Below are 144179 nucleotides of genomic sequence, written 5' to 3' on the forward strand. Positions count from 1 at the left end.
CTGATACATTGGCACAACTATTGAATCCCCAAGGCAAGTAATTTGAATAAAGTCTGCTTGTTATCTTAAAAATAGCAAGCTCTGGAAGGGTTTCTACAACACATTAGCAATTTCTGGCACAAGAAACAAAAAGTAAGCGGGAAGGAAAAGCAGTAAAACGAGCAGCTGCATAAAGCAGCGATATTCACTCACAGAGAGAGTACGCAATATTTTTCATTTCTGAAAACATTTCCTGCTGCTCCCCTGCTCCTGGACTGTGTTGTAGCTCAGTGTCAAGCTGCAACAGCTGCTAACAAACCTGGAAAAGCACAACTTTTGTGAACACAAAAATCACTTCCACACAGCACTACGTTTTCTTATCAGAGTTTATTGTTGCACTTCAGATACCATGCCACTATCAGAATAATATCTATTTTTTATTTTAAAAAACTTTGAGAAAAATGTTTCCAGCAATTTTCATTCAATGTGAATGACAAGAGTATTACATCTATAAACACTGAAATATCTATTTAATTTCTTCCTGAGGAAGTTTCACATTTTTAAGCAATGAAAAAGGATATTCTGTACAAGATAGTCTGCAAATCATTGAAACTTAATTCTTTCTGCACAAGTAGAACTGGGAAAATATCACAGTATTTTCAGAATGTTTGCTCAAATAACTAATTGATTTCATATCAGGCTCCGTCTTTACACTCCCCCTAACGGTCACTTTACGCTCATAATCACACATTGATTTTTAATGGCATGGATGTCAGCAGAAAGCAAATTTCAGAATCGTATTTATGAAAATAAAGGTAAAGCTCACATAAACAAGCATTTGTTAAAGAAATTGCTTGTGCAGTTATCTACTAGGGGAACAGAAACCGTGGCTGTGTCACCAACCACTACAAAATATCTGACTTTGACTAGCAAATATAAATTCGTTGTAATGAATCAGTATATTTTAGAGTGTTAATACTGACAGCCTATTTCTGGAAATTAACACTGTAGGTAAGCTGTGCATAGAAGAGGTCAAACTTTGTCAGGTAATTCCTGTTGCACGACTTGCTTACTCAGCTGTACTCATGTGCATCCTATGATTTGGGGAATAACACATCTACCTGCTGTCTGCACGCTTTGCTCAGGCTCCTCATTCTTCACCAAGCTGACTGCACATTAAAAGTCATTCTGTTTTATAAAGTCTCCCGTTAAACGTAAGAACGTGTTTAAATAGAATAGTTCTGCAGAAAAAAAAAAATTAAAAATGGCTTCAATACCATCTTTGTGTAAACAAGTAATAAGCAAACATGAGAAATCCCGAACTGCAGGAAGCACCAGCAGTTCGCCGTTAACTTCTCCACTGCTTTGGTGCCTGGCGAACAAGCAGCTAAGCCCGCAGCACCTTTTCTAAAGACGCTAGTGCTTAACAGCTGCATCTCAACAGCCGCTCGGACTTAGGCAGATTCTAGATGACGCCCTTTCAGGTGCACAGTTCCAGGAGACGCTACCTTGTTCACAGCATCGACTCAGGCAGTTTCCCCAGGAATCCAGATTTCCCTAGGAACTCATTCGTTTTGTTCCCAGTTCACGCCCTTAGGAAGGGCACTGGGACCACACGAGTTCCTCATCAGGACCCGAGAGTCACTATGCCCTTCCTGAAGGCTGGGCTTAGAGTTTAGCTGCCAAATCAAGCCTAGTCCACCCAAGGCCAAGGCCGTGCATGTGGGGGGGCTTATCCTCCCAGTGCCACATGGCGACTGCAGTTGGGCTGTTTTACCAGACCACCAGTTGTAGGGGGCTCCTTACCGTGCCTCAGAGAGGACTTCACAGTAGTCCACAGATCTGAGACATGTCACCTTGGCTGCTGTAAAATTTCTGGAGGGACAACGCGACTGATGTGCATGTCCCCGTCGCCACTCTCTCCTTTGCCCACTCACTGTCGTTCTGTGGGGCCTTGATTTCCCAGAGAAAGAAGGCAGAAAGGGAGCTCTTGAAAAGAATGAACTATGGATCTGGCTGAAGGCCATTCCTCCTCCATGTAGGAGGCACTCAATTTGTGCGCAGAGGGTCCTCTCACCATGAAAGCTTCAGGCACTCGATAGCGCACAAGGTTTTTCCTGTTTTCTTCTATTTTATAATTGCTGCACTGAAGAACATGGAGTAACTGAGGCAGCAGTGCACAAAACAGGAGCTTCGTGCGATCCCTGGGGATTTTTTGAAAAATGTTTGAGTGATATTACATCAGGTTATATCAAGGGTAAAACCAGTCACGCCAGGATGAAAACCCCGGGTATTTTCTCCAGTTATTCAATTCAGTTGCAACAAATTCATATAGATGCTTGCAGGATGCATGAGCTGTCCATAGCATGCAGAGTATTTGCTTTTACGGATGTTCAGAATCCAGAGTGTTTCTTTTATCAAATAAGAAGTATTTTAAGACAAGTCAGCTTTTGGGACAAATCTGTATGACAGTGAATATTTAAAGTGAAATGAAAATTCTCATTCTGTCTAATAAATAATAAAGATGTTCATCTTAAAAAATGTCTACTCTAGTAGGTCCTCATCATTAATCATGCATACTCCCTTAGCAAAAATGTGCTGCGTAAAGAATATTTTTATATACAGCAAATTTGTCTAGATTTTTTCTTTACAGGCCTATCAAAACCACGTATTACATAGACAAAATCAATAAATAATAAAGAATACCAGTTAGAGGTACAGTAAGGATCTCAACATCTGTTTTTTCTACTTAGGGAATAACAGAACTGGTTTCCATTCCATTACCTTGGAATTTAAATTATATGATTACATAAATGTCGTAAAACAGCACTGAGACATATAAAGTTTTTCCACCATTTGATGCATATTTGTAACTATTCATCCTAAAACAAATTATGATAACATTATAAAGCTACTGTAAAAAGCATTGCATTTAGTCCTGTAGTTGTCTCTTGTTTTCACTGCCTCTTCATGCCTTTAGAAACACTCAGAGCCAAAGTTCAGTAGAGAAGCATTAAAGTCATACCCAGCTGAAGCCTTCGTTGATCTTTCTTGACTTTTAAGTACTATTAATTAAACTTTATCTCACATCTAAACTGATGCATTGTGAGATGTATCACTGAAATGTATCACATAAGCGTAAGGCTGGGTATTTGCGATTTCCATGATTAGAGAGTAATTTTCTACCACGTTTACACATTGTGTTTATTTTTTTCCCAATATTTAATACCAACAATGTTTTAAAAGTCTGGAACTAAAACCAGTATTTTAACCTGGAAATCTGCTAGATTTTTGCAGTTGATGTAAACTGAAGGTTACTGAAAGTTGCTACAATTTTGATCAGGTTGAGGGATCTCGGAATACACAAAGCATAGACCGAAGGCAAATAAATTAAGGAAAAAATTGTGGTGCAAATTAAGGCAATCCGTTTCTGCTTTTTATGAGTTTTTAATTAATTTCAGTGGAATCACTCCCGATTCACAGCAACGTAAGCCCAGAGTGCAGTATCCAGATCTGGCTGCCCATAGAAGCCAGGGGTGAAAGCCTGCTCATCGCACTGCTTCAGTTTGGTTCACAACTGCTGAAGTGTAACACTGCTCAGCAGAATTATACTGCAACTTTTGTGCTTTACATGTCCAATTAAATTTCTGTTCACACAACGGCTATTTTGCCATTTCAGTCAGTACAAAATCAGACATAGTAATTATGGGCAAAGGCCCTTCTTACGGGCTATAATAATATGTAATGGGGTGTGTGTGTGTGTGTGTCTGTGTGTGTGTGTCTGTGCGTTTGCCTGTGGCTTCCAGATTTTGCTCCACCTGTTTTCTTGCTGTGCACAGCTAAATCATGTATGATAACCGTACTTCTCACCTTTGTTAGTATATATTTTGGGTATTAGCAAGCTGATTCCAAAGGCAGAAGTACACTTGGAATTTTGTGCTACATTAAGTTTTCTGATTTTATGCAAGACAATAATCAAATAGTAAGAAAAACTGTCACTGGTCTAACAATGGGCTACAAAACCTATATGAGACACAAACTGATATATAAAAATGTGAATATTTACTGTGAAATTGGACAGGTCATGTATCTCTGAAGCTTACACCAGTTGCAAATAATTTCCACATATGTGCACAGTAGCCCACAAGTCCACAGGCCCAGAAACGTTTATGAGAAAGATTTGGCCCACCGGAGCTCTAAGAAACTCATGTATTTTCACAATCCACATGCCAGCATATGGAAATAATCTCTATCTTTTTTTGAAGAGGTATATCTTACAAGACCTTCTGGTAGATACCGGAGACTTTAGGTATGACGACCGAAGTGTGGAAGAGAGATTTCAAAAAGCCTTTTTCCAGTGCTATCTTACTTTCTGTAGCTCCTGTCTCAGCCACGATGGCAGGGGTTGTCCCAGTTTGTGTAGCAGTTTTGACAGTTCCACGTTGTGATCTCTGTAGTAGCTTGACAGAAAAGCCCTGCACTGATGGATACAAAAGGAGATATTTTTATTTAATAAAATGCTGTACTGCAGTTGCTGTGAATTCTAGGTTGCAAAGTTTGTTTTACCCGTGTCAAAACTTTACTTTCTCTTACGTAATTTATATAGTTTTATGCTATCTACTGCATGCAAGGTTAGGAGCATCCTTCAGTTAGGAGCTGAACTGTAAAAGGCAATTTCAAGAGAAACAAAGGTTGTCTAAAATGAACACTAAAGTCAAACCAAAGGATCTGATTCTACTCTCAGGTAGTCACGTAAACTAAGAATCGCGCTGAAATGTATGCGGTTACTTTAAATTTACTGCAGTGACATTGAAACCAAAGCTTCTAAAATATCTTTGCATGTAGGCATGTATCCATTAGTAACCCCATTTTCAGAAGTATTTAGAGTTGAAAAATACAACAATAAACAAACACAGTTCTGTCTTATCTCTAGCCAAAAGCCTTCTCACCCAATGATTTTATATCAGGATGATTCTATTGATATAAAGTTATTTATAATTTAAGTACTCTGAGAAAATAAATCCTGGCTTACTTGCCACATTAGTACTGACTGCTGTTCAAACTGTAATTTTGATTTGCATCTTAGTCAGGCTAAACGAAATGGGAATACGGGACAGAATAAACACAAGTTAGGGCTAGAATGGGAGACTAAACTGCCCTTGCGTACAGGCTGCAGCATTTGATCTGAAGGAAATTTCTTCATTTGAGCATTTGTCTGGGGAAAGTATTTATAACGTTCATAGAAACAGAACCTCTCTTAAAACTGGATTATATGAGAGTTTGCATTACTTGTCATAACCTAAGTACTCTCAAAGACAAGGGACCAGACACAAACACACATATTTGATCATGACTGAGAAAAAAACCATGCGCTGTGGGCCCTCTGCTGCTTACGTCACTTAGGCAAAGGGGAGAGGTTTCCAAGTGAATTTTACCAGGGAATTTCAGGGGTGCCAAGTTTATTTTTCTAAGAGGTGCCGAGTTTTAAAAGTTGTTTTTTCAAATGACTTAAACTCTTCACATTTGAAATAAAGAATTGAAAAAGTCCGTGCATCCCACAGCTATCTTAAATGTTTAATTTGTAGGGAAAGGTAGTAAAATAATTACCGTCTACTTCATTTTGTATTCTCTCCCTTCTCATGATTTTGCCTGTGTGGTGTCCCATCTGTGGCAACTGAATCCCTGTATAGTGCCAATGAGGATAATGGCTTACCTCAGAATCCATAGGAGGGTATTTTCTACCTTTGCTCTTGCCAAGACACTTTGTTTTTCCTTCTTCCAGGAGCTGACACCAGAAACCTTTATGTGAATCGAACCTGAAACAAATATTTTGCAGAGTAAAGGCTGTGAGATTACTGCAAGGAGGATCCATCTCCCAAGTTAGACTCAAAAGAGTAAACCTAAGGTTATCAGTCATATTTTAACTTCATTTGTTCACAACTTTAACTTGTTAATATTTTAACAAACATATTTTAACCAAATCTAACTGTCAGAATCCACAGGATTTGTATTTATGATGTACAGAGCGGATGTCACATTCCTGGCTGATACCAGTGAATCTGTCTTGCAGCTAATGTCAAAAATAAAGAGAAACTAATTCTTTTTCCTTTCTGTTTATGCAGGCCAGCATTCCATGTTCCGCTTACGGAAATAAAACTCCTTTCAATTAATCCAAAATTCATATGCAGTTCTCATAAAGCAATGCTTACTTTGCCTGTTTGTCAGACGTCTGCTTCTGTAACAGCCAAGCTCCACATTGAGTGGCTCGGGGGATGATTCACAGAAAATCTAACCCTGAAATGTGTTCTTTGCAGACATTGAAGAATACATCCCACTGCCAGCTCAAAGGAGAAGTTCGAGAGGCTTTATCTTGCAGTAAGCTTACTTGCAGACTAACTGGTATTTTAGGCATGCAGGAACATGTGAAAATGATGATTAAATTAACTCACGTCAGGGCTTCAGAGTAATTATAATGAGGAGAGACTCCCAGAAATTTCTGTACTTCATCCATTACGGTAGATGGATCTGTTCTTAGCTGCTGTCCATCAATAATTAGCAACTACAACAAATAAAATAAATGGAAGTTTAATTTAAAAGCCATTATTTCGAGCTTCAAACTGAAAATTCCACCTCTGTCAAACTCATGCATTACATGGAGTGTACTGCCCCAGAGAATGATAACTGATTCAGTTTTAATTGTCATCATCATTAATGACCTGGGAGCAGGGTAAATGGCATGTTAGTTAAATCTGAAAAAATATTAAATTGGAAGCTGCTCTGACAACAGAGAAATAGCAGCGAAGGATCTAGAAAGATAAGAAATGTCATCAGGAAACCAAGTGAGGTTTGTCTAGCCAAGAAAAACAGGTATTAATGTCTAGAGAAATAACCTATAATTCCCATAGACCCAAACAAGTGCACGCGTATGTTACAGCAATGTTTAAAAGCTTGTCACTGGAAATGACCAGAAAGACAGACACCAGAAGGTAGGTGTTAGGTGAAATGCCTTACTTCTAAACCCATACAACAATACATCACCGTGTGGAAAAAAAAACTTCTCTGAGAATTTGAATAAAGGCAGATGTTACGAGGACCTTAAGGCAGGGATGCAGATAGACACAGAATGTGCAACACGTCTCTAAGCAAGCCAGGAGCTGGTAGGTAATCTCTTTTTCTTCTTTTCAACTGCTTGACCATATACACACTCACAGTAGGCTACTGAGCCAGGGCCACTCTTTTACCTGGAGGTGAATCTTCGTGGAAACAGACCTGAGAATTTTATTAGATGTGGTATCGTGCCCAAATGACCCACCGATGGTGCGGCAAGTTTGGGTCTTTGTGACTGTTGGAAGAGAAGCAAGGTCCCAAATTGCTTCCAGGACTGGATGAAACTTAAGGTTTGTGAGACTATGAGGTTTCAGAGCATAATCAAAAGTGAGAAAGTGTCTTTTCTTTTGAAAGATCGGTCTTTGGAATTACCCATATATAGCATGTAGATTTAGAGATGGGGATTAGTGGAAGTATCAGGCTGTTCAGAAAGTATCTAGCTCATTTAGAAGTCTTTGCAATCAGATGCATGATGACTGCTTGAGTCCAAAAATGAACCCTCTGCTTTCCCAAGACATTAGCTTTGAAAATAGGCCTTACGTGCTCCATAGCACCAAGGTCAAAAAACATCCCAAATGGGGGATATTTCCATCTGAATGAAAAGGATTGAGGGCTTTTTCCTTCACTATTAAAAACACATGTAGAGAGAAGTATCTGTGCCATTCCCACTTTTGCCACCGCAAAAGAGACATGTAAGAAGAAGTTTTACCAGTGGAAATTCATTCCAATTCCTTAAATTCCCAGGGAGCAGGTAACAAAAAACGCTCCCTCTTTAGGGAGGTTGTAAGGAAATGAGGCAAAATTTTTCCTTACTTGTACTGATTGATTCATATCCTGATCTCAGGAAGATGTAATTTCACAAAATTCCTCAAAATCTAAGGCATTTCATTTGTTGGTCAGGTGGAAAAAATAAATAGTGTCATTTTTACAAAGTAGATAGCTTCATATATAATGAAAATACTACCAATGAAGTATTTCGAGTCACTCTACAGCGTACTGATCACTTTACTGTCATATTGGTGACAGATGAAGAGATTGTTTAAATCCCTGCTCTCCCACTATACATGAGTTACTTGGTGTCCAAAAGTCACCATGGTGGGAGAGGAGCAAGAGAGACAGTTTGGAGAAGAGAACAGCTTAGAAACAGCCTGAGTCCTTCAGCTTCAGACTGGACATTTAACGATGGCTGCTGCAAAATCAGCTTGATGTCCTATGGGGCTGGTGCACGAGCATACCTTTCGGGCTCATGAGGGAGTTCGTCATGCTAGGTCCTCTTTTCTTCTGTATGACTGCATCGAAGCAATGAGTTATAGGTGGGAAATTAACTTAAGAGATCTGTCTTGGTTGCCAGACAAAAGAGGACTTTTTGTATGACTTACGAGATAATAAGTCAATCAAAATTCTAAACATCTGAACCCCAAATTTGCAAAGTACTTTGAGAGTTGCAAATTCTTACCACGTAAGACAAATGTGCTGTTACCACTTTTCTAATGAAAAGGGAAACCTTAACTATTCCTACTTCTACCACTTACTGTATGCCCACTGACTTCATAACGGACATGAAAACTTCAATTCAGTCACGCGTGTAGAGAACCCCAAATTTATATAGCATGAAAAATTACAGATAGCCTTAGCTAGTCTGGGTGAGAGCTCTTTTTGTATTGTGTATCTCATGAAGTCTGCAAGGCTGGCCCAAAAGACACTATGTGGAGAATAACACCAACTAGATGCATCAGAGCTTCCTTGGCACACTCTGGGAAAACAGAAGGTGCAGACTCCAGCCAACTTGTCTCAGCTAAGCGAGTCCTGGATAAACAGAAGGTTCAGATTGCAGCCAACCTCCCTCAACTAAAGTAATTTTTAAATGTTGGGTGGGGAGCATTGCCAGGCATACTGCTAATGTCAAAAAAAATCCATTCCTGAAATAAATCTACCAAGGAGATACTCATCGTGTGGTATTGTCTGCCCGGTCTTGCTCAGGACATGCGTCTTTTGAGGCTTGATCTTACACAGGGCCACAAGGTGGCTAATGATTTCTATGTTATATGCCAACAGAAGCTTGCGGGGAGATCCAGTTTTCAGGTTGCTTATGTGCCACCTGTACTGAAACCTACATGGTCACATCCATTTCCACGTGGTAATCCCCATTTCAGATGGAAAAGATAATTTTTACACCTCGAAGTGTTCAGACACCAAAACTCTTCTAAACCCATGCAGGGAGGGCAATATCCCAGCTGACATCCCTTGATGCTTGTTGATACTTGCTACCACTCAGAGTAGACAGAAGTATTATTGAGCAGCTTCCCTTTATTTTCCTTCTGGTTTTCCTTTGGGAACCCTGATGGACCATCTAATATTAAAGAGACCACAAAGCACTCCCTGCCTGGTTCTCTCTTCCTCAACATTACTGACAAAGAGTGATGAAAGCATGAGCAAATGAAAACCAGCTGGAAGTTAAAGGCAGTTCAGGGTACAAGAGAGTTCAACGAGCAGCAGTGACGTTTCTTCGGGCTTCCAGACTATTGTTATGATTTGTTTTGCAGAAGAAGCTCCCAGCTGTAAGGTGCTAAGACATGACAATGCAACGTCAACCAACTGATTCTTCAGATGGCTATGAAGAATCACAATCAATGTCTCAAAATGCGCTCTAGTATATCTAGGATATCCCTGAGGATCAGCATTCAGTAGACAAGACTTCTAGAAAGGTAATCTTTTAGGATATTATATATATAAAGATGAGGGTGTCAAGTCACAGTTTTATTCACCTGATAAGGTGGGAAGTAAGTTAGCCATCTTTCAATATGGGTAGCATACCATCCAGGTGCTAGGCATCTCTTTTGGAGAGCTCTAAGCTCAGATGGGGCTCGAGGTCCAGCTGTGATCACCTGATAGAAGCTGAATTTTAGAGCTGCAGGATCTTCATGTGATCGCTGATGCTGTAAAAGAAGTTACATTGCTGGAACTTTGCACACCACAAAAGTTGGGAAAATAAAGACAGAACTGGTTGTTCTTACTGACCTGGCCTTACTGACCTGAGCAAGAGTGATTATTTACATTAAAAGTGACTTAAAGTTAAGAAGTCCTCATCTGTATTAATTCATTGAAAATGCCGGGATAAACTTTGTTTGTATCAATAAATATCGTTTGTTTCAAAAGAAATCAGAAGCTAGACAAAGCAGAATACATAAATGTTTACTTTCAATAAACTGAGTGGCAGGTTTTGTATAAATGAATCGGGCATAATAAACACAAAGACGAAGAAGCTCTGCTTCTAGTATTTTCATATTTTCTTTTTCTAGCTTACACAAGGTAAATACTCAGAAAAGCAAATCTGAACAGGGGTCTTTGTGAGGATCATTAGATAACGCAGGTCAGAAAGGATCTCAGCCAGTTTCTGGTCAAGCCTCCTGTCCAAAGCAGGGTAACCTGTGCGATCAGACTCAGGGCTATGATTACTTCTCACCAAAAAATAATGTAAAATATGTCACAGAAGTTCTAAGAACTTTTTTCTCTTTGGTCTTAGGAATTTTATACATTACAAAATATATCTATTTTTCCAATATCTTTATTTTTTTATAATACCTTTATTTTGCCAAAGTCCTGCTCACGTCTGCAGACCAGAAGAACAAAAATTTCCTAATCTATTTTGTATTTTGCAATGACTTTTTAAGAGGTGGTTTGTGGTATTTAAACCCTTGAAAGATTTTCAGGTTTACGCTGACAGATACCTCAGCCCACATATGGTGCACTGACTGACAAATGAAAGCCTGTATTATCCAACCCCTTTATATACATAGATACTGAAAGGACATACACAGAGGATTCAAGGTGGAAACCTTGATTTGCGCCTGCCCGTGTTCTTCAAAGTGCATACCTGATACCAGGAGTACGCCCGATCGGATGGGTCAATAAGGATGGTGATGATCTTGGCCTTGGGGATGAGGGAAGCAGCTCGCTTGGGAGCTTCCTCAGAATGGAAATAGTTGGCGCTTTTCTCAAAGAGGAAGTCAGTTGTGACATTAGAAGGAGTGGGGAAGAAATCCATGTACCTAGGAAAGCAACATCATTCTCCGAATTACTTAAAAGTCACACAAAGGTTGACAAATCTGTTAAGTATATTTTATTCTAGAATAATCAATTAAAATAATAGCCTAATTGCCAAATAAAAACAAACAGACGTTTACATTATAGTTTTGATCGTATTTTACTTGGTTCTAGCTTTCTTCTTCTCCTCACTACATATAATTAGACATTGCAGCTATTTTTTGGTAACTGGATGAAAACGTTATGACATTCATGTAACTTCTTAAAATTAGCGAATTCTCACTTTTCAGTCAGAAAAAAAACCCCTATCAATGTCAAAAGCAGAAAATGAGTTTTCCAAATTTGGCCTTTTGCTGACATCAATTACAGTGCAATACCGTAAGAAAAAGACACTCAATATCAGAATCGCTTTTACTCGAAAGAGAAAAGAGCTTGTTTATGCGGGGAAGATGCACTGAAAAAATCCCCCACAGCTTCATCAGGTGAAAGGCTTCTAAGCAGCAACAGCATCTTTCACTTATTGTTCTTTGAGTCACATTTTTGTGGCAACATGGGTTGTATTACTTCTAGTTTTGTGAACTTTCCTCATCCCTTATGAAGTTGCAGTTAATTTCCAGCAGAATTCTGTGTCACATACAGCCTTCTTTATCCATGGCCCTCAGACCACTTTTCGTTATTGTTGGGGAAAAGAATAAATGGGAAATGTTGGTCTTGATTTTTCAGTTAAACTCTACATTGATAAAATTAATGTCATTTAAACCAAACTCTTCTGAAGATCATGCTCAGGGACTGACATTTCTTCCAGTGCTTAGACTTTGTTCTATTCATAGAAGTGAGCTACCTCTAATGCAAATGAGGTGCTCTTGTTGGCTTTGAAATTGTGACCATTGCAGTCAAGGCCAGAAGACTCGGTGGGATGGAACTGTCTGGTGCACGTGCAGTTTCCTTCAGGACACGGATCTCACAAGATAATGATGAGCACGGAGGCACCGATTACAAGGTACTTAGACAAAAGGAAGGAATCTACAGTGGTTTAAAGAAACTGAACTCTGTGACACCCGATTCTGAGAAGTTAATTCTTGTGAGCGACTTTTATGTATACATAAGCCGACATCGTCAAGTTGCTGTTTTGTGCCTCTTTGGCACACAAATGGATACCTGTCATCAGAATTGTGCAATAGAAGCGGGCTGGCCTTCAGACGACAATTTTCTATGCATGAGATGAGGAGTAATAGTTGTGGATTCATTCAAGGTCTTAAGAGCAGCAGCTGGTAGATTGCCTTGTATCAGAAAGACCTAAATGACGTCATGTGAAGGGCTGACGGATGGGCAGGTCCCTGTGTAACATGCTCAAAGCTGCATTCAAAAATTCTGCTACAAATTTGCATAGCTATTGCTTGTCTCACACGCAGACTGCACGTAAAAAAGCTGAAATAAGAGGACAACCGAACAGAACGAAAGGCTGCACTGCCCTATTAAGGGCTGAAAGAACCCTTTCCTGCTTCTGTAGTTAGCCCTGGTCTAAATGTAAGCCTGGACAAAGACTAAGTCAGAGTCAGCTCTGGGAAAAAGCTGTATCCACAACCATAAAAGAAATTGACACGATTGTTACTTGTGAATACTCTTGTCTTGAAAGAATCCCAGCCAATTAATGGACTAATGAGGGGAGACCTTGTATCTAATTACCATTTGGTAAGCTCATTACAGGCCAGCATTAAAATACACTATCAGACTGAAGGTCTGAGAGATTTGTCTGGCAGACAGAATGCAAATCTAAGAGTCAAGCAACTACACCAACGGGTAGTTCTGAGTATCCAAGACTTAACTGTGAAAACCTGGCAGGGGTGAGCGGGGCCTGTAGCGCAGGGGTACAAACCAGCACCAAATGGGTGCCGTAGAGGCAGAACCTCAAAAGGATGGACCTGTATATACAGGCTGACCACTGGGAGGTTTACGCACCAGTGCTGTGTTTAGATGAAGGTAATCTGGCACAGCTCTAGCAGACAAGTTGCATCTGCACGTCAGGGAAGAGGATATGGCAGGAGGAATGAGAGAAGCAGCAAAGCAGTCTTCTAACAACATGAAAACATTGATTTTGTGGAAGAACTGGCTCACTGTACTTAGGCTGTCTCCATCAGCGTGGACCCGCTATACCTCGTTTGCGCATCATCTTCTCTGACTTCAAAAGTTTCCACAGCAAGGAGTCAGCTTTCTAATTCCCAGTCATTCAGCTGACATCCCTCTGTTTGTAATAACTGTCGGACTCACCACACTTTGTAATAAGAATCTGCTGCAACAATTATAACTCCGTAAAAACTAAGTGACTTAAAAAGAAATTAGGTCCAGCGTATCTGCACTAAGACCGTATAACACTGTTCACCCTGTTAATTTTACAGATGAATACAAAGTCAAAGGCAAGAAAACTATTTTCCCTTAAACTGGGGGGCAAAAAAGAAACAAGAAAAAATATCAATAATCTTTTACTGGTGCTCCCCATCCACTGCAGCATGTTACCACTTTTCATCTTGTACTGCTTTATACTGCAGCACTTCTGAAAGTCAGAGAAATGAAGAACGACCTTCTGGGTGCAGCCACGTCCAGTGATCCCCCAGTCGCAGTAGCGCACATAGCAGCAGTGACACGTACTCTTTTTTAGCACCACTTACTAACCCTACAGAGACACTACGGTTATCCTAATTACCTGATCTTTGAAAAACATTTTGAGGGGCTTTCCCTGTCCCTCTTTTACCTGATTGCTATTTCTAAATCCCATTTAAAGGAAAACACGCCCCTCCCTGATATTACCTTTTTTCTCTTAAGAAATAAGATTTCCAACAAGAATGTAATTTTTGCTTCCATATATTAAACTAGCAACCATTATTGTCCCAATTTCAAAGGCATGTGTAATCAGAAATACATATTTTGTTACTATTTTGCATATATTAATATACAGATATTTATGAGAAATCCTCACAAAAGTTAGTGCATTTATGATATTCTGCAGGAAGATTTTTATTCACTTGCATTTATTTATCATTTTAGAAAGACAGTGAAGGTTATTTTTTTATCCCTCTCTCTATATAAGCAGTTACCATTACCAACAGTAATGTCATTTTTGTATTGTTCACAATATATAGACTTTTATATTTATACTAATAACCCATCTTACCAATCAATCCCCCTGTGGTAGTTATTTCTATTAAAGAACTGTACCTCCTCAAACGTTTTTGGGCTGGGGGAGTTACTAATGATGGAAGGATGCATGATCAGGAACAAATACAAGGCTGTGGTACCTGCAAATAGGATAAAAGTCCAAGATTAAAAAAAGATACACACACGTACACATTTTTTGAGGGGGTCATACCCACAGGTGGACTAAACCAGCTTTATTTCATTTAATTTCAGTGAGGGGATGCTAATTTATGTCACTTACAAATCTGTGCTTTCTGTGATTTTAAATTGAAGACATTTAAAGAACTGAAAACAGTTAACATAGAAATTGGAGTGCCAATGCTGAAATCTGTTTTACACGCTTTTAATAACTGTGGTTTTAAAAGTAATTATTATTTTTTTTATGAGACTGACACAAAAATGATTTAAAAATCTTGCACTCGGTAGTTACTGGGGATTGGTGAAGATGAAAGGAAGCACATACGCAATTTTCTGATTATAGAAAAAAAAAATCAACCATTAGGTTAATTTATATACTACTGCAACCTTGGAATTCGAACTGTCCATTAGGAACTCCTTGACTTGAAATAAACGCCGTGAAGTTACAAGCTTCTATAAATCAGGCGCTTGCAGGACACACAAGAACCTGCAGTTAAGAATCTACACCATTTGAAAAATGGCTGTCCTTTCCTCCTCCCGCTTTGACAAGACCTTGTCTATCTTGTTGATCTCTTTATCAAAGTGTTACTCATTTTGACACAGAGCCAAAAACATCCGACACGCACCTGAACCCTGCATTTTCATTGCGTACCGTCTGTTGCTGTAACTTACATTACTGAGCTATAGTTGGATAACTGAAAATAAAAAAATGCTATTAGATGATCAAGATCTCTACAGAGCAATCTGAGTAGAAAGTGATTAATCGGTATAATTATTTGAACGTACACATAGCCTATCTTGTTAAAATAAAGTAAAATCTCACCAGTTTTTTGGGGTCCTACAACCAAGAACTTTGGTAATCGATCACAGGTTTTTTCTTTAGACCAGATATCTCTGTGCCGTTTGTCATCACAGGGATTCTAAAACGGAGAGGAACAACTAAGAACTGCATCGGTAATCACACCTGATAAGCTTCTCAAATTATCTTTATATAAATTACCAATTTTTCACCAAATATGCTTACGAGAAAATATTATTTTTCCTTATGGCAGAAAACCACGTTATGTATTAAGGAACTACTTCAGTGATTCAGAAAGGTATTCACAATGTAACCAGGCCGGACACCGTATCTCAAGTGTTGGGTTGTTTTTTTTTTCAAATGAGACAAGTATGTTGAAGAAATGTGGTTTTCATTCTCCATGTAAATAGTTGCCCCAGCTGTCCAACAGACCTTAGGACAAGGTCATTTCTCCTACGAAATGTCAGTATATTCAGCGAACTTAGGCCAAAGGCACATCTGATCCCACATACTTGAGATGTGGGAATAATTCAAAACCAATTATCAATTACATAGAAGTTAGGAAGACTAATGAGTTATCCAATTACTTTTTTTTTTTTTTACATTATTGTAACAGCTACCACCCTATACATGCTGTCGTTTTTAAACCAAAAGAGTAAATTAGTTCTAATTTAAGGATTTCCATTCACAAGTACATAATCCAATCCTCCAGTTCAAATCAGTACATAATACTGAATCCTGCTTTTTCGTGTGCCTCTTTACAACTGCAGAAGTTTAAATTTGTTTTAGAAACACTACTTGCAGACAGTTTTTGACACTTGTTTGGCAGTACTGCACTGAGATGAAGGTAATTATCAATCTTCTAGGCTTAAAAAATGTAACTGTATTCAGATTCACGTGCATTACAGACAAGAGACACGACATTCAGTATATGTTAGTCACTGTTACTTACAAATCTCTTTTCTAAGTTAATTCTAATTTTTCAAGTCATTTGGCTACAGGGTATTTTCCATTTTTTAAATTCATCCTCTCTTAACATTACGCAAAGTTCTTGACATTTTTCCCCTGTCTCCCAATGTTTTATTCAATAACAGCATGAATTTCAGTATGTATCTTTTAGCCCAAATTTGCAACCTCATACTCAGATTCTAAGTTGGCAATTCAGTATCTAATGCTAGAGAACATTTGAGTAAGCAAGCTTAAAGACGCTGTTAATGTTAGGTTTAGCAAAATTTGCTCCTTAGAATATTTCTACCAAGTCACCTCAAAAGGATGGTATTTGGGATATATAGTATCACTATAGGGACATATGTACCTACAGTGCTCAGACTTCCCACTGAATTGGCTGAACTGCCGCCAGCGTGTGCCCAAAGAACACGAGGGCGGCCAGCGCTTGGTGCAGCAGTTTCTCTTTAGGGACTGTGCTCTTAGCGCTGCTGGGTGAGGGGCTGAAGACGTGTCAACCGCAAGGTCACTGCAGGCTTAAGCCTTAGCAGGTCTTCACGTTCCTGATATTTTCAATTTTCTCACTTACGAGAGTGGGGTAATCAAGCAACAGCGTTGATAACATCAGTGTACTAAGCGCTGGTAAACTTATTGCTTGGGCAGCTCTCAGCCGTTTGGGAATAACTTTCTAATCTAGCTGATCTACCTCTACTTGGCTCGCCAGTTTTAGCATTAAGGTAGCCATGGTCTTAATGCTCTTTTCTCTTTTTGGATGCCTTCACACACTTGGAAAAAAGTTTATTTCTTAAATGGCCAATCGCTAAAATACGCGTATGCGTCTCTCTGTCAAACGCTTCATTCCTGTTCGTTCCAAAAGGGGAAGAGAAATAACACATGCCCTTCCTGCACTTTCCACTTTTCTAAAAGCAAGTAAAGTCACAGATAAAATGAATTAAAGATAATTTTAACTACACATCTTAATTTCACAACATTTCTATGGAGATTCAAGTGACAGGGGAAAAAAAAAATCACGTACACTGAAGCCTCAGTAAGCTGTTTTATGGAACCAACTAGTAAATCCAAAAATATTACTACTTCTCTCTACAGGAAATCGAAACAAAAAACTTCACAAAACCCACCATCGAGACGATTTTTTTCTGAGCTGTACATTGGCAAGCCTGCCTACCTGCCAGAGAGGGTCCTTTTGCTCAGGGAACAGGTCAAAATACTTGTGAGCCAGCTGAACCGGAGGAAGAGTCTGCAGTTTCAGGTTTGTCCAGGTACGAACAAAGTTGGCCAGATTCACAAAGGTGTACAGCCCCAGGCGGTCGTTTCCATAATTAGACAAATGTGTCATGAAGATGCTAATCTTTAGGAAACAAAATAAAGAGACATCGACTCTTTGTATCAGTAGATGGCAGCATAACCACAGAAAATGAAAATTTAATTTGCATTTTGCTCCTATTTAGAGCTGCAAGACTTTGATCACATTCACGTTGATCTCACTGTTCTTGCTCTTCATTGAATTACATCCTTCTTCTTGAGTCATCTCAGCGCAATCAACAAAGAAAATTGTGGAAGAGGTACTATGAGCTCTGTGAACTAGGATATGCAATCCTACTCTGGGGTTGTACAATATTTATGTAATCTTTACATAAATTTACTGAATGAAGAATACAGCAAAAATAACGCCCACAGGTTTACTTCAAGCGGAATACAAATGCAATATTAAAAATGTGAATTTTGCTTTTGTGGAAGAGCGAAGAAGTCAGAGACCAAGAGGAGAGCTGACCTCTATTGCTGTTATTTAAATCTTGTTGCTCCTTTTATAGGTTAAGTAGCTCATCTCTTCTACAAAGCTATTCTGCAAGCACCGGGCAGAGAGTCGAATCATACACAGAAACAAACAAGAAATCTGAAACCTGATTGAGTACTTTCACATAATTGTGCACAGAATACTCCCAAACAGAAATAAAAAAAAGGTTAATAATATCCCATCAGTTGTAAGGCTGCTTGCATTGTGCTCTTCTAACGCCTTGCTCAGATAAATCCTCCCCGCTACATCCCTGGGTCCAACTGCACTCTCACACCCCCACTGGAAGCAACGTCTGCCGCGGCGGTTTCTCACAGGAAGGGCGTCTTGGGACGCACGTATGGCAAAGATGGTCTCCCAGGGACTGATGATGGGCTGAGGACCCAAACCTCCCTTTTGCAAAATGATCCATTTTCAAAGTAATTTTTCACTGATGAAACAGTCTGCTCTTACGCTAAAACCTGCAAACCCTCGCCACTCTAGCACTGGAGGTTTTTTGAAGTGTTTTTTAAAATAGAAGAGCGCTCTTAATATAAACTCTCCAGACTAATTTCCACTTAGAAAATTAGAAATATGACGTTTTATAAATAAATCTGCTAACGCCATGAATGGGCAATTTCTATTTAAAGTAGAACTTGATGTAAGCCACTTCAAAAAGAAAAAGGCTTATCACGGCCCTCATTCTGAAATTAGTTCAGGAACTGAAGTTAATATTTTGTAAAAGAATACCAGCCTTCCATTTAAAAAAGGAAAACGAAAAGAATGAAAAAATTTGCATCTACGGCTTTATTCTTTTGTTTCAGAGTATTTAAAACACCGTCTTCCTTTGATAGAAAACGTTCAAAGCTATTGAACTGCTATTTTTGAACACCTAACTGTTATACTACTGAGTACTTGCAGTACACAGGGAATGTTTTTCATCAATAGTGACATTTGGTGACACCTCTTGGCTTATGAAGTAAGCCGAGGGCTTCAGGTTGTCTGAGTCAAGAAAAATCAGAAGATACACACTGCTAAATTGTAAGGATACAATCTTTCTTTTCAGATAGGACTGAGACTGAAAAAAACCAACACAACTTCCCCTTTTAGACAACCAATAATAAGAATTTTGCCAAACGTATAACCTTTTCAAGTTTCCTCTTTTATTTCAGCTCGCGAAGTGGGAACAGACCAGCCGCAGGACTACGTTGTTCTCAACTAAGATACAATCAGAGGGTTTCCATAAAAAAGGTTAACTTGTTTTCTTGACAGGCTCTTTCTTTCCTACACGTGGGTTGACCTCTGACATTTATAATGCCAGTCCACCTCCTGGCAACTCCTCACCTGCCAACAACTGCAATAAAAAGCAAGAGAACTTGAAAAGATTGCTGGTTTGGGGAAAATACGTATTATTCTTTCCCTGAAGGGAATATCACTGTAATTTTAAGAATGTCAGAGTGGAGGCTGAAAAATTGATCAGACATATAATCATAAATAATTTCCAAAATATGAAATTGTCAATGAAGGGGAAAAATATATCAGAGACCTTAGTTCCTATTTTACAGTTTGTTTGTTTTTTTTTTTTTAAATGGCAAATACTTTATGGTTAATTATTTACCACAAAAAGAAAGATGATCAAATACTGGCTGAAAACATGAATGGCTAAATCTTGTAAAGAAGTTCATACTTAGCGTAACCAAATACATGATCTAGTATACAACGTGACGTTGTAGAAAAGGTCTCCTTTACTTCTAAATGGCATCAAAAATATTACAGATCGGTTGAAACTGTCTTCCAGGAAAATCTGAACAAAAGTATTTCCCCTCCTGTTGATACTGTACAAACAAATTCCCAGTAAAATCACTACCGCTACCGTGTAAAATCAGCAAACTACAATCCTGTGCTTCATAGAATAACGAAACGTTGCTGATCCAGGGCCTAATCCACCTGATCTGACCTGAGACCTACGTAGTGTTCCTTTCAGCTGCAAATGTCTTTACAGGCTAAGCTAGCAGCTGGTGTAACGAACAGGAGCGTGAGGCTGCAATGGCTGCACTCCCACTGCTCCGAGAAGGATCTTGGACCGCTTTGCACCCCAGGGATCCCTAGGAGAGGTGCCTGCAGAACGTGATGCCAACGTGCCAGCTGCGCTCTCCTCCTCTTGGGGCGTTCCCACGAGTTTGCCGACAAATGCTACGCAGCCACGGCACTGGGAGAGATGCATAAGCTGATCCTCCTGTTTCCCTGGCTACAAGGAGAAAATGATACCCAAGTGCCATTTTGAGGGATTTCACCTTGGCGCTGGCCCAGTTGCAGGGGACGGTGTGTTGCTGCCCTGCTTTCCCACCAAGCTGTGTGGAAGGACGGACACTGGTATCATTCCCCTTCCATTTGCAGGTGTGCAGTCTCACACCAAGACAAAACGCAGTTACCTTCCACACTGAGTTATTCTGGAATTTTGCCTTCCATGTTGAGTTATGATGCTTTGTTTTGTTGTATCATACCACATTCTGTTTCCCGCAAACAAGTTCTAACTAATACGAACGATTACTCTTTCTGTGCCAGCTAATAGCTAGCATGCCATGTTATTAAAGATTTATTCTCTTAAAACCACTGATCAGGAGACATAAAAGGAATCCTTTGTGGGCTTCTCAGAAGACTAGATCTAGTAAATAACACTATTTATTCAATAATCTTGCACCTCTGGGAAATGCTATAAAATATTAAGTAGAGATTCCTATATTCCTTTACTCCTTCTTCCAAAGGGGAGCAGCTGTGAATGGATTTATATTTACTCTAACAAGCATTTTAGCCTCCCTTTTAGTTAAAAAGAGCTTATTTGATTTTATTATTCCCAGCCCTCTTCTAAAGTAATTTCTTTCAGGGCATCTACGCATTTTCTTCATCTCAGTGCAAGAAGGATCACCCTTTTTAGCTGTTCCTCATAAACAAACTATCATCTTGGTCGCACTTCAATGCATACTCTCCACAGGATTTAATATCTTTCACGAGGGGACTGAAATGGAATGCAGACAATTTTTAAAACGATGGCTTAGGACTAAATCTGGCCTCTGGGCAGCAGCTCCTTTCTTGCTCCCACACATCTTTGACCGGAGCAGCAAAGGTGCTTTACTCGGCCTTCTCACAGAGCCTTACAGGCAGCTCTATGACCCGCTCCTTTCACCTTCTCCTCACCATTTCTGCACTCCTCCTTCCCCACAATGAAAAGCCAGAGGGCTGTTTCTGTTTTGCTCTCCTTCCCAATTCCTGGTTTTATTTGGGATTCTGACTAGTACTGCAGAGATGGAGGGAAATGAGGACAAGCACTCTGGAGAAACAGCTTTTATCTTTTTGAATGCTCATTCTGGGCTGCATATTTCCTTACTACAACATTTCCCAATTAGAGGCAATAGCTTCTAGGTCAACAAATTAGAGTTGAGACTGAGATTGCTATTAAATTACATGTATCAGGAAAAGATGAACCAGCATGATCTAATTTATGCATCAAGAACAGAGAAAACAATAGATGCTTGACAAACAATTTACACAAAATGAAAAAAAAAACCAAGCAACAAGTTACCCAGGTTCTAGCAATGGATGTTATTTTGTCAGGGTGGATATTTAAAAAAAATATTCATTACTACAAAATCAACAGCATTAGGATGCTGCACCTATTAAAATTATACAATAAGGATACCACTAACTAAGCTTCTACAGTCCTGATAGCAGTTATTGTTTTCCTGACAAAACCAGCGGTGCCCGTCTCCCAAAGGAACGGCATTACCCTTTCATTCCCAAGCGCGGGAAGCCCCTCTTACGGCTGCTGGCTTGTGCCATGTTTGCGTTCCTGGCTTCTTCCCCCTGGAGTCAAGGGGTCTCTTATTTTTGGAAAGACAGGGATGAGAAGAACCATTTAAGGATAGTGGGAAAGACCTTTTTGTTTGTTTGTTTTTACCTTACCAAGCTTCCTGGTATTCTCTACATTGGAAGAGAAATGATTTACGTTGAGCAAGACTAGCTGCTCTGATAGAAAACAACAGAGGGGATCTATCTGTGTCTGGCACTCTGCAGACGTTCCCACTCCTTTCCATATATCCTGATAAGCAAAATGTACCTTGCTTCATATTCAAACCCTATTTTACACAATCATTTTGCAGATGAATAGGGTGCACTTACAACTCACTATTATTCTTTTTCATACTCCTTTCCTGTTTATACCTCCCTTAATGGTGTATCGCATCAGGAGGACTTTGATTTGGTTTTGGTTGCAGTAATAATGCAGGAAAGAAAGAAGTGGCAATGTCTACCACAGAGTGAAACAAATTAAGCACAAAAGTCTCTAAAACAGTAAAAAGCCTGTAGAATAATAGCCCACTAAGCCAGTGGTCTCCACACTTTTTTGATCGCGCACACCTCTCAGCAAAAGTTTTTTGAGCATGCACCCCCAATGTATGGATAGTCATTTATAAATTATGTACTTCTAATGCTGAAGTTCCGGTATTTTCTTCCCACACCCAAACGGATCGTCTTGCGCACCCCCTGAGGCGCACACACCCCAGTTTGGAGACCTCTGCACTAAGCTGTCAGGATCAGAGCGTAACCAAGAGCAGAGAGAAGACTCTTTCAGAGGACATCGGGACCCCTTTGGAAAGCATTGGGGAAGTGGAGGGAGGACTCAGACTTGCAGGGACATTGATGTTGTTAAAACAGATTTAGTATTTTGGCATGTCAAATCCGGAACTAGAAGAGTTGGCATAAGAAAATATTGCTAATAACCATTTCTTATGAACTGGGCACGTCTTTCATTTTTTTACCATATATAAATCTATTGCAGGCAATCCAACTTGAATAAATTCGTACTATTGAACCAGCCATCAAGATAGTTTTGTCACGGGCACTGTGTCACCCTCCAGTTTGTGCAAAAACACTAAAAAGCAGCATTGAGGCCTCCCAACTTAATGAAGGTAAGCACAACACTTTAAGATGAAGTTAAATTATGATTGACAATTAATTAGGCAATCGCTGCTAGGCACTAGAAGCAGATGCATTACCAATTTAGTATATTGCTGATATTTTAGCTACTGAACAAATGTTTACAGGCCACAAGAGTACGTCTAACTCTCAGAACGCCTATATTCCAATTAATTTGGCATTGTGCACACTCTGTTTGCAGTTCTGATATTGTCTCCGTGCTACGCAGAAGAGTTTTGTTTCATGTATTCAGAGACTCAGTAACAGCTGGTTTTGCTCCATTAGACTAACAAAGCGATAGAATAATGAATTAGATTGCAGTCTATGTTCAAATATGTATTTTTAATAGTTGAAAGATATTCCTTTTAGACCTGTATGCTACCAGAAAAGCTGTGTTCAATTCCACCGGAGAGAGATTCCAGCTTGCAACTCCCTTTTTTGTTCGGAGGCTGTTTCACAGCTGCCATTGATCCGTCCACTTGCAAAGACGGCAAGCCAACTGCTTGAATTTGATTTACATAGCAGTGTCTCCACTATAAACATAATGGAGCCAGAGAAGATTTATAAGATCAAACAAAATTACGTATTTGGTGCAGTTCTGAGTTATTAATCTGACAGTCGGGAAACCTGAGTTTATTTTCAGCTGTTGCACAAACTTTTTTTGCCTTTCTCTGTAAATTGCTCACCACCCTTGTGACTCAGTTTCCCAACTGGCAATACCGTTCAAAAGACTGGCTTCACTAATAGCGGTAAGCCACTTGTACAGGGCTTTCCAGTTGAGAATTCTGAAGGAGGGAAAAGTTTTCTTATTGCCCACTATTTCAATGCATTTATTGTACACCGTTACAAGGAATCACCTCGAATTAGATAGCTAATCCCATCTTTTCCGTGTTGCCTATTCATTTAGGGTTGTTTCTTATTTTGTCTATTCCATCCACAAAATACCCAGACTCTGGCTTTTCTGGGTGGGTTCTGAAGAACATGTAAGAAGGCAAGGAATACTTGTATTTTGCAGTCAACCAAAACGCTAGGCAAAACTGACTTCCCCCTGCCCCAATTCATGGCAACTCCCCAAAGTATTGTTGGGGTTCCCAAGAGTTTCTAAAACGTGCATGAGAGGACAGGGAAGAGATGAAACTGCTGCCTTTCTCGCTCACGCATAACACGGGCCAAGCCTGCCGAGGTGAATCAGCCCCGTGGAGAGGCCAGGTTGTGCTCCTAACGGTGCTGCTGTGGGATCCTGATAACGAACCACACACATCAGAGCTCAGGGAGGTACCTGCACATCCGCACACTTCTCAACATATTTGTCACCTTTCCTGTCACTCACACTCAGTACAATTAAATGTGAGGTTGTGCAAAGCAGGAAGAGTTGACCCTGAATGCCTTTGGTTTTGTATTTTCCTCTGCATTCCCAAAGCCTGACTATTCATCTTGTTCAGGGTCACATTAAGATACAGTAGGTTCTGCTGATGCTCATATAAATCCTCTCATTTTCAGTCCTAAAGGAGATAATTTCTCCCTTGCTGCAAGTCAATTAGCTTAATAACAGCTCTACTCACTGTAACTTGGGAGAGGTAAAAATTAGAGGAAAATAATATTTAGAACTGAATGCACACAAAGATTACAATTATTTTAAGATCAATCAGACCCAGGGCCTAAACCATTAACAGTCTTCCCTCTTGATCGGTACTGCTGTTACTGTACAGAGAATACACAGCTGGCTACACAGTCGTTTCATTGTTGGGCTGTCAACCATTTGAAGGCTTTCACCAAATTCCTCTCCACAGGGCATTTTCCTTTGCTTTAGATCTGTAGACACATAGTACTTTGTAAGGAAGTGCATGCATGTAAGTGCGTGTAATGCAATTCCTGTATTTTGTTCTATTTGTTTTTCTTGGGGGCAGAAAAGGTAAAGAAGATTTTAATGAACCATTGTTTTCCCTTAAACATTCATCTTGGAGGATAGCAAAGCTCCCAATCTGTATCTTCCACCGTTTAAAGGACATTTTAGGACTGGGTAATGCGTGCCTTATACAAAGCTAAACTGAGACACCTTAACTTTTACTGATGCTCCTGGAAAAGGAGAAGCATGCAATACTGTTTACAAACTCACAGAGAGGAACCTTTCTCTTCTGTTGCTGGGATATAACGTGCTGTTCGCAATAACGCCTTTTTAAATTGGCTTAACTATAAGCAAGTTTTTCATAGAAGAGTGTACTCATTTTCCTATTTTCTGCGTAGCACAGAGTAAGCTAACAGATCATTTGTGTCAACTGAGGTTGCTGGCCATGCAGTCTCAAGGAGAACAAAAGCTGTTCCACATGTTTGCCTCTTACTCGGTAGCCTCCATCAGCCCGCTGGGACAGGTGAATGAATTTCAAGCGTTCATCTGACAACAGCTGCTCTAACAGCTCATCTCTAATAGCCGCTCTCAGGAAAGAACACGCACAACACTAGAGAAGGTGCTGCAATTGCAGTGCTATCCTTAGTAGGATCCTGTTCCAGTCACAAATTTTACTTTTCCTGGAAAGATGAAGGGTGCGCAGCCTTTACATTCGTGCATTATCGTAACATGCGTAACTTATTCACCAAGTCAGTCAGATTTGTTAAGTTCCTCCTAATGACTCAGTTAATCAAGTTTTGGTACTTAAATCCATTGCAACACATGTGCAAGCTAAAAGAAGCTCGTTTGTAACCGAGGTGTCTGGAAGCTTTATTACATGAGTACTTTTTGAACTGTTCTGGTCTCAGTTCTTACTTAGCCTATTTTACCGTACATGTTCCACACCGACTACCTACAGAAAAAATGGCTATGGCACAGACAGGTAACTACTACAGAAATATTTTCATAAAGCAGCAATATGCACGTTCCTAGTTGCAGATGAAGAAAATATATAGCGGCAGACAGAAAGAAATATTCAAATAGTTTTTATAAAGGCATTTTCAGTTCAGCTATGTTTAGTCTGGCTTGGTTCTTAGGTATAATTCTTTTCAGAGTGGTTCAGAAGTACTGGTAAGAGTCTTGTCAGTGTTGATAGATACTTACTAGTAAACTTGACAAGAAATGATACAGCGGACGGCAGTGTCTATACCTAGCTCATCATTAGATATAGCTCAAAGTCTAATTGCTTACTACCTTCGTCACTTACAAGACATATTTAGGAGACTGGTACAATTTCCTTCTAAGAGAAGTTAAACAGAAATTTGTTTTATTAATACTCACTGAATATTGCAGAGAGATGAATCTGCATTAATCAAAGACTCTAACAAGTTTATCAGGAAAAACACTTGCTAAGAGGTTTTAAAGTTAGTACAGTGCTAGCAGAAAAAGTTCACCGTGCGAAGTAATAAAACAGAGCGCTGTCTGATTGGATACTTATCACTAAAGACTTCTACAATCCATGTTTTCCTTGTAGCTTTGCCACAGAATTCCCTGGATAAACTAGTGCAAGTCACACAACCTCCCTCTAAGTCCATTATCCGACCAATAATGTGGGGAAAATAATGCCAGGATACTAATGGTACAGGGCTGATGAAGGCTTTTTTTTCTTTTCCCCCTCTTTTTTTTCTTTTTTTTCTGTAAAACATTTTGTGCAAGATCCTGATACAGTATGATCTTGCCTAAGGGCCGCTGAAGTCATCAAGATCTTTAACAGCAGACAGACATACGAAATAGTACTGAAAAAGTAGATGGTGTGTCGTATTACTACTTTGGCTCTTTTCCAGCTTGGTGGCACTTCAGCGTTCTAGAAGCCTTATGAACACAACAGGCACAGCTGTCAAGATCACTTTACAGCCACCATCAGATCGCAATCAAACCAGCAGCTGGGGGATATAAACGCATACCGCATAAATACAGCGCACCAGCCACAAGATTAGCTACTCCAACAAACCAATTCTTAGTTCCTATATAAAATACAACCAGCAGAGATCACTTGCAGAGCAGGATTTCCTGATGCTTTTCTTACCTGCAGGACTTCTGACTGCACAACACCCTGGGAACAGGGCAATCATGCTGGTTCTCACGTGAAAAGCTCACAGCTGCGCATACGGTCCTGTGTTTTCTTGTGGTTTATTCCGCAGATTGCGGTCAATCTAGCATACTCTAAGGAAGCAGAGCCTCCCTTGTGAATAGCTACCATTACACAGCCAAACCACAAAGAAATTTTGGGCTTTATTCTTAGAGGCATTTATTTCAGCGTAGGGTACTCAGTTTCTACAGCCTGAACCTCATAACTTACACCTCAGAAACTGTAACAAACTATATTCATTTAAGATCAGTCATCCAAATTAAACCAGGAAATGGAATGGAGGACTTTGTTAGGATTTACATTCAATTTACACACACATTTTCCATTTTTTGGAAACTAAGTATTTATTTACTCATTACCGAGAATATTATTTAGCTGACATTGTAGTGACTCCCACGTAATGTTTCTTCTTAGTTTTGCATCAGTGAAAAATAACGTTTAGAAAATGCCTCAAACCAGAATTTTTGCATCCTCTGAAAAACTGGGTCTTTCACATTAGGAAATCCCCGCAATTTTGATGACAACACAGCAAAGCTTATGAAATCCAAAATGCCACTTCATAATTAGACAAATTCCTAAAGCTACTTAGCTTTCATTTTGATGCCTAATCTTTGCCCAACTCTCACTTGCAAATGATGGTATAAATACATGTAATACTTAAAAACCACAAAAGATGCAAACCCTAATCTTTAAATTGATTACATGCCAGGCTAATGCTTAGAACTTTAGAAACTGTTTATAACCAGATATTTAAAACCAGACGCATCATCTTTTCAAAGGCATTCCTTAAAAGGACTGCAACTAATATTCATTTATGGTTGTATTTAGAAAATTGACATTTAACTTCTATTCTTTTAGCCTACATTGTATTGCGGATATCACATTTCTCAGAATCAGGTGATTACACAGTCTGCATTGCAACGCATAAATTGAAGACCTAATTGTAATACAGAAAAAGGCATTACTGTATTCACAATCAAGGATGTTAGGCAGGCATGATCAAACTTCTACGATTATTACCAACAATCATGATCATTTCACTGCTTATTTTGTCTTCCTCTCCCTTCTCTTCAGCCCTTTAACTTGAAAGGCTTATGCCTCAAGCAACCACATTAAATTTTGCTGTTTCACTACTGTTGTAAGACAGCAAAATAGTTTTTGGCTAAGTTGTGGCTGCGTTTCAATACGGAATGCAGTTTGCCCTGACTCAAAATGTTACTATACATTTTCCTCTAAGTCTCATTTGTTAAGCTAGTAACTCTTAGTTAAAATCCATATATTGCTAAAGCATTGCTATGGTACCAATACCCTCCATCCAAGGAATCTTCCAGGTCTCACCTCTGTTAACATGCTGCGCCTGAAATGATATATAATATCAAAGTCAGGACTGGGACTACTGCCATCCTCTAGAAGGGAGACCATATGTGTGCTGAGGAAGTGAAGTTTTTATTTCCTAATTCTGCTACGTGCACACGAAAAAGGAGAACAAAACACAGTAACTGCTCTCAAATAACAAAAACTACAGGGTGAAAGCATCTGAGGCTTGAAAAATAGACCTGCATATAAATTGCTGAAGGAGCTGACAGAAGCTTTTTTCCTTTGGACTTCCAATTAAATTATGGATGATTTAAAAAAGGCACAAAAATATTTAGGCTATTATTCTAAAGGATTTGACCAGAAACACGTTTAATTCCCTTTGGTGTTCTGAAAAAATAAGTTCAGGGATTACATTTGTATAAGACAGGTAAATTTTATTTATGTTTCATTTGGACGTCAGATCAAAAACTCACCTAAAAGCTTGTCTAAAAGGTTGGTTTTGATGTGACCGACCTAATCCCATGTACCCTGTACTTACTGGATTGAGAACCACCGTGAAGAACAACTCTCCTCCTTGAATACTTTTGTCTAGTTCCTTTGGACCTCCAGGATACTCTTTGTAGAAAATTGTGTGGGTGAATAAGCCACAGGTTTGCCTAGGAAGCACCTGAGTTTATTTAAAAAAAAAAAAAATAAAAAAAAATCAATAAAGATTCAAGAGAAGTTCACAAATCAAAAATGTTTATACCTTTAATGAGATAATAAATGCCAGATAGGTAACACCTAACTGATAATGTTCCTTTGTGATAATTGCTGGGTAGATTTGGCATCACAACTTTGCCAGAAGTCAATAATGATCTACTTGAATTAATACACTGGCAGATCAATAAATAGTGCTTACTGAAAGAAACACCATTTTTATTATCAGTGAAATCATAACATCCAAAAATTCATAACATTTTTTTTGAAACTGGAAACTGATTGCAATCAGTAAGTTACAATTCATCAACCTCGTCAAACTAATTTTGCCCATTAGACCTGATCCTAAAACCACGTATTTGAAGTCTGGTCATCAAAGATGATTCTAAAATTTTAAAATAATTTGAAAAATAATCTGAAATATTATCGGTCCGTATTGTATTAATCAGTTCCACTTTTTATTTGAACGATGGCTTTGTTGTAAATTTAAATTGGAATTTAAAAGTCAATTGTCTTTTTTTTGGCTTAGGCATCACCAGCAATAATAATTCTACAATGACATATGATAAATTTTGCTGATAAAGCTCACATTATAAGAAATACTTGTTTATCATCCAACTGTGCTAGCTTTGTAAGACCAGTTACGATAAAAAGTAGCATAAGCAAAAGTATTTTTAAAAACATGTAAGTATCAAGTCTTTTGAACAGGAAGAAGCAATAAATGCAGCCAGGTTTTCCAGTAGAGCTTCAAAATATTTTCTATCAACTTCAGAAAATAGTTCGCCGGAGAGTATTTCAATTATGTCTACTTTTTATGGAAAATCAACAGCTGAGTACTGATGCTCATGCATAATTCTTAAACTGTGATTGTCCTCAAACATTTTAGTCCAAATTAGAACATTTATTATATGGTATCTCAAACTATTAAAGCATACAAATGCCTTACTTGACATAGGCTGTGGTTTTGCAGGTACTCTTTATTTCTTGTAGTTTCATTTCTCAACATCTTTTTTTGTAGTGTAAAGGATACTGTGACCACAGATGATAAATTCTGTGTTGTCAGAGAATGTATGGAATTTGTACGTTTGCTATAAACTTGCATATGCTTTTTAAAAACCTTTGGATTGCACTGATGAAATATGAGAACAATTCTTCACAGAGGCAGGGAATGAAGCTGTGCTGGATGGGAAATGCTCTGGCACATCTTCTATAATGATTTTATTACTGAATGTATTCATCACTATAAGCCTGCAGATGTAAAATATTAATGCATTTTGCCCTGGAGAACTGAAAGCGCGAGACTCCCAAAACAGGTGGTTTTATATGACTGTTCTTGGAAATAGATTTTTGGCCCCAGTGTCCTTGTGTTAAATCTCATTACGTGTCTTCAAATGACATGTTTTTACAAAAATTTATGAAAGAGATTTTTGAAGATTCAGAGAGTCCGTCAGTCTTCCTCAAATGCTTCACGCCCCCTGAGCATACCCACAAACCCATTATTTTACAGGCAGCTATCGCTTTGAGGAGAACAAACTGTAGCTCAAATCTGTCCAGTGTCAATTTTTTTCCTGGATGTCTGGAATTCGTTTTAGTTTGCTTCATCCAAAAATAGATCGAAACTTTTAAAAATTATTATTTTGCTTAGAAAGGCAGTATCCATGGCAACCCGAGGACAATACCAGAATTCTGTTACAAGCTAAGTGGCGGTCTTGAGCTAAGGCACTGGACCCTCCAGAACTGCTTGTTGCAGCCAGAAGCATAACACGGTACACAGAGTAGGATCTTTCCCATTCACCACTCTCCTAGGCGCTCCAAAGGAGAGTTACTCGAGAACATACCATCAAGTATTTTGGAAAGTTGTTTTGAAACGCTTGTCAGATAATAATGACAATACGTGACTCAGAAATAGCCTACGCCCCAGTGACCAGATGGTATTAGTGTAACGCCTCCCATGTCAGTTGCGTATAACCCCCTTTGGCAAATGCTGCTGTCAGCGAACAACGCTGTGAATTGTGTAATACAGAAAAACTGCGTGAGCTGGCTTGTGATTGCCTCACAGAGCAGTTCCACAGCCTGGAGGGGAGCGTGGTGAGTGCGTGCCTGCCTTCCCTCCGGCCTTCTGAAGTGTTTGCCCTGCATCCAGACTGACGGCCTGCGCCCCGAGCCCAGCTGTGGGGCTAAGCCACAGCGCAAAGCACAGTTCACGTTTCTGTATGGCAGAAACAGCCACGCACCATTCAAATGGAAGTAAAAAAAAAAAAAAAAAAATCTATGTACCAAGATGATCCAGATTCTCAGACGGTATTAACTGGCAAAACTCCCTTGCAGTTAATGGTACTATGCAAATTTAAAACCTGTTAGAAATCTAACCCATAATATTCTGTTAAAAAATGCGAAGTTGACTTTTTCGTTGAGATCTCTGAACCCGTATTAACAGTAGGACTAGAACAGTTAACAGCCTGTTAACTGTTAATAGCGGGGTGCCTGGAGGCCACCGTCATCAGCAGTAACATCATCAGCAACAGACTGATTTTAATTAACAAGATACTGTCAAATATATCCTGCTACTTATGCATAGCAATATGCGCTTCTCACAATGCGAACTTTCAGGATACTGTGCTTTTCCACTTAAAAATAAATTTATCATAAAATGGTAGGCTGGTTGCAATATGAACATCATAAATACAACTCACCATGATATTTTTGTGGATGAAGCCTCGTCTATACCTGGCAGGCTTCAGATGTGGGTATTCTTCTGTGCTGGTAACTCTGATATTCCAGACCTTTTTCCAGGCATCGTAAAGTTGAACATGCACTGGATAGACTCCAGAATGGTGTGGAGCCACTGCATAGCCCAAATCAGTTGGAATACCATGTTCCTAAAACATAACAGAGCAATGACTGCTTTCAAAAATTTAAGAAACGCGATGTTTTGGCATTTCTCAAATTCTTTGTTTGTGAGAGATCAAGAACAGGTCTGAAATGCAAATAATGGTGATATCAAAATAAGCCGATATGTAAGGGAGATGGAAGGCAGCATGGTGAAGATGAAACACAGGATTTTAATACAAAAAGCCTTTTTTTAATAAATATTTTTATGAGTATGTAGGGAAGAGTGATATAGACGGATTTTACATTGATTTCTTCAATCTACATTAAACAGAAAGCTGCACTCGTTCAAGTTCTTGCACGGAATTTGCTCACAAACTAAGATTTTGGAGAGAATATTAGTAGCACATATTCAACACAACAGGTAGGTAGCACTTGGCAGTTACAATAACAAACGTGTGATTTCCACTACTTGTCCCTACTTGTATCGTCAGCTGAATTTCACAGAGAGTCACTGCATTTCCCCTTTAGTCGACTCGAAACATAATATCGTATTAAAAAAACAGCTTAAGCATTTCAGCGTCTTTTTAAAAAAGGAGAAAAGATAACCACTTGTAAAATTCTGAGGATAACAGGCAGATGTTGCAGACTAACCTCTTCTGTAATACGTCATCTATTTTTGCAGACTCCTGCCATTTATCTTGTTTACATACTGACCTTGCTGGTATTACCTTCTCTTGACATTTGATATATTTTCTTTCCAGTTTCTGGTTGCCAACATACTCTAATAAATTTTGACACCTTTTCTCCTTACTTTCAAGTTACTTTTCAAAGGAACAGTATATATCAGATACTTCTTTGATAGCCTGATTAGCAGCACACACTGTCCATAAGATGATGTTGTGCTGCAACGATTTAGGAAAACTGCCTTTGCAGAACCTTTGAATTCTGTTCAAGAGTTTTTTATATTGTTTGTATTTGTATGGTCATCTTCGCCATATTTTCTAGTAACACTTTGTGTGCAAAGGTAAGAGTTGTTTGATACTTGGGTCTCTTCCTTTGAATAAACAAGTTACTAAGGAATATGAAAAACTCTGTAAGTCTTATCTCAAAGAAAAAAATGAGTGTGTGACCTTAGTAAAATCATCTTTCTTCATCTTTTCTGGAGGAGGACTGGACTACTGCAGGAAACGTACTGGACTTAAAAAGCTTAAATACTCAGGATTGAATATTAGGCAAATCTGTTATAATTTAAATATGACAACTCTACTAACAGCTCAAAACAAAGCAAACTCACAAAAAGCAGGACTTGCTTCTGCTCCGAAAGAACCTAAGAAATAAGACCTTACAGATGTGAAGCCCGCAAGGGAAGAAAGCTATTTTTTCCTTATTATAGGGCTACTTTGAACGTAGTGTAATGTCATGTGTAACAGATAGGTGTGGTTTAATCACAGTTGAGAACACTAATTTTAGTATACCTAAAACAGGTGGAATTATTACTTCCCTTTAGCATAATGGGGCGTAAGATTGTACCATGCTGATGCAGCTTTTCGAACTCTCATAAGGCTGTCCCGCTCCTGGGTACGATCCAAACCCCCCGTCAGCCACCCCGCTGCACCCAAGGAGCAGGTCAGCTGCTGCTTTACAGCTGGGGGACACTATGTGTAATCTCCCAAAGCAGGAATGAGTAAGATCTGACCTATTGGTTTTACTGCGTGGGGAGATAAAGAATGGATGCGCCATCAGTTACACAGCTTTACACTATTTAATTCTATCGCAGATATTTCAGTTCCTCTTCATTTTATCTTTTCTACTTCCCTTAAGCATGCATAAACATCAGGAAGAAAAATCTTTACAGAACATGTAAGAAATTGCATTCTCTAATGTCCCATTTAATCTCCATTCAGCTATAAACAAATGTCTGATTTTTACGGGTTTTTTTCCTCAACTTTTACAATATGCAGTAATAAATACGTAATTAAAATCTTTCATTCTAATTATGAGCCTATCATCTTCAATGTATCAGCATCTCCATTATTTCTTAGTGACTGTAAATCCCAAGTTGAGCATTTCACACACAAGATACAGATTCAGTTTGATATACATGAGGCATCACCAATTTCAGCCTCTTTCAAAGAAGCAGTACACTTATCTTTGTTATTAATTTAAACGTTTTAAGCAAATGAAACCTAATGAGTAGCTTCATGTCTATACACAGCTTTGGACATAAAAAAAGTAATATAAGGTATCTGTAAGTATTAAGAGCATTGGAAGTAGTGAAGAAAACAGAAACTGACGAAGTACCTAAAACAGGATTGAATATTAATTATTCTAGTAACATACTTTAATGGTTACATACTGTAGACTAATCCCAGAGGATGTCTTAGGTGGCACCAGAACTACAAGAACTAATTTGATTTCCAGTGGAGCTTGCACAGTACACAGAATCATAGAAAAAAGAAAATGGGAATTTTGGACACAGGATTTTTAAATTTTCATGGTTCTAACTTCTACTGAAATGCGTTCTTCGAAGGAAACATGTTTTTACATTGGACCATTTCTTCAGACAAATAATACGTACTACGTATGACAGTTTGGTTTGGTTTTATTGTATGAAGTTAACTGTAGAGAAAAGGTATGTCTGTTCCTCTAGTATCCTCAGACCTAAAGATCTGGTTTTATTTTTTCTTCTGTTCTCACTGAAATATTTTTTTTTTCAGAGCTTTGCTGTGAATAAATAATTAGTAAAGGTAATGCTTTTCAAAACAAGGTTTTATAAAGCTGATCCAAAGGGCATATGTAAGATATTATTAGGTATCACTGCAGAAAAGCACCTCTGAAAATGTGGCACACTCCATTAATCCTCACGTGCAGTGTTTTCATAAAGTCATTTGACGTGTTTTGATGGAGTATTTATTCTTTCAGAAAACTTTTTTTTTCTAATCTAAACAATGGGTTATTTGGACAAAATTTTATTGAGGAAAATACTGAAATAGAAGAATTTTTATCTATATTGACTTTCCAAGATGAGAACATATTAATTCTTTATTCTGAAATAATTTTTCCATTCAAAATTTTTCATCAAGTTATTAAAAAAATAAAAATCAAACTTCAGTCGAGAAGGAAATCCGAACTGTAGAGAAACAGAATTTTCATAGCACAAAACAGAGTCATTGCAAAAAGCACTTTTTCAAAACTTTCTTATTTTTTTTTAATTCACTGAGATTAAAATAAATTCTACAAGGATTGATTTCCCAACAAAATAGGAAAAATGGTTTCTGAATACCTAAATTCAATATAAAATGCAAAAATATAACTCACTAAGGCAAATTTTTTGTTGAGGATCATCTGCTCCACCAGTGACGACTCATTGTGGAAGAGGTGAGGCTGCATGTGACTCCACATATGGGGGAACCACCAAAACTCATCTACAGACCTCAACAACAGGTCATCGCCTTCATCTTCCTCCTCAGTGCCTAGGGAGAAAAAAAAAAAATCTGAAGTAAAGTCTGTATTTTTATTGTATTCTTACAAATGTTTGAAAATATAAGAAAGAAATTAGCATAATAAAACACGACCATTTAAAGTACTGAGGATTTTAAATGTTTCCAAGTACATATTCATTTTCCTGAACTAATGTTTTCCAAGTAAAAGACTGAGGGCCCCATTTTCACAGCATCTTGAATGCACGGTACAACACTGTCCTCGCACGGATGTACTATATCAGTAACACCTGTAGCTAAGGGACAGAATCAGAGGAATTGTATACAAGACAGTTTCATACAGTGTACAAATGAAAACGTTGACAACTCTTTTCTGGTATTCCTTATCCAAAGGAAATTCACTCCCCAGACTTGTTTTCCTTTCATTACTTATGACACGTGGAAGTATTTTTTCTTCAGCAGCCTTTTCAAAATGTTACGCACGACACAATTATTTTTCTCTTCCCTGCTAATTTCTACCTTTCTGATCATGGCCTAACTCAGGAGTTCCCAGAAATCTGCATTTTGAAGAGACTTAAAGGGTGGCCGGAGCTCACAGAGACGTTTCTCAGGCCCTAGGCCTGCCTTTTTCAGACACTCTCCCGCCTGTTCCTAAGGGTGTGGGGAGGGGAACAGGCCCTGCCGCCATTTCTAACTGTGGCGCATACTAAGAGGAATTTCTCCGGCAGCAGCGTTCGTCCCCGCTGCCCTCCCACACCTCCCCTGCTGCAGCTACGCTGTGAAGAAGCCAGTGGCGGGGCCTGTCCTCGGCCCTGAGCCGGCTGCCCGCTTTCAGGCCCGTAAATCCTGCCAGCCTGCGGCAGAAGCAGCCGCACCCCAGCTACACACTGGGCCGGGCCCCTGCTCCCCCGGCGGCCGGCCGGGACCCCCAGCACCTCCAGGGGCCATTTGTGAAAGCCGAGGGTGAGGACAGGCGGCTCTGGGTGCTCGGGCCTGTGCCTCGGCTCTCTACAACCTACTCGAAGAGAGTGGTGGGATGGGAAACGTCAGGGTATGGCGAGCTGGCAGACCAGGACACCCCTTCCCCCCCAAGCCCAGACATTTATCCTAGTCCCGGTGCACGTTTAACGACAAAGTCCTGTCAAAGGCAGCCAAATTTAAATAACCCCTTAATGGGCTGCCGTATAAAGACTGTACGAGCCTAACTTTGACAGCCTGGGAGCGGTTCTGTACTGAGCGTCTGAGCTAGCTCAAACTGAATGAAATTGTAAAGAAACAGTACGAGATGTTTTTATTCCACCCCCAGGACTGATTTTGCCGTTATCCAATGACACGTGTATAGCCCCTACAGACAGCTGTCATCCCAATCCTGAACTGCCTCTTGCAGGGTCTCCTCCTGGCCCTCTGACTGCCATTTCTGCGGGTCCCGGCCCGCAGGAGGAGGAACATTCCTCTTATTCAGGAAATTTAATAGCCTGACGGGACGCTTTTCTGAAGGGCTTAATCTTTTCTCTTAGAGACTACAGCTTGGCTCTCCAATTTCCATGTCATTGCTCTACTTATTAGACTATTATGCAAAGAATGAGCACCACCTCCTTTTGTTTTCCGTTTTTTTAAAAGAGAAATGCTGCTGCAAAGAGGTGTTTACAGACTCTACCTACATGGTTATTTCCAGATAGACTACAGCTCAAATAGAAGATTAATCTGGTATAACAACTTTAGGAGAAAAATTTGATTCGGCAAATCACACAAATGTATGTCCCAAAGCAAGCTGGAAAAAAAACACAATTTGATTTTTTAGTTATCCTATTATGAAGGAAACTCTTCATTCTACTCAGACCCTTAGTCTCTATCATTCCTACTTTCCTCATACTACAAAGAACACCATCAAAATGAAAGTGATATAAGTATTTAATTCTTACCTGTGTGATAAAATTTCCCTGAAAATCCCAGGTTGAAAGTAAAATTTGTAATCTGAGCTCTCAAAAGATTCTGAGTGTCAAGCAGGGCCTGGAAAAAAAAACCAAACACCCCACCATATAAACATATCTGTAGAAAATGAAACCTGGCACAGAAATTTAATATAACAATATAAATATTTTTACAGGCATATATCTTTTCAGGTGATTTTGCTATTTAAAACCAGCTTTTTATATATGACAAAGAAGTAATAGATATTTTCATTACCATCTAAATATTAAAGACAGCATGCAAATACCATCGTTTTCCTCATAAAGATGACCAGCTATTAAATACTGTTTTACTCCCTGGATAATAAGATAGGAAAACAAAGGCGCGTGCCACAGAAAAGACCTTCCACTTATTACTCAGCAAACCTGGGACAGAGCCAGGAATGAAATCCAAATCTCTCGGGCCCTGACCACTGCTCCATTCACTGGGGTGAACAGCATCTATCACAAGTACGTTTCTCTAGATGAGGTCAAGTACATACACAGCAGTTGAGTCGTGTTTCAAAATTACCGGCAATGAAAAAAGCCATCCAGAAAAACAGAAAGAAGTGGAATAAATGAAGCCTATTCCACATCAAAGAACTTAATCCTAAATTCCCCCAAATTCTGACTCATTTCTCAGACAGTTAGCATACTGTCTGTCAGCACACATGTACTTGCACTAAATTAGTACAAACAAAAAAACAGCATGCAGGAAGAAAGGGGAAAGCTATTATTCATCAGATACAGCTTCACCCTTTGATTTCAATATGCTCTTCTTGACTTGACCCTTCCAAGATTTACATATTACTTTCAGGATTTATCTCCCAAACTCTTAGCGCTCCGCTGTTGTTTGCTCTTTCAGTTTTCCAGGTTTAACAAAGACACCTAGCTTTCCCATGGAAAAAAAAACTTCACAAAGCAAGAACAAAACAGAAGAGCAAAAAGCCTCCTCTAAAATGAGACTTGGAGCGCACACTCCTCCCAACAGCCTGCCTTTAACTCAGCACTCGGTAGTTGGTAACTTAGGAACACGTTGGACTCTTCGGAGATTTGTGACCCTGTACACTGCACATTAGAAGTGTAGAGCCAGATACAGCGCGCACACACACACTTGGAGAAAGGCACTCATGCACCACCTCTGAAAGAAAGGAAAATACTTAAACGTCAAAGGTCATCAAAGAGTTTTCCAAGTAAATTTACGTTATAGTACAACGATTTTAATAAAGTAACTCTAAGCACGTTATGAAAGGGGAACGTATTTAGAAGCACGGAAATATTAAGAGCACTGGAGACTTTCAAAATTTTAAAGGTCTAGGAAGCTCCCCACTCTTGAAATTCAATGACAATAAGATGCCCTGAAAACTATGAGCCAGTAATTTTAATTACAGTTTCTTTGGACATTTTCATTATTGGAGTAATTTGCCAACAATTATTTTTTTAAGCAGAACGCCAATGACAACAAAACGTTAGCACGGAAGTCAAGTCCAGCCTTAGATATAGGCATAGCAGAGTCAAGTTACAGTGCCTTAAAATATGATCCATTTTACAGATGGGTCACTTTACAGATATCCATCTTATCAGAGAAACTTTTGGGCATCCGAGCTCTTCTTCAGGTGTTTTCCAGGCCTCATCTATATTGGCCCTATATAAGTATGACCTCCATCGAGCCTGTTTCCCTACATCCCCCTACAACATTACAGTGACAAAGAGTGACAACAGCACGGGCTCCCCTGCGCACCAACCTCACGAGAGGCCCAAGGCAGCAGGCCCAGCGGGGCTTCCATTCCCAGTAAGAGGTGGCCACACCCCCCAGCTGGTCCATCTGTCCCTGCTCACCTTTCCCAACACTCCCTTTTCCAGAGCTGAGCATATTCACCTGGCCCCACTGAGAGACAGCAGCGCTACCTGAAGCAGGAACACAGCCTGTCCTGGTTTGAGGTAAAACAGAACCAATGTTCTTTTCAGTAATTTTACTCGCCCAAGGTGGGGCTGGACCTGGATTTAGTGGCCAGCATAGCCCAAACCACAACACAGCCACCCTCCGTCCCTCTGCTATCCTGCATCCGAGGCCTCGGCGAGCTCACTAAGCTTGTAGCTCTGGCTGGCTCAGGGAAGCTGGTGCTCGAGGGAGCTGGTCTGCAGCAATAGGAGGAGAGACAGTCATTTGTCCCTGTCCTGGGGGTTGCAAATTTGAGTTTTGCTGACAAAACATGAGCAGTTTCAATTCTGAGTCATCCGTAGTACTTGCCTTGTTCACCATGTCAGCGGACCAGAACAGTATGCCTAAGCATACTCATTAAATATATACTAATCACAAAACTAGATCTGTGAAAGGACCATCACTTCTCTGCCTCCTATTTCTTAAGGTCCTCTCAGATTGGGAATTAACTTGCCTCTCCCACCGTCTTCCTCAGCAGTGTAGCTCCAGCGACAACAGTACAGGCAGTTTCAAAGAACAGAACTAGTAAGGTAAAGATCATCTTCTTTCACTGGGAAGCCTGAAAAATGTTCTGCGAACAAGGGACTTTCTAAAAGAATGAGTAAAATGAAGCACAGAATAAAGATAATTGAAAACAAGCTCGAGACTTCTGAAGTGGAATATTAGGAGAAAAAAATCTTGCAACACTGTAACGAGGGCTTTTGCACAGGCTGAAAGTGCAAAGATCACCAAGGAGACTTCTTATTCTAATGAAAGGTAGCAGATCTGCAGAGGATTTATTATGAAAACCATCCTTGAGCTCCTGGGAACCTATTCAATGAAATAATTTTGTCTTTGCACGGTTAAAAATGTAGGAGGCAGATGATATGGCTATGCACTTCTTATGTTAAGAGTACATATTGTCAAATGAAAGAGATCCTGAGTACAGCTTGACAGCAAGGTGGCATGAATGGGCTGCACAGTTCTTTCCCTCCAAATTAAGTTAAGAACTGTGAGCATTTTTTGAGCTGAAGGTCTTATTCCCCTACCTTTCCAACACCTTCTCAGCTCCAGACTAGTCTCAGCGTGATGGAAAAACAGAATGGGAAAAACAAAGCGCAGTTGCAAATGCCAGAGAAAGATGCCCTGGGAGATCTTTGCTGCACCTCCCCGGCACGCTGCAGCTACAGGGCTGGCAGGGGAGTCGCAAACCCGGGCTTTCAAATCAGAGAGGGGGGAAAGGCAGTAAAAAGCCCATGACACTTCTACGATGAAGCAACACCGAGTTTACTTCTTCGCTGGGAATTAATTTTGCTTGTGTAGGGACTACCTTCTCGCCTCAGTGACTGCCTGGTGGCTGCATTTTATTTAGGCCAGCAGTCACAGTAAGACACCCCAAATAACACGAAACTCTAAAGGAAATCTGAAGTTCACCTTCTACAGGACAAACTTTGAAAGGGACGCCGCTGGGGTTTTTCTGGCCACATTACTCTCACTAAAACCAACAGGAGATCTTCTGCTAAAGCCTTGCAGTGGTGTTCCAACAGGCATCAGCTCGTACCAGCGGCGTCGCTGCTCCACCTGCAGACGGAGGGCGCAGACCCGCTGTGAACCACTTCTTGTACAGACAAGCCGAGATAACATTTGAGTTGTCGTGCCTATGATTATTTTCTGGGTGACTTGACATTTTACTCATCTTTCAGGTTCTAAAAACAAAACGTTACAACTCATGAAAAATATATAGCAGCAGATGGCAGGGCCTATTACTGTGAGCTTCTATCAGAAAGACAGAAAAAGAGAAAAGTAGGGGGCGGAAAAGCCTGAAATTTCATTTCTAAATGCTGTTTTATATGCTGAAAGTAAGCTGGTGATATTTTCTGTTTATTTTATGATTGGTTTATGAACAGTCCCTCTGGGTATCTGTATGAGATGTTATATAAATAAAATATAATCTTCAGTACTGGTGTAAAAACTGTTTAGTAAAGCCTTCCTATGTTTATAAATAATTATTTAGTACTTATGTTATACTTCCACTGGTACTATAAGGAAAACAAATTGCCAGCTGCATAATCGCTTTCAGGTACATAGCTACAATGGAGTACTTTCTTTTCAACTTTTCCTAAGCTCACATACTAGGTTTAGGAAATTCCCTGTGCCAGAAATCAAATGTGAGAAGTCAATATATGATGAAAGACCCCCTTCTTCACCAAGTCTAAAATAATCTCAGAAAAAAGGCCTTGTCACAATCAATAGACAAAAGTTATAACAGCAGCAAAACAACAGAGTTCTTTCAATCCTTGCATCTGAGAAGTTTATAGCATAATGAAAGGAATATAAGAATTCACCTATGTTGTAAATAAAGCCAGATTCTCAGATGATTAATCAGCATAATTCCATTTAAGATATTTCTATTTAATTTCTGAAAAAACATCTCAGCAAATGTACACTGCTGTAATTGCCACTGGGATCTCAGCTGACTGAGAATTTAGGAGAAAACTGACTCCAAGATCACAAATGAACAGAAGGAACCATGAGAATTATTCTTTAATTGAAATATTCACGCAATGGAGAGGTATGAAAATTCTTGCCTTTGTATAGATGGCCTCTTTCTTCCTTTACAACCATAACGTTTAGCTCTTTTTATCACTTTTCATTCAGAAATATCAACTCTGTTTACAGAGGAAACAATTTTATTTGATTTTTCTCATCTTACAGACAGGACAAACAGAGGCACAGACAGATGACGTGGGCTGTCAAAAGCTCCTGCTCAAGTAAATCGGCAGTAAAGCCAAGGATAAAACTTACATCCCCAAACTTGCTTCCATTTCCATAGCCAGGAAACCATCCTGCCTCCTGCCCTCAAACATCTCTTCACATGATTTCACTTTATAATTTGGCACAGAGAAGTCACAAGTGTCAACCTATCTTTGGCAAACGGACAGCAGTAATTTCTTCGGCATCCACAAAAATAATCAAACCCAAACATCTTGGCTGATCAAACAAATAAATCAAGAACGCTTTGTTGAACTCTGACAGACCAAAGAGGAACTATGACTTCCTTCTGTAGTCATACCAACATATTTATGACTGTTTTCCTTCTCAAAAGCTGCCAAAGAACTTAGCCACTTGAAAAGCAGAATAGTTCAAAACGCTGTTAATTTACTTGTAATCACATGGATTTTGACTAAGTTGGCAAGCAGACAGACATCGCCTCACAATGCCGCAGCCTTAATATCCTAAGCTTCAAATCAGCACATGCTTTCATGTCAGTAACAAAGGCAAGAAAGGTCAGCTTCATAATTTTCCAAAAAGCCTATCTCCTTCCCCTTTTTTCAGGAAGCAGATCTCATCTCTCAACGCTTCCTTTACTATATCGTGTCTAACAATACTATCAAAGGAGCCATTAAATTAGGAATTACTTTGCTTTTGAGGAAAACTTCTAATACCATACTGGCTCTTTAATATAGGCAAGGACCTTCTGAAAAGGTGAAATAAATTAATAGAAAGTGTAATGTGAAAGCACACGAGTTAAGCACACGAAGCCCCTTTATGGGGCCTTTATTCTGCTCTTATGCAGAAGTAGCTTTAATTTTCTGCGCCAGATTTCCTCTTCAGTTTAATCCCTGCAAGAGAGGGAAGAAGCAGAACCAAAGCCATTTTAACTTCTGAGTGGAGTTCTTAATATAGGGGTTTAATGAGCTGTAACCGATGTGATGTCCTTTTAGTTTGCACTTTTTGTGACATCATTTTGCCTTTCCCGAGCACGTCCATGCTCTGAGAAGAGAGTCCTGCAACTGAAGCTGCCTGCACAGGTATAAGCACACCACCTGCCTCCCTCCAGCTTTCGCTTCTGCAGAACCTGGTCTTTTCAGAAGTTTCTATCCACGTTGTAAATCCCCTTGGTTGTAAGGGGGGGAAAAAAAAAAAAAGAAAAAAAAAGAAAAAAAAAAGAGGGTTGTGGAGGAAATGGAAAAGAGAACTGAGGAACACAACATATATGTGACTGAAGTTTGCATTTATGATGCATACAAAAATTATGATTTTTAGAGCATTGTGCTTCTCTTCAGAGTTCAACAGTCGATATTTGAAATTTGCATTATCCCTAAACTTTAAAGGCACTAGTGAAGTGCCCACCACTAGAGGCAATACGTGGCACAGAAGAGAGGCCAGGCTAACGAGCTGTGCCCGATTATCAGTCCCGGGTTCATCCTGGCACTGCTGAGGTTGATGGCAGAAAAGGGAGGAGAGGGGACACACTGCCTTGGGAAAGGAGTGATGAGGGGGAGAGAGCAGTGGGGATCCACAAGAAATGTGGCGGCAGCGTGGTAGGGGCATGAGAGCGATAAGCACCGAGACAGTGATGGCTGACATTCAAGAAACTGTGGCAGCGATCGGGGATGGGAAGGCAGCGGGCAAGAATTTGGGGTGTTTGGAGGCAACGAGAGGCAGCATGACAAGAGGAAAGAGAAGACAGCCTCAATGAAGGTCCATCCCAAATGGCTGGGAATCATTATTTTACTAGACAGACAATTTTGCTTCTGACAAAAAAATGTTTCCCTCGTGATAAATTATGTATTTTGGAAGATCATTAAAATTCAATGTCTATTCTTTCTGGATTTCCAGGATTAGCATTTTGACACCCATTACCATAAACATTTAATCTCTGCAGGAGAAAGAATAATTGCTTTGCGTATACTGGGTGTAGCTGAAAAAATATGCTGAATATCCTTCAGACAAAAAGAGAAGAATGCTTAAATTTCCTTTGTGCACTCTCTTAACAGAGCTGACACTACAGAGGGGGCCGGAGAAGAAACCGCAGAAAACCTTCAGCTTTTTCTGCAGTGTTTAGCAGGCAAAGACCATAACTTATCAACAGACCCTAAACTGTGTAAGTGGGGAAAGGACACTACTCTACAGTTTGGTGGAAGCAAGGTGTCCAAGAGGACACAGTCCAGCAAAAATAGAAAGCCTGATGAAACAGTGATGGAAAAGCTAAACTGCTGACAACACCTGTGTTCCAGTTTCTGAAATATCAGATGCCACGTGAGCTGAAGACAACTGATCCTGCCGCTTTGTACAACAAAATTTAAATGGGGGGGAAATTGTTTATTAAGATACAGCAGCTTCAAGAAACAAATCATTCTTTCATTAAAAAACATGGATTTTGGTAAGTCTACCAAGTCCTTCAAAAGGTGCAACAGTTCAAAAGTACCACGTGTCAGCGGGATGGCTATTTACAAAGGGCCAGGTAACGTGGTAGAAATTAAAACGTGTGCAAAAATCCCTTGGAGATGAAACAAAGGACCTGGTTTCAGTTACTTAAAAGTTATTTTAGTTTACTGACAGCTAGATTCTACCTGCAGCAATCGTGTTTTTAAATTATCAAACAGGGATGCCTTGGAGCCCGACTCTTTAAACACGCAGGACAGGCAAAGCTCCCATTGATTGCTTGGGTTAATTTGGACTGTTTGCCACACCCATCCGCCTGCGTATCTTACCTGACTTCCTATAATATTAAGGCCCACACCCGCCAGTTAAAGAAGGCAGTGTGAGTCTTCCCGATAAATTCAATAAGCGCCATTAACTGGGTAACCCAGCTTCTCTGCAAAGTGTCAGTAAGACGAGATCTCAGGCGGGAGCCCAGCTACGTGCATCTTGGTCTTTCAGTGTCCAATATAAGAGACACTAGACCCCATTTCCGAAAAATCCAGGCGCCACAGCTTTATTTTATGTGCACAGATGCTGTCACCAGGTATCTGCATTTGAGGTCCACTAAAGGGTACTGAAAATGTAAGTAGCCACTTTGGAAAACGTCTCAAATGATTTCAATCAAAAATTTTTTTTGTCATCAGAACACACTGTTTTAGTGTTACTGGTTCTTCATTTGGAGGTTTTTTTAATATCACATACCATAATGATCTTGATGATGGTCCAATTATGTATTTTCAATAGCCTGTCTAGGCTCTTTCATCTAGGTAAATAATTCGTACAACCAAGCGATTTAAGAAATATTTCTAACTTCCTTCACCAGCTTCTCGGACATTGAGACAGCAGCTAAGGAGAATAAGCTAATTATGGCAAGGTGAGTTGAAGGTTTTAAATACTTGGTGCCAACACTATTTAATAAAGTAAAGAAATTAGGATGCTGTTTTCAGGACTCCATATGAAATTGTGTATTATTAGCTCTTAATTAAACTGTACTTTGATGAAGGAGGTTACTATTACTAAACAGCTAAATGAGCTCGTTATTCTGCAGTTAACAGAAATAAAATCCTGCATTTCTTTTCATTAAAGGTCAAAAAACCACCAGGCCTAATAATCACCCTACTGCTGCATATGGTATTTTTCCCTGGGTTTTGGTCAGGCAGGATTCAATACGAAACTTGTGGGTTCTTGCGTTTTTACCTAACGCTTCATCTGCTTATGACACTCCAAGTATGAAGAGGCAAGTTCTCAGAGAACTCCAAAGTAAAACCAAAGTGACTCTAAAATGCATTTAAAGTATCTTCATAAGTATCCATTTAAGTTCTTGCGATCTGGTGATCGTCGATGAGTCAGTACAGCGGGAAACGGAGGTTTGTTAGCCACAAGGCAAGCGTTCAGGTAGCAGAGTCACCCCCCTGCCAGCTGCCTCAGCTCTGAGCACGACGGGCCACCTCTCAGGGGGACAGAGTAGTTCAGATCCTACTCCAGTTCACTGTGGGCCACTCTGCTGTGCCTGCTTAGTCTGGCTTGTCTCCATTGCATCCCATCAGCAGTCAGAGCTGTCACCGATTCACGCAGACCCCCCCAAGAGACAACCAGCACTTTTACCGCTTCAGCTCCTGTTTGGTAGAATGCACAATATTTTGTCATAGAAGTTAAACCAATGGCATGGCTGTTCAGTCTAATGGTGCCTCTATTTTTAGTGATCCAGCTCAGACAGAACAGAGGTTATTACCCAAGCTCCTAGGCCCACATTCATCATCAACAGCGCATTTGCTTCTTATTTAACGCTTCCTCAGACACTATCTCCAGCTTTCACTACAGCCAACAGGCACAGCAGGCAAGAGCTCGGCTGGAGGACATGGGCTACTCTCCAAGCAAGGCCGTCCTCTGCTGCACGGGCTGGCCACGAGCTTCTGCTGCGGCAAAGCCTGTGCTCCCTTACCCGCCACCGCATGCTGCTTAGGGCCCTTTTATACCCTGCTCTTGGCAACACGCGGCCCTCTACAGCCACCAAATGCTGAAAATATCTAGAAGGTTCAACACTGGGAGAATTTCTAGGTATAACCTCCCAGCAGCAGAAACGATCGCGGCCTCACCTGAATGCACAGGAAGCTGTAGCTGGGTCACTACATCTGCTCCGCTCTGATAACTTTGTCAGTGGCTACATTACTCTGTCCAAAATGCCAAGGCTTTTAGAGATGCAATTTAGATTTCAGGTTTACCTTAACACCCATGGCCTGCACACAAACCAAGAAATGTATTCCATAAAACCTAGTTTCCTATAAATGTCATTCCCAAATTGCTATTCCCATAGTGCCCGCACTCCCTTTCACTCTGCTGCCTAGGACCTACCCTCCCCATCAGGTCTCCAAAGCACCTCCCTTCCCTTCCCTTCCCGCTCTGCCCCACACCCCCTGTCCAGAGGAAAAAGGGACAGCACGTGCTATCGCTAGCTCCAAGGCACAGCGCATGGATTAGCCAGGGGCAGGTCAAAGTGAAGGACAAATGCAGAGCTCACTCTGAAGCCCCTGCTCCAGCACAGGCACTGCTTTGCGTCCATGTCTTACCCCACTCTAAACTCCAGAACGCCAGCAGGAATTTAACCGTCTTTGAGAACTGACCGTATCTGTCACATTGGACCAAAACTCGCCAGCAGGTTCAAATGCCATCAGATTAATGATGGAATGGTTTGGGTTGGAAGAGACCTTCAAAGGTCGCCTAGTCCAACCCCCTGTCATGGGCAGGAACATCTTTCACCAGACCAGGTTGCTCAAAGCCCCATCCAGCCTGACCTTGACGCTTCCAATGATTCACAACTTCTCTGGGCAACCTGTTCCAGCGTCTCACCACCCTCATCATAAAAAATCCCTTCCTTATGTCCAATCTAACTCTGCTCTCTTTCAGCCTAACTGCTGGTCTCGCAAAGGCAACCCGATTTCTTTAGGAAATGAAAGTAAAAATGGGGTATCAGTGTTGTACACAGCAAACTCCAACAGTCTGTGCGTATGGCCTTCTGAAAAAACTTCAGTCTTACTTTTTTTCTTCAATGTCAGTATTCTCTGGACATCAATGCCCAAGCCTGGATAAACTAAGACTCACTTGTCCCCGTAAGCCTGAAGCCTGCACTTCCTGCTCAGCAGAATTTTAAATAAACAAAATTTCAAAGTTTTGTCTACATCATTAAATAGATGATCACAAATTCAAAACAGCTAAGTTTTTACAATATCTTTCCCAGCATTTAGAAAGTGATCACTGAGCAACAGCAGCTACAATTACAGTATAAATCTGTTACGTGATCACAGAAAAACTCAGTTCCACAGACCAAGGTATACCAAGCTGCTTTAAGGTGGCTTGAAAGAAATACTGGACAGTACAAGCAACGTCTAAAATGTTGGTACCAATCAAAGAGAAACACTTTGGGGTTCGTTCACTTCTTAGTTGATACTTTTTTCCCCCCTAGTGAGACTAAAGCTTCTAGACAAGCACAAGATTTGCGTTAATGCTTAGTTTTACGTACTAGAGAACAAATAAAGTGCAAATAAATGAAGACTCGAGCCCTCTGATTTATGTAAAAACCACAATAGGGCCAGTTGCTCTCACCGTCTGGTAAAGCACAGCAGAGCTACCACATCACCGGCACGTTAAATAAAGCGACCACTCCCCAGGCTGGGCAACACAACAATGACACAATCCATTCATAAGTGTTTCTCAGTTGGTTTTTTTCCCCTAACAGATCCAGAAAGATTCCTGAGCATCTCTTAAGGTCTGTCTACCTTTGTCCCTATGTTTGGGGTGAGCTGAGGCATACTGAAAGCTCTTTTTCTCTCTACGCTCCACCTCTATGGACAGAAAAAAAAACAAACAAAAAACTTTGACCAAAAAGATTTTCATTTTCTCTTTCTGTATGAAAGTTCCATGTCAGAAACAGCTGGGAATTCGGTCTTCAGCTTGCTCACCAGCTAAGGATCACAAATATTTTTTTTTTCCCTTCTCTTTATGAGTAGTTCTAAAGTTGCCGAATGTAATTCCCCTGCTACATCAGCATCGCCATCAAAGAAATGACAGAAAAAGAGAAAGCAAGCAAGACAAGCTTGCATAAAATAACAGGTATACCTCTTTTCTCAAGCCATATTTCTTATGATTATATGTAGTCAACACAGAAAAGACAGGGTAAGAACTTACTTCAAGTTAATAAAAATTTGGACAGTTTCATTGACTTCTACGTAGTACCTAGTCTAAGGGACGCAATTCAGCAGAAAAAAAACCCCAAGACTTTAGTGAAACACGGGACGTTAATAAGAGAAACACAGGGGGATGATTTTGTTAGAAGTGTTAATACACACCTTTCCCGTATTTGCACGAATGTTTGCATTTCTAAAAGACAAGACCTACATAGATCAATCTCCCAGCTGGCCGAATCTTACACTTGCGGACTCAGACCGACACACGAATCCAAACTGAGCTCTGCATTTGATTATACTGTAGGAGATTGAGAACACATCTTAGTACAAATTCCCTACCAGTATTATATTCCTTCCAACAGCACACTTCATACCCTTTTGCCAAATCTAATTTTTAAAGAGTTACATAATCTTTTTTATTTCCTTTTGGATGTTGGCCTCTATTCTGCCACTTTTATTGGCTATTCAGCCTACACTTAAATATCTCTGTACCTTACGTTAAATATTTTATCCATCCTCACTGTTTATACGCTGCAGACATCTGCAGCCCATTGCTTTCTGCTTTGGTCATCATTACTTACCAAATTCCATAGCCTGTATTTTTTAATTTTCTCTTTTGCTCAGAAATTTCCTGGCTATCCTGGTGTCTCTAAGCACTCTCTAAATATTCCTGATTAAGTGGTGCAGAACTGAGCACAATATTCTAAAAACCTCCTCAGTCAGTAAGATGAAGTACTTTCCTGATGTAAAATGGTATTTTTCATAGTCAGCTTAAATTTCAAACCAACTTACTTTAAAAACTCGGGTATATTTTAGTATTCATCTTGTTTTCAGTACTACCATTTTCAACATTTCTATTATCTTTAACAAAGGCATTGAGAAAGGATAGGGGATAAGAGAAATGTTTTGTAGCATAAAACAACCACCTTCTACATACACGCAAAATTATTTTTCAGCCTCCTTGCCAGTTCCATTAGAGTTCTATCAAAGACAGCTCTGAGTTACCTTTAGTCCGAGTTTGCTTTAAAATGGGAGCAGAGACACTTGGGTTATTCCCAGGAGCGCTAACCCTGAAAGGGCAAGTGAACGGGAGCTTGGTGTAGAGCCGTGGGGCTTATTGGCTCCACAAAAACGCAAGCGGTGTTCCCAGCCCTAATCCCTTTCCTCTGTACAGCGCTGCTGGGCCTTCGTCGCATGAATCGACTGACTTGGGTCGGAATGAATCTGCAGAGCCTTACTCTGCACAGTCACCGACTTCCCAGTTGTCCTCTCCACTATTTGTATTTTCAAATGTATTGTAGTATAACTTTTACAACGTAAAATGGTATTTAATTTATTATTTATCCCAGATATTTTGAGGAGAAATACTAACTCATCGCCAGGACCAAAAAGTATCAGAAGGAATCTCCTGAACAGTAAATATTTTTAAAAATTGGTTGTAAGGTTTTTATGCTCTGTCGGACTTAATTTTTAAATAGAGAGTAACACTTCTACCTTGTGCAAGTGTTGAAGTTTACACAGAAAAAGAAACTGGAATTGGAAGCAGATAGGGCATTGTTATTCCATGTGGGATTAGACATACACTGGCAACCAACTGCTTCTCTTTTACTTTGTTTTGTAAACATAATTACCAAGAATCAGTCACGTAGCTGCACTGCCTTCTTACAGAATGAATAGGTAAGAAGAAAGCACGCTTTCCATGCAGCCGTATTGTAAAATAAACTAATTAAATAGTCCCACTTCTACCCTCATCTGTCTCCTTTTGCCAGACTCTTCCTCCTTGACATGACTGAAGATGGGGAAGGAGGTAGGTGCAATTTTGGTATCATGTTTTACAGTTAATTTCTACAATTTCGAGATCTGTCTGCATATGTTTTTATTTGTCAGTTGTGAAAATTTTATTCAGTTCCATTAGCAGCAGGAACTGGATGGCAAACTTGTCATCTGAAAAAGCCCAGAATAAGTCTTGCAGCAGCCACTAGTGCGATAATGAATCCGTACAGCTCCGTGGCAAGCTGTAGCGGCATTATTATTATTATTTGTATTATCAAAGTGCTTTTGCAACAAAAAGCACAGAACAAAAGGAGCCTCTGACCAAGAGAGCTCACAATCTAAAGAAAGAGATGGACTAACGGGATAGCTGAGGGATACACTGCCAGGAGGCCGGAAAGCGGTTTCAGCACATAACCGTTCCTAATTCTGCCTCCAGGAGAGACAGAGTGCCGCAGACAGAGCTAGAACCTTTTCCCAGGTCTAGTGCATTAACTCTGCAACATCTATGCCCAGCAAGTGCCTTCTGTCAACTTCTTTCTTTTGCTCTCTGAACAACAACAGGCAGCTTTTAAAATACTGACCTTGAAGCTCTGAAAAAGGTTTTTTAAGTGGAGACAAATTATCCAGTAGATGTGAACATCTTACAATGCACACTAAGGCTTCAATATGTCTTGACACGCATTTCACTTACTTCATAAATTTTGGAATGGCAGATTTTGCTTTCACGGCCAGATGGATCAACCCAGAGCTGAGCTTAGGTTATGTTGACGGTAGTCAAAGCGTGCAGAATCTCACGAATTTCCAACTCATCCGTGAAAATATTAATGTACTTTCTTAAGGGATAAGTTTCTGAGAAGAGAGAGGAAGACAGAACTTGCTAACTACCTGGCTCTGAACCAAAAACGATTGCTGAAGGCTGGCACGCTGGGTGGACGTAAGTGTTTGTGTGGATTTCTTTGGAAGGGAAGACTTATGGCTCAAGCATAAGGATGTCTCTGCACAATAAACTAAGTCAAGGGAAAGAGCAGAAACAGCCTGCTTCATCTCAGGTGAGCATAATTGCTTAATACTGAAATAAAATACCTCACACAATTCCATTAAGAACAGGAATCAGAACACAAAAGGCAGACACCATTGGTAAGGGAGTTCCTTCAGCCTAAAGACAGCAAAGTATTCACCACTACACACAAATACGCGTAACTAAAAAACAAAAAAGCCCACAACTTTAATTTTCTGGAAAGATGTAGATGACTGTATCCATGATGCCCATCTACTTACGTCTGAAATCAACAGTGGATTCATGGAAGCCATGAATTACTTTGGTTCTATCATGAAAACAGACTGGGGAGCGCGTAACCAATAGTCAAATCCAGTGCTGGGGTACAAGAGCTTGAAGCAGATCATTCTCATCGCCCTCAAAGATCTCATGGGATTCACCACGCTGAGAAACAGTTTCTGCAGCCTCTTGGACAACAAAAAGCTGCAGCTGAGATGGGTTTCTCTTCTCTTAATTACCTGCCACTGAATTCATACCAGGAGATGGCACAATCCTTGAAAAATTACTGTTTCAAGGTTTAGGTTTGCATAAGAGTGTAGAGTGACACCGCTTTTAAATTAAAAAAAAAAAAAAAGAAAAAAATAAAAAAGAAAAAAAAAGAAAACCAAACCAAAAAACCCCCAACAATCCAGATTTGGTTACTCCAGCATTGTAAAACTAAGCAGAAGAGGAAAAAAAAAAAGCTATAAACAACTTTATGATTAGTGGTCTGCCTTATCCTTCTGAGATATCTTTTGTCTTAATGCTCCAGAGGACGGGGCACCCGGCAGTTGAGTTGTTCAGCAGTCGATAAATCCACATGAGGGAGCGTGGGGCAGTACCGCTCTCCTGGCACAACTCTCCCACGCAAGACACTTCTGCAGTGCAGACTGTGCACGCTTGTGAACGTGCAGAACTTCCACGGGATTCCTTTGAAATAGAAAATACTCGGCATCTTTTAGGCCCAGGTGCATAAACAAGTAGGAAAATAGATATGTAGAATATTACCCCTTTAAGAATAAAACTTAAACTGCTTTGCTAACAATCTCAAAAGCTGCAGCACATCAGTACTGAGCTGCAAAATTCCATGTCTAGAACCTGATGACTCTCCTAGGTTCAATGGAGCTGAGGACTACCACATCCAACTGCTTTATTTTTCAAAAACCTCATTTTTCAGAAAAACACCAACTCCAACACACCACTGACAAACCAACCAAGCCAAGCCATGAGCTCCCGCAAAAGCTGGGCTGTATTGAGCAGAGTTGTATCGGTCTTGCTAGACTAAAATTCACAGAAGTTGGTACATAAACCAAATTGCTTTTAGAAGTTAAACGTTAGCATCACTGGCCGGTAAAGCTTCTATGTGCTAGTAGCAGCCCACAGAACACATAAAACAAAAGTTATAAACATAAAACAATGTTTATAACTTGTTTTAAAGTTATATTTTAGTTATGAGATCTAATTCTCTGCTGCCTCACACTGCATAATATTCCACACTACTGTACCTGAAACAATACGCTCAAAAAGTTAAATCAGTCTTCCCGGGGCATCAGACAGCTACAGACACGCCACAGTTAAAAAGAGTCAAAGAAAAGGAATATTATTAAGGACAGAACGTACCTTTTACTTATTATTTCAGCCAAGTCAATATAAAATACCTTAGGAGCTTCAGGTTAAATTAAGAATGTATGTACACGCACAGCAAGCACGCAGAACAATGGCATAAAGGTACTGCGGCTAACAGATTGGGAATGTAAAATGATTTAGCAGAACAAAAGTTCTAAATAGTTAATTCCTTATGTCATTTAAAGAGGTGATTAAAAAGATTTCTTCAGTCCCCCCAAAAGGAAAGATTCAGGGCTCAGTGCAACCAAATAGATGTGAGTATCTCTGGTGGTCCTGCAACTGAAACATTTGATGACACATCTATCATTTCTTTACTGATAACCTTCTACGTGATCCTATAGATGAAGGCGCAATTAACTTACAGAATTTGACCTCCTCCTGTGACAGAAACCACCCTGTGCCTTGACAGTTCAGGTTTTCGGCACCTTTTATCCATTCTGCCTGAACAAAAAAAAAAAAATATCTACACCTCTCTTCTAAGGCAAATATTTAGGACATTTCCATGCAAGAGTAACCAAAAAGATATGTCACTGCGTGTTTTAAATTTATACCCAAGTGGTGCACTTCACCATGGGAAGTTCTGTTTTCTTTCCACATATGCTACATAGGGTGAAAAGACACTTAATAGATTATAAACAACTGTAGTAATTTAAGCTGTGCTGACTAATGTGGATGAGTTTGTACTATAGTGAATAAACAATTAGTTCTTGGGGGAGAAATCTGTTATTAAACAAAATTTTATTATATTAAATGAAAGATTAGGCCACCAATGCACTAAGGAAATAACAAAAAAGTGACAGCACCGGCTTTGGAACATGGAAGACGACTGATCTGACCAAATGCAAATATTTATATTTTATCTTAGTCACCCTAGAAGCATTTTATGAACAACAGAAACAAATACATACTTTTAAGGTGCAATTAACCCGGTGCCTGCCTAAAGATGAGCAGTTTTTCTATATTGTGTGCTACGGAAAGTTAAAGGACTAGCTTCGATGTCTACATTATAAACCTCAAAATCCGGGCAAGATGACAGACTCTGCAAGTGATGGAGACTAAAATGCTACGAATTTATTCCTTCTGGCTAAATCCTCTCCATCATCAGAACGCCGTTTGGCACACATGATACACAGAGACGACAGCTCTTCTTTTCCAGTTCCTCAATGACTCTAATGGCAAAAGCCGGCGGATGCAGGCGTGTACTGCCCATTTCAGTGCACAGACACTAACAGATGTGCACATACTAACAGAAGCGCTCACAAAAGAGAATGAGGGAAAAAGAGATACCTCGTCCCCCTTCCCAGTAATGGATATGGCTAACAGGAAGCTTTTTTCTTGGCAATTATAAAAGAATAATTACAAGCATAGGAAAAGATTAGGCTTAAATGAAGAAAGTGAAGAGATCCCCATCTTGACTTCAATTCAAAATGTCTTTTGAAAAGCACATGAAGGATAGGACAGCCAAGAGGAGATCACGCAGCTAATTATTTGGGAAAAAATATTTTCACAGTGTTCTAATTTTTTCATTTTGAAAATGTGATCAACTCCTAAGGAAATACAGAAAGTGCATGTATTGGGAAATGGAGGAAAAGGTAGACCAACTTACTGCCTAGACCATCAGCACTGCATAAACTGTCAACAGGGGAAAAAAAAAAATCATATTTAGTTTTCCCCCTATTATCACCTGCTTTTCCCTTTGAAAAATCTCAATGCTTTATAGTCATAAAAATTTCACAAAGAGTAACTGTAACAAAAAAAGGTACTAAATTAGTAGACGGCCAGCCAGGACAATCGTGGTCTATTAAGATAAACGTACTCTGTGGATATCTAGATAGATTTTCTCTGTATGTCCACTTAAATGAATTATTTGTAGTGCGCAGGCTCTTAGTCTTCTAAAAGACAGAAGGAAAATAAAATATAACTTTGTCACAGCATAATGGTCCCTCCTGCCTGACAGACATTAGGAGAGAGAAAAAAAAAAAGTTACTGTAAAATGAACGTTGAGATGACATTACCAAGCTTATTTTCAAAGCGGGAGGCAATTAGACTATGAAAATGTTCTCTTCCATTACTTCTATTCTACCAGAGGAAGATAAAATAAATAAATACGAAGATGGATGGTTATTGTTGATGCACAGTGACAGCTACTCAGTATGTTATGTTGAAGAACTATGTTCTATCGGTCCAGATTTTATACAGTGACAGGCAAATCTATAACAATCAGGTAGCCTGAAAATCTTACGTAGAGTTTCAAGTTGTTCGGATATTTTTTAATTGAAGAAGTTGTGGTGAAACTAGAATAAACTTCATCTGCTGTTTAATAAAACAAACCGTTTATTAGTTTTACAGGATTTAGGTTCATAAGCTGTGTCAAAAGATTTTCAGAAGGGCTCTTTACACTTGTGTCCCTGACACTGCAGATGCTCAAGCTGAAGTACCACCACTTTGCCTCATCTTTAGAGGTGCAGGAGAGGTGCATTTAGAGGGTCTGCTTTTGACTTGACCTCTTCTGAGGTCAATATGTAACACTGATAAAAAATTACCACTTAACCTTATGAGAGCCATTTTTTAAGTGCTGAACTCCAATTCACAAACCTTAAAGAAGAGGGCAGTTTAGCCTAACATCCAAATATTAACTATTCTGGCCACTTGGCAAGTCTCCTTTAGGTCTATGAAGAAGAAACTCCCTTGAAAACCTTATCTTCCACGCAATCGGGATCTCCCGCCTTGGAAACAGTCAAAAGGTGCCTGGACGGGGCCCTGTTTTTGAGCAGGGAGGTTGGACCAGATGACCTCCAGAGGTGCCTTCCAAACGCAGCCACTCCGCAATTATGAGAATTGCAATGTAACAACTACCCTTCTCACTTCTGCAGTCCTCTAGGATATCTTTTGTTATGATGGCCCTCTAGTTTAACTCTCACAAAAAACGAACACTACAGACACAGCTTTCAATTTGCTCACGTAACTCGTGCCTGAACTTCAGGGGCTTAATGAATCAGTCCTTCCCAAGCCAATCTAGGCTCTCTAGACACTCAACAGAGAGAAGCCTTTCTGTCAGAAGACCCAAGATAAATGCTGCCTTCTTGAGTTAGGTAACGAATCGCTAATGAGTGATTATTTTTGCTATCAGTTCAGCATTACCTCTCCAGTTTCCAAACTCTGTCCCATCCAGGGGGATGAGCAGACCCAATCCTAGAGGTTCTCCGGATGTTGGAAGCTTTGTGAAGTGTTTCGGTTACTTTGCATGAACAGAGCACATGTAGCAACATTCCCCTTACTCTTGGCAAGCTCACAGTCCTACCAAATATGAGTATATCCAGAAAATATTAAACAGGAGACATGTCAAACAATATTAAAACACAAAAAAGCATTATACCCAATTCTATATTGCTAGTATTTAAAAATCTAAGCTTAGTAGAAAAGAGTTAATCTTGAGCACTGAAATTATACAAAGTCTATATTTAGCAACCTGTTTTCACACTTGCAGTGCACAATTCTCTGTCACAGCCAATGCAGCAGAACTCAGTAAAACACTCCTGTTTAATAGGATGTCAATTATCTGCAAATTTACTTTACAATAACGGATCTTCAACTACCACAAATTGATTTTATTTCATTCCTTCCACGTGTCATTGTGCCACAGAGGATAACTCCTTTGATATTAATAGTAATGAAGATGCATTGCATCTGACAGCCCTAACAACATGCTTAATACAACATTTTAACTTTAAGATGAAGAATCAGAAGGGAACACTTTTTCAGATTCCACTGTTTCAGAACATGGTTCTGTCTAAATGAAATCGTCCTACTTAAAAGTTATTTCCACTATGATATTATTTCCATTTAATTTGACAGTTTTATTTTGGGAAGATAACATTCTGACATACTGCAAATTATGCTCCCAAAACAATACAGCTTATCCTTTTGTATCTGCTTTAATCAGATTTGTCTCAATAGCCTCCTCTTTCTGGTAAGTAATTCTGGCAATTAATCACCCTAACTTATCCTAAAATGACAACCCTAAGGTGCCACTCACAAAGAGGAACACCACAAAACATACCGCTTCGAACTGCTACTGCACCACACAGCGAGAGATTCATTCAGGCTTGATTTTACACATTTTGTTACCAGAAACCGCTGCTTTTGCAGAACAAGAGTTTTGCCAGTGATGTGGGGTCAGACCTCATTTCTTTCCTGCAATGTGCGTTTGCACTGAGGAGATTCTCAAAGCATGCCCACCCACCTAACTCAAATGCTGCCACCGTGTTCCACACAGAAACTCCATTTACTGAGTTTCACCTTTATTCCATCTCTCTCCCGTGCAATGTGTTTGCATAAGAAAAACACCCAGTTATCTAGGAGGTATAACTTATTTATCATTGCATGCGCAGAGAATGTTTTGGAAAAGACTATATGCTGCAATTTTAAAGCAAATTGAAGCGCAACTACAAGTTCAATCCTTTTGTTTAAGGACACAGTATATACAGGGTTATTGCAGCTTGACAAATGTATTAACAAGGGAAAAACAAAAACCTAGTTGAAAATGAAACAAAAGCGGCCATCAGCTGCATGCCGCGCTGTCATCGCCTTTCCTTTTCCCAGTTCCTCTTTCCATTATGAAAGTTCTAACAAAACATTATCCCTTATTTTTAGCACAAACCAGGCAACAATCAGCATCTTAACACATTTTTAGCTTCTAGACCAAGTACCAGTTCTGCAAGGTGATCTCTAACTACCCACTTTGTAACAACACCCTTCACAAAAAGAAAGCGAGGTACGCAGCAAGAAATGATGTTAAGATGTTACTCCTACTGACCCTGAACTACCGCCTCACTTGAACAGCGCCACAGAGAGTGAAAAGTGACCTTCGGGAATGTACAACTTAAAATGTTAAAATGGAAATTGTCAAGTCATTTAGTGACAGAACAAGCTTTTAAGACCAATATGAACACAAACCTTGCTTGCAAGCAAGAGCCCTAAAACAGAGACAAGAAAGGTGAAATGTTGCAACCAGCTCCTGACGTAGGAAACCTATTTCAAGCAGCTAACAATCCAGTTTATTCTTCAGAATTTATGTTGACATTTACTTTTGCTCAGCACATTTACCTCCTGCTTATAAGACGAGCAACATGCACATTACCTATGAATAGCTCTTGGGTCCAGGCCTGAAGTCCTGTGCTGTTTTCAGATGCCACTGAAGCACGTGCTTCGACAGAAGCTCTCATCAGACTAGAGAGTTAAACACTCTGCAAATCATGCTTAGAATTGGGGGTGTTGGGTGGGGTGAGGCGTGTGTGAAAACACTTCCACTCCTACCCCCTTTTCTTTATCAGTGGCTTAGCAATTACTTGTATTTAATTTCCTTTTGGGAGACTATCTTACATGTATAGTAAGGGGAACAGAATTCAGAGGTGTCCACCAACCCAGTGATGGAACTTAGCTCAGCGGGGACTTGTGACACCAAGTCACCAAGTGACAGGAACCAGTGAGTCGTCTTATCTTACACTGTTTTCTAGTACAGGTAAAAGCGACACTGCACGGGCTCTCCTCCCGCTTGGAGGTTGAGGGAACCTGGAATCAGGGACTACTCAAATCCAGACAGACTGGCTTCTCTCTCAAAGCCCAAACGACTTTCGTTGCTACTCACTGATCTGCATCCTTCATTAATCCAACTATTAATAACTGTTCACTTTAAGATTAAAAAAAAACGGCACTTTGCTGTAATGACCATGAGTTTATGCACATACTTTACCTGTACATCGTTGGTGTTCATTCTTGTTCCCTCCTTCCCAACGAAGATGTCATCTATGTCAACCAGAATGTACCTATCCAAGGACAGTCTGAGCTTCTTTCCAGACAGGAAAGAGATGGCATCTATGAAAATCAGCTTGTGCAGCCAAAAATTCAAGTTATTGCCGAAAAGGACTCGTTGAATCCCATCGTGGAGCCCCAGGTCATGAATTACTGTGGCATGGAGAGCACTTTTAGCAGCAGGTGGTGAAAGGTTTTCTGGTGTCTTTACTTTTGCAAATATCACCGGTTGATAAGCTGTATGATTAATCTGGAAAACTGCCCAGTCATTTCCAAGCAAGGGACCTTTCTCAAGCTTAGAAGATTTAGTCACATGAAGCAGTGGGGAATGAGGGTTAATGCAACAGTCCTTAATACCCAGATTGCTGTGGACATGGAAAGGAAAGCCCTTCAACTGAAAGCTCTGCAAGCTGTTCTCATTGCCTTTGTGAAATCCAATAACACCTACACCATATTCTATACAGTACTTATCTAGAAGGCCTCTGTTCCAAGAGTCCATGTTCACATACTTTAGAATATTTTCATATACTATGAGAGCGTATTTGCCTTTATTTTTGTCTATAAGCACTGGGAGGTCACCTTTCCCAGGCGCAATCTCAATGTGAAACTGAAATCTGCTAGATTCTAAAATGGTTATTATATCTTGTCCTAATGTTGAGTACTGACTTTCCACAAACACCAGCACTACAAGATCTGTCCTCAGGGGATCAATAGGCTTCATGGTCTTCATCTCCATCAGCTTGTACGGCAACAGTTGAAGATCACCACATTCCACTTCTGAAGAGATTTCAGAAAGTTCATTTTCCTGTTTGTAGCCATTATACAAGTAGTACGCAGAAATAACTATGCTCACCATACAAAAAGTGGCCAGCAAAATAACTGTTCTTTGAAAGTGTCTGTGAAGTTTCATGATAAAACTCATGTTGTTTACTTGCCTTAGATTGTTCTCAACAGCAGCATTAAAAAGAAACACAGATTCTCAACAACTTGTTCCAGTCCTCTGAAATATTTATGTCACCATTGCAGCACACGCATCTATCTTCCACAAAGCTCTACAGAAGGTATAGTCTAGAAGAAAAGAAAATCAGAGATTTAATTGAGGCAATTGAGAAAGTTTAATCACATTTTAATTGTGACATATCATCACACTTCAACTGACTTAAAATAACAAGCAAAGAAATCGCTGCCAAGCAGAGGTTTGGAAACAAACTGCTCAAAACTCTGATAGTTTCTTCTTGAAATTTTGCATTAGTAGCGCTGCTTCTTCCTGCTCCCACTAGTTGCCACGTGCATTTGAATGTCTCTAAATCTCAGGGGCTCCTTACCCCAGAGGATGTACACACAGCAGGCACTGAAAAGCAAGATACAGTGCCAAAGAACTTACTGTCTCAAAAATTTTGACCCAAAGGTAAAAGTTAACTCCAAATTGACAATCACTGACAACATAAACATTGCAGAAAATTTATAACCTTCCTCCTTCCACCCCCAAGAAGCTGGAGGAACATCAGTTTACACGGTTAAATGAAGTCTGTCTGATATTAATTTTTTAAGAACCAGGACGTTCTTAACAAAACATGCCCATTTTAACTGTTGTATGCAGACATACTGATATACCCTATAAAACACATGTTATAGGAGTATTTGTAAAACAAACTGACACTTTTTCCTGCAACATCAGAAGTAAACGAACAGCGTTTTACTTGACTGTGTACTGTCTTGCCAATTGTTGGAAGCACTTTGTATGTCTTTGTAGTAAAAAAAGCATAAGATACTCCAGCTCTTGAACTTGAGAAAAGAGAACAATAAATCAAAAACTAACATAAGAGGCAGATAACCTAAGGATATACTTATGCTTCAACTTGTACCTAAGGAAAGCAGTCATTTTTCAAGCCAACAGTACAGTTGCTGTCAAAAGTTTCTAGTAAAACAACTGAACAATGTGACAAGTATAAAATAATTAAGTACCATAAGTTATAAAGGAAGGCTGACAGCAACACTTGAAAATTATTATGGGTATAAGATCTAGAACACGTTCCTCTAACTTCACAATGCAGTACAAATCCATCCCCATTTGTTAATGGGGCTAGGATCCATGTTCATTTTTCAAAAAAAGTTGAGTAGGGCTTAAAATGTGACTGCCAAGAAGGCCCAGAAGTATAACCAATATCGTATATGAACTTTTCAGTACAGACTGACAGAAAGAATTAAATTTTTCTTGAAAGATCATGATAATGAATACAGGCTGGGCGGAGAATGGATTGAGAGCAGCCCTGAGAAGGAGGACTTGGAGGCACTGGTTGATGAGAAGCTCAACATGAGCCGGCAACATGCGCTCGCAGCCCAGGAAGCCAACCTTATCCTGGGCTGCACCAAAAGAAGCGTGGCCAGCAGGATGAGGGTGGGGATTCTGCCCCTCCATTCCACTCTCGTGAGACCCCACATGGAGTGCTGCGTGGATGGACACGGATGAAGGACACGGATGTGTTGGAGCGCATCTGGAGGAGGCCACGAAGATGACCCGAGGGCTGGAGCACCTCTGCTGTGAGGACAGGCTGAGAGAGTTGGGGTTGCTCAGCTCCAGGGAGACCTTAGAGCAGCCTTCCAGTACCTAAAAGGGGGCCTACAGGAAAGCTGGGGAGGGACTCTTGATCAGGGAGGGGAGCGATAGAACGAGGGGCAACAGTTTTAAACTGAAAGAGGGGAGATTTAGATGAGATATTAGGAAGAAATTCCTTGCTGTGAGGGTGGTGAGCCCCTGGCCCCCAGGTTGCCCAGAGAAGCTGTGGCTGCCCCATCCCTGGAGGGGTTCAAGGCCAGGTTGGACGGGGCTGGGAGCAGCCTGGGCTGGTGGGAGGTGTCCCTGCCCATGGCAGGGGGGTTGGAACTAGGTGATCTTTAAGGTCCTTTCCAACCCTAACCATTCTATGACCCTAACAAGTGATATCTACTCAAGCTCTATCCCATGTTTTGTACTTTACAAGATTTACTGGGTTTCCGTTAGAAATTTTGATTCCCAGAATGGCTGACAACCTTCAGTACTGAATCTGGAAGCAGACGATAATAGAAGAAATACAGTCAGCTTCCGATCCAAAAGATACTGAAGTATAGAAAAGATTAATTATGTATAAATAAATGGGAAAAAATGAGTTGTAAAAAAACCCCCAAACCCAAACAAAGAACAATGACCAACCAAAACAACAGAGGAAACCAGACAATGTGTCATGTACTTGTGCCACTTAGAGACACCCTACATTGTACATTACCTCCTACATTGTACAGAAGGTGGCCTTTCACTCCCAGTTTTCGAAAGTTAAGAAATATGATGTACTTAACAGCAGCTATATAGCTTCCGCAACTTTAATAAAATGCCAAAGATTGATCCTCCCAGTGCCATGATGAGCACAAGGTAAAAATAAATGAGCAGGAAAATGAGATAAGGGGAAAGAGAGAAACTACATGGCATCCTATTTACCAAAACAGCAAAATTAAGCACCAAGAGTAGGCATACGCAAGCTGTCTCATTCGTAATTAAGATTCCCTTTAAACCTGCATCTCACCAGATAAGCCTCCTTTCTGGATATATTCTGTTCTCTTCACTTTCTACTCACAGATACCGGTATATTAGCTCTTTCTGTTCTGGGTGGACTTCCACCCAGCCTTGAACCTTATGTGCAGCTGCACAAAGAGATGCACGTAGCTTTTAGACAGGAGACTTGCCTTTCACCCAGGCATATAGGCTCATTAATCAGCATTAGACAAAAACAGCATAATCCCAGCTTCTCCGTTTCTAGAGGCAAGTATCCGAACAGAAGTTAAAGAACGCATAAAGACTGAACGACAATCCGAAAGTACCTGTAGAAGAACTCTAAGAACATTTTTACGTATTGAGGCATCCGATCCTTGTCACACCAGCTTCAAGAACATCAGTTTAGATAGCAGAAAAGAGATATTTAATATGGTAAGAAGTCAGGTGACAAAGAAGGAGCTCTACCCTGAATGAGTAAAACCAGCGAGATGTTTCCACACAGGTGATTCTTCATTACGCACACAAAGGATTCTCTTCATTTTGCATTCCCAATTCAGATGCCTGAACGCCAAGCTCATAATTTTAGTGGCTAAAATTAATACTGCATTCTGTACATACGCCTACTTATCTTCAATAACCACAGACCCGGCTGGCTTACCCCACATAGAGCTCAGACCTTGTTTACACGGAGAAGAGACGCGAGCCTGCAAAGCGGAACTCTTGCTGACAAAAGTACAACAAATCACCTCTTTGAATGACACAAAGTCAAGGACCACACAACCAACAAGCACAATGCTTGTCTGCTCCTTTTAGCCCTTGGCTCCTCTAGCATGGCCCTGTTAATACCCCTATTCTTAAGGTGGAAACCACCAAAGTCCTATGGAGAGGCAGCTCCCAGCAGCATGATTGAGAACTCTCTGCCAGCCTATGCTCCTGAGCAGGCAGTCACCCCAACCTGAGAATCCTGCCTGGAGCAGGAGAAACTTACAGTGATCTAAGCTCATGGCAAGAAAATGCTGATTGGACAAAGTTGTTTGAATGAGGTATTATGGAAGGGTTGCAACCCAAGAGCTGCTAAAGTAAGCAGCAGGAGCACTTGAAACATCTGCAGCAAGGACACAGTTCCTAATGCCACTCCACGGAGCAGAAAAACTGGAGCCAGCCCAGAAACCTCTGTTTTCATCAAGAAACCCTCTGTCATTTTATCCTTAGCTGCTAATTGCAGGTACCTCCTGGGGCTCCAGAGCGCTGCTGTAAGGAGGAGTGGATGGAAACGCCAAGACAGATGTGAGGTTTGACTCTGAGGAATGAGGAATTCTCTGAGACCCAGCACGACACAGACAGACTCGCATCCTCACCACTGATGACAGGGAAGAAGGGGAACGGAATAGAATAAGGCACAAGTTTTAAAAGCAGGCTCCCTTGAATCAGCTCGACGCTTACGTAATTTTCACTTATTTAAGAACTGTTTTCTATGGCAAGAGTTCAAAACAACACAGAAAATAAAAAAAACAAACCAAAACAACCAAACACAAAGAGAACACACATTTAATAATATCAAAATAGTTCCAAGGCCTTGACAAGGTACAGTTGCTTTCCTAAAGAACAGCAGCATTCTCCTCTGAGCAAGAGCACTCGCTAGATACCCTACTGGTATCTTACAGCACCATGGCTAAAATGATTCATCATGCACCAAACTTCCAAACTTGACAGTGGTATAGAGACCTTTGGAGCGCATCACCCACACCACACCGTGGGACCTATCGAGACCACTACAGTGACCTTTATCACAACTTGAGACATGGCTTCGGGGAAAATGGTCCTTGTCCGCTCTCACTTCCAACAGTAAAACCAAAGGCCATAATTAAGAACGTATCAACAGTGAGTACGCCCTTAGAAGCAGCATTTCAGAACAGGACAGTACTTACGGAGTCTTACTTTCATGACAAAAGAATACAATATTTTACAAAGGAATAAAGACGACATGATAGCTTGAACTACGATAAAAAAAGAAAAAAGAAAACCAGGTATAAGAAAAAGCCTTAAAGAAAAAAAAAAAGTCATCAAAGCGCCTAAAAACTCTTCACAAGACTTCAAGCTTGTTAGTATTGTTTCAGTGAAAAATCAGGAAAAAGACCCATAGATAACATAGCCGCCTTGGCTCATTGACTTCAGTGGAGTCAGGTGGAGTTCACCGAGAGGAGGATGTGGTCTCACCTGTGCTCAGAGCACTTGAAAGCAGGTGTCGGACATTATACGAATCCCATTTTCAACAAAGGTGATGCTGAATTAAGTTTTATCTATATAATAATTTATATGGTACTTTTTCACCACCTGAGGAAATAAAAGTTGCCTCGTTGTTTTTTATCAAGAACCTTATTATTTTAAAAGAATCTGCATCTGATCTCCTACAGAATTTTGCATTTTCATGCCAGCATCTGGGAATTCAGGCCAGAACCTTTTACCTGTGTTGTTCCAAGTATGAGGTAATAAAATACCTCCTGAATGCAATTAAGTGTGATATTTAGACTTTTCTTCTCAACTTGTGGACTCACTATGGAGGAGAAGATCTTACTAAGAGGAAGCTGAGTCATGGGTATAAGTTCTGCATTTCATTCTGCATACAGCCAAGGCTCAATATCATTCTCATCTACTGTAGAAGTGATTTCTGCAGCCCAGGACTAGTTCACATGGAAGTCTTGTGGGTACGAAAAACAAGTATCACCTCATTACTTGGAAGATTTTCAATTCTGAGGAATACTGCTGGGTAGTCACAATGACAGGCATCTTCAGACAGCTAGCACGAAACAGATGCATTAGAAGAGAGATGTTCAACTGCAGGTTTGTTTGGGGTTTGTTTTATTTATTTATTTATTTTAATTCACTAACAAAGTAGTCCTGAGGAGAGAACAAATACCATGACGGACTCAGAAGAGCTGAACTGCACCAAAATGAGTCTGGTGAGTTCCTACCATTTGCAGTTTTCTTTAGTTTGTTGTTTCATTGCTAAGCATAAATGAACAAATTCTTGGCTTCTATAAATCATTTCAGCACAATAACCCTGATGGCAATACTTATGTGAGACAACACTGGCTGGGGACTCAGCCTACTAATGCGATGCAGTAAGTGAACATAAAGAACATGAAATCGTTAAGTTTTCATTTTTGTGTTTTCTAGCAGTAAAATATATATAACAAATACCAAAGCAGCTTCCCCCGAAGTCCCTGAAGTCGGCCTGGAACCCAGTCCCTGGGCTCAGACTCACGGGCAGCCGCTGGCAGTCTCTGCTCTGTGAGGGTCATAGAAACCCCACAAACGCTGTGCCCTCCTTGCTACCTTTTTTGCACTAAAACTTTTGCGGTGCACACAGCTCCTTTCCATGGGCTTTGTACGCCTGGCTTTTCCGTGCAGCAGAAACGTACTATTTTCTAGAGTCAGTAGTTGAAAAGAAATGTGGTTCTGACCATTCAATTTCATAATTTGTATGTCTATTTTCTGGAATTAAAAAAAAAAATTAAAAAAAAAATCCCTCAAACTATATAATTTTCAGGTTCACATCATCATACAGTAATGAACAGATGCTCAAATAGGAAACCAGGTACCCATATAGAGATAAACACATAAAACTGCATACAGTTGAAAAAACCCCCAAACCAATAAAGCTGCATCATGAATATCAATAAGATTCTTAAAACTACAGGAAACCTTTGTATTGAATTCGCTTGTGTTAAAAACTATCAAGATTAAAACAAAGGGCTGAGCTAAAATACCTACAAGCAAATGAGAAATTGCTTTCAAACCACGATTTTCAAAGCCCAGTAAAAAAAATGTCTGGTTTAGTCTTATCTCAGGCCTGTGCAAGGGCAACTGTGTACTATGACTCTCGATTAGAAACAATAAAGTTGTGTCATACTTACACACAGACATAAAAAAAAACACTGTCAAAGGGTAATAAGAATCCTTTTCATCAAGAACTGCCAAAAAACAGAGCTAGCTCAGGATTGGTCAGTCATCAGTATTATTCAGCTCTATTACATTTGTCTGGTTACAGATACCTGGGCTTATTTTTAAATCTCGTTCTTCTCTTCTAATAACCCCCATCATTATGTTCTGGTTCTGTTCTTTACCAAACTGGCCATTACCACAGTGCTAGCGACATACTCCCGAGATATTAAATGAAGGATGAGTTTTAAATGAAGAATGAACAAGAAAATAGACATACTGTGCAGCACGTTAACATGGGCATTTAAATCTCCACTGACTGGAATGCTATTTAATTGCTTTGAAAATAAAAGCCTGCTTTGGTCAGCTACTATGAAATATGACCTTAAAGGAAGTATTTTGAAGTCGTCACATTAGTGTCACTAAAATGGAAATCTTTGGATGTACAAATGACATGGCAGGAAGCAGCAAAGTGCATTTGAAAACAACCAAACCTGGAATGGACGGTAGTGCTCAGCTTTTTAAATCAATTATGAAAACATGAAGCTCCATGAAATACTGAGTACCCCTACTTACAACATTATTCTCCCGACTGAAGTATTCAAGCAGTGATAACTCAGAGAAGCAAATCCACCCTGAGAATGAGGTCTTACGACTGCATATTACGAAGACATTTTCAACTTGAAAAGATGGTGATACGAGACATGAACTGTCAAGGGAAGCCATCGAGACCCTTTTGTATCATATAACAAACCCTGTAATGCGTGACTATGGAAGTCTTACATTCTCTCACGTATGGTTAAAAAAAAAAAAAAGGAACGGCTTAGGCAGAACAAAAATTCTGGTAGATAGATATGCTTTTTCAAGTCCTTAGGGCAAACAGTTTTCAGCTTCTATTGTGCCTATGTTATCCTTAGCTCCATGCTGTATTGCTTCATGCATTACTAGAGAACCTCACAGCATAGGAATTCACGCATCAGAATTTATGATTAAGAGATATTTATGAAGATTGAACATACAATAGTTGGGAACACTAAAAGAAAGCTTGGAAGACTTTAACAGAGTATACAGGTTGGGTTTGGTCTTCAAATTACCACTTTACCTTCATACGATACTTTCTACCAAGAGGTCTTAAAACACGTCGCATCTCCCACAATTTTTCTGAGACAAACCTTATTCTTTTTCAGCACTTGCAGAAACACCACTATCTAAAGACTTAATGATTTGCCCAAGTCTTTAAGATAAATGTACTGCACGTTCTTTTTGTCAAAGCCCATAAACCATTACTTCTCCCTCTCTCTTCTCCCACAACTGCCAAGCACGAGCCAAGCGTAAAGAGTTAATACGGCACAGTTCATCACCATTCTTCTGAGAGACCCGAGTGGTGATGCTGACAGTGAGAGAAACCCCATTTCTCCCATTTGCCATTTTATTAAAGAGAAAAAAGCTCACCACACGAAAACCTGATGCAATTACCTAGCACATCAAGTAGTGAATTAAATAACATAGAAGTTCTCTGCCCTTTCCCGAAGGTTGCATGTGACAGTTGAAACGAGGAGCAATACACACCAGTTTCTGCACGGGATTTTGGGAATCCATGTAGCTATGAGCACCTGAAGTTATTAATAATCACCGCACTACGATGACTAGTTTTGCTCCCCAACACAACAATCAACCAACGACGGAAAACACTAGAGGGCAACAGCGTCGCACGGAAAGAGTCCAGGAGAAGGGAGGGAGGAAAAATCCCAGCCAGCTGAAGGGTTGGTGTGGGTACCACACCAGGCAGGCAGATGCTAAGTGAGCTAGTAAAGAAGAAAAACAAAACAAGACCAAACCCAAAGAAACACCCCCAAACAAACCCGAAAACGCTCCCCTGCGCCGCAGGACGCTCCCGTTTGCCGGGGGACTGAGCCCGGGCAGCGCTGCCGCCCCCAGCCCCAGCGCCGGGCAGCCCCCGGCCGGCGCAGGAGCCTCCGGAGCGGTCGGACACCGCCTTGCCGGCGGCGCACAACTTTGCGGAGGGACAGCGGGGAACGGCGCGGGGCAGAGCCGGGGGGAGACGACCGCGCACCGCCCGCCCGCCGAGTTGGGAGTCTTCGCCCCGCCGGGCCCGGGGACACCGCCGGGAGGAGCCGCCCGCCCCGAGCGTTACCTCCAGCCGCGCTCCGCCGACATGCCGCCGCCCCGGGGCCCGCCGGACGGCGAGCGAGCGCCCGCCCGCCCGCAGCTCCCGCTGCTCCCGTCCGCCGGCTGCGGAGGCTCCTCCGGGGAGAGGCGGCTGCAGGCGGCGGGCGCGGCGCGGCACCGCCCCAGCCGCGGGGAGGTGCGGCGGGGCTGCCCGCCCGGGGCTGCCGGCGCCGCTCGCCTCCCCTCCCCTCGCCTCGCCCTCCCGGAGGAGGGGCGCCGCGCCCGCACTCACCGGCGAGGGGCGGGCGGGGGCTCCGCCGCGACGCCTCCCCGCCACCGGCGGCGCTGCCGCTCACCACCACCACCGCCGCCGCCTCCTCCTCCTCCTCCTCCTCCTCCTCGGGAGGCTCGGCCGGGCCGGGCCGGGGGAGGCGGGGCGGAGCGGGGCGGGGGCCGGGCCCCCCCAACCCGCAGCGAGCCCCGGCGGCACACGGGGCACCGAGGGTGAGTGTCACACTCGTGCGACCGCCGGCAAATCGCCAACTCCCTCTGCTGTGGGGGTTTTTACCCCCTATTTTAAATAAAGTATGATTTTTAATTTTTTTTTTTTTTTTTTGCTCTCCAAAAAAAAAAAAAATAATCAGCAAGCCCCTTTTACAATAATAAATCAAACCCACTCGTCAAACCTATCACTGCTCCTGCAGGTTGAGGATCCGGCCGATTTCTGCATCCTTTTAAACGTAGGGCACAATGGGTGGCAAGTCCATGAGGTCAATTATATTTTCTTAAGACAATTTGGGGTTAAAATCTTGAACGAATGCCAAGTAACGCGTTTGCAGCCTGGCCGCTTTTCTTTATTGAATTTTCTAACCCCCTCTGTATTTTTCCCTGACACTCTGTGTCCTTCGCTCCGGAGACGGGGCTGTTCCGTTACTGCGGGTGAGGGAGTTACGATTCCCTGCCTGAACAACGTTAGCGGACTTCTAGCCTTCACAAATGGGAAATAAAATTAATAAATTTTACAAGTGCCCTCTTGATCTAACTAATTTACTTCACGATTGCACCGTGATTGTTAGCTCACCCAATGGCTGACAATTCAATACACCAGACTAACTCCACCACTGGCGGCTGTCTGTCCAAACCTTTCTTTCTATGACTCGCTCAAGACAGAAACTTAGAGGAAAAAAGCTGAAGTAATCTGAATGTTCCTTTTTCCAAACATCAGCAGAATTTACAGCTCTTGATGCAGGAATATTGTTATTTACTGCTTTCTCCTCTTTTTTCTCCCTTTTGTTCGTATGACACGCTGTGAAGGAACACCCCAAATTTCTAAACTTCTAAACTAAAAAGCAGAGCAAGGTCCCAGGCCCCATGAGGTAGACTTCCATTAGGACAGAGGACGTGCTGACACGAGGGCTTACTCCGCGTGAGGTTGTTAATCCATGGAACAGAGAGTCCATCTGAAATCCCACTGCCCTCTCAATATTCTACACAAAGGGATTTTCTCCCATATTAAAGCTTCTCGACTGCACGGATATCCCGATACAGCTTTGTTTTGGGACTTCTCTATTATGAAGGATTTTTCCTACAACATGCTATGAGGCATGGCACGAAAGCCAGCCAAAAGTGACTGAAATTCTTGCGTGTGAGTTCCAACTCCCAAAGGCGCGTGGTTTCCCTCCTACCATTCTTTCTGAGTAGCGGGCACTGTTTTGAAGTTATCACTGGCCAACGTGGACAGAAGAGTGTTACGTAGTGCTTGTCCTCATGAGCACCTGGATGCTCGCAGAGATGTGCCAGACATCTCACAGCTGAGGGCTTCAGCACTGCAAGTCAGCAGCTGCAGTACCGAGTGGTTCTGGCAGCGCTATTAACAGCTCTGATCGTTCTTGGTGCTACTTTTCAGGTTTTTTTGCTCTTGAGCTGTCATTGCAGCGTGAACTGGGCACGATGTCTTAGCCACGCATCTTCAGACCCTGCTGAGTGTGCTTCTGGCCAAGATTTCTGCCCGGCCCCCAGCACTTCACAAAACAAACTATAGAAATGTGGTGTTGCATTATCACAGAGTGCTACCACAAATGGCGTAATGGTGGCTGTCTGCAACATCTGAGGCCACGTCTAACGTGCACCGCCCCAGAACTGAATAGGTCAATGAGCAGTTACTTACTCCAGACAAGAAATTAGGTGGGAGGGAAACTGGTGGGCTACCGAACTCCATGCAAAAGACAGGCACGTTCAGACAACTGCTAGTCTCTACCATGAACTACGGCAACACCTGTGCTGCTGCTGCTCTTACGCAAGGTGGGGACTGAACCCTAATTCCCAGATGTACATACCGACTTGTGTGCATATATTCAGGGAAGAACAGACATTGAAGCAAACTGTCCTCTGTTCCCTGCCTGGGAATGTTTGCCAAGGAAAGTACGTATTTCAGGCTGCTTCCCCAAACCAACTACATTCCAGGTGAAGGATTCAAGACACTAGAATGCAGACCAACACTACGGATCACAGAATGGCTGAGGCTGGAAGGCGCCTCTGGAGGTCGTCTTGTCCAGCCCCCTGCTCGAGCAGGGTCCCCCACAGCAGGCTGCCCAGGACCGCGTCCAGCTGGCTTTTGAACAGCTCCAAGGATGGAGACCCCACAACCCCTCTGGGCAACCTCTGCCAGTGCTTGGTCACCCTCACAGTAAAAAAGTGTTTCCTGATGTTGCGAGGCACTCTCCTGTGTTTCAGTTTTGGCCTCTGGTCCTGGCACTGGACACCACTGAAAAGAGCCTGGCTCCATCCTCTTTGCACCCTCCCTGCCGGTATTTGTACACATTGATGAGACCTCCCCTGAGCCTTCCCTTCTCCAGGCTGAACAGTCACAGTTCTCTCAGCCATTCCTCATAGGAGAGATGCTCCAGTTCCTTAATCATCTTATTGGTCCTTCACTGGACTCTTCCCCCACAGCTCCACGTCTCTCTTGTACTGCAGAGCCCAGAACTGGACCCCGCGATCCAGGTGTGGCCTCACCAGTGCTGAGTAGAGGGCAAGGATAAGGATCTCCATTGACCTACTGGCAACACTCCTCCTAATGCAGCCCAGGATGCTGTCAGCTCTCCCTGCAAGGGCACATTGCTGACTTGTGCTCAACTTGGTGTCCACCAGGGCGCCCAGGTCCTTCTCAGCAAAGCTGCTTTCCATCCGGTTGGCCCTCAGCACGCCCTGGTGCCTGGGCCTGATCCATCCCAGGTGCAGGACTCTGCACTTCCCCTTGTTGAACTGCATGAGGTTCCTGTTGGCCCATTTCTCCAGCCTGTCAGGGTCCCTCTACAGACATACCAGATGCATTCAAATTTGAATTCCCTGATTTCCCATTAATGGATGCCTTCAGTTTGTATGAACACAGGTCACTTCAACAGGAATTAACTGAACTTGGGAAAAATAAAACACTTTGTACACACAAGCCCTTACTCTCCTACCGAAACACACAGCTTAGGCACTGAAATGCCATGCAGTATCTGGCGTTGAATCCTTACTTTGAGTATCCATCCTGTTTCTGATAAATTGGTTATTTTCAAGCTAATTACTTTGAAAATTGTACCTTAATGAATTCCTATTTATATAAATTACATTGTGTTCTGACAGCACTGCTGACTACTTATGCCCTTATACAAACACATAACTACGCGTGCACACTTAACACACAAGCTGGTAATCCAATTACTCTCTTTCTCTTGGAATACTACAGTGAAAAAAGATGAAAAAATGTGTTTAAGAACTTCCAGTAACAGTTCTACCTCAGTTCAGCTTGGCTTTTTAGTCATCTCCTGTCTGGATTATGTTTAAACATGGTTTTTTGCAACAAAGATAGGCTTAAAAAACAGGTAGCCTACCTTCCCTGGTGATAGCCTCAGCTTTTTGCCTTTCTTACTGCTGGCCTCTACGCATGAACGCTCTCTTTCTCATTCACATTTTTCTTCAAATTCAAGTCTTCACACAGTGCTTCGTCCTTTTGCATACTCAGCAATCTTTCTCTCTTTCTCAAGCGAACTGAATCCTATGAATCCTATCTGGTCTTGTGGTCTTCTCTCTTCCAGGCTATTACTCCGAGAAATAGTTCTAGCCATTGCGTGGTTCTAAGTCTGCGAACGAGCTCCCAGTTCTTCCAAGTCCTGCTGAAATCGGTGTAAAATTTAGGCATTTTGGTTATGGTGGTTACTACAACAACTCCCACCACAATTTGTATCAATGAGATAGGCAGACTGATTACCTTGGGCACCATTCCGCACACCAGGGAAAGGTTATTGGCTGGAGACTTACAGGTAATAACAACAGTTTTCAATTAATAAAGAAAAAATTTATCTAGTCCTGCCATTTCAAAGATTAAATACATCTTTTAACCAAACACTAATTATTATTTGCATTATTTTTATTGACATTTTCTTTCAGGGAGCCATTACAGTGACCTAGGCATTTGAAAACAAGGAGCATCCAGGCAATTGCCTGTTATTAGTCATTTCATTACTTTTTTAAAGCTATTAACAAGTACTGCTAGCCAAAAGGCAAAGTTACTGTAAATTCATAATGCTCTTTGGATTAATGAGAAACTAGATTTTAAAACAAATCTAATAAATACACAATATTAACAATGCTTAATATATTTATCTTTTACATACCATGCAAATATTAATTAATGAGTCCTTAAAGGGATATTTTTGTCGTGGGTATTGATATTAGCATTGCTCTCCTCAGGCTTGACATAGAATATTACTCCATGAAACTGCCAAAGGTCAGGGCATTGACTCAGAGAAGGTTACGATTAGAAGGGAGAGGTTGTTGCCTCAGGGCTGAGTTCAGACTATGAGACCATCGCACACTGTACCAGCACAGACATGGTCTGGCACCAGTGAACGCCGTTCCATGGGAAAATGCAAAGACCTAATTTCTCCCCTTAGTTAAACTGGAAAAGACTTCCTTCACAAGTTTCATCTGTATAACGAAGAGAAAAATGTGGCTTCAGATGTGGTCAAAAAGTAATCAACTAAGAGGCTATCTCGGAGAAAAAACAACAACCACAAACCCAGCACTGTTCAAGTTTATAATTGTACCACATTGTTTCCATGTTATTATAATACCCTTCATTTGGGAAGTGTTTAAAGATTATCCTGTAGCAAACAATACGGGAAACCAGTCACGCTTATGCATTTGCTCTAAAAAGTCACTAGCTTTCAGATGGAAAATACATTTATTGTTTCTTTTCAGTAGTTTCTATTTCATTTTCAATACCTTATCCTAAAAAATCCTACTATCTGCATACATTGTAGTAAAATCTTTCAAACCAGCGGAAGGCAAGTTGCTAATTACATGCCGTGGGTGATGACTGCTTGGCAGCAGAAAGGCATTTTTATCTCTAGGCTTAGAATAAACTATTGTTATAAATATGTTTTGTTCCATTTTAATCAGGGTATCGAGACAATTGTCATCTTTGTACAATGATCAAATGGCCAGCTTTGGAATTCAAGCAGCTCAAAAAATCATTAGGTATTTCTGTTCTAAGCTGCAAAACCATCATTTACTGCTCAAGTCACATGCCATGTGGAGTGTAAGACAGATTCATTAATGAGGAGCATTTTCTGTCACAATTTACCAGGAAATTTGCTTATGAAAAGAGAGGAAAGACTCTTCCTTCCCATTATATCAGGTTCGTAGGTTTCAAGTTAATAAATATTCAAAAAAATAGCAGCACAGATTCAGAATGTATTAATGTTAGTTAGCTGTTTTGAATGTATGTCAATTTGAGTGAAAGCTCCTTAGTAATACTGAAATTGGTTACAGGAAAGTGATAATGGGGATGGAAGAGAATTAAAAAGAAACCAAGTCGCTATAAGCACAATCAACACTCTAAAGCATCTTTGCCCTTTTAAAGAAAGTAATATGTAATTAAAACTTCTGTTAAAAATTAAGTTTAGGATATGTAATAAAATAGGGCATACTCTGGCCTAAGAAGAACTTGCATCATTACCCTAAAACCAACTCACTTTTTCCCATCAATAACAAAGGAAAAGTTCTAAAAAACCTCGTTAATTCACAAAGGGTAAAAAAATTAAATCGCTGTACCCAGCTCTTAGGTCCAACAATAATCCAAATTCTTCCCAAAGCAGAACATCATTTACAGTCAGCAGAAAAATCATTGTGATTTCATCTTTCCTTTCCCTCAGCAAAAGTAACTCTGAAGCACAAGGCTAATTTAGCTAATTTTTTTTTTTTTTTAAAAAAAGAAGCATCCTTCATCACTGCCTTCAACTTCTTCATGCCCTTCCTGTTTTTTCTATAGAAATAAATTCCTCCTGCCTTCTCTGCTCCTTGAACATGCAACACCTAAAGCACAGCCTGGCTTCCCTGCGCCCTTGGAGGCAGCAGACAAAGAGCAATAAACAGAGGAGTTTGCGCAGGGCCGGGAAGTTATTTGGAATGCAAGGTAACGCGCTGCCGGATCAATGACATGAATGCCTGCTATAAACTGGGAGCTCATCAGCTGGAAATCACTGAGGTGAGAAAGGACGCGGGTACTAGTCAAAGTCAGAGAATGTCTGTCAGCTGTCAAAGTGATGTGTCTAGAAAATACCACAAGCCACGCTTGCCAAGGGAAAGAAAAGATGAAAATATTGAAAGTGTTGATGCTATTGCATAAGGCTGCGGTAAGTTCTCACCTGGAACGCTGCTAGAAGTTCAGGAGAAGTGATTCAAAGTGGAAGAGGTGGAGAGAAGGGCTGGCACCGTGATCGGGGAAGATGCAGCCTGTTGTATGACAGGCCAGGTGAAGGTTGAGAGGTGAGGTAGCTGCTGCACCTGAGGGGGAGAGAGAAATACGCAACGGTAGCTTACAAGTATTTAAAACAAAAGAGATTTTTGGCGTAGAACTGCTTGGGTAAAAATCGGGCACATATTTAGGCTGGAAATTAGAAGAAGCTTTTAAATCACGGGAGTGAAGCAGACTCATTCTGTGAACAGCGAGAGCAAAAGGCGTAGATAACTTTAAGATGGAGCCTGAGCGACTAAAGGACATTATTCATCAGAGTGCTAGATTGGACTTGATGACTTAAGAGGATCGTATCGATCAGTGACCCTGTATTTTTTATTGTGCTGGGATCAACAACAAGGAGAACACTGACAATAAATCCTCATCGTTGACGTTTAAAGTTGCTATCAGCTGATAGAGCTGCGGGGTTTTGTTTGTCACATTGGCTGTTTCAGGCTGTCTGTAGGCATAGCAAAGAAGGGCACCTGCATTCTGTTCACATGAATATGAACATCACCTTCCAAGTCATAATTTTTTAATGAAAGCTTATATTCTGGAACACAAGATGTCAGCCTCCAGGGAAATGTAGCAGGTTGTCATCTGTCCCAGAAGTCAACAGGTAAAGAAAAAAGAAGAGGGAAAACCTGTTTTTTTTCCCCTGCTAAAATTAATTTGAATAGTTTATTTTTCTGCTTATTAATATTTCAGTTCTGCCCAAACATGAAATGGATTAAAATATCAGATATGCCGGTAGAAGTCTTCTTTTTTGTCATATATTAATTCAATTTAATCATAAGGAATTATGCCAATACGTTGCCCATATATAATCATGCACAATGCGCAGAGATCTTAATTACCCTGTTCATCAAGTAAGGATAGCACATAGTATCCAGAGTATTACCCTATATTGTAATATGTGATGCCACATGAATACCATACGGGAGAGGGATTTAAAAAAAGTTACAGGCTAATAAGAGTACTTTATTCCACTCAGAAAACTCAAGAGAAACAGTTCTTTTCAAAGATCCAGAGACTGTAATTACATGCAAAAAGTTAAGTCATCTTAAAGGTAAATGGTAACCCAGGAAGACTGCGGATTAAAACGAAAAGCTGAAATTTCCTATTGTTATTACTGCCCCACTGCACTAGATATTGTGCAAATATATGAAAAAGGTGGCTCCTGTCCCAAGGAGTTTAATTCTACCTTTCAGCTTGTGTTGTTCTAGAGAAGAAATTGTAGTAGGTTTAAGCTAGCAGCTGGTGGTCATATAATAGCAGTGAATTATAATGCTTTATAATGCCGTGAATTTTGTATGTAATTTCCTGTGAAATTTACTAGGAGCTGTGCCTAAAAAACAATGCTTCGGCATAGCCCCAAATGTCAGACTTACCATTTCATTTTATTTACCCGCTGTGTGCCACAGCTCGTGCGCATCGGGCCTTCTCCTAGGTCACCAACTCCCCGGGACAGGGCGCAGAGGGAGCCAGAGAACTAAGCTGACTTACACAAGACCCACACACGGCTCTCTGCCCATCGCTTGCCCATGAAATGTCATACACGTTTGAGATTATGGAGATACATAAACAGTAAGCGATTCTTCTATCATCCTTCAATTCAGCAGGGGGAGCACAACCGGTATCTCTGCTGCGTGACAACGCTGCTGTGATTCCCTAATACTACATTGTGTCTTCCAACGTGATTTGTAATCACCTGGATCATACTTACCAAGTCTTGATCCTGCAAACGAATCAAGCAGACACGTGACTGTGCACACGGGAGCAGCCTCTGTAGCAGTGAGGCCTGGTAACCTCCGTGTGACTGCAGAGTTAGAGGCCCGGGCCCAGTCATGGCGTCCCCCTGCTTCCCTCCTCTCTTGCGTGGTCTTACCTCCTGCGCCAGGAATCGGTGCGGTTTGCAAGGCTGCAATGAGGATACAGATAATTCTAGTGCCGCAGTAAGGGAATTAAGTACGGGTTGAGCCAGGGGGCGAACGTCTCTTCCCATGGCTGGAGCCGCTGAGGCACGCTGACGGTGGCACGCTGCACGCCCTGCTTCGGTGCCCGGCTGCAGGCTGGGCTTTTATGTTCCTCTGCATGACCCTCAACACAGGGGGGCGGAAAGGGCCTGTGTCCCTTCCAGAAAACAAATGAATTGCTACTGAATAAAGAACAAAACCAAACAAAAATAGCAAGCTGCTTACGAAGCTTGTATTTCCTGAAGTGTTCTCCCACCAGAGTGAAAGCCCTGATGTATCCCCAGAGCCTCTTCTCTTCGAGAGGCACTTGAGGAGGGCTGGATTGCCGGAGACGGGCCTGCACTCCTGCAGACCACGACAAGGAGCACGTGCGTTTCTCTGCGCCATTTACTACTGGTGTGAGTAGGGGAGAGCTCAGCTCCGGACCGCCTGTGCGCCCCTGCCACTGACGGGACAGCAGCAAAGCAGCTACATCCTCGTCTCTCAGAAACTCTGTCTCTGAGGAATCGTTCTTTCTCCCTTCTATTCCTCTTCTACCAGCACACCGTCCCCATGGTTTGAAGCTAAGAGTTTCCTGTTCAAAGGGGCTGCAAAAAAACCCTAGATAGTAGGGGGAGAATTCCCTTTCCCCACATTTCTTTCCTTTTCCTGACTTTCTTCTTGCTTTTCTCACTTTCACCCTCCCCTTCTGTTCCCCTTTTTTCCTCTCTCCTCCTTTTTGTCTCTTCTTCCTTCCCCAGAGAAGCGAGACATAAACAAGATGCACATGTTTAAAACAAAACCACACAGATTATACAGAACTACAATAACATTGACTTCAGCAAGCCTATTATTAGATGAAAAAAGGACAGAATTTACCCTATAGAAGCAAAGCTCTAAAAAAATACAGAGAAGCACTGTCAACTTTTATAAGCCAATTTACACAAATATAAATTTAGCGTGTTAGTTCCTATTAAAATATCTAAGCCATCTGACTAGCAACCCTTGGCTTCAGAGGCTGTCAGTGATACTGCACCGAGAGAAATCTCACCATGGCGACTGACCTTCTCTCCCTCTCTCCTCCCTTTCATTTACTTTCCACATGAATCAGATATAGAAGTTTTATAATGTTAGTAGTGTCAATATAACATCCTACAGCTGAAACGTCTGTAGGCTACAGGACTTAAGTCATAATTTTACAATGTAAGAAACAGATACAGTAGAACCACTGTCAGTGTTTGCAATTGTGCATCTCCAGGGTCGTGATACAATCATCTTCGGCAGAAGTTAAGGGAACTGACTTCACCGTGATATTGGAGGCTGATTACTGATCATCTCTGCTTATCGCTCTGTTCAAAGGGTGGGCCTAATCCCCCCCGTCAGTCAAATGAGCTCAAGTCTTTAAAACACAGTGGTTTGCTGTGGTCAATGAGGTGTTGAAAAAGCTTGATGGTTGCCTGAATCTAACTATCGAGTCTATCAGTCTCCCTCACGCCTCAGATGAGTAATACAATAACATTTACCCTATAAACTTTTTCCCCTGATCTAGTACCCAACTGAACTACAGGGCCAAAATTAACTGGTTTTAAGACGGACCTATCTATTAAAGGCCATAAGGTGCGTGGGAAAGCTGAGGCATACTGAGTTTTAATAAAAGGCGCAAGCTCACGATGAGTGAGCACCAGAGCCAGAGGAAGAACTAAAGAGCCCTGATTCCTACTGAGGAGCTTCCACCTCAGTATGTTTGTGTGTCAGGCATTTTCCACTGAGGGGCACTATCCCCTACCAGGCCCTCTCAGTTAGCACAGGGCATTGGTTTTAAATAATTTGGCTAGAAATAGTGTTTTTTTCTCTTCCAGACAATATTTGCCTTTTGAAGCTTGTTTCTGACTGCAGACTGGTGGAGGTGCATGTTTTGCATGTAGCACAGGAGCATTCTCCTTCTTTCTTTATCTTAACACTGCAATATTTCTTCTCTTTGACATAAACAGTGTCCAAAGTACTCTAATCCCATCCACGTACAGTACAAATAGAACAAACAAGGAATGATTTATGCACACTTGACTGTGCTCTATATCTTATTAGATGAAGATGAATTACTGTGCTGGACAGGGACACATTCTTCTGAAAAATCCATCTTTGTAGATTTCTGGTGCTCAATCTCATGTCTTTTGCAAATGCGTTTTAGCATGCTATGGCTATTTTCCACTTGGTGATCTCTGCTGTACCGTGCACAGTATACGTGGCCCTGAAGGAGGACTGAAGCCGGTTCCCTGGCTAGCAGACTGCCATAGCTGCAAGGTACAGCTCCCGCTGTATCACTTACGGACAAATGATTCTGCTCTTGTGTTCTATGACAGATGTCGTTTCCCAATTTCTGCCAGATGCTGTTGATGTTATTTAAGCAAAAGAATTAATCCTCTCCTCCTTTCCTCCATCATCATATTGCATACACTATACTCTCTGCCTTCATAGTCACTTCTGAGAAATAAGTCCATCAATTTATATACAGACGAAGAATTTAACTTTGTTGACATTGGACAGAAAGCCTCGGGTTTGCGTCTTGTGAGAAGCCATATGCACAGCTACGGTATATAACTGACGCTTTCTTCTAGAGAAAATCTGTATTTGAAAAAGCATGAATTGTTGCTATGTGTTCACTGGGTATCAGAAAAGACCCAATACAGTTTGTACGTAAGTCATTGGACAAGTATTAGCTATTGCTCAAACCAACAAAGCAGTAAATTAACAACAGACAAGCTATTTTTTCCCCTTGTCCTTTCATTTTCATCAGCTTTCAATATGAAGTGATCAAACTCAAATTTAATTTGTCTCCTCCCACAGTATCTTATTCTCTACCCATGTAAACACTGAATAAAACAGATTTTCAAGCTCCTTCTTCCAAAGGTAACAAAGTGACAGCATTCATGTGAGACAAGCTGCATCGCAGTTTTTAATAAATCAGTCTTTACATAAGCATTTCTAGAACTATTCTTCTAGAACTGGCAGAGTAATGAATAACGTCCCCCACCTTCTAGTTCTCAGACTAGCATATTAAAATACTTTTCAGTAGTTTTGCAATTTTCACGAATATCAGATTTAGGGCAGTAGTGTTATTACTGTGTGAATATATATATATCCGTATGAGAAACACACACCCAGGCATTCGCTATCTACCCCCAAGATTTACATTTAAGAGTCAGGAACTGAGGAGAAAAGCAAATGAGAGATTCAGTGACGGTCCAGGAATAAAGCAAAGAGACTGGGAAGCCAGAGGAGGAACAGCTACGAGCAGTACTTGCCTTACAGAAAGGTACCCTGGCTTGCAGCCCTTTGGACGTGTTGCACTCCCAAAATGGAGTCACTCATTATGCTCAGATCGAAGGCAAGGAACCACCTTGGTCAAGCCCAAGAAGTCAAACCCACCTACATCCAGAGCAGCCACGTATATGATAGAAACAGTGCCGCAGACAGACGGCGGATCAACGGTGTGACACAAAGCTGTATTTGCGAACAGCACTAGGAAAGGACAAAAGGACACAGTGCAGTCTGGCAAGGCAGGCAGAACCGGCTACCTGCCTGGCGTTTTCAAGTTTCTTTCAAAAAACCAGCTGTCTGTGCAGAGCAGAAGTGCAAGAAGTGAAGTGCATGGATACTGTCCTAGCATTGAACTGTGTTAGCATTAATCATTATGAAAGACATCTAAAAGACAGTGTTGGACTGCTAAGCAGTCCAGCGGTGACCGGTGCTTTACGGTTCGTTTGGAGACTGACACATCTGCCTCCCTTTGAAATGGAATGGCTAGGCTACTGGAAGAATTCCTCTACGCCAAACGGAAAAATGTTTTGTAAAGTTTTTTAATTACAGTCTATGTTGATATTTTACTCAGCCTTCTATTTTTTTTTAAATGTATACAACGATTGTGAAAGATAAGATTCTCACCAAATGAACTTTTTCTGTTTCTCACTTCTTACCTGCTGGGACAACGGCGAGACAAAGCGTACAGCTCCATTTGCAAGAGGCAACAGGCTGTGATTTCAGGCTCACAGCGAGTGGGCAGGAACCTGTTCACTCACTGGGTCCCAGCTAAGGTACCAGACAAAACCAGCTGGGGTGGTGCTGGTTCCTTTCCCTGCCAAAGGCATCCATTGGGAAACTGAACCGAAAACTCTCACTTCACAAAAGCCGCTGACTAGCAATTAAGAGAGGTTTATTATGAATTCCTTCCGCATACAAAGCCACCGCTGACTTAAGAGGATTTTTTGTGTGCCAAGAAGCGTAGGACCAGGTCTCAGATGGTAGTGATTTCCAACTCATGTGGACATGAGCCAGCTTGAAATATCAGCTGTAGAAGCAAAAAATTCTATGAGCGTAATGATGCCCTTGAGACACCCAGTTATACAGGTCTTTGCTTTAAAAATAATGAATCACATCCTTTTTCCAACCCCTTTAAATCATAAGGGTAATATTTTTCCATACAATCAGGAGGCTGCATTCTCAACACGATCTAATGAGCGTGATGACAACTGCCGTATTATTTGAAGAAGTTATATGACTATTGCACAGAAAATGTCCTCCTATTTTGCAGCAGACATTCCCTAGTGCAACATTTTTTCTTTCAGCCTTAATTGAATTTTGAAGCATTTGCTTGTTCATGTTGTTGTCCATGTAACCCTTCCATTTTTCTTTTTTTTTTTTGAATTAGATGTGCCATTTACAGTACACCTTCTACCAGATGAAAGAACAGAAAAAAAGGAGAACACGACACTACAGCCGACAATACAGATTTTTAAATCAAGCCAAGAGGTAGTATAATGCAGTGTTAATTTTCATACGGTAGATAGAATATGAAATATTTTTATATTCCTCATCATTAACAAACAGAGTACATTAATTTTATGTTTTGAAATCAGGTAGTTAACGAGAGGTTTGTCTTTAAAACTGTTTTATGAAACCAAGGAAGGAAAAACCCAATGCTTACTCAGGAGCTAGGACATTGTCACCATGTTGAACACTTAGTTACTTTTGCATTAAACTGACAGCTTAGGCAGTATTCTTACAGGAGAACTGGGAGAAGTTAAAACACGTTAACCCTCCTGCCACCTCATGCTCAAACAGTTGTGGAAAAAATAGATATTTAAATTATAGTACCTGTTCAGTTTAACTCATTTCTTCAACTGCTGACCAAAAGCAGTAGGATTTCAGAAGTGATCTCTCCTCTTCTGCTATTCGTAATTATGCATTTTCTGAACTGCCACTCGTACTTTTATCGTGTACAAGAGGGAGAAGTGCTCTGACCCTTCGCTGGAGTCCTGGGTTTTCTGAGACTTTGTGGGAGCTCGCCAGCGGGCGTCCAGCGATCATTCAACGCTCAATGTCAATGCAAGAACTCGCCTTTATTCTATGCCCCCTTCCAAGTGACTGTGCGTAACAGCAACAGTCCCATACGTGTGGACGTGATGGAAAATGCAACGTACAAGAAAAAGGACACAAACCAGAAAGGCCTCTGTGCTTGCAATAATGAGTTTTTAAAGTCGCAGCACGCTATGCTATTTCTTCCATTCCAAAACAAAACTATTGGCAAGAGTCTTGAAAACTAACGTTGAACTAAGATCAAACCGCACCTACAACTAACCTTAAGGTAATCTGCATGCACACTTATATTGCTAACTTTCAGTTATGTGTTCTGTTATTCAGAATTTATTTCACTGACTGACTTCAGCTCAAAGCCTTTTTTATCCCAAAGCTGCCTGAAGTCTGTCACAATGTTGATCTACCTTTATTTCCTCAGAAAAGACGTAATCTAATAAAACAGCAGAACCTTCTACCATAAAAAAACGCACTGTATTTTCCACAGAAATAGCCCGAGTATCCAAAGTATCAGACACAAATGAAACGGAAATCTGCAGGGAAAGCTTCTGTGCTCTGTTTGTGCCAGAACGCCTGTACGGCAATACCATTCAAAAATATGAAGCTCGGACACAGATGTGAAGGGTCATAAAGCGACAAGAGTAAGCAAAGTTCAGAAGCAGGGATCCAGCGCTACTGGATCGGTGCAGTGAAACTGCACTGTGCTGCTGGCATAGGCTGGGTGAAGGGAGTTAAGTGGGTAACCTGAAAGTGGGGGAATCCATAATGACCCTCGAGAGTTGTAAGAGCTAAAAGAAAAATGTGCCGGATGGGAATGTTGCTGCGGTTCTCTTTTAGCCTATCACATTTAGCCCACCGATAAGGTAACTTAACCTTTGCTGCCTTTTCCTCCAGTTCTTTGACACATAAATTACCTCATCCGAGACATACCTGTATATGAATAAGAGTCTAAGGGAATTTAAGAGAACAGTAAAGGACCTAACATGCGTTTAAGTCGTTACCTCTACCAGATGGGTAGAAACCATACTGACCTAGCAGATATCGCACCTCTGCACCACTCCCTACTGATAGACCAAATCAGACTTTATATAAAAGCACTAGAAAAAGCAAAACCAGAATGCTCAAAGCAGACCACAGCATCTCTCCGGAGTATCTCTCCTATGAGGAAAGGCTGAGAGAGCTGGGACTGTTCAGCCTGGAGAAGGGAAGGCTCAGGAAGGATCGCTCCACGTGTAAGAATGCCTGCAGGAAGGGTGCAAAGAGGATGCAGCCGGGCTTTTTACAGCGGTGCCCAGCGCCATAACCACAGACAACGGGCACAAGCTGAAACAGGAGGTTCCCTCTCACATCAGAAACACTTTTTTACTGTGAGGGTGACCAAGCACTGGCAGAAGTTGCCTAGAGAGGTTGTGGGGTCTCCATCCTTGGAGCTGTTCAAAAGCCAGCTGGACACGGTCCTGGGCAGCCTGCTGTGGGGGACCCTGCTTGAGCTGGGGGCTGGACAAGACGACCTCCAGAGGCGCCTTCCAGCCGCAGCCATTCTGCGATTCTGCAAAACCAAAGGATTTTCCTCTAGGCTCGCTGCTGCCGTGAGACCATTCTGTCACAAATTTTTGTAGATTCTCAAAAGTCACTGGTGAGATAACTGTGTGACTTGCTTGACGTCCTTGAGAACAAATTACTTCTCTTCACATACACTTTACCTTTTCTTATATTATTATCTTGCTCCTGTAGACCTTATTCAATGAGGCAAAACCTTCGCTGATTTTAATGACAATATTGCTGTAATAATTACTGCAGGGCTGAGCCCCAGAAAATCATCAAACTTTTCTCTTCTTTTTTCCAATTGTGTTTTTGGAGGCAAATTACCTATGGTGCTTCCTGCTTTTTATTTATGCCTGACAGTGCAGGAATACGCAACTTAGAAGTCTTTTGCTGTGAAGCCATTCACCCCGCTGACAGCTGATATGATTAAAATCCAAAACCTAGTGTTTCTAACTCCTGCTTGAATTTGGACTGGTGCTACATGAGCAGCCGTACGGCCTCTCTGCTCTCAGGTACGACTGGATGGGCTTCTCCTGTGCCAACCTGGCAGCTCTGGCCAATCTTGGCAGCTTCTGAGTTTTACCAGTTGCTTTGCTTTAAAAGCAGTCTGTGGTGCCGAGGCCCAAACAAGTACAAAATACGTTACCATCAGATATACAAACAAATTCTCTGAGGCACAGTAGATGTTCTTACAAGAATGTTCTGCTCTGCTTGGTCCAGTCTTCTTGGTCTGTAACTTTTAGACTACGCTGGAACTGGAAATAATTCAAAAGCTAGAAAAAAAAATATCTCATCTCAGAGAAGCCTGCAGTCATTTTCAAAGAAAACTTAATTAGTTTTCTATCTTTGTGACCAAAAAGCATGTCTTTTTCTTTTGTCAAACCTGGAAGAATTATGGAACTTAGGCACAAGTATATGCCATGATGCTAATGAAGCTTTTCCTTAGTTTGAATTCACTGCACACAGAAGCAATCAGACTGAATTGCATTCAGGAAAAAAATCAATAACAAAAACCCAAAACCAACCTGAAATCCTATTTGCTCCTACCTTTGGAGAATGTAAGGGAAGAGTCTGGTGAATCTGATTTACTTTATTCCTGTCTTGATTATATTTATTTCAATTTTATGAAAAAAATGAAGAGATTATTTACATAACTTGAAGTTGATCACACTTTCCTTCTGGTTGAAGCTTGACCTAGACTCAAGAAGAGTAGCCTGAAGAACGATCCACTTCAAAAACTGAAATGAAATTACCACAAAGTCCCATCGTCGTCTTATAATGAATACTTAAGAGACTCTTCTTGTTCATGGAGCTATGTATCTCCTTAAAAATAATTTATTTCATGCAATTCTTTTGGGGTAAAATCTGTGGAAACAGTATATGTGGGAATGCGGCTGTGAAGCAACTCCTGCTTTCTCTAAGTCAGTTTAAGATAATTAACTGAAGGTCAAAAAGCTATTTCTCCTGGTTTTATTTTTAATATAGGCACAGGGCTGTGCACTCCACATAAGATATGAACCAGATGACAGGTGTAACTGATTCTTAGATACACAATGCAGAGATAAGGTCAATATAGAAAGCTTTAGGAAACACCAACTTTATTTTTGTTCAATATCCAAGTACTTTTACGCCACGCATAGAATTTAAATCAGTTCTCATATTCACGTGGTAAGTACGTGCACGGTGACATTTCCTTTATTGCACAGTATAAAATTGTACCTTCCCAACTTGTTAGCATGTTGGGATGGGCTCCTTCTAAGAGTGAGTGGAGATGGTGTCTCTAAATTGCTTTAGAAGTGTAAAGAGGGAAGAAGAGAGAAGAATATAATCTGCAGACTTCTTTAAGATGATAAATGTGAAAGGTTGGTGATTTATGCAAATGGTCGGGGTTGCGGGTTTTTTTTTTACTCAAAGCTAGGAAGTTCCTTCTACGGGCTGCAAGAACAAGGCACAGACTGAGGACTTTGCAGAAAGCCAGAAGAGAACATGCGGCCATTCAAACGAAGATGTGTGTGGACGCCTTAATCATTTTGCCTTACCCCTATTGAACATGACAGCAAACCTTCTTTAAGTAACAAGTTGATGAAGTGGTTGTGTTTAAACTCGTAACAAGATAAGAGTTAACAAAAAATCTTGGTGTAGAAATATTTGAACACTTTATCCTAATATTTCTTGCCAAAATTATTTCCTGTAAGCCTTTGACATTGAGCCCCTTCACTTTGTTAACTGCTGGAAAAACACAGAACAAACCCAACCGTGTCTACTGAAGAATGCAAATATTAGGGAAGAGATGAATACAGACACACCAAGGACACACAGAGAAACCTGACTGAAGTAATTTTAAAGCTTCCAAGCAGTGCAGGCAAAATTAAGGAGAAAATAACTGTAGGGGATGAAGTAGGAGGATCACAAAAGGTGGAGGACTCTGGGTTAAGGAAGCGAAGGTGAAGATCAATGGGGCTTTGAAGAGCAATCAGAAGCTGGAGAGAATTTATGAATATGGACAGGATCTCAATATCGCTTTCCTTCCTTGTTAAACCAGTCGAACTCTGAAGCATCTCTACTCCTGGGATCCTCTCCTCGTTCCCATTCCTCCCTCGGTGCAGCAATTTGTACCAGAGCTTCCCTGCTCCGTCCTCTCCTCCCAGCAACAGCTGTACTCTTGCCTCTGCATTGCTTTGTTTGTGGCTGCGGTAAGAGTAGAGAGATACAGCTGAAGGAAGGAGGATGGTGATGTGTAACTGTGCAGAGGAAAAGCAGAGTCTGGCTGCTTAGGAAACAGTTGCTGCTCAAACACGTAAGTCTCCTGTCTCCGCCAGCATGGGCAGAACGGCCCTTTGCTTGCTGCCATTAGCCTGTTGCCCTGGGGCAACTTGCTATACCCAAAGTTGGCCCTAAGTCAGAATCACAACCACAGAAATTAAGATGTGTTACACTGATATTTCTAGTGGTTTGTAACAGCATGGGATTCTGTTCCAGCTGCTATGTAGCAAACAGTGCACAAAGTAGAGGGAAAAAGAACGCGTATCTTCGACACAAGATCTGGTCTCGCAGTCATCGGGCTTTAGTTCACCATCAGACATAAGGAACACCCTTACTGAAGCATCAGGATGAACAGGGTACGTAATATCTTAATTAACTCTGCGCATTAGAAGTACTGCATAGTAACCTGAATCCCTTCCAGATATCTTGCAAGTAAGACTCTTACCATCCTAAGAATTTCATTTGCAGGAGGCTGTACAACTTATTAGGCCTAACATAAATATATTTGAATAAACAACCATTTACACAGGGTGAAAATACACAACTCGATGGAAGAAGCATTTTTTTAATCTATTAAATCCTAACTCTGACATGCACTGACATTTATGTGTGGTACTTCCTTCAATCGTTCTCATTAAAATTGGACTACAGTTACCTGTAGCCTTGCAATGTGTTCAAATGAAGAAGAAAAAAAAAAAGTACTTTTGAGAGCAGTTAATTTGGAATTAAATTAGTTTCTTCACAGATCAAAAGATATGTACATAGCAGAATCTTATTGAATTACACCAGCATGCTTCACTATGTAAGAAAGAGCAAAGAACAGCGAGACATTACTCCTCACAGAATTGCAAAGCTATATCCCCCATCAAATCCAATCAAGAAGAGAGAAAAAAGAATATGAAAATAATTCTGTTCTGAAAGATCATTTATCTGTTTTTCTTAAGGCAGGTAAAAATAGAAGAGTTTGGTGTGCAGTACCAAAATCTTGTGCCGATATTTTAAAACCTCTGTACTGTACACTCTGCAAATATGGTGAATTCGTAAGGAAAAATCACATCGGGTAAATTGCCTTCTGGAGAACAGGACGGTTGAGCTGCAGCTGCAAGCCAAAAAAGGGTTATGACATCAAATTGTCTCCCTCAAATACATGCAGGAGACAGAACACCTGGAGTCCAACTTAAGAGGAACTAGCTAAATAGAGAAAAGTTGGAAGATGTTCTTGCCATGTTCTAAAACTAAAGCTGAGGGAGAGAAGGAAGGAGGAGGGGACTGGCAGCAAAAGAGGAGTCAGAACAGGATACCACAATCCATATGTATCAAAAGCAACTGACTAAGCAGGTATGGAGAAACATGATTAGCATTTTTTTTTTTTTTTTTGCAAATGCAGTGAAGTAAAACTTGACCGTGGGTCCAATAACCTCTTTGGTTAAAAACGTGGAGACAGGCAAAAAAAGCATTTACCTATATTCTTCTAAACTAACTCCAAAGAAAATTAATAGCTTAATTTTAACGTACATCCCTACTGGCGAACAGCAAGCAAACACAACATTGTTAGCTGAAGATTCAGCTGGTATAAAAAGCGGACGTGAATCAGATCTGCATCAAACTCTCCACATCCCCAGGGAGTCCTGGTGGCTGGACCCAGAACAGGTAGACGGAGAACAAGCAGCCATTTAGCAACCAGCACAGAACTTCACACGGGCTAAGGAGCCGCCTTGACCAGCAGGATGAACACCCAGCCGTGTGTCGCGAGATGAAGTCACTCCACGGCTGCTGGGGCTGGACCAGCTGCCTCAACGTACAGACAGAACCTAAACTGAGCCAAGAGATTCTGATTCAAGGTGGGAGAAAAGGACAGAGGTAAATGGATGCATCCGGCCCCACATACGTTTTCACTCAGCTCTACGGAAGGAAAAAGATACGTCTTATAAAGAAATGTCGCAAAGAACAAGCGATAAATAATGAATAAAGATTCCGCATTGTTTGTTTATAGAATATCAACAGCATCCTGCTAGATGCATTTCCCATTATCATTCATTCTGCAAAGACCTACCGTGATTGCTTTAACCTTGATTTTAAGGCAGAAGTAACGGTAATGCGCAAGCATATTGGTACAGCCACGGTAACAAGGAAAGAATAGTAAAAAGTGTATTTATAAAGCAGGGGAATCACATTAAAACTGCTAGGCAATAAAAACTACATCGTAGGCAGCAGCTGGGAAAAGGGTATTCACAAACCAATAATATCCTATTAAAACTAATGTGCAATAAAAGCAGACCACAGCAGAATTTTAACGGCTTTTAGACCAGGGCCCTGGAAATGGGCTTTTGACCTTTTCCAGTACTGCTAGCTTCAACTTGGCACTTCAGGCACTGCTCAGGAAGCACCCAGGACGCAGCTTGTTTTCAAAAACGAGGTTTTTTTCCTCATTAATCAAACAAACTCACAAATGTGGTCTGTTAACAAATTATGCAGCGAGTAGCCTTACGAAAAAGTACTCCTGAATCTAACTGAAGTACCCTGATGGACAAAAGAATTAAAATAACGTGTCTGCTTCAAAACCCACAGCCTTCAAATAGCACATGGTCATATTTTCAAAACTGTTACACTCCTGCACCCAAACTGCAGTCAGAATAACTGTATTTGAGAATAAATAATGGTTTAGGCTATTTTTAGCAGATAAAAAAAGAAGCAAACTTGTGAATTGACCCAAAATGATTCTTTTGGGTTTTTTTCTCACCAACTGGAATCTGTTATTATACTTCCAATTTTTATTTTTTTTTAAAGCGACAACAAAATTAATCTCACGGTACAATTCTGAAATGAAAAACGTTGTTCACTTTTTGTTTTCAAAGCTTCCGAATGTTTCGACTTTTCAGTTTTTGCATAAAGAATCTGCTGAGTTCCGAGCAAATTTACAGCATTAGTTTCAGTCCATTCAAGAGTGCATGTTTTTAATGAATAACTGATTCGCTTACAATTTGAACCACCTTTGTTGCATCTCTAATTCTTCCCTACAGAAGGTGTAATCTGAAATCCACCAAAAGCAACTGGAATTTCAGCGTGTCAGTGAGTAAACGTCGAACTCCCCACTGCTCAGACACTGTTATACTACGGGAACTTGATACAGAAAAGCAAGAAAAAAGAAAAGTAAACGCTGGAAAGTAAAATTAAGGTTTGTTACAGCTGTGGTGGCTTAAATTCTGAGGCTACTCCGCAACTGTAAACAAACCTTCCTCAAGGTAAGGTGCGAAACAGCACACACGAAGCGATCGGGGTACAATCAAGCTCCAGAAATGTACTCGGGATATAAAAAACATAAAGAGAAAAAAGAAGAAATGTGGTTCAAGCAAGATTCTGCGGTGACAGAGAGATGCATCAGAAGCTGTTGGGGAGACTGAGTGGGTACCAGACAAATTATTTCCCTAGGGACAACATTCTACTGGCATTTACCTCTCCCATGTCTGCTAGCAAGAGACTAAGGGCGCTGATGAACGACCACCCACCCTTCCCAGGACAAAGCCCATGTGAAAGACATGGGGCGCTCAGAAACATCACTGCAAAGGGCTGACTGACACCAGTGTAAGCAAGAGCAGGATTCGACCACACGTTACTGCCCTTGAGGAGATCAGAGGACAGAATTCTTCACGTGCCTGATAGATTTTCAATCCAACAGGAACAAATCTAGGTTCTGGGTTCTGCAGACCAAGAACGAAGACCTGAATCCCAAGTAACAAATGATTTTTCTCTGCACCTACGGAGGTTTTTGCCAGACTTGTTACAAAACTCACCACCACTACCGCAGACGCACCATGCTCCTTATACTACTGGTCTTAATAGCTACCGGGGGCTACCTACCCTAACATAATGTCTTAGCCCAAAACTAAACCCTAGAAACTCACGCATATTCAGTATGCCATTATAAGATCCTTCACTTAGTGCTTCACCAGCAACTCATCCCGTGTACATTACATACATGAATGTGCTGGCCACCTGCTTTAAACATCTGAAAAAGCCAATTAAGCTTGTCCCGGATCCCATTGTTTCTTTCTGTTACGTTAAGGCTTCTTTAGAGTTGAGATCCCTATATGGGATATGTCTCCAACAAAAGCAACATAAAACCAAGAAGCTGAATTTTATTCCTCTTGTATAATGAGCTTCCAGTACGGCACTGACAAAGACTCTGAGCCGGATTAAAAGAGCAAGGGCTGTATTTTACGTTCACTTATCAGCTGTGGCCCACAGTTCTTCCATGAACTGTATTATCTAATTAAAAAAACACTGAATGTCATGTTGCTCAGTCAAGACTACATGGGAAGCTGCTGTTCTCCTTCCGAGCGCGACAGGCATTACAAGGAACGTGGTGGGATGCGTGACTCAAATGGCAGGGCAGCATAAATCCAAAACGGGACAAAGGCAATTGAAAAATATTCTTCCAAAGTGACTCCACTTATTTTGGCAGAGATTTAGATCAATGCACTCGGGACCAAAATTTGGTTTGGTGTCTCTTTTTTTCCCCCCGTGTGAAACAAACAAACAAAAAAAGCATTAACTAGAAATGCATACAGGCCCTTTTCCGCTGCAGGGTAAGAACTGCGCCCAAGTTAGAGAGACACAAATACAGCGCTCAGAAGTCAGAGCACGGATCCTGAACTTCTTGACAACTAACATCTTTGCAAAGCTCCCCTAGTACAATTTGAGCTGTGAGAGCCCCAGGTAAAGAAGCGGGCAAAAATTAAATGTTTACATACTGACTTTTTCTGCGCTTTGCAAATACTGGTCATAGATCAAATTTAAATTGCTTTTTAATTCATCTGAAAGAGACCGCCAACGTCTAAGCAATTTTTTTCTTGAGGAAAAGAATACATTTTGAGTGTTTGGGGGTGGCAGATTTTTATTTGAGCTGGTTGTCGATGCCTGCTTTTACCTGGATGCTTCTTGTGAAGGTCCTTCCCACTGGAGCTCCGAGGGGCCACTACAGGAAGGGGCGCCCAGTGCAGCAGACTGTCACCCTGAGTCCAACATGGTGCTCAATACTCAATGTTAAGCACGTGCTCGAGTACTTCCCTGAACTAATGCCTTTTCACAGCCTTCGGCTCAGGACCTATTTCCCAGTTACAAGAAAGGTTGAAAGTAAAGTGCTGGGATGACATCTGTGCATTTCTTTAACTCAATTTGTAATCCGATTTTTTTTTCCATCGGGGACCAGGGAGTTTATTGGTATAAAGGGATCGATCTGGCATTTGTGCATTCAGCCCTTTCTACCGAATCAGCGCACGTCTGCCTCGGCCTTACGCGATAATACTGGTGATTGCAATTCTTTACTACTGAGATGATTTCTAGATTAACACGCTAAAATTTTTTTCCTAAAAATTGTAAAGTGGGGAGGAAGGAGGAAGTTTTCCATCAGAATACAAAGAGAAATGATTGCTCTCCTCCTGGACCAAAGTACAAACTGAATACATTTAAAAGCAATGCAGTTGTTCAGGCCTCTATTTTTCTTAATTATTTCACTCCTCATAGGAAAATCACAATGATTCGATTAAAAATAATAATTAGGAAAGTTGCCGTTGTGTTTCACATTGTGAGAAATTAATCTCTGTTTTCATCAGTCAGGAGGAGTGAAACTCCTGGGTGCAGTAAGCCAGAATGAGGGCTCCCACGCACCCCAGAAACCCAGCGCCAGCCCGCTTCGACACCAGCCACCTCTAACGCCTCAACTCTGCGCTAATTCTCTGACCAGGAAACGACGATACCCGGAACATGATGTATCCTGAAATCACACAGTTGTTTATCCATACCGTACTGTTACTGCTGTCTAATTTGTTGACTAGCTTCACCTCAGGGTCTCTTCAATCACTACCATTTCCCAATTTTCTCTTGCTCATTGAATGCGTGCGCCCAGGATTAATTTCCCCAGGAGATAACTGCATTTTTTTCAGGTTGATTCTCATTCTGCATTTCCAGTGCATGTACTTCTCTCACTAGGCACTGTTTTGTTCTATTACGTCTCTACTCCTGTAGTGTTTATAGCACCTCTCACTTACAGATTTTATTACTATTCTTTTTCCCCTTCTCCAAAATGCAGCGTTTTTCAGTATTTCTTTATGAAGAAGCATCCTCCCCTCCATCCTCCCCAACAGAATGACCGATCTCTTAAAACACTGACTTAAAGAAGTCATTTTGTTTAATTGGAAAAATAACTCACTTATCTCCTTTGCAGAATAGTTTAATCATGTTTGGTTCATAAATTTGAAAAGTATACAAATGAAAAATGGCAGTATAATTCAACACTGTGAAGTCTGGAAAGCATGAAACGGTCCACGCTTGTACCTGGTGCATAAAATACATTCATTATTCCCTAGCGAGGCTCAGGCATCCATGTCTTTATGGCAATGTAAAGCCCAAAGCAGATGTATTCTCTTGTTCTCGCTGCATAAAACCAGGAACTGATGTTATTCACGTTCCTCCCTTTCATTTTGTCATTGCCTTTTGTTGATGGATGCCACTGAAATGGTTGACTATTTTGAACCACGCTTTCCCTTTCTGTGTTATAATCCGTGCTGGGGAGCTAGAGCAAAGGAAACCTCCTTTAGGGGATCATCTGTCCACTTCTGAAAGGGCTTTTTTGCCTCTGAAAATCATTAAAATGCTACGATTCAGAAGCCGGGTTTGCCGTGTTTTCCCTTGCCTGTCCAACGTACTTTCTCACGGCTGCTATGTAGGTCCTTGCCCCGTAAGCACACTGCTACTTCCTCATCCATTCCTATTTTTAAGACAGACGCACAAGGGTTGCAAGAAAACACATTCACAGTAAGATCAGAAAAAAAGAACCAATATTTTGCAATCTGACTACTTTCCCCCAACTATGGATCTTAAACAGGCCACATCATAATTATGTATTTTGTACCTTGCTGACCTTTGCTGCCTACTGATATAGTCCCAGTCTTCTTGACACTGCCTGACCCATATGAATGTTTTTCCATTATGAAATGCTTACAAGCAATGTTTTTCCTACAGTCTTACTGAAAATATTCATATCAACTAATAGCACAGAATAATCATTAAAATCTGTGCTAGGAGGATCTAGAGGCTTCATTTTTCTCTTGATTGCAGAAGAAATTTATAGTTTGGCAAGCTGCTCTTTATGTAAATGCTTGCTTTTCTCATCACCAATACAATGTCCTAGTTATTTAAGAGTTTGCTAGTATGCCACAAAAAAACCTAGTTTGTTTGTGCTTCGGAGACTGACAGGGATTATTTTTGAATTTATAAACAATGCAGCGGAGTGACTGCAAAGTAACCATCTGGAAAGGAGGATGGAAAAATAAGGTCTTTCGAGAGGTCCAGCCGGGGCTGTGCGGAGACGCTCTGCCAGGGGCTGATGGAAGCTCAGCTCCAGAAGCTGCTCTCTGCCCCTGCGCGTTCCTCTGCTTGCCCCGTTCCGCTGGGCAACGGGCACAATATGGGGATATGGGACGAGGCTGTGGGTCTGCAACCGACCTGCCCTCCGGAAAGTCAAATTTTGTAGCATTTACGCTTGCGTGGCGCGTCTATTGTTTGCCGTGACCTGTAAGGATAGCAGGTATGTTCAGACCTCCTTCACAGAAGGGCGAAGGTAATTGCGAACCCATGACTACCTTGCACGACTACAGTTTATGACATCTCTAACACAGACTTTATCAATACCATATATTTGAGCTGTATATTAGTTGCCCGCTACCGGCGTTCCTGAAGTGCTGACTGTATGGTACTTTGTATTTATCAGGACAGACGAAGGCATAAACAGAGATGCTATTTATAAACCTCGACGTGCATAATACCAACCTCAGCGCTACCCAAACAGCATGCTCCATAATTAGTATAGTGGGGGAAACTTTTTACCTCTAGTGATTTCAAAACAGACTGAAATATCCAGGAGAATATAACGTTTTTGACATTCCAGCAGTAAGGGGAAACTGGTTGCTACAGAAAGGACAGTGGAAACCTGAGAAATATGGGTAGTTTTAAAACAAACAGAGCTTTTAGGGAGGTGATGCAGAAAGGTGGCCTAGCAATATAATATTTTCTCTCTGTTACAGTTTTAAAAATTAACAGGGTACGTTACAGTCTACCTGGCACTTTGTAGGCAGACAGCACCCTATGGTAACTCACCACAGCCGCTCATTCCAAGGCATAAGAGTGCCGATAAACGTGGAAGCAAAACTAAAGCAGAATTACAGTAATTAACCTTTGTAGCCACAAACGCAGATTACTTTTGTAAGGTCACTGCAGATAAATACAGAGAATAGTTTAGAAATATTGTGCAGCTGTGCAAAAAACATTCTTACACTCTGTCAGATGTAGTTTTCTACGGACACAGCAGTCAGAAACCACCGTCTTAGTCTGGAAGCTGGCCAAGTACTTTTCAATGTGGTTCCTGGATAAAGTAAGTAAAAGAAAGCAACAGAAGTCGCACAACTAACTGCTTCCCTGTACCAAAATTCTGCCCGATGGGGTTGAGGATAAGCCACCTTTAGGGCTTCAGAGAACATTAGTTAGGTCTAGTGCGTGCTGCTAGCAGCGTCAGAAAGTTTCCAGAGGGAAAGCCTGCGCAGTTGTGTCAGACTTGGGACAAGTCAACAGCATCTCGCTTCTGTGTGCACGATTATGAACTTGCCACACGCATATGTCAGGCTGAAAACTTTATTTCTACCGTTCTTCTTTGACCAAACTTCTAAAAAGGGCTTTGCCAGTTGCAAACAAAAAGAGGATTCTATTGAAATAGAAGCCTAACGTAGAAAAAGTCTTGTGTGCACCCAGGAATCATGCCAGTGCTATACCAAACAAGAAGAAAAACTTGCAATAAGTAATTATTAACCTGAAGCGGTCACGGAAGTCAAGATGGGCCCCAAATGCCTTTCCCCAGGCTCTGCTCTGACTCACAGGAGAGTCTCGGAATCTGTCTTCGCGTGACAGGTGTGAAAATACAAAGTCAGCTTGTAAACTTTTGATGCAATTAATGGGCCGCTTTATTCTGTCTCACGTGATACGGAGTAATGTGCCTCCACGTATTCAATCAGAAGTATGACCGTAAAGGTTAGACAGGGTATTTCATAGTCTGAAGCTTCTTTATTGCAACAGATCTATTGGTTTACAGCCACGGCTTTATACTCACTACTATTCACTTCTCCTGTCCTCTGCAACTTTATTCTCCCTGAGTAACAAGGTCTCTTAATCTTTCTATTGATAGAGTTAAATGAGAAATCTCTTATCTAATGAAGGTAAGTAGGAACCCAATTATCCATTACTTGCCTCTATGAGTGGGTAACAGGATAACACTAGAGCTGTCTGAATTTTCAGATAATGCTTTTATAGGACTTTCCATACTCAAAGCAGTGTGAAAGGCAGTAATCCTCTTACCATCTCTATAAGGAAAGGAAAGGAAGTATCATACTCCGACTTTACAAAAAGAAAAACTGGGGCTGAGAGTGCAAACCTTTCCAAAAACAGATGCCTAAAATTCAGGATTAATTTCAGAGTTAGCTGCCCAACAGAGTGATCTAATTCTCAAATTTCAACATTTTCTAGATCAGACTGCTTGTTTAGGTGTCATCATCTGATGTTCTCAGTTTGTATTCTGTCATTTAGTTTTGACCGTCTGTACGGCGTTTTTCCATTACAACCGAATTACCTTCCTGACCAAATAGTCACATTTCCAAATTCAAAATTGTTTTCTCAGCAATTTAGACAAATGCTTATACATTATGTTTGCCAACTGTGTGCACATGAGGCTTAGTAATCTCATTCACTACACAGTACCAAGAACAGAAACAAAAGAATGCAAACACAGGAAGAGAGAATTTCTCATCCTCATATAAGACACCTTTGCAGTGCTAGTCCCTATTTATGCCCAATCAGATAATGTGTTCATATTATTAATATCTCACCTTAAACACTTGTCAAAATTCACTTGTGTAAGTTTACTAAAAATATGAGTATTTTCTGCGTATTTGTGTATTTCTTTATTTCCCTGTTCCCGGCCTCTCCCACGGTCATAGACTTCAAAGGGGTTACCCATCATAGCTCTAATAATTTCAGCAGGGCTACGCTGATTTGTTTCTCAGCTTGTATAGCATAACAAAAATATTCATTTGAACCTTACGAAGTTTCCTCGCTTTGTTAATTGCGTTAGGCTTGGATTGAAAATATTGGTTTATTTTTCAACAATAAATTCTTTTCAGCTTAAACCTCACAGACAAATTAGAACTAATTCTATTTTATGAAAGGAAAAGCTTTAACACCTTTTCAAATCCAGACTTAATTTGCTTTTGATGTATTAAACAAGTATCTTGCTCACATTTTCATTTGGACTGTGCTAACTTAATTAAATTGTATTAAATGCAACAGGGAAAATGCTCTTCTGAGTGTCAATTATTCTAATGGTATTTGCTTTTATTTGTTAAAAAAAAGAAAGAAAAAAAGAATCCATCACAAAAAAACTACCTCTATAAATTATGGATACCCTGACAATTCGATAGCCTGATTAAATCTCACGGAAATCAAAAGCTGGGTTTCTTGGCCAAGAAAGCACACCAAAATTCAAAGGCTGATTGCAACCAGATGAAAGGAAAGAACGGCCAGTCCCTCTGCCACCAACACTACCTTCCCTCTGCTTTTGAGAACTTGGCTTTCTGCACCTTTACGTTTCTAAGAAAAAATTTCTGAGAGCTGAAGTGAGTTCGTCATGACAATTATTGGTTTAAAAGGAAAACGTGGTATCTCGTGTTTTCTGGCAAATGGGTTCTCCAGCCCACCCGCTCTCTCCCCTTTCTCCAGCCATAATCCCTTGGACCGTGTTTTTCTCTTCTTGCATAACTGGTGATGCCATTCCCAATTCACTATGGAAACCTGAATGTTTTCACTTTGTTAATCTCCTTTATGACGTGGCCCTAAGCGGTCTGTAGGTTGCTAATAACCTGGAATACTCCAGGTATTGATAATAGCTGTGTTGTTTCAAAAAACCAATTTAGATCCTTCACCCACTTTTTGGAGTACGCTGGTATCTGTGATGTTTATTCACTGTCCTGAATTATGATCTACATTAAAGCTATACTTTTTAGGAGCAATTTATTATTCTCTTTCCTCCTTCACCAGATGATATAAACAAAGTGAGAATGTGCTGGTGATTTCTTGCTGCAGCATCCCGGACTACAGTAGAGCACTGGTTCCCAACCAGTGAAGTACAACTCGCTGGTGAGACGCATGGACATCGGATGATGTACAAGGCGCAGTGCGGCATCCACGTTAACAGGCTTTGCTGGGCCTTTTAGTCAGTGCTGCTTGCCTGTGGTGAGGGCCTGAGCTGGGGAAGGTGCGTGGCTGGAGGTATTAGGGGAGCGAAGAAAAGATGGTGACAGCGAGGCTTGCTTCACATGATGAAACAGGACAGCATTCGCTCCAGGAACACTCATCCCTGGGCTGGGGAAACCGTGCCACAGAACTAATACAGGAATACGAAATTTATTTGTTTGATATGTGGACAGTGAGGGGACAAGGATATAATTTTCCATCCAGTTCAGACAAGGCAACTGGGTCAATGTCATTTTCACCCATCTGTCTCTCCTTGCCTTACCTCCTGTAGTCCTTCTGCCAGATTTGCCCTGAGTTACAATCTGTGCAATCAACCTAGAAATCAAGATGGAGACTGCAGGCTGCAAATAATCCCAACAGGAGAGGACAGGATGAGGAGATGGAAACACGTTGCTGTCGAGTGGCAGCGACTACACAGCATGGAGGGTGGCAGAATGGTCCAAGAGCTGTTGGTTAGAAAGTCCATGTCCTGCCTTTGGAGTAGGAATTACTGCCTGGGAATTACCTGAGGAATTACCTAGTTGATTATCTGCTGGGTATTGCTTTTCCTTCACACTGCTGCAACAGAACGCTAGCCGAGACTGGCAACGAGAATGCTAATTTGGGCTAGTGTTTTATGTAAAGAAAATAGGAATCTTGAGATAACATGGATTTCCTCTCCCTCGTCTCTCCGTGGCGTGCAGTTAGGAAGCAGCGGTTACCCACCTCTATGCCGTTAAATGTCTTGTTCCAATGTCCTGGAAGTCTTTCAGGGACAGTCAAATCCCACTTAATGTAACACGAGACCGCCTACTCCAAGTAGCTGAAAAATTACTTTTATCAATCAAAAATTGTAAAATTACTTCCCTGAGGTAATTAAAGCTGTTAGAATTAGAACTTCTAGAACTGACAGAGCTAATAACTGAACGGTGCTCTGACGACTAACGTGGCAGAGAGGGGGGCTTTGCTTATGTCTGCAGCACTTCAACAGCAATAACTGCTAACGTCCTGTTGTCGTAACATAAAGGGCCGCGGATTTCAGAAAGACAGCAAAGCACAAGATGAAATGTGCAGAAATAAAACAAACGGTCTATGAGAATCATCTGTTGTCTGTGAGTAAATGGTTGGCAGCAGTTCAGTTTGCTAACAATCTTGACAAGCATCTCCCTCTCTGACAGAGCAAGGAACGTGCCTCAGCCGTAGCTGCAGAAGTAGCCCAAAGTGATTAAATCTCACTCTTCCCTTCAGGAAATTGCCTCTGATGTCTTGTCTCACAACTACATTATGTCTCATTATAAGTTCTGTCTCCTCTATAGATTCGACTTCAGTTTAAAAGTCCCACAGAGCATCTGCTGTTTAAGGTTTCCTATCGATATGCTGCAGATGACAGGAATGAATATGTTATATATCCATTATTGGAAATTTGAGCATTTTTAATCATGTCTTAGGAACAGTTGCTCTGTAAGTGGAAATATCTTTGTGTCTATTTGCATGGGTTTTTTTACTGGAACCAGAGACGCTGAGAGCTCCTTTTTGTCTTTTTGCTCTTGAAGGTGGAGAAATTTTCTTAATTAAGTGAAGGAAAACTCCGCCAACTCAAAACAGCCACCAGAATAACCTGTAGAGGCTTATCTGCAGAAGAAATCCCCATTATTTTTAAGACGATATTAAAATAAAGGGAGATTCATACTGAAAAGGTTAGTCTAAGGACTGTTACGATACACAGGGTTCCATAACTCTTCAAACAAAAAGCAACTGCTACCTGGGCTGAAACAGTGAACTCGTCTCATTTTGACAATGTTTAAAATAAAAAAGTATTTCCTTCAGTGAAGCACACCCAAAAATTCTAAAAGCAAATACGCAGACAACTTTAAAGTAGAAACCGCTTGAAAAAGTATTTTTAAAAGTAGTCATTAAATTGAATTTCATAATTTCTTATCCTAAATAGTGAGTCACTGAGGAAGCGCAATATGCATCGCAGTATGTCCCGAGACTTTTGCTCTGAGACTGTTTCTGCTGCCCTTAGAGAAGAAGATTTCATTTTTACCAAAGCTTTTTTTGCCTTTTGTAATTCTTAAGCTTTTAATGACCAGCTGTCGAAGCTATCTCGTGGTGCGGGGCTGAAAGAGATCCCACCTTTGAGGGAGCCTTCTAGGCAGACCGAGAACCTGATTCTGGGCCAGACTGCACGGGACAGCTCTTGTAGAGGAGCAAGAATTCTCGTCAGGCATGGTCTCATTAGCTCACCACCTCCAACGGCCACAACACAGTACAGAAGCCCAAAGGATGCTGCTGCTACCCTAGAAGGGATTTGGGAATTCAGTCTGGTCCTTAAACCCCTTGGCAAGGCCCCTTCTGCCTTGTGGCATCGGCAGTTTCTAAGAGGGAAAGGAGCTGCCCTCAGGGAACCGAACCCAGCTGTTGTGCCATAGGCGTGTTGTCAAGGAGCTGAAACAGCAGCCTTGAAATGGGCCTTACGTATGGCAATGAAATATTTTCTGGATCATATGAAATACAAATATGATGAAGAGGATGAGGGATTTGGAGTGTGACACTGATTTATTTCATACAGTTTGTCGGGATTTTTTTTTAAACAAAGTACTACTGGGAACAACAGACATGACCCGCTGTTTCTCCCAAACGCTCCCAGGTCTGATTTCAAAAGTAACTGTTCAAAATCCTATTATTACACCAGCGAAAGCCACAAACTGACATGCGAGGAAGGGACTTGAACTCCCTCCATTAGCACTGTGCGTCCTGAGCTGCCACCCGTATGCACTGTCCCCTCGTGCCAGTTAAAGTCAGCTGTACCTGCTGGGGACATCTGTGATGCTCTTCTCCTAGAATACACGACTCGGGAGTTGCGAGGAATTACTGTAAATTGGTACTACACAAACGAGTTCTTAGAGCAGACTCCTATGTTAATAAGGAACTTCCACTTCAGATACTGAAAGGTTTTAGTACTCAGATCTGTACTCCATTATTACATTATGTTATTAAATGTAAAAATTATTTAGTGCTGTCTGTTTTCTAGGCTATGTAGTACTTTGTACAGTAGACAGGGAAGATACATAAAGTCTTCTCCTTCCCTTAGGAGAGATGAAATCCTAAGGCTTAACATTTCTCCCTTGCAGAGCCATTTGTAGAAAACGCCACAGAGCAAACCAGCAACTGCCAAACACGTTCCCTTCAGCAACGTATATTTACCCTTGATAAAATGCAGAATTTATCCAAAGTGACCATAACCACTCAGGTGAAATGTGCTACAGATGTTAACAGGGATGAACCTAATTGGCTTTCACTTATGCACAGAGAAGTCCTTTAACAATACATTATGATTTAATCATAATAAAAATTAAGTAATCAAAAGGAATAAATCAAAAGGAAATTTAGAAACCTGGGAGGAGACTGTAGCATGGTGTGAAACCTATTTTTCTCTCCTGCCCACAAGCAGAAGGTGCTAACCTTCATTAGTGTCCCCCCGGCACATTCATTCATACACAACTCCCTTTTCAGCACTGATGATCTGAATTACAGCGGCTCCTACAGACTCCTCATGAAAACTATTCCAAGTCCTAGACAAGCGCAAGAGAAACAGTCCTGCCCCAGAGGATTAAGAACGTGAAGAGATGAAGGACAAGGCAGAAAGGTACTGTGTCTTACCTGAGCGCGGCACAAGGCAAACAGCAAAACTTCAGCTGAAACCTCCCATTCCCCAGCCTTACCAGAGTGCCGTGCCCAGGAGCAATTCGTAGTGCTAACAGAATATTCAACATCTGCTACTCTGTTATACATTTCATCAGAAAAAAACAAGTAGCCCCCCAGTACTCCATCAGGAGTCCCCGCTACTCCTCACGCCAGCCAACTCTTGGGCATTTTTGGTCCCAGTTCTCCTCCTTGGTCCAGCCAGGACCAGGATTTGATCTTCCTTAGACAAAGTCAAATGGAACAGACAAAAACCAGAAAGAAAAAAAAAAAAAAAGGAAAAAAGAAAGAAAATAAAATACTTGTTGGAACTTTTCAAAGCTAGTACTTGTCTGCAAATTAAAAACATAGAGTGAAATAAGCAGGGATTGGTGAAAGAGCTGTGCAACATCTTTGCTGATTTCCATTTCAATGGGACGGATTTACATTCTCATCTGAGTTCATGACTGGTATCTCCCGACACAGAATGGCTGTACGGCGAAGGGGGAAGCTGATGATGCTTTGGAACAGACATGCTGTAGGTAGACAAGAATAACCACCCTCCTGGTTTGCTGTCAATAATCCTTTCTTAAGGAGACACAAAAGAACAGTGTGCAGAGACATATTTAAACTGTATTGACTGATACGTACCAAACCATGCTCACGGGACCAGTGGTATTTTAGATAGGGGGAATGTGGTGTTACTTTAGCTACTAGCTATAGTAACATAAAAAACATTTGTAGGATTCCCTTCCCCCCATCATTTGTCTCCGCTATTTTCTGTCAAAGCCCAGAAATCAATAGCAGCACACTGATAGAATCCAGACTGGTTTGAAGATCCAGTGCATGGTATCCAGCCAGTCAAGTGTGATGGATTTAATTCATGCAGTACTTATTATTCCCAAGCTTTGCCTGTCAACAGGGAAAAAAAAAAGTATAGATCTGAAAAGCAATCAGGCAGCTTTCAGAAAGACAAATCTCACAGTGGTTCCACTCTCCCCCTTTCCCCCATTAGTTTAGATTTCTTTTCTTAGCTCTCATTTCTGTACTTTTCATATCTGTAATACTGGCATCACAAGAAGGGCAGCTGTTGCCACATGAAGTCTTTTAAATTTTCTGGTAATTTCTATAGCACTTGCACAAATGTTTTAACTATAGCATGATGACACCATTCTCTGATGGGGAGAGACGATAAATTGTGATTCTAACATGATGAAGCACGTTTAAAATACTAAGGATCACAGACCCTAACTCCTATCAGAGAGTTTTGGTCTACATTTTCAGATGGCTTCCCTTTTTCAGGCAGACCAGTATTTTACTTTGTATTTTCACAGTTAGTTAACGGCATAAATCCTTTCGCGTGAATAGCTCTGCATCTTGTCCTGGTTCCGGTGGGGATAGGGTTAATTTTTCCTGGTATTCCATGCCATGTGAGCCACGCCCACCCTGGGCTGCCGGGGGAGGGGGCAGGAAGTTGCTGCTTAAAAGCGGGCTGGGGCGTCCCGGGTCCGGCCGGCCGGCGAGCAGCGGGGAGCGGCGGCTCTGTAATCGCGTTTGTATATTCCCCTATCCGTGTTGTTGTTGTTGTTTGCCTGTTCCCTTTGCTGTCCTGTTAAACTGCCTTTGTCCCAACCCAAGAGTCTTGCCTTTTCTTACGATCCTTCCTGTATTAGGAAGGCGTGAGCGAGCGGCACGTCGTTCTTTGTTGCCGCCTGAGGCTAAACCACGACACATCTAAACAGAAATTTTTCCATACGAGCACTAAGGATATTGTGAATGCTAAAGTTTAAATGGGATTCCAGGGGAAACTTGAGAAGACCATGGAAACCCTCAAGTGTTACGAACCACATAGAAACCACATCCATTTTAGCAAGTTTTGGGAGCGGCCATTAGATGATGGCTGAAACAACTTTAAGAAATTGTCTTGTCTTTATTTTTCCACAAGCATCTTCTTAGACCCACTGGCGGAAAGGGGATACCAAGATGTATGTACCCTTACAACAAGACAATTCCTATGTTCTACTAATCAGTGTGCTCATATGACTTAGCCTGCTCACTTTTCACTGTGACCTGGCTTTCTGGAGGTTTGTCTTCAGTCATTAAAAGGGGATTACTTGTGTGCTGCCAAACACACATAGAACAGGTGACATGGGCCATTCACGATCCTGACATTAGGACACCTATAGCGTCAAACTGTATTGCAGTGGCTCCAGCTCTCAGACCCAGCCAGGTGCTGTCAGACAGCAGGAACAGCTCATCCCACAGTTCCCGCCTTTGGGTGCATACTTCAGCGAAACCTTGCTCTAGGTCGGGGCAAGCCACTGGCACGCGGCGCTTGCCGTTCGGCAAGGGAAGGATGCCCAGGCCATAATGCCACCGCGGCATGCTCTAGGCAGTCTGACAGGGTCTGAGACGCGATGAGGTGTGCGTTTACCCCTTGGATCACGCAGAGCTGCTGAACCCCGGCAGGAGCAATGCTAGAACTGTCCAAGCTGTTTACTGTAACCCAGCCAGGTCTGACAGCCTGTCCTCCTTCCACTTCCCCTCCTCCCTAGCTGAGCACAGAGTTGGAATTGTTCCCTCTCCCATTTAGTTCGACTTTCTCTCTGAATGTTGGTATCTGTTAGCTAGGCACGGAAGATGTTCAGGGATGCCAGGAAAAAGGTTGCTATCATTCTACTTACAAGATTTTAAATTACTATGGTGATGCACGCTCATATAAACTCTTAAACTGAAGTTTTCCCACTAAATTAGCGAAGGTTTCTGAGTTGTTATTAACCTGACTCCTAGGCTTGCTTTAGAGTGGAGGTTTCGTGAATCAGGGTCACGAATACTTTCTGGTTCTAAATAAAAGCCGACAAGCCACTGCTGCCGTTAAGCCAGACTCATCAGCTATTTGAAACGGTGGATCTTCACAGAAACTCAGGCTGGAAGGGCTCCGGTGCTTCCCACTGTCCCGTGACAGGACAGTTATACTTAGCACTTTTCTTTAGCAATTACACCCAAGATGTTCTTGGCATTTTCTCCTGTGTTTTTCTTTAAACTTCTGATGATAAACATTTCACAGCTTCCCTAGGCAATCTATTTCAGCGACTAACTAACCTTTACTGAGAGAACTTCTTAATGCTTAATCTTAATTTTCCCTTTTTGCAATTTGTGGTCTTTTATTTCTTGTCCCATCCTATTTCCAGCCACAGAAAACACCAAGAACAGATTATTCCCTTTTCTCTTTAAATGCTTGTGCTCAGTTTGTTCAGTCTTTCTCCAAAGGATCCCCGAATATTACTACTTCTTTTTCACCCTCTCCATAATGGCTAAATGCTACAGCTTTAGAGGAAGGAGCTGACGTTTCTGCTTGCGACTGAGCTTCCAGAGCTGCTTGGAGGCCTTCAACCTCCAGCACCAGTGAGCCTGGTAGTGCCCAGCTGAAAGGAAGCAGGACATTTCTGTTCCCTAGCACCCCCAAAGGCTACTGAGGTTCTTCACGGCAGAAGAACCCAGTCACCAAAATCCCACAGCAAGGACTAACCTACCTGGCAAAGCAGGACCGCTCAGCGTGCTTCACCGTGACATTGCTCTCAGACCCTGCAGGTTGGTCCCCGATGAAATCCAAATCAAAGGAACTGGTTACATCAGTGCTACCACCGTGAGCAAACTAGAATTTTCCTGCTCTTCAATAAATGTCACTGATACCATCTCCTAATCTTCGAGATGATTTCTTGTAGGCACTGAACACCCTCCTCCCTCTTGCACAGGAAGATTCCTAAGTATTTGTTTCAAGGGTTGGAAGGTTTTAAGGTAACAGACCTTAGGATTGTATACGATACGAAACACCTCAGGCCGTATTGAGTGGACTCATGGCCGTCTCCACCTCTGAACAGTGATTTCTCTTTTTGTAACACAGTCACCCAAATTTCATGATTGTGCATCTTTCTACCATCCAGTGCCACTGCTACGTGCACCAAGAACACAGAAATGATTCACAAAAGTGAATGAGTGAAGAAAGTGAATAAGAAATCACGTAATTCAAAACCACTGTGGGAACTTGAGTTTGGATTAAGAATACGCATCCTGAATATTTGCATCCTGTTAGTTCTAATAACAACCCAGTTTTCAAGTCAGTATCAGCCCGTCATTACTTATGTGTCAATAATTCTCATGGAAACGTGATCACAGTTTCTTATAGGCCGGGCAGGATCATAGGAAGGCAGATCAGAAATGGGTTTCAAAGCCACAAGCACTAATTTATCCCATTCTCCACGGCCACAGTGAAGCGCACAGCCTGAAAATAAACTCTCGAGACTAAAACTAGGATCCAAATTCGAAAATTTGCTAGCACTACGGCTTTATCTTCGTTCTCCAGAACAAACTTAGTGACCAAATGGAGGTTACAGGCACCCAGTCAACGACAGCATTATTTGGTTCTTAAAAAAATTCCATTTTCTTTTTGCAACTATGGCCTTCATTCATGCAAAAGGCCGTTCTCTTCCGGCCCTCCTGAGCCTGCAGCCAGACAGGCTGAAACAATAGCACCAAAGGAGGTGTGAGCTTCCCACCCACTCCCGAGTTGCTCACTTGATAGCCTGGATGTGGTCATTTACATGCTAACGCTATTAACAAGTAAGCAAAACACAAATGGATTTTTTTTTTTTTTTTTTTTTTTAAGGCAGCAGGGCTTGTTTTGGGGTTTTGACAGTAAAGACACACAAAGCAAAACAAAACCCAGCCTACAAAGCAAAACCAACCCAGATGTCCCGTGCCAGCTTAGGGGAATTAAGGGGGGGAAAAAAAAAAAAAGAACAGAAAAGAAAAAAGTGTTTTCTAAACTGCTTCTTCTGAGCTTTTATCTAGATTTAACAGACACATTAATTCAATTGATGTGCAGTTTAGCCAGCCGGCAACACACAAATACCTTCCACAAATGGTAGGATTTGCCTTTTTTTTTCCCCTGCAGAGATGTTACCACAGATGTGAGCTTTTTCCTTCTGCTCTGTTCCTTCCCCCCCACGCTCCTCTGTGTAATATTTTAGCAAATAATGAAACGTACCACATGTCTCCGAACAACCAGGCGCAATAATGCTGAAGGGGAGCTGCTGCCGCCTCTACGCTGCTGTTCCTTCCTTAACTGTGTCAGTCTCTTAATGCAATTTTCTTTGCTGGACAAATATTAATATGCTAATGACTTTCAAACAAGTACCCAAGAACATACTGTCTGACTTTAAGAAAAACAAAACACTTCTTTACCTGGAATTGGCATGATGTCTGAGGATGGGCGTAAGAAGAAGCGAAACTGGGCATCAGGAAAAAAGGAATGTGGGTAGAGAAATTCTTATAAAAAAAAAATAATGGAATGAATGCAAAAATAAAGCAAAAGAAAAGGAAAAGACAGCAGTGGAAGGGAAATGTGACATTTAAACCTAGGCTCCTGGCTGGTGCCCATGGCAACTCCACTGACGAGTTGGTAAAAACTATTCTCTCCTTTGATTGCTTTCAAGGATAATCCTTGCTTCTCTTTCCTGGGAACCATGACAGATTTTCTGTCTTTAGGGACGGTGCAGGAGTTTCTTTTATAATGGCTCTAATAAATAATGGAGTGGTAATGTCCTCTAGGACGACTAGCTGTGAAATTTGATCTGTTTAGGACACGTTTTCACACTTCTATACAAGGGAGGCATTATGCGGTGAGGAATACAGGTATCTTCAAATGCTTTATATCACGTGTTTACGCTATTTTAAAAATTCTAAATGGAATTCAGCATTAAAAAAAATAATTCATTTAAGGGAAACCAACTTGAATTGCTCCATTGAGCTCAGCATGTGGTATTCACGGTTTCTAAATTTAAATAAGGTTTCCATCTGCTCTGTTGTTCAAGAATCTCAGGGAAAACTATTAGAGAGCAAGGGCGGGAGGGAGCGAGCACACACATATTTAGGCAAGGTTATACTTTATACGTGGGGTATTTCTGAAGTAAACGCAGGTCCCACCATGTGTGCTGGTTCTTTATTTGAGAGACAGAGCCACTCGCCTTTGCTGTGACCCGGCAGTTGGGTCTGGGCCTGGGAACACCACAATGCCACCCAGCCTCCCTGGGGCCTGCCCAGCACATCCCAGTGCTCCGCGGGGGCTTCCAGCTGCACTGTCGGCTGCCCAGAGCCACCCAACGGGTCTCCTCCTCTCCTAATCAAGAAAAGATTCTCTCTTCAGCAAAAATCACACGGCTCAGAAGCCAGAGGAATAGCATCAACAGAACATAACTATCTACCAGGGATATCCCCGAATCACAAACCAAGGAAAACCTGGTCTTCAGTCCTTCCAAGCGAAGACAGGACTCAGTTCCAGCATTTAATTCAAAACTGTTGCAACTACTGAATTTGTTCACGAACAAAGCGGCACTTGCAACGCTTACTAAATATTCCACTTATATTGCGTTCTTTGGGGGGAAAAAAGATAACAATTACATGAAATGATCAGAACAGTGCATAAAATTCCTTCAAATAGTATTTACATTGCCTAGCCCCCCAGCCCCTTCCTAAACATGACGCACTGCATCCTTAGCTATAAGGGGAGCTAGGCTCTTTTGGAACAAGAATGGAATCAGCTGCAGGAACAAAGGACCTCTCACAGGGGCCCACTGCTCTTATCTCCTCACTGAAATATGAGCAACTAATTTAGCATTTCCAGTAACTTTTACCACATAAGGTAGAAAGAGAAGGAGTGCCAAAAACTGTACAGCCTTGTACTAATAAGTCAAAGTCAGCATAATAAAGTGCACTCAGAAATCTCAAGCAGCACGGGCAAGATGTATAGCTCTAGCCCAGAAGAGGGAAAATACAGTGGAAATAAGCAGTAAACCCTGTAATTTTAAGGAGAGTCGTAAGGTTTTATATTGGCTTTAGACTACAAGTTTTTCATATATTTAGCAGCCATTTGGAAAAGAGCCATGACACAAATGTGGTGATATTATACAATGTAGAAAACAAACATGTCTGCGAGGACACAGAGGAGCCCCAGAAGGCTGGGCAAAAGAGAAGCACGACAGCAGATGGAACTGGTTGTTAGTAAAAGCAAAGTAACACATAACCAGTAATCTTAACTTAAAACTATCTGCGCTTCCTGTGCATTTAAATGAGTTAATCCCCCCAAGAAAGATACGAGAACGCCATTAGGGACAGCTCCACGAAAACCTCCTGTCTCTGGGCCACAGCGGCTCGAAAAGCAAATTTCTCACAGTGGCGTTGGTAAGAGCACAGAGGTGTCTTAGGACTCTAATGCCTTTCCTTTCAAAGCCCTCCGAGAATGGCTAAGAAATGGGCTAGGAAAATAGTTCTGCAGTTTTCTTATGTAAATCAGCTGTGCACTTTTTCGAAAAAACATTTTGTTTATTTCTCGTCATCGCCAACGGACACACACGAGAAGTTTGGAGGGGGACAGGAGACTCTAAAAGGATTGATTTAAATGATTAAAGGAATGCAGACATTTCCATACGAAGGATGATTAACAAGTTACGGGGCTGGTCTGGATGTGCTGTTTGTGCAACGCTCGCTGTAATGTAACACAAATGACAATAATAATGAGCAGCGGGAAGAGGAGATCAGTACTGCTCTGATTAAAGAGGACACATCTTAGGGAAGCTGTGATACCAGGCTACAAAGTACCGTGCTGATACGCTGTGCATTTTTATAGGCCTGCTTATAACATAAGATCAAGGAGGATTTTTAAAAACAAAAAAATGTAAAACTGATATAATGCACTGCATAACGAACCCATCGCCACCACCACTGAAGGCATCAATAAGGTTTGAAAAGATGTATGTTTTTACAACTAAGAAATCCACACCTCTCTCTAAAATCAATAAAAAACTTTCCTAAACACAATTATAAAACACCAGAGGATGAAGGAGGAGTACCTCATTCTCCAAGTGCTGATGCTAGAAGGTAGTCAAAGATCAGCCTCCTTTTCGCTTGCAGAGATTTCCACGATGGCAACTTCACACTCAAAATTAAGCAAAAACTTACGCAGTCTGTACAAGTTGATAACTAACCGATGAGAGGGCAGGAGGCACTTCCGGTGTGGACAGTCCAAAGCTCACCCTGTCACCACGCTGTAACTCTAATTGATAGCGAGGTTTTCTTCCCTCTGAAGCCACAGCTGCTCCAGCAACACAACATTTAACGAGATGGAGCCCAGATTAATTTTTCCTGAACGTGTTTAAAAAAAGAATTTAGTGAATGGTAACAGGTTTGAGAAAACGTGCTTGCTTTTAAAGCAGAAAGGAAAGAGGTTCGACAAGGATGGAATAAATGGCCTGGAAAAAGCAGATGGTACGGTGGTTGTGATGGACCATCAGAAACGTTTCACTGCAGCTGGGATGCAAACTAAGCGTGTCTCAGCATTCCTACCTGTTAATAGAGGCGCATCCAACAACTATGCAAAAAATATACGCTTGTCTTCCCTTACAGGCTTTTTTCCTGCAGCATAGCCATAACAAATGTCATAAATTAGTTGAGAAAGTCAACTAATATTTGATTTAGTGATTATTAGTGACAGCTGTTAAAAAAGATAAAAAAAGAATTAAAAGAAAGAGTGCAAACATTCTGCTCTTCAAAACTTACTGGTAAAACAGTCAATGAGCCCTATTTTCATGCAGTTTTCTGCAACCGTCAGGGCTTGAAACTTTTGTTTCTAAAGGAAGTTGAGACTCCTTATTCAGCTGCTCAAGCACAGAAACTGACACTTGAAGAAAAACGTCAAATACTGCAGCAATCACAAATTAAAAAAAAAAAGGAAAAGAGTTCTAATCACAGGGATTGGCATCACTGTACCAGAGTGCTAAAATATGCTTGTATTACAGGCTGTTCCAGTGGCGAGAGCATTTGAGAACGATGAGACAAGATCCGTTGGTGGCTTTCAGCAGTGTCTTTTGGGGCAATTATAAAAATCCCCTGCAGAGCTGCTCCCCACTTTTATTTAAAGAAACAGCGTTGAGTTCATGAATCTCTACAATGCTTAGTAAAATTGCTCCCCGATTTCAATTGGGCCTGTATGTGTACCTTCACTACAAAGTGAGCAAGACACTCCAGTGTCCTATTTTTAATTTCTTGAGAAGATAAGAAGACACAGATAATCTCAGCCAAGGTCCCGGCTACAGCAAAGAGTAAGGGTTCAGAACTCTCAGCAACAGCTGCGTCTTACTAGTGTGTACGGGCAACACATGTTGGTCCTAATGCTCTCTTTCTGCTCCTTGGAACTGAATGCAAACATACATACATACATAAATACGTACATCATGGCTTAAAGCTTCAGGTTCATCAACTCAGTAGAGGGAATACGATTTCCAGCAGTCTACTCACAGAAAAGGCATACTTCAGCAGCAGCAGGGTCTGCCCTTCTCCTAGCTTCTCTATCTTGTATTTCTTTAACATTTGGGGACCGGGAAAAGCTCATTTAAATAGAAATATTGTCTACAATGTAGTTCCCAAAATAAATTTTCAAAGATAGATTGAAAGGTCATCTAGTATCGGCCAAGTTGTGTGGGAGGGCACAGCAGGACACTAACAAGGCTCATGGGAAAGGGTGGGAGATGAATTTCATATGGAAACGTGGAACATGACATGGGTGGGAAGGAGGAAAGAAATTAAGCACAAATATTATCTCTTTTTATCCCCAAAGCTTCATATTACAGATATTATTTATACTGTTTGTTCCATAAGGAAATCTGTGGAAAATAAAACGAAGAGTTTCCAGCCTTTCAAAAGCTAAACAGCTTGCTAAGCGGAGGGGAGGAAGCACTAATAGCTTGCATGCCTATAACTTGAGCACACAATTCTTTAATGTATCACTGTAAAGTCATCCCCATGCCGTGCAAACACTGTTCCTTTAGGTACTGTTTCATCAAGACAGTATTTCTGTCACAGCCGTCAGAGAAAAGTAAAAAACCCACCTGCCCGCGCTTGAGATATGCTAAGTGATGATTTGAGTTTCAAAATACATCAGTAATTCAGATCTGTCTAAAGGTACCTGGGCGTTATCTATGAGAGCACTATTCTTCAGGCATTGCATTTGGACTGCAAAATAACACATTATTTGTTTCTGCTGGACTTTAAGCATAATAACGAATCTCTTTAGGATATCACAGAACGTGCTGGGTTGGAAGGGACCTTTAAAGGTCATCTAGTCCAACCCCCCTGCAGTCAGCAGGGACATCTGTAACTAGATCAGGTTGCTCAGAGCCTCACCAAGCCTGGCCTTGAACGTCTCCAGGGACGGGGCCTCCACCACCTCTCCGGGCAACCTGGGTCAGTGTCTCACCATCCTCGGTGTGTGTGTGTGGATATATATATATAAAAAAATATCTATATATATGTATGTATATGTGTATATATATATATAGGTGTGTGTATATATACCAATTACAGACTCACAGACAGCGAACTGGCTGATATTTCAACACGCAGATAACCTGCTTTCCTAAACCACTCCCTTGAGAATCATTCGTTGGTAACCCACACAAAACCTGAGCTGGTGGCAGAGGTGCAGAAAGGGGGCTCAGACATAGAGAGGCAGAAGCAGCAGACTATGGGGAAGTGGGACATCAGAGTTCGAAGGAGAAATGGGGAAAAGCGGACTTTTACCATACTTGTTCTACCTGTAAATATGCATAATTTACACTGCCTTTTGATCACTTATTCAAACATTTGTAATTTACAGATAATCTGAGAGTTACAATCACAGAATTATGAGCATTCAGACGTGGCAAGAAACAAAAATAACTGAACATTACACTACAAGCTTCTTCCCTTCTGCATTCAGGCCAGACATTACCTTTACGAATCAAGAACAGTGCTTCACGCTTGCAGAATTTCCATAAATGAAAAACCTCAAAGTACCAGGAGACGGAAGGAAGTACTCAAGTTTTCAACCTCATCCTACAAAAAGTCTTGCTCTTTGCAGTAGAGAGAGACCTAAACCTCTGGCCATGAAGAGTGCGTGAACGTGGCTGCTCCTGCTTTTGTGAAGAGGAGAGTCCCACGCGTTGAAACTCAGCTGGCCACGCGGGAGGTCCCAGGAACGGAATTACCATCGCTGAGCCTGAGGCCCTACAGGTACTACAGTTGATTAACTTCTTACAACTGCAGGCCCACTGACCCCTGAATAGCATAAAACCAGCAAGAACGAGCGTGCTCCGGCCTTGCAGCTTCTTTCGCAGTGTGCGGTACTTGCGCGAGCCAGGTGACCTTACATCATTTCCAGACGGAACGGCTCGGGAAGCGAGGACTCCCACGCTTTTCCCCGCGCCTTCCTCCCTGTAGGTGTCCTTTGGCCTTTGAAATAGCAAACGACTCTGTTACGCTGTCAGAAATCTTTGTCAGAACTGTATCAAAATTCCCCTGGCAATCCCTTCCTCGCTGTGTGCGGCCCAAGGCGGCCGGCCAGTTTGCATTTCTCCCTCCTTGTTTGCTCTCATCCGCTCCCCTTCCACCACCCTGGCACAGCTTCCCAGCTCCAGCTTCCCTTTCACGTTACACATCAGCTCCCTTCCAAATGCTCTCCCAGGACAAAATCCTGTCTGCGTGTGACAGAGAAGGAAGGGGTTTCTCTGCTGGGGTATTTAAAGTCTACTCCAAACTTCAAACCCATCTGTCAGGAATCGAAGTAAACCCAACCTGTTTCTCCTCCAAGGTGAAGGTGTAAAGACATGTATCTTTAGCAAACCTCAGGATATCGCAGAGAAAGCAGTACTAGATTTCACTGAATCCATCGCCCCCCCGACACCGATTTTGTGCTAGGTGCAGCCTTACCAAAACACCGTCGCTCTGGCAGCAAGGTGTGCTCCGTTCAGCTGATTAGACTCTTGTCCTACGGACAAAACGGCAACAAGTCCATAGGTGTGAGTTACTACAGACTGGAAGCAAGGAGCTGGGCTCTATTTATGCTACGGAAATGCACCAGGATGAAAATACAACTCCCTGCGCTCTCACTGCCCTCCAGCTGCGTTCCCTTCAGCACAGGAATAAGCCAGGAGTCACGAACTGGTACGCTGCTCTTGCACAACGTCATCAGATACTGTTGTTTTGTACAAGCCTAATATTTTGGGGGACTATTTTATTTGTTGATATAGAAACAACTGAGAAAACAAATTTTTTTTTTTTTTCCTAAAATCCCACTCAAAGGCAGACAATGGAACATCTGTGTATGGCTCAGCATTACCACATCTGCCTTTGTTCCTAATCAGCAATCACCTCTACCACAGCCAAACCAGAATTATTTATAGGAATGTAGACAGCTTGAGCTAAAGGCATTACTCAACAAGTGAGATCAGAAACGAGCAAAAAATACGGCCTGTTCCCCAGGAAATCTTATAAATAGGCAGAAATTAATTCCACAGTTCAGCAAAACTCTTTTATGCTTGAACGTTTTGAGGACACTTGGAAAAGACAAACCCTCCAGAGGTACGGAGCCGCCTAGCACTGGTCAGCACTTGGTTCAGCGACGCTTTACAGAGCAAAGCTGCTAAAATTGCCAACGTCATTTCATGAAACAGCCGGTACACCTCCAATTACAGTCCCAGTCCAAGATGATATTGCTCAAATGGAGTAGAGCGGGGCACCTAGAGGATTAACAAACCAAAGCCTGTAGAAAGAAACAGAGCAACAAGTCTCTGCTTTCCGTTTCTAGCAGGAACTCCGTTCACAGGATCCGTGGAGGCAGTATCTCAATAAACAAACAAACCACCAAATTAACAAGGGAACTCGGTAACATGCTTTACGTCTGACATTTCTATACTGCATATAAGTAAATGTTAACTCAAAATATCTTGATCTTGGCAACACATTATCCTATCAGCGGATGATTTGACATGTTCTTTCCTTTAACAGCCGGTAAGTAGAATCTATCGAGCTTCTTTCGGTTTGAATTTCTCTGCAACTCAGAGGGATACTGAAACTGCTATCCACCCTGCATATGGATTTTCTAATAAAATACTCATCTCTGCTTCTCATGAGCAGGTTCAATTAATTTGGTAGATTGGTACTTCAGCTCCTTGATGAAACTGAGTAGCACTTAACAATTTTAGAAATCTTAAAAGCAAACAAGGGAGAGACCAAATGGTGTTTCTGCCTTTGTCAGCCCATGAAAATTATGACATCCTTTTTAAAACTCTCTGAAGTCTAAGGTTACAGATATAATATTTAATCTTCATCTGCTTTCTGCACATCCGTATTGCTGGTTTATACAGCAGTTCTGTAAACATTCCCCACAGACCTCAAAAGATTTTTGTTTCAAAACTGATTTATGAGCTGAGAGTCGTGTTCAGTGCTTATGGTATTCATAGCCCTAAAAATGAAAAGCTGAGCGTGAGTGATGGATATAATCTGTTAACAGGACTTAAAGACTATTTGTCTGTTTTCCATTTTCATTTCCCTGCACAGTTATAAATTGGTGCAAAATTGATTCAATGACCCAGATATTACTACTTTCACAACTTGGTCATTTTTATCTCCTGATCAAAATGGCTGCATACAGCAAGAACCTTTATGTCTTTGTCTATCAAGCTGCTACGCCACTCATTTGCAACGTAAATGCTGAAACGGCCACGTCAAAGGAAAGGTGATATTATTTTTAGTATGAACAGAACAGAATTAGGCGTAGCTGCAGACTAAAATCTTTATTCCTCAGCCTTTTTATAAAATCAGCTCACTTTGTCATCTGGCGTCCAATTATCCCTCAGACAGATAAACTGCACCTTCCACAAAGAAGATAAAAGCTGATTGAGCATCTTCACTTCAACGGTGTTTCTCTTTTGGTCCCTCTTGGTTAGATGAAGGTATAAAGAGCCACACATATTCCTCTGTCCTACACAGGAAGCTTCCCATCTGTCTACAAACAAGGGCTCATTTTTATTGCTTTGGATATATCCTAGGGAACAGAAAATATCACTGCCAATTTCTGCCCCAGGAAGTATTATGTTTGATTTTAATTATATTTCTAGATCTTTTTAGGACTACAGCACTTCTAATTATTAGTGCAAACTGAAGGTATCAGGAAGGAATGTCCCCTTGACATCCTAAGCACAGCAAAACAGCCACGCTCATCACGTTGTTCCCCACCTCCACACACACATCTCACGCTATCGATTACTGCCAAAGGAAAGATAACAGATTTTATAAACCTCTCGTAGGCGCTGGGGCTGCAAGCGGTGAGACTGGGAAAAGGCGCCTGAGGAGATGCTTTATTGGAGATCTCATCAGAGCGCTCTGCCACGGGAGAGAAACATGTTATGACTGGAGACATCACCGAGCTCCTGCAGAAACCTGGTGAAAGCTCTCCGGACTACCCAAATCCCACATTTGTGCTATAAAAGTACAGAAAATGCCAGAAACATTGGACAGTGAACGCACTGCCGAGAGAACGTGTTCCTTTTGTAGGCTAATGCTGGATGCACAAGGGGTGAGAACGGGGAAGGCTGTTTCTACAGTTACCTATTCATCCACTGTCCGCCTCCCCACTGCTCCACTCTCCTGGCTTAGTGCCTGCAGAGGATCCCGGTTTTGGTACTCGCATACTGAAAAGAGCAACAAAACTTGCAAACAAACAAACTGGAGAGACTTTTGAAACAATACAGCAAACATTAATTCTTTCTAAGAATAACTCAACTAACTAGAAAGGCTTTTACCTCTTTTTTTATTGCAGAGCAAAGAAAAGCTTTCACTGAAAATAATTAAAATTCACTAACCCTTAGAAAACAATGGATTTAGTTAATATGTGAAATTCTCTTTGGCGCTACACAAGTTATCAGGATACAGAGAAACAAGAAAGAAGGCTTTATGTCAGGAATCAAGATAGAGAATTTAATCACAAAAGCACAGCAATTCCAGGCGCTGACTTTTGAAAACAAAGTTATGGAAAAAATCTCAAAAAAGGTCCCTGGGAATATTTAATATCAAAGATGGCCACAATCGCTGTCAAGAAAAGAACTCCAAACACCATTGCAAAAGCACGTGGAGGACATTAGATGAGGAAAAAATGAGGTATATGAATTGTCAAAACCTGTCTTGGAAGAGGTAATCAACCACTCTTTGTCCCCATATTTACTGTAAACGCCTGCAGAAGATGGATTAAAATTTTGTTTAAGAGACTGACGAAGGAAATCCATTGAAAAAAGATTAAATGCAAATAAAGCCATAAAACAAAGCAAATCTTTCTCTCCCCACTAGCCTGAACAGCAATAGAAAATGCTGAAATAAGATGGCGTGAAACCACCACACCTGCAAGCAGGGGGCGGGATGAAGCACGTTCAGCCGAAAGCACGCACGAAGGGGCATAATGTATCCCGACAAACAGGTTTACAGCGCAAACACGTTTGTACGGCTTCTGACTGGCCGCTGCTTTGAGGATGCTGTCTCAAGGGGGAGCAGAGGAGCCCATCAGTTCTCTCGTCATCTGAAGGGGTGCTCTCTGCACCAGCTCATCTGCTGAGAGGGACCCGAAAGCTCCCCGCTGAATTCCCCTGCCGCTCCCGCCTCCCGCAGAGGGTGAAATGTGTCCCACAGAGGGCAGGGGAGAAGCCCAAGGGGTTAATTACACACCAAACGAGACTCCTGTCTCTTGACTTCTCTGTGTGATAGTGTAAAGGAAAAATGTTCCTCCTCCTAAATTCTGGACAGCTTATGTTGCTTTTCTGAGTAACCGACAATAGCACTAAGCTATACCCAGAAATAAATGGTTTTGTTTAGGTGACGCCGCTGACTAGATTTGGAAGATGTATGTTTCAGAAGTCCAGAAAAATATACTGTTGCCGTGAAACATTTTACAAACGCTAAGACATAGGCAGTACACAAGTGTTCACTTGAAGTCTAGTGTGGGGATAGGATGATGTTTCTACGCTGACTGGAACCCCACAGGAACAGTACAAATTATTCTCTTTACGTTTGTTGCAATGTAACACTCTTCCATAGTGACAGTGGCCGGACAGTCTGTGGGTCTAGTGGGGACACGGGAGGGGCCAGTGAACAGACTCCAGCCACCAGAGGCAGGTTAAAAAAACAGTTACTTTTGCATCCAGTGCTACCCAGAGCCATTATTACGGCTTCTCTCATCTTGAAAACAAACCTAAATATAATAACACGCCAATGTAATTTAACTTCCTCAGCCTAGTATCTAGTTAAAACAACAAAAAGTCATGGGGACGGCCTGCCAGGTCCCTGACGTCCTTGCAGAGAGAGGGCTCGCTAGCCTTTTTGTTTGATAATTACTTTTTCAATGCTGTTACTTTCGAATACGTTTAAACTTCGGTCTTCCAAGACCTTGTGGGTGCTCTGGCCATAACCCGACCGATGAGCATCATCCTGTTCCTGCCTGTCCCCTGTGCCAAGGCTGCCTCTGGAAGATAATTAGGCAAGGGAGCTAGAAAAGAACTGTGGAATACTCTGCCCAGGCCCCTGGTTGGGACAGACAGGCCCTGAGGACACTCCGGATTCTACCTGTAGACGTAGTCACACCTTTTCTCACACGAGTTACCTCCTCCAGAAACCTGCCCATTGCTGGCTTGATTCTACCACGTTTAGTCCACATTTGCTTTTCTAAAATCAGTGAGCAAGCACGTGTGCGATACTTCTGTCGGCACATGGATGCTGCCAGGCGCGCTTTAGAGCCCTGCTGGAATGAAAGAGCCAGTCTTTTTCTGGGAGATTAATTACATTGTTCTGTAGTCGAACACGGGATCGCTGGGGTTCACGAAGGATTTCTTCCCTCAATAAAGTTTTTTGCTAATTCCGATCAGCTGTCCATTCACCCAGCTACTTACCCATGGGAAAGCCAGTGCATTACTATCCTGCTGCTTGAGCTCTGTAAACTGTCTAGGGCAGATACAGCAATAATAAATAATAGCCAGAGTTTAAATTTGGCTCGCTTGGTTATTTTCTCTGAAATATCGATCAAGACCAAGATGCTGAACTCTTTCTTAGTGGCTCTTCTAGACTGGGTAATCTTAGAGCGCTTTACCTCTGCGACATGTAACCCCCTTGTTCAGTATCTGTCTGAGCTTGGAGAATTAAGTTGCCTATACGTTAATACTACTTGTAGAATATTTTAATAGCGAGAGAGAATATAAACAAAACCTCACCTCTCTGGCATTTTGTTCTTTTTTGTTTGCTGTTTTACAAACCGGATTTAGAATTCTTATGGAAACAATTTTTTAGTTTACTTACAAAGCTAACAGCAAACAAATGTTTTTGCACGGCCCCTTTCTCTTTATAATCCACTGAGATTCAGGCAACTGAAAATCTACATCCACCAATGCCCTGTCACTACTTTCAATATCATAAATATATGTATGAACTCTGAAGACACAGAGCCACTTAAAATACCCCAACGCAGGTGATACATTAAACTCACAATGAGCTATTCATTATAGAGGCCATTAAAGGGCGAAACCGGCTCAGTTCTCTTCCTGAATTTGCAGCTATACTTTTTTTCAGTTGTTTTCCGAGTTGTACATTTTTGACAGATTTTTATCTCTTATTTATTTAATTTTTGGTCTCATTCCACTTCCTAGTCAAGATACTGGCCTACTTGAAAAGGTGTGGCTACAGCCCCCCTGAGGTTTGTCAAGGCGTTTCCACTACGTGAACGTATCTGTGTCCCTTCAGTCCTACTCCCATTTTGCCCAGACACTGGTTACCACTTTCCCCTCCTAATGAAAGGCTTCAGAAGCACTTTATTCATAAGCCATAAATCCCAATTCACTCAATATTTATTGGCACAGCCATACAAATCCAGACATGGCCCAAAGCAGAATTTGAGATACTAAAGCCACGGTCCTTGCAATGTGTGACAGAGTTAGGAGACCGATAACAAATTGTGCAACTTGATCTGCCCCTTCCCCTGCCTTCATTTGGCTTCCCAGTAGCGTTTTTCACTTCTGGCTCCTATTACAACCGAGTGCTCATTACCGAATCCAATGAGCCCAGTGACATTTTTCAGGCCTGACGTAAATGTCTAACGGGACTGAATTTTAATTCCCCCGCAGACCTTTAAAAACAAATAAACAAAGCTCACAATAAGTTGCGCGCACTCAGCTTTGTGCACATCCCATACACGTTCCCCACTGCTCTCTGCTGCGCTGGAGACCTGCTCTAGAAGGGAGAGAACGTGTGCACGTGCCCCGTTACTGCTATCGGACTGCAGAATGTCTTATACCGCTATACAACTATGTACATTTCATTAATTCTGCTTGGTTAATAATTAATCAGCCCACAACCCAGACAGCAAAGTTGGGTTAATTTGCTTCTGGGAGAACTAAGTTTAATGCTTGCGAAATTAAATTAAAAATCATAAAAACTCTATGGTAGTTCGCTGTTCAGATATATGTAGCTACAAATACAAAAAATGAAGGGAAATCTGAAGTTCTTACAGCTTTTAACTCGTCTACCTGACAGATGGGCACTGTACTTTTGTATCAACAAAGAGAAACTAATTCTATAGCCAGAAAGCTAGGAATACATTGTACCTGTTACATTGTACCTGTAATTGAGCTGACTTGTAATTAAGGTTGAAAACTTCGTTGCTGCACTCCTTTGTTTTTTAACGATACAACCATAAAAAGCCTTTTTACTTTGAAAGCACTTGCATAAATACGCCATCTACTCAGACGACCTGTTTCACTTGAGTATTCTGACATGCCTTTGCCATTTTAATGATTAAAATAGGTCCTCAGTGCTTTTTAGTGCTGATGCCATCAGAAAGTCAGAACACGAGTAGAACAGGTCAATCCTCCTCATCATTACCCACAGAGTAATTTACTAAATTAAAGTAAGCTTTTCCATCTCAAGTAATTTAATGCAATTAAACACCCCCTACCCGTTTATTTTCGCAAAAAATAACGAAACGTTTAGAAATCAGATGTGTATTTCTTTGTTAATCGACTGGAATTCCCAAGAAATTGGAGGAAAAATGGTCTGGGGTCAGTAAATGAAATTAAATTAATAAATAGACAGCTAACGGAGATCAGTTAGCACATCCTCGCGTGCAATGAGGATTCAGAGTAAAGGGGCACAAGCAAAGATCCCCGGCTTTGCCTGGATCGCAGCTACACGGAGCACACAAGGAAGAAACACTATGAGCCCAGATCGCCCAGGGACAGAATGGCCATCTAAAGCGTGGGAACTGGTAATTGACAGGGCAATCATTTGGGTAATTAGGGAGCTAGCTGTGCAGATCCTTATTCACGTTTTATCAGATAAACCTCTGCCTTAACAGATGTATAATCTGGTCTCCCTTGAAGCTGAAAGGATTGAAATCAATTCCTCATCAGAAGTAAACCCCTTCCACTTAAAATCTGGTACATACAGTAAGAAAATACTGGGTTTGCCTGTGTTTATCAGTCTGGGGAGACAGGCTCGTGACAGTTCCCTATTGGTTGACACAAATATTTGTAAGCAGCTACTGGCATACTGATTATTAGCAGAGTTGGCTACAAAACAATTAGCATGTGCCACGAAAAAATACAAAAGAGATAAAATTCAATTCTCATCTCATTATCTGGGAAAGTTTTTTGATCAGTGAAAAAGAAACCACTACTGAATCTTTGTTGAGAATCCAACAATTTTTACTGGAGACTTGATTTTGCTGGTGCCATCCATTTTTCACACCACTTCAACCAAATCTAAACATTAGGGGATTCTGTTTCTGACTTGAGGAGAAGATAATAATCAACAGATCAGAGACAGATCACACTGAAGCCAGTGTGCTTCTTCTGGTGGACAGCGTGACAAAGTGAATTGGACATGAACTTGTCACTATGCCAAGACAGACATGGCCTCCATTCCCTCCTACCTCTGGGCTGTCTGTGGCAACCTAAGTCATCTTCAGCAAGGGACTGACTGTATGTCTCAGCAACACAAGATAATGAGGGCTTGATGAACCGCGTGTCGTGAAAAAAAGAGAAGCTGCAAGAGCAGTGAGCGAACGAGCACATCCATCCTACAGGTTTTCTTTCCCTACAGCTCAGCATCAATTTTAGGGCAGGAAAAGGCCCATGGGTGTGATATAGGGCCTGAGACACCGTTTCAAATAGCACATCGCAATTGGCATTCCAAAGGGAAAGTGGGTGCAGTCATCCCACCAACAAAAAGTAATTATTTCCACATTATTACTGGGAAAACGCTTCGGTGTTATATGTATGCTAATGTATGGTCTGCCACAGACATCTGAAGAATCTGTATGGATCTCAATACATAATGGTTCCCTGGTTTTTTCTCACAGGACAGAGAATAAACTGGAGGCGGGAGCACGCTCACTTTCTAATCCAAAGGCATAATATTTTCTCAGAGACACGGAATTGTACCACAGACTGCTCAAAGATCAGCCCAAAAGAGGAGCGATGCTTGACAAGCCTGCCTGTTGGAACCTGCAGCTCCGCAGCTGACAGTGGTTCTACCACCGCGTCTGTTTGACCCGCTCTGTCAGAACCGTCTGTGGCCACACAACCTGTGGCTACTTTACATCCCCTTGTGTGGAGGCATGTCAACACTGAGAGTCATGTGAAACATTCAGAAATGAATCCTGGTACAGACACAATTTATAAATACTCCTTGACACTGACAACGTAAGTGAGATACTTCGGCTTCTGTCCAACCGTGGTGGGTCGACCCTGGCCAGCAGCCAAGTGGCCATACAGCTGCTTGCTCGCTTCCCCAGCAGCAGGACAGGAGAGAGAATAGGAAAAGCCAAAGCAAAACCCAAGGATCAAGACAAAGACAGTTTAATAAGTGAAGGAAAGAGGGGAAAAAAAACAAGGGATGCAATTGCGATCATTCAGCAACACCCAGAAATCAACCGATGTCCAGGCAGTCTCTGAGCGACAGCTACCTTACAAGACCAAAATCTCCTCACCTTCGTCTTCCATCACCCCAGTTTTACTGCTGAGCATGACATGATAATATATGCACTATCCCTTTGGTCAATTTGGGTCAGCTGTCTTGGCTGTGTCCTCTCCCAGCCTCTTGCCTGCCCGCCCCCAGCCTCCTTAGTGCTGGTGGGGGGGAGGCAGTGGGACAGAGAGAAAAGCCTCGATGCTGCCCGAGCCCTGCTCAGCCGCAGCCAAAGCACCGCTGTCGCGTCTGCGCTGCTTTAGTCACAAATCTAGAACACAGCAGCATACGCACGGCTACGAAGAAAGTTATCTCCTCCCAGCCAGATGCAGCACAACAGTATCCCCCGAATAAAATAATAATAAAAAAGTAATTCTAGTAATTCAATGGCCAGTGAGTCTGAGCTTGAAAGGGTTATCGTCGGCATTATTTATTTCTTTAATTTTAATGCATCAAGATTGCTGTAGGCTTTGCCTTAAGCTTTGGCTGACATTTTGGCAGCCTCTCTCCACAAAATGAATCTACAGAGATCAACAGAACAGTCTGATAAACTTTTTCCTTGGCAAACATAAAACAAGCCTGTACCATTTATTCTGCTTCCAGATACGCCTTTTAAAAGCCTACTATGTCTCTTCTGGGGAAAGAAAGAGGGAAAAAAAAAAAGACACAGGAAAAAGAAAGAAAAAGAAAAAAAAAAAAGAAACCTAACAGCCTAGATCCCATTTTTATTTTCAAAGATATCCTTTGCCAGTGAAGTAAAATAAACTATTTTTCCCCAAATGAATCTTTGTCACTGGAGTTGCACAGAGTCTAGATAGTGGGGTTTACCACAATCAGCTCAAAGAAATACAATGAGAAAGTGGAAAGATAATATCAGTTGTCAAGAACAGCTTTGCATCGCTCACTTCGATGAAATCAACTAAGGATGATGACAGATGTAAAGCAAAGTTTGATTTTGTCCTAAAATGAAAGGCATCAGCACCGCTTCCACTCCAGAAGGCAGCAAGTGCCGGGCAATTTAGTTCCATGCTCTGATTTGAGCCGGGTACCGTGAGAACACAGAGGAAGTGCAGCGGAGTTGGGGGCTGTTGAAAGAACATTATATTACTAAAAAAAGTTAGGCATAGTAAAACACATGCTAATAAGACCTCACCTGGGTTTTAAATTATTTTACTATACCTAAATTAAATAGGCATTTCAGTCTGTAATCAACTAGCTACTTATTCTTCCTTCCCGTGTTTTAAAGCCCTCAGTCTATTTAATGATCATCACAATAAAGAACTTTCAGATTTTTGTGTTTAAATAAATTATATCAGTGAGGACACTTTGACTACCCGTTGCTTGTTACCGCCTCATTCCTATTCCTCAGGGGTTGCATGGCTGAAGAGCAGAGTGGAGGAAAAGGTAAAGCTATACAGAAAAGCTCACATAAAAAACACGGACTATCATCACCTCGAAATCTCAACTTCCTAGGAAAAAAATAACAAGAAAAAATATTTTCAGCTGCAATACTAGCAAAAAGAAATGCATCTTATCAGTCCTTATTCAGTCTATTTCTGCAGCCCTTATTTTAGAAACTCTTCATTAGCTTGTAATAGGCATACTTCCTAAAGAGCGAAAGGAAACCATCACACAGAAGACTCCGCATAGACAAAAGGAAATTCCCTCAAATTTTGACCTGGAGCTTATAAATCACACTCTTCCCAAGGCAAGCTTGAAGAAGCTTGAAATCAGACCTGATCATTAGAGGCCAGTTTCTTAAGAAAAGAACACAAGGAAAACAACTCAAACAACCTCCAGGCTGAAGCTTTTCCTTTGCCTTTGGAAGACTTTTTCCCAGAGAGAATGATTTTTTAGAAGACAGACTTCAGACATTTAGCCTGTGCCTTTCTAAAAGCAGCGTATCTATCAAAATCACTAAGTTAATGAAAGGAAAAATGTGTAATTATTGTTATTCCTATAACAAAAAGATAAATTTAATTTGTTGACTACCCTGCATTAGTAGAAAGCCCATATATATGTGGCTCACCAAACCTATGTCAGATTTACAACATTTCAAACAGAGCACTAAAAAGCTTTTACAATTATTTTTTTTTTTTCCCCAGGAAAGTACTGCACATTCCAAATGATTTGCCATCCCCAGCACGAAACAGTAACGGCAATGGCATCTTTCTTTACATAGAACCTGTCCCTTAATACTGTAGCCCATAGGGGCTGGGTGGAGACCAGGCACCGCTGCCAGCTCCCGGCACTGCCTGTCTGGGGACCCATCAGGCCTGGAAGCAGCTCCCATGATCTGCTCGGATGATTCTAAGTAATTAAGTGACTAAATCTTCTCCGGTTTCAGGGAAAATGACCAAAATCAGGGCCAGCTCAGTTTTTGTGGCTTCTTTCCACTCGTTCTACTTGTCTTTTAATCAGGCTTTTTCTTAAAGTGTTTGCTTTGCCACAGTCAGACAACTCAGATTTTTTTAAATCTTAAAGAGAGCTTTAATGGAATCAAACCATTTCTCCCTGAGCTTTAAAATACTTAGAAATTAAAATGAATGAGAATGTCGTTTATCCATTAATATCTGATGAATAGGAATATCTTTAACTTGTTCCTTTGATCTCATATATGCATCCGGAGTGGCTAGTCACCTATGAACGGAGAGTCGTTTTGGAAAAACCGCAAGTTACAGCTATAAACTTCCTAGAGACAGCAGAAAATAGCATGGCAAACAGCAAGGTGCCGAAAAGCAGATTTTTAAAACTGTAGATTAAAGTCATTTATTAATAATGTTACAGGGTCTTTTGTGCAAATAAGGGTAGCAAAACTTGATCTTGTGTAAAGCCAATTTTTGCAAAAAAGAACTACAAAAGATGGAACTTAAGTACTAGAATTACAGTGTGCAGAAAACCATTTACTGACAAATACACATATTTATGCATATTACAGATTCATTCCTAAAGTGAATCACTGTTGGAGAGCTTCTTGTAAAAGTGTGGTTTAAGAGGAAACAGAAATTAATGGGTAACCACTCGGTACACGGCACAGAATGTGTTTCACACCTGAGGACATCATAGAAAGTTAGGTGACAGATACAGCACTTACTGAAAACGTGGGAGGCAAATCACAGAAAATAAAGACAAAAATTGCCACCGAGTCCAAGGAGTTCAAGCTCAGTTTGGAGGGAAAAGAACAAAAGTAAAAGGTTTAGAATTCAGGGGTGACTCACTTGACATAGAAGGAAAGACAGACAGGTTTTCTCTATTTTACTTTCAGCATACGTGACAAGAGCAGTAAGAGCAGCGAAGAAGCCAAAAGAAGGAAGTCACAATAGCTAAGCATCCAAAAATGCTGGACAGGTGAACTCCTTTTGAGCCCTGCAGCTAAGCAGAGAGCAACTACTTGCTGCAGCACTACACTCCTAATTGCCATTATACTCACTAGCAAGGGTTTGGCTATTTCCAGTTCATTTCATATGAATGCTGAAAAGTAGATTCTTAATGGCTTTTGCATGTACAAATAGGCTTTACCTTACATACATCTCACCAGGCATCCAAATATGATTTTCATCAAAAGGGATAAGCCATGTATATATGAAAAAACCAAAAGATGGATAACGTCTTGGATCACACTGCTCTCATTTTTTTGTAACAACAAATATTATAATTCTTGTTGTACGTTTTTTTTCCCCAATATATAGATTTAGTGTCTGTTGTTTTGCATTTACAGGTTAGCAGAGTGAGAAATCTCGGAAAGGTATTGTGATCTTTGCTAGTAATATTTATTCAGCAGTACTTGTACGTTAAAGCTATAGGAATCTCAACGTCTGAGAAAGCCTGCCCCGAAAGCTGCACGTGATCACAGCTTTCCGTGCCGTTTGCTTCAGATGTGCATCCACAGCTCCAAAGTGGGACTGGAACTCGGTATAACCAACCGCTGCCTTTCTACTTCTTTGTCAAAGAAGTCGTACTGAGGTATTAATTTAGCGCATTCACCAGATCATACTAACGAGTCAGTTAAGATACCACCAGGGTCATATTCACTATTAGGGGATCCTAAGACTCTAGATGATGTAAGTAAAGAATTCTTTTATGTTTGGGGCCTAAATAGAGATACTATGAAGTTCATCAACAGACTGAAAGAAAACCGGTATTAAAAGAGACCTCAAGAAGTCATCTAAGCAATCCCCTTGCCCTAACAAATGGGCAACAGCAATGTCATTCCTTAATGTACTTGCAAATATCCGCAGGAGGCTACAGAACCTTCCCAAGCAATCTACTCCAGTGCCTCATTATCCGGACCACTAGAAAGGTTTTCAGTTTACGCTCAATCTTTCTTCCTGCAGCTTTAGGTCATCCGTCCTTGTTCTGCTCCCCAAGGACACGACGTATACCTTTTGTTTGTAGCAGCCTTTTTTGTACCTTTTACAAACTGTTACCGCATCCCCCTCCTCCCACCTCCCTCTCTTTACGCCCAGTCTCTAAAGCAGGGCATTCCTAGTGCTTTCAGTGCTTCTTAGATGTCATCCCGCTACGCGTTATTCAACCTTTGCCTTTCCTGTGCCCCTTTACAAATGGAAAACTGTCACTCAGAATCAGCACAACAGTACACAATCCACCTCTGCAAGCGGCCACCGCTAATTAACATAGACTTTCTGAGATATTAGTAGACTGAGATTCTTATGGTATCACAGGATCTTTTAATATTGGATTTACATTGTGTAACTAGCATTTGTGATCTATAAATCTTTTTTCTATTTGATCCCCTACCGGGAAGCAAAAATCCCCTATGTACTTTTATTTATTAAAGCAAGGTCAAATTCTCTAAAACGGATAATTAGAGAATAACATGGCCACAGGGCATTCAGGTGTTTCTTTTAACCTAGGTAAAGGCTTCCATTAACGTAGATATCCCCCTGGTACAGGAACAGCCTGCCCTTTCATGTGACACTTGGCTAACGTCACAAGTATGTATGAAACGTCTCTACTTCAGGAAGGACTTCAAGAAATCGGTCAAAGATAAAAGGTCAGATAGCTAAACAATGTATGTTTTTATTTTCGTTTTGTCTTTGAAGTTTTAATTCCACAGCAAAAATCTGTCAAATTGGAGTACAAGATTTTTTTCCCCTGTTTTTCCCGGCTCAACTTTTCTATATATCAACATGCAAGAAATACAAAGTAAACAGGGAGACAAAAAGCGGTTGCTTGCAATTTCTTCAAAGCATAGTTGGTATCCACAGCTCTTTGTGTAATGCTTTTCCTTTTTGGATTTTGGACGGGAGGCATTGAAAGGATTTTATGAACATCAGTCCATTTAAATGCAACCCCAGGGCGAGAGGGAAACACTGTCCCCACTCAGCAGATGGAGGTTACTAAGAAAGAGGCCAAATGACTTGCCCAAAGTTAGCAGCAGTAGGTGGTACTGAAAAGCCTGCAGATATTTAGAAAGCCTGACGTGAAATAAATGTAAAAGAGAGGGGGAAAAAAAAAAAAAAGAAGTGGAGATAGGCTAATTTCCAGGAAAAAATATTTTTGTCAGATTAATGATATCTCCAGGATACACACAGAAACCACATTAGATGGAAAATTCACCAAATCTGGATAAAATGCAATTAGTCTAATTTTTCTGATAATATATGTGCAATTTATTTTCTAAGAAGTGTCATTTCTAACAAATGTGGAATGTTCTTTCATGTTCTAAAGTGCTTTTCCATCATCTATTACAGAATTAATTTAAGATTCATTCACTGCTAAAATATGCAGAAAGTCCTTAAAAAAAAGAGAAAGCAGGGCAGTTCTTCAGAAATAAGTTTATCTTTGTACCAGTATTAACATTACTTTTAAACTGACAGTCTTAAATGATTCCTACACACGACAAGCTGCAATTCCACACAAACCAACCCAAATCATAAGAGGTTTTGGTGTATTTCTTGAAAATACTGGGACAGTACTTCCCCGTTATCCTTTTTAGTTTTGAATTACTGCGGCCCATTTTGTTTCAGCCAGATGGAGAGGCAGTGACTTGCTGTGACCCAAACACACAGCAGAAGCACTTTGAGCTTAAGAAGAAAGATTCAGCCAAGCCTTCTGTGAGGGGATCTAGTTCTCTCTCCCTTTACCTGGGCACAGGAGGCTGCTGTTTCCATTTGAGTCCCCTTTTGTTTAGATCCTGTGAAAGCAGCTGGCATTTATTGCTCCCATCCTGAAATTACTTTTGTTGGTGTGGAATGTATATCCTTATAAGAGACGTGGTAGATGCCCCATCCCTGGAAACATTCAAGGTCAGGCTGGATGGGGCTCTGAGCAACCTGATCTAGAGGCAGATGTCCCTGCTCGCTGCAGGGAGAGCTGGATTGTCCCTTCCAACCCAAACCGATGATAAAATGTGATGCCAAAATACTGCAGACTTGCGAATAAACCAAAGTACAACACGATGAACAAGCATCCGGTTCTCTTCTGACATTTCCTGGAGTTTTAGTATCCCAAGGATGAAGATACTGAAAAGTTACTGCAGAGCTGGAGGACAAATAGTGGAGGAGACTTCAGGTGAGACCACAACATGGTAAACAAGGGCGCTCCTTCTAGGGTTAAAGGCCTGAACTATGTGAATGATGCTATGTCGTGTATTTGTGTCCTGATATTATAATACAACTTCTACGCATTGTTGAACACGAACAGTGACAGGCAAGACACCGTGGAATCTTGCACATCAAAATAAACAGGTTGTGATGGATTTTTAAACCACCAGTTATTGAAAAAAAAAAAGGCAAAGAGATAGGAAACGTTTGTTGTCTTACTCCGGAACTAAGGGACTTGTATTCATTTTATTTTTAAAAATAGCATCAGCAGAGATTTGTAGAAAAAGATAGGGCTGTCTACCACCTACCAGCTTCCACTTCAAAATGAGTAAAATAAATCCCCCCACCAAAAAAAAAAGCTTAGTGCATTTTGTTTGTGCCACAGCACTGTAAGAGATGTAAATTTACCTTCATTAAAAAAAGAGAGAAGCATATCATCCTACTATGATGCCTTCTTCCAGTTACTAGCAAGGACTGAACTTAAACCAGAATCCATGAGTGTGACAGGGAGCAATTTATTTCAACTCGGTAGTTGTAAAAGCACATCTGGAGGAAGGAAGGGTCATTCCCATGGTGGGAGGAAGTTACGTACAGTTTCATGCTCACTGTTCCATTTCAAATACTGGAGGGCTGTTATTTCTGCCAAAGCACGCCATATTCCAAGCCAACAACTGGTAGGAAAACACGATGTTTTGGCAAAGCCAGGCCACTGACTGTGCAAACACGGGAATACGCTTTCACAAGTGGAAGAGAGTCAGATACAGCCTAGAAATATATCATCTGTATGAAATAACAAAATATTATTAAAACTGCTATTTGCATTTGCAATGTTTATCAATGTTAGTTTTCCATCAATGTTTTGAATTTTGACAAGAGAGAGGGAAGACTCCATGCTAAGTTTAGCAAAATTCCTGTTTATATTGTCTCATGGCTTCTAGGAAAGCCTCAGTTCTCCTTGGCTGGAACATCTCCAGATGTTACCTGGAACACCTGTTCTGAACACGTAAGCACTGGAGCAGTAAAAAACCGTACAATAAATATCTAGCTATGTATTCTAGTTGACAAGGAAAATCTTCATCAAGAAGATTCGAACTGCAAAGAGCCACAAAACATTTCTGGAAGCTTCTGTCCCGTTCATCTCAACCTACACCATGAACCCTTAGCAGGTACTACCTTAAGGAAGGTTTTGGGGTAAAGACGGCAGGTCTAATGATTAGACTTGATCTTCAAGCTAAATGTTTTATGGCAGTAATGGCTGACATGTTCCTAAGTAATTGCTAGCAGTAGATGTTATTCCAGGTGGACAAAATTACTGACTTGATGTAACATTTCTCGCCTAACGAATGACCAAGATCTAAGTGCCTGGCAGTTTAACGTCCCTCTCATTTCCTTCAGAGGCTGTGAAGGAAAAGAAATAATGTTTCGGTTTGCAATGTGAAAAGCTGACACAGAGCTGTCAGACATTTCATTTCAGCTAATCCTCCCTAGGAAGCGCAACGTTGTGTGAGCTCTGAATTCCCCATGAGTTTATCGATCTTGCGTTTGCCAGATAAACAAGTGACATCAGCCCTGCAGACTCGCTGCCCGAAAGTAAAATGGCAGTTTCTCGTATCCAGATGCAGGTTGGCCAGTTTGTTTGTTTAAACTGAACGAGCACAAGACGATGAAGGTGCCTCAGCAGATGCGGAGCACAACATCTGCTGGGATGTAACCTCTTCCTTCAGCCACCAGCAAGCCGAAGACAATCTCACAAAAGAGCTGTTTATAAATGCCAATTTTTGTATAATGAGTGCAGGTCACTTGCTGATGAAGTAGCCCACGCCATTTCTTTTAACCGCAGTCGACGACATCCTGCTTAATTGACTAGAGCTAATCCAGCACGAGGTACTTGCACATGAATATGTGGAAGAAGCAGCTTCCTGAATATTTAAACGGACAATGTCAAGGCAGCCACAAATACTGTATTACATTAGCATGACTAATACAGTTTGTTAGCTAGAATTACAGAAAAAAAAATCTCATTGCTGAGTACAATACTTTCTGTAGCCTATTAGTACTTATTTAGCATCTCCTGTCTGCCCTCATTCTTAGAAATGCAGCTCATTTATCAGCAAAAGGTCCGTGCAGCCCAGATACTCGGTAAGCCAGGCCAGCAGAGAACTGCTCTCATACATCATGGAACTTATTAGCCATGTACCGTTCTTTCCCTGGGTTTCAAATGAGCTGGACCAATTTGTTACACAACTCGCAGGTGGGAGTGAAAGGTATACAGAACAGCGTATTGCCAATGTTGTAGTTCAATTGCAACAAGTAGGACAGTGCAATTACAAAAATACGGTGGAAGACTAACTGCCTGGAGAACATGCCTTCAGGCATGAGATGTTCTCCCACGGCAAAAGCGAAGCCTAAGCAGATGGACAGTAAAATACATACGTAAGCATCTTAGGTGTAACTCCACAATTCCATTTAGGATGGGATGTATTTTTTTGAAGGGAACTGATCTAAAACCCTCGGAACTTAAATGTCCAGTCAACAGCATTGTACATCACTAGCTCCCCCCCAGATCACCTGGCTGCCAGACCTCCTCATCTGGCACTGGGTGCAGAGATGTGAGATAGAATACAGCTCCAGCTCCACAACCAATAGCTAAACCAGTACAAGACAGCATCGCTCCCCTTCTGCACGAGCAGCACGGTACCGGGCTGGGTTCCTGTCCACTTCTGTGGATCCTGCTGGAACAGGCTTCGTCATGGCAAAAAAGAGACAGTATTCCTCCATTTCAAAAAAGCAGAGCCATTAGCTCTTTCCCCTTTGGCTCCCTCAAATTTTGCTCATTCTAGGGAGACATTTCTGACTCATGCTAGACAAACAAATACATACCGGGGGTGAATGTGTAACAAAGCTTCATCCAACAACGCTCTTCATGTAGGGGCCATGCACACAATCCCCCAAAGTATTCCTAGAAAGACCTACACCTTTGGAGGCTTTCCTTGTTCAGATCCATACAAAATGCTAGGGTCTGTCTTCCGACAGTTGCTCACTAATCTCCATCCTGCTTTTGCCAAGTCATTTCGATTTATGTTCTTAAACATCCAAGTCTCCATGCCCTGAAAACTGAAGTTGAAATTACATAGCTATCTTCTACTGACCATTCTACCAACTCATTTTGAGTGAAAGAGCTTCTTGAAACTACTTAGAAAAGGCTCAAATCTAAAAGGTACACCTGAAAAATAGTGAATTCCTTTGGGAAACTAAATCAGAACGTTACCACCGCTTTTAGATCCATATTTAGCATTCATATTTTGTACTGGGTAAACACAAGACAAAACTAGCGAAAGAACCGAACATCGATTGGTCCCTAATGGAGCTCAAGCCAATGCAACTACCAGAGACTTCTTTCCAAATATTGTACTGTACTCTGCTGTCTCAATACTGACATCATTCCCAATAATAAATGTAATTCCAACTTACAGTAAAACATAATTTATAACACAAAAATAATTGCAGTTTACAGTAAGACAGAATTACAATTATTTTTCCCCTGTTAATGGCTACACTTTAACAGATGGATTATGAGACAGCAGAATTTATTCTATTTCTAATGCAAACTACTAAGAGGCATAGGAGATACTTCTTGTATTCCCTACAAAGGAGAAAAGGTTGGAATTCTGGTAATTTGTAAAAGATACCCACATTATCGTAAGATTGAGCCTACACAATTAAAAAAAAGCGATCCGCTACGATGGAACACATACATGTCCTGTCACGCCTGAAAGGTGCTGGTCTGTTTTTCACGCACTGGGAATGCAGAGGAGGGTTCAACATCTCTGTGCCAACCCCTACCGTGATTAGAGTCTCAGCACTTCACCTGCCCTGCAGGGTGGGGAACTTCGACAAGAAATATATATTATTGAATGAAGTTTATTCACTAGGGCCCAGAGTTCTCTACTAGACAGACAACGGCAGAGGGTGGCATAACCAGGGAATGTAATTGAGTCTATCTGAGTCAAAATCAAAGTCGTGTGTTATTCTTTTGATACAGAGCAGCAATAAATAAAAGCCAACAGATTTTACTATCCTAGGCTCAGTGTCATACTTGGCAATGTTTTCACTCTTGGCAGCAGTGGAGGCCAAGGTGAGGGGGTCTGAGTATTACCAATGCTTGCATGAAGCTGGCAGGAAGGGCCACCTAGATTACTTAATGATGTGTGCTTTGCAGTTAATGAGCCGTTCCTCCATTTTGTCTATTTCATAGAAGAAAAAGAAGGTACTTTGCAAAGTGCATTTGTCATGAGGGGATGAGTGGTTTTGATGCTTACTATTATAACAACATATTATTGGATGTAAATACACACATATGCAGCCTAAATTTTTTTTTTCTCTTACTGAGCACAGTATTAACAAGACACAAAGCATTAGGTTCATATATTAAACTTTTTTTAGAATGTATGCTGTCTTTCAAGTTACGAAGGTGATTTTGTGACATAATCAATGAACGTTGCCTTAGGTGTGCTAAAAATTGTATAAGTAGTCTAAGATACTGCTGATTTCTTCATTATGGTAGCTAAGTTGCATTTACTGAGAAGAAAACCAAAATATCCTTGTAATACCAAATTACAATTCTCAGATGACTCATTCTTAACGAAATATTCTAGAATTTGCTTTACCTGACCTGTCCCTTTGATAACCCCTATTACTGCTTAGTCCATAAGCACAACTAAGTAAATAACAAGGACATATACGTGTTTATAATACAAAATATTTCATAGGTATACAACTCCTCAATATATACATAACAAGATCTATGTGTATGTTTTTCCCTAGAAGCCTATAGCTAACAGCTTTTTTCAGGGTGTTGCAATTTCTTTCCACTATGAAAGAGAAGCTATTAAAAAAAAAAAAAAGGGATATTGAACCTCATGGCAGAAGACATGCCAATTTTCAAAAAGAAAGGGTTTTAAGACCAACAAACTGCTGAAGTTCTTCCCATAAGGCCTTTTCTCCTATTCTTACAAACAGAATAGTACAAAATTGCCTTCACCTTCGCAAGAAGAGATCAGAATTGGTCTCGAGGATAAACAAGTTTGTTGGCCACCAGAAGCCAATGCAAAATAGTGTCCCAATGGGAGAGAAATCGCCCAGGCTCAAAGGCACAGGAATTCAGCCAGCTGTTCCTCAGGCAAACCAAAAGCTCAGCTCATTACAGCTGATGTCCAGGCACATAAAAATGTGCGCACACGTGCATGCTTTGAAGCTCTGCTTGTTTCGTATGCTGTATTATTGTGAGAGACTACATCTCTCTCCATTCAAAAGATAATAAATATGACCTGCTTATAGGGCTAAGCACCCTACAGACACAAAGATTTGTCCTCAGTCCATAGTACCGTTGATAGATACCCTTACACGTGGTTACAATTCTGGGTGAGTTTTGACGCAGTGTTTAATACAATGTAAATTTTATATTTTATGAGCACAGCAGAAGCTGAAAGGTCTAGACAGTGCAGCAAGATATTGTCAATAGGTATTAACTGAAACATAACTTTAACGTAGTTTACTACTAGATGTTCTGGTCAGCGTCTCTAAACATTTTTCTTATTTTGGAATAGCTACAATTTAAGAAAATGGAAACCAGACTGTTAACAGGGTTGTTGCCAGGGTAAGACACAAGACTGCAAGGCAGAAGGCTGGGGTTTAACTCTCGGATGTGCTACCGAGCGGTGAGGGAGCTACCAGCTAGTGAGGCTGGCCAGCTGATTACCCTCACAACACAGCAACGGAGGAGAAGTCCTAGGGACAGGGAAATCCTCAGGTACGGCAACCGCCAACGCTGCTGCAGAAGGGAAAGCACTTGTTCCAGAAGGGGAAACCAACACAGTGTTCTGGTTCATTGGGCCATCAGAGCACCCCATCGAACCGAATACTGCATTTCTTGGAAAATTTTCCCTTGTCGTAGAAGAAACCAGGGGAACCCCAAACCCCATTCAACAGCTTCACTTGTATAATTCGGTGATTTTCTGTCAATTTTAATCCTCAGAAACTCTTGAGTAAAGCAGGAACGTGTATTCTGGTATATTGTTCTCAAATAATGCTTGCTAATTGTTTGCTATATCTACAAATAATATATATTTGCATTTTATTTGCTAATACGAATTATTACCATAGCAAGTCTTTTTTCTTATAAGGGAGAAATGAGGACTTGTTCCCAGCTTTTCTCTACCTACTTATTTAAGCAGAAGATTAACAAAATCTCATTCATATGCCAATTAGCATATATTTAGCAGAGGCAATTTTACACAGCTCACAGCTTGTGTCCAAAGATCAATCTTCGCTTATTTTGGAAAGAATGCCAACTAGCCTTAGTAATTTAAGTCATCCTTACGCTACACAGATTTTTCCATTTTACTGGGCTCACAGCGCATTGATGATCATCTTTATTATTATAATAGTCTTTCAGAAAAAAAACACATTCTTCTCTGGACTCTGCATTAGCAGTTTCAGATAGTATTGGTTATCATTATAAAGTTTTCATGTTTTAGGAGAATTACCACCTCCTATAACAGATCCTATAGGATTGAATTTATGCAGAACTCACTGTGAAAAATAAAAACCAAAACAAAGACCTTTCTTGCCTCAGGTTACACATTTTACCTCACCAAGGCGCAAAATTCACCAAAACGCAGCTACAATCCCTCGAAGAGTAGCTGACGCGCTAGTATTTGTATGAACGATTATGCAAAGAAATAAAAGCAACTTGACACCCCAGCCACATCTAACATGAAATATTAAACAGCACAACCAGGTCTTCTTCCACTTAGGTACACTAAAGCTTTAATCTATTCTTATTTTCCAGTCTGCCTTACTCCATCAGAAAGCAGCACATTTCCCAGAAGCCTTGTTCTTCCAATGAACAGTCTGTAGCGCCTATTATCCTAGCAGCATTCCACCTTTTGAGGATGAACACATAAGGTTTTGTTTACCAGGTTCAGGGTAAAGGGCACTTGTAAGGGAGTCAGTAGAACTAGCTCTGTACTTCGCTCTCTAATTAAAATCAATTTTTGAGACAGCTTTCCCCCGGCAGGCAGGGAATAGCTCTGGTGTGGAATTCTTGAAAGAATAAATTACCTCAGCAACTATACCATGCGCATGTGTGTAAATAAATTCAAATTTCACTGACCTAACAATCATCCTTTGCACCACTGGATTCACCTCTCTTGGGAAGCTCTTCCTGCAAGGCTCCTGATACCTTCTCTCAGTTCGCACATTGGCAACATTCCTTGCAGTGAAAGGACATTGGTAAAAAAGAAAATCAAAAGTAATATTACATTCTTATTTGGTTTTGCACAATTCTTTAGATAAATCAACTGTTAAACATTATTTTTATAAAGTCTACAATCCTAAAGCTTCAGGGATGTAATGGAGATCGAGTTCTGCTCCTGTCTGTCAACATCCTTTGCCTAATCCAGCACCTGAAGCCAGCTCATGCCCCACTGAAACTGTTTTTATTGCTCCCTAAATATAGTTTTACTAACCTGCTTTTTAAATTTGAATCACCCACCGGCCTGCCTGCTGGTAGTGAAAATCTTCAATCCATTATTCAGAAGAGGATCATGCAAGCATTATTATTAACAAGGGAGAAGTTAGCTAATGACTGGCAGCTTAAAGAACAGAGTAACTGTTAATATGTGAGGCCATCCTCTCTGCTTCTGCCTATCTCAAGACCTAGAATCATTAAATCCTTGATGTGACTAAAACACACTGCAGGTGATACAACGAACTCCAGCTATTGCTGGTTGAATGCATCTGTCACTCTAAAGTTAGGCTTAAGCCCACCTGCTCTCTGAGGGCTCAGTTTTGCCCTGAATTGCACCTGGGTAATTCCACTGCTGTGAATTGTACAACAGGAGGTGTACTAGGGGCATATTTCATCCTGGCAAAGTATTTTTGCTAAGCTTTTTGAAAAATCCATTCGATTCCAATAATTTTAAAAACTTTTTAGAGACAGTCAGTTTGTAGAACAACTATTGCAGAAAAAAAGTACTGCTGGTTTAATAAGACAGTTACACAAAGTAATGTGAAAGGGATTATTGTAAAAGACTTTTCTCAATCGCAAAAGATTTTGTTCAAAGGAGACTGAATCAAAATGGATCTACCAGAACCGAAGTATTAACACTGTCTTTTTTCCCCGGAGGGGAAGATACCTCTGCATTCGTAGCACTTCATATTCATAGTCCTGATTTAGTTATGAAATGTTGCAGAAAGTTCTGCACCTTGAAACGTATGGGGTATGTGGATTCAACATTCACCAGCCGTGCCTGGGATCACCCTACTACATGATAACTCTGGAGTTTTAAGACACAAGGTATAACACTTCAGTTTATTCTTGCCACTGCTGTGTTTTCAGTTCAGGTTTATGAGCTTAAGCAGGTGGGTTTTCTTGGTTGTTTTGTTTTTTTAAATTTTTCTCCCCTCTGCTATGAAAAGCCAATCAGAATACCGATATAGAAAACATATTTCAAATTAAACAATGCTGTTAAGCATTCACAAGACTCCCAATTACCACTGCATCCAAGTGTGATCGCTGTCAATATATATTAATTACAAAATTGACAGAAGACTAGAGCTGACGCAGAAATTGTCAGAACTTGTAATCGTTGTCAATTCATCTGAGGGACAGGATGAATCGTGTAAATAACTTCACCCTCCACCATTAAAAAAGAAGATCATTTCAGGTCAGTTGAAGCAAAGCTTTTTTATTTTCTCACAGAAAAAACCCTGAAGTTCTCTCTGGTCAACCAAAGCTTTGCTTAGTCTGTGGTTTTTTTTCCAAACAAAAAAAAGTGAAACACGTCTACAACAAGTTTTGAAATTTATTTCCAGCTTTTTTTTCTTTTCAAAGGGAACACTTACCAATCTGAATCAAATTCACATTTTGTTTTGGGTTTTTTTTCACATGACTAAATGTTTATTTCAGAGAAAACTTTTCAAACAAGAGAAAAATTGCCATGCTTTTCCTTCTAGTTGTCCTTTCAAAGAACATTCTATTTGGGCTTACTTAACTGAGAATTTACATCTCCGAATAACACACGCGACACAAGCAGTAGTCTGGATAACCACCAACTAGGAGGCTGGTCAAGGACCAGCCATTGAAATGAAACCTTCAAAAAAAGTTCTGAAATAACCATGGTTGTGACTTCATTTGCACCAAATGGGAGAATGGATCTTTACGAATCCTTAATGAAGCCGTTAGCACTTCCATGAAAAGGCTGAACTCGCCTGCGACATATACAGAATATCTAGAACACACAGTACTCTTTGAAAACCTTGTAACAGAGATCCTGGTTTTGAAATAGGACTGTTTCCTTTGCAAACATGCCAAAGACACCAAAAGCGTCCAGTCTCTAAGGATACCTTTCACTAGGAGACAGAAATCTTGTTTTAGACGAGAACTCTTCTAATAAAATGCCAGACCTTCTGGGCTCTCTTCTAGCCAACAGCTTAACGGCTTCCCAACTTGAACACCCTCAAGATAGTTCCTTCTGAGTTTTCAGGAAAGTCTTGTTCTTACCGTCATTTCTGAAGCCTGATCTTGTGTTTGCTCCTCGATTCGTGCAGGCCCCCTACTTCTTTTAGAAATCTCCTGGCCTGCAACTCTGCCACAAGCTCCTTCCGTGCCTAGCCCCTCCTTTCCTTCTGGAGGCTTCCTCATCTGAACATGCTCAGCTGCTCTGAGCAGCATCTCTCACCACCCAGAGCTTTCCACCTGCCCTGGTGCACCAGGGCAAGACAATCAGACAACCTCCTTCCCAGCACGCTCTCATGTGTGTCCTGAGCCAACAAATTGAACAGCTGTATACCTCTGTATACCTTATCGGGCCCTACAGCATCAGAAGCCTGAACCAATTGTCTCAATTGGAAAGCTTTGCTTCTGACCCCCCACTTACATTATTATACTTGCGGCTGTTCTGCAACGCCCACAGTAATCTTTGATCAAAGATAGCGTGTGCTGATCTTCCATTTATTACCTGCCAAATTCTCACTTCTGTCTGGTTGCCAGCTGGTAGTTTCATGGAACTGTGCGCAGATTACCTGGGTATGTTTAACTATCAGCAGAAGGAGCGCTCCTACAGTTTCCACATATGTTAGCAGTGGCAGAGGGAGTGGAAAATTTTTTTCTTTGGCTTCCAGGACAAGGTTAAAATGTGACCTGGAAAGGACTGAACGCTAGAAGTCTATGAAGTACTTGGTGGCTATTTTCAGATGTTTCTGAGGAGGTGTCCCTCAAAAAAGGTGAAAATGCTCCTCTAGGTAGCTCAAAAAAGCAAAAATCAAACATCTGTAGGTCCTCCCATTACTATATGAAAGAAGTTGTAAAGTTTTACCTAAGATTTGTTAACGTAAACTACAGACATTGTTGAACAAGCTGTTACATTTTCTGAAATGTCTGGAGTCCTTTAGGATTCTAGGCTGTTTCCAAAAGACAGACATTTAGGAGCAGAAAAGGCTAGTTAATAGAAACCAGAAATTCGCTACTCTCTTATGAATCGAGAAGTATAACATATAGCTTTATGAGTTATATTTATGGGCCTCAAGTTGACCTTTCATTTCAAATGGCAAGTTTGAAAAGTTTAGACCAATGAAGATAATTATTGACCCATCACCTTGTGATCCCCTGGAAAAGAGGCGTCTGTGATTTCGGCCTGGTTCAAGTAGTTTCAAAGTACATGGCCCTGAGAGATGCTGAGTACCCAAGGATTACAAATTGAGCGTTTGCTCTAGCTAATATCCTCAATACAACCCTTTTGATTTCTTCTGGTTATTCCATTACTTTTTTTGCTTGTTCTATTCCAAGCTTGTAACAGGCTTACGCTGTCACACGCTAAATATATCCTTACATATTTTTAATAAGAAAAAGCTGCTTCTTTCAGTGGCTTCTGCTTTGACCTGCAGTTATCTCGTGTAATTTTTCTGTTTCCATTAAATTTCATGGAAATCACAGAACTGTAGTTAATCACTCTTTTTATACGTGTATATGGAAAGCGGACAGATGCTGGTTTGCTTTCAGCTATTTTATGGGCTGGGTTGTGTCATAGGTGTTTTGACTAATCCCAGGTAATTTTGGTGGCTTATTAATATGACAGCGCTTAGTATTGCCTCTCCCACCCTCCCAGGGTACCTCAGCTTCTTTACTTCAAATTATAAGATATCCTGTAGCTCGATATCCATACCACACGAGCTCAGCCTTGACACGATGACAGCGCTGCACGGAGCCTCAGAGTTGATAGGATGCTAAGAAGTGGTTTTCTTCTTCCTTCCCATGGGGCACTTTCCCATCTCAGCGTGCAACCAACTGCTGACGAGACAGTTTATATGTACTGACACCAAGCACAGCTAGCTACCTAAAAGAAAATTAAATCTCACACTGAGAAAGGACCCACTATCAGTTAAGCTTGCGATGAGCTGTAACTGTGCCAAGTACCATCATTAAGAGCCAATTTTTGTTTTTTATGGTTGTTCGATACAAGAGATTCCTTCTCTAAGCAATGCGTGCCCCTGAAGAAAAGATTAGGATTGCACAACGGAGCCAGTAATTTCCAGTTTTCTCATGTATAGTCATAAACTTCAGAGCAAAGACATCCAACTGCTTGGGGAGGGAGGGAGGTAAAATGGCGATAAGAATGAAAACGGCAGTACTAACCCGGAAAATCAAGCAATTGGTGTTGACTAAGTGCAATCCGAACAAAAGAAGAAAACTCCAGGGCTAAACAGGATTTGCCGGCCAGAATACAGCAACACAAAGCTGAATTCCATCGCAAAGGAATTTCCCTCATTTCAGAATATACTTTTATTCCTCATGTCTAGAGTCAAACTTTTCAAATGCTTTTATGAAAAAAGGGATTTTTTCCCAACTGAAACATTAGGCTTTTTAATTCATGAAGGTGCGAATATGTACCAGGGATTGTGCAAGACAAACTTCAAATATCTTTCCTTCTCATTCAGAATAATTTGGCATATAAGAAAGTAATCTTCTGCTTTCAATCTGATGACAAGCAGAAAATAAACAAGAGACTCCGTCCTCCTGGGCTTATGCCCCAGCTGCACCAAGACAGAGGTTTTGTTAAAAACAGTATAGCAGCATATTTAGTTGGAAGCAAAGCTCCTCGACTCAAATCCAATTTAAAGCCCTCCAACTCAAGTGATAATTTTTTGGTTTATTCTCAACTTCCTTTTCCAGGTTTTTGAAAGCAGAAAGGGAGACATGAAGAATTCACAAATTGTGCAGAATTAAATTTTGCAGTGATGTGACACAAAACAGCATTTGCAGTTGACACTTTACAAAAACGTTTCTTTCATTTCAAAATGATGCTATGCCATTTTTTTCTTTTGACATTTCTGAAATGGTGCAGAAATTTTCCAATAGAAATTCTAGCATATGCTGTATGAAAATTCTATGAGGGAAAACTCCTGTTTGGTAAAAAAGACGTATCTTTTAAGAAATTTCATGCAGAATGTTTTTTGTGAAGACATGCTGGGTCATTCAGCATTGAAATCCTTAGAAAATGCAGCCAGAGCCCTGAATTACATCATATTGAACTCGTCTAAAATGTGTTTTAAAATTTATTTCATTATACTGGTGCAAACACTTCTGTGTACCCATTTAAATAATTGTAAATTTGATTTATATTGATTTAGTAGAAGTCAAGTCCTTCTCAACTTAAGGGAAGTCAATACAGGACAGGTTTAATTCACTTGATGGCTCCCTGAACAGGAGTTTAATAAAATCAGTTTAGCACCCAAACTTGATTAATCAGTGCAATCTCACAAGTAGCCAAACCATCAGAAGTAGAGGAAGTGGCACCATTCTATCATCTGAAAATATACTGGTAGGAAAAAGAAAGCTGATAAAAGCGATGAGGCTACTACAAGATGCAATGGCACACAGGCATCCTGTGCTATGACGCAGCCAAAGCCAACCATTCATTTCTATCGTCGGATGTCTACCCGGATCTGCTCTGGGGGTCTAAAGTTACGCACTCACAGGAAAATGCCATCTCTGTGATTTGCTCGTGATTAACAATGCTTTGTATGACTTCTCTAAAAATAAAAGAGTAAATGGAAATTCAAAACCGTGCAAAGGGGTGGTATGAGAGAACCAACGTAAAGACATGGAACTCCAAAGTACTGTCACTCCGAATTTAACACTCTCGCTCAGACCCAGGAGTTTCCTGATTATAAACCAAAATCAAATCATCAGGAAAAACATAATGCAGTTCCCTAACATACTTTAAAATGACACAATAGGCAATAATGTTTGATTCAACACAACTGCTGGTACGTTGGTGGTTGAGCCCTTGGCCCTGGTTTTCTCATAGAAAACAATGCTGCCAAGAGAATGCGTAACAGATGCTAAATACGCACATGTCTCACACACTGCTTGAATTTGTTCATCACTGACTTCCTTTGGGATAAAAGAGATATTGTCAAAATGATAATGATGGTGTAAACATTTTGGCCAATTCAAGCATTTTCTGAATGCCAGATAAATTCAGAATAATTTTTAGCAGTAGGCCTGCCAGAACATCAGCTGAAGCCTTCATTATAGCTATTCATATCCCTATAATAAAGGTTGCATCAGCAATTCCATTATAAATGCTCTTTCAGAGGGTTTGATAATTTGGCTGCAAAAAGTATTTTTGGCTGAAGCTTGGCATATAAGTTGCCTTAGATATAATTTTTAAAGCTAGTTTTAAACTGTTCAGCTGTTTTCTGCGTAAAGATGGAAGAAACAAAGGTGGTTTAGCTGGCTTAAATTGTTCTTTTTTTTGTCCTACATAAAAAAGCACCAAATTTTTTCTTTTGAAGTACAAATTATGTTAAGGAAAAGAAAAACCAGGGATTACGTACACTCTAGTGCATATTTACACTTAGATATATGCTAATTACATGTACTCTGGTTAATTGTGGCACGGTCCAGATGTCAAGGATTAGATGCTTAGGTTTCCCTCTCTGAAATCCCAGTGTTTAGCGTCGTACGCTGGCAGGGTCACCCAAATTAGTACAAGAGAGACAGGTACAGGAAAGACTATACTGTGGATAAAAAGTTGCCCAGTTAGTCTTTTGAAAAAAAATAGTAACAGAAGCTTCATAGAAAATTTTCCCATACTGGTTTCATTTTTACCAATTGTCTTACTCTGGCTGGGGAAGAAGGAAAACACCTAAAAATGTGGATTATTTTGTTTGCCTAGGATGATTATTTAGACTGAGATAGAACAATCTGGAGATATTTATTTTCCCTCTGTTGTGTAACCTCACGCACGGAGGTGGCTCAGGGTTACTAGTCCCTTGATGGGTAGGTGTGATACCCAGCTCCTTGCTAACAACCCTGCATTTCATTGGACTTGTCTGACATCTTTACTGGCAGTTCAATCATCCTTTCTTTCCTGGGATGGCTGATATAACTGCATCTCCCAGGCAGGGACGTATTTCCCCCTGTCACAATTATAATCTCTAGAGATCTGCAAGGAGTGGGAGAAGCTCTAGTCTACACAGTGAAAATGAAAATACATTATATGGTGGTGGAAAATGCTACCAACTTCACGCGTGATGTAGTCAAGCTCGGGTATGCGAAGCTTTCAAAAAATATAGTTACCATCAACAGAGGGGTTACTACTGGAAAAGGGGGAAAAGAAATCATTGTCACAAAGTGAGATTAATCTGGGTGAAATTCACTTTTACAAAACGCTGTGTATTAAAGCCTTGCAAGTACTGGAGAATGAACATCTGTTCGCAGGAGACAGCTAATGCTGTAAAGAAATTAACCTTTAAGTTCTACGCTAGCAAAGATTTGCAGTTATTCATACAATCCAGTTAGTACCACAGGGCAAGGGGCTCCACTTGCACTTTTTGGACACACAGAGCGCAGC

The 144179-nt window shown here is 41.1% G+C and overlaps 1 protein-coding gene across 2 annotated transcripts; it reads right to left on the reverse strand.

Annotated features, from left to right (window-relative positions):
• Positions 1-377: 377 nt before the first annotated feature.
• LOC134516347 (bifunctional heparan sulfate N-deacetylase/N-sulfotransferase 3) lies at positions 378-72315 on the reverse strand. 2 transcript variants are annotated; one of them, XM_063336438.1, is made up of 14 exons: positions 72271-72315; positions 58736-59862; positions 37212-37299; positions 35168-35322; positions 31711-31896; positions 28857-28985; positions 17391-17573; positions 15284-15380; positions 14300-14423; positions 10961-11135; positions 9852-10022; positions 6429-6538; positions 5693-5795; positions 378-4459 (listed from the first exon to the last, which is right to left on the reverse strand). In XM_063336438.1, exons 2-14 carry the CDS (start codon positions 59714-59716, stop codon positions 4340-4342), a joined length of 2622 nt encoding a protein of 873 aa, XP_063192508.1. In that variant the 5' UTR covers positions 59717-59862; positions 72271-72315; the 3' UTR covers positions 378-4339. The 2 variants fall into 2 exon arrangements, with proteins under 2 accessions (XP_063192508.1, XP_063192506.1); XM_063336436.1 differs by lacking the exon at positions 72271-72315 and adding an exon at positions 68418-68576.
• Positions 72316-144179: the final 71864 nt, after the last annotated feature.

Source organism: Chroicocephalus ridibundus, chromosome 5 (assembly GCF_963924245.1).
Source record: "Chroicocephalus ridibundus chromosome 5, bChrRid1.1, whole genome shotgun sequence".
Lineage (NCBI taxonomy): Eukaryota > Metazoa > Chordata > Aves > Charadriiformes > Laridae > Chroicocephalus > Chroicocephalus ridibundus.

What these genes read in the sequence shown, in the direction of transcription:
- LOC134516347 (XM_063336438.1), bottom strand. Translation starts at nt 59,716, where the DNA reads ATGAGTTTTATCATGAAACTTCACAGACACTTTCAAAGAACAGTTATT. An exon ending in TCACGGTGGTTCTCAATCCA is followed by an intron (nt 17,574 to 28,856) that starts GTAAGTACAGGG and finishes TGTTTCCTAAAG; the next exon opens with ATTAGCATCTTCATGACACA. An exon ending in AATTACTCTGAAGCCCTGAC is followed by an intron (nt 5,796 to 6,428) that starts GTGAGTTAATTT and finishes TATTTGTTTCAG; the next exon opens with GTTCGATTCACATAAAGGTT.